The sequence below is a fragment of the Mustela lutreola genome, chromosome 13 (assembly GCF_030435805.1).
Source record: "Mustela lutreola isolate mMusLut2 chromosome 13, mMusLut2.pri, whole genome shotgun sequence".
NCBI classification, from domain to species: Eukaryota; Metazoa; Chordata; class Mammalia; order Carnivora; family Mustelidae; genus Mustela; species Mustela lutreola.
Window position 1 is genome coordinate 91365913 of NC_081302.1, and position 144179 is coordinate 91510091.

Genomic DNA, 144179 nt, shown 5'->3' on the forward strand with positions numbered 1-144179 from the left:
AAGGCCTCTCAGTGGCTGGATGGAGAGACAGAATATTGGGCTTGCGTTGCCGCTAGGCCCCAATTTTTAAACATAGTTCGGGTTGTCCCTTCACTCTTCCCCAGGGCTCTGCTTTGGAATTCCTCCTTTGGTGGGACACATGAGGTAACAAACCTGAATGGAGTCCTCCCATCCCACAGATTGACGAAAAACAATTGATATCGGGCCATATCCACAGAGAGCAAGAGTCGTCCATGGCCCAAGAGGCCTCACCAGCATTCCATAGCCATCGCTGTTTCAAAATCCAGAGACAAAAGCCTGAGCACGCCATTCAGTATCGCTCATTCTTCATATCCTGAAGAGTTCTTCAGATAAGAACCTACACGGCACTCGAATGCACCCAAAATATATAGTCTAACCTGGTCACTAATGCACTGTCTGACAACCTGAGCCCGGACCTCGTGACCAACACCCAGACAGCTGACCGCACACTGAGCACATTAGACCCGCCATGGCCTTAGGTCATCATCTCTTCCCTACCTCAGTTTTCAGGCTTCCGAAACTGGACCATTATCTCCAATCACTGACCAGGGGTGACTGTGATGCAGAAATTAGAACTCTTCATTACCCATGGCAAGAAAGCTTGTGGTTGGCATGTTGTCCAACGTTCAGTTTAGGAGAAACCAGCATTCACCCTGAGGCCCCGCCCATTCTTGCGTGCGACCAGGGCATAAACACGCATTGTGACCCTCAGCGTGATTCCTGTCCTCTAGTACGTCCTCTCAGTGGCTCGACCATTAGATGTCATAATGGACTTACATGTCCATAGTCCCCAATTTTTAACCAGATTTCTGGTTGTCCAGTCGACCCTACCAGGGCTGTACTCTGGAATCCCAAATTTGGTGGGACACCTGAGGTTCAAAAACAAAACAAAACAAATCAACAACAACAGAACAACGGACTTCTTCCATCCCACAGAATGACCCCAAACCCTTTGGACGGGGCCAAACCCCCAGAGAGTAAGACTCGTCCGTTTCCCAGGAAGTCACCCGGAAATTTCACGACCATGAGTGAAATGATATCCAGAGACAAAAACTTGAGCAAGAGCCTCACCCTCGCCCTTTATTCATATCCCGAAGAGTTCTCCTCATGGTCTGTAGATCAGTCCTGCCATACCTATGACCCGAAACATAAGCCGAGTTTGTGTTTTCAGACAACTGTCCAAACAGCCCTGGCCAACACACCCTACAGGCTCAGGCCCCTGGAGCCAAACCTGAGGACTGTACTTGCCGTCTCCAAGGGATTTCTGTGTGCCCATTGCAATGGCCACAACCCTACTAAAAGGATCAACCTCCAAAGTCCCTGATGCCATCCCAATATTTGTGGCTTCCCAGGACAAACAGGGGCAATCTGAGCCAATCTGAGCACCTACCTACATTCAGACCCATAGACTGATGTCCCCAGAGGGAAAAAGGAACGAACAGGCCCCTAGGCACTAATCGGATCCATTGCTTTGTTTTCCAGGCATTTCTTCTCATAGGCCGGGATTTCAATACCCGAATATGGCTGTTTCTTGACTCACCCATCAGAACAAATCTCATGTACATATGGGAAACTTGCACGTTGGAGCTGTGTGAAAGCCTCTCTTTAGGAGAACCCTTCAGGGCCCCAGTGCCACCTCTTCTTTCCAAGGTCTCCATAGACACAAAAACACATTAGGACCCATCCATAGGAGAGTCCATTTGAACTCAGCCTCCTCGGTTGCTCCCCCAGATCCAGCAGATATAACCTGTCTTGTTGCTTGGAGACAATTGGAATGCGAGGTGGGCTACCCAGCCTTCCATCCTTAGAACCCTGTTCAGAATCGTTGTACTGGAGCCAACCAACAGGTCTCAATAGTCCTGCAGAAGAATCTTTGCAGTTGGGAGCTTCTCACAACTCCCATCGTGGGAATAGCCCCATGGCCTCATGATCAACCCCCCTTCATGAAGGGGCCATCAGGGACAGAAAGTCCAACTTGAGCGATCGTCTGATCCTCGCCTGACTTCCGATCCACGAGATCTCGAGTCAGGTCTGTAGATTGTGCCTGCCATTTCCTCACCCAGAAACCTAAGCCTAGCTTGTGTTCTCAGACTTCCGTCCCCAGACTACGGGCCGAAAGCCCTCCAATTTGGCAATGCAGAACTACAATGCAACACTCTGCCTGCCCTCCAGAAGTAAAACATTGCCCTCTGGGGCTACCCAGAAACCCCAAATGCGGATCATCCTGCCGCCACTTGGCTGTACCCCAAATATAAAGGCTGACCTGTACACTGGTGCCCATGCAGACACAACCTGAGCCTGACCTCCTGGCCCCACCCAGGCAGCTGGCCGCACTCTGAGCACATCGGACCCGCCATGGCCTTAGATCGTCATCTCTTCTCAACCTCGATTTTCAGGCTTCAGAAACTATAACTTATCTCAAAACACTGCCCACGGTTGAAAGTGATGCAGAAATCAGAACTCCATCCCCATGGCAAGAAACCTTGTGGTTGCCATGTTGTCCAATGTTCAGTGTAGTTGAAAGCAGTGTGGCCCATGAGACCCGCCCATGCTCGCGGGCCACATTGGTCACAAACACACATTGTGACCCTCAGCCTGAGCCCAGTCCTCAAGTAAGGCCTCTCAGTGGCTGGACCCTGAGCCCGCATATGGGGCCTGCTATGCCCCTGGCCCTAATTTTTAACCATAGTTCGCTTTGTCCCTTCACTATTCCCTAGGGCTCTGCTTTGGAATTCCTCTTTTGGTGGGACACCTGTGGTAACACACCTGAAAGGAGTCCTCCCATCACACAGATTGACGAAAAACAATTGGGATCGGGCCAAATCCACAGAGAGGAAGATTCGTCCATGGCCCCTGAGGCCTCCCCGACATTCCACGGCCAACGCTGATACAAAATTCAGAGACAAAAGCCTGAGCAAGCGCCTCAGACTCGCTCATTCCTCATATCCTGAAGAGTTCTTCTCATGGTTTGTAGATCGGGTGTACTATACCTACGTCCCCAAACCTAAGCTGAGTTTGTGTTTTCAGACTTCTCTCCTCAAACTCCTGGGCCACACATCCTCCAAGCTGGGGCCCCGGGAGTCACACATTAGGACTGCGCCTACCCAATCCATGGGAATTCTGCCCATTCCATTGTCCCAAACCGTACAAATTAGGAGAACCCTCCAAAGTCCCTGAGGCCATCCAAATAGTGTAGGTCGCCGGGCACAACCAAGGGCCGTCTGACACCAGCTGAGCATCTATCTCCACTTATTCCATAGATGGATATCCTCAGAGAACAAGATTGAACCAGACAGGACCCTAGGCCATAATCGGATCCATTGCTTTAGTTTCAGGCATGTCTCCTCAACAGCCTGGATTCCAATACTACATAGGGGTTTTCCTGAGGCACCCATCAGAACAAATCTCGTCTCCACAAGGAAACTTGTGCATGGGAGCTCTGTCAAAAGCTTAGGAGAATATTTCAGGGTCCCGGTGCCACCGCCTCATTCCAAGGCCCTCATGGACACAAACACACAGTAGGACCCATTCTCAGGAAAGTCCATTTCAACTCAGCCACCCACGTTGCTCCCACAGAGCCATCAGATCTAAACTGCCTTGTTGCTAGGAGACAATTGGAATACGACGCGCTCGTCCCGGGCATCCAACCTCGAACGGTGCCCTGCAGTCATTCCATATGGGATGTCCTGGACCTGTCCAAAAGGTCTCAATTGTCCCGCAGAAGGAATCCTTGAAGGGGGCATCCCACAACTCCCAACGTGGGAAAACCTCCATGGCCTCGAGATTCCGCTCCCTTCATGAAGGGGCCGTCATGCACAGAAACTCCAACCTGAGCCAACGTCTGATCCTCGCCCTGACTTCAGATGCATGAGATCTTGGTTCCGATGTGTAGGGGGTACCTGCCGTGCCCTCGTCCTGAATCCCAAGTCTAGCTTGTGTTCTCAGTCTTCCGTCCTCACACTCCTGGCCCCGAAGCACTCATTTGGCAATTCAGGACCCACAATGCAGCACTCTGCCAGCATTCTAGAAAAAAAATATTGCCTAATGAGCTACCCAGGCAGCTTAAATCAGGATCAACCTACACGGCACTCGAATGTACCCAAATTATATAGTCTAACCTGGGCACTAATGCACTTTCAGACACAACCTGAGCCCGGACCTCCTGACCAACACCCAGACAGCCTACCGCACACTGAGCACATCAGACCTGCCATGGCCTTAGGTCATCATCTCTTCCCTACCTCAGTTTTCAGGCTTCAGAACCTAGACCTTATCTCCAATCCCTGCCCAGAAATCAGAATTCCTCCTTACCCATGGCAAGAAACCTTTTGGTTGGCACATTGTCCAACGTTCAGTGTAGGAGAAATCACCATTCACCCTGAGGACCCGCCCATTCTTGAGTGTGATGAGGGCACAAACATGCATTGTGACCCTCAGCGTGAGTCCTGCCCTCTAGTATGTCCTCTTAGTGACTGGACCATTAGATGTCATAATGGGCTTGACATGTACCTAGGCCCCAATATTTAACCAGATTTCTTGTTGTCCAGTCGCCCCTCCCCAGGGCTCTACTCTGGAATCCCTCATTTGGTGGGACACCTGAGGTGAAAAAACAAAACAAAACAAAACAACAACAACAAAAAAACGGACTTATTCCATCCCAAACTCTTTGGACGGGGCCACACATCCAGAGAGTAAGACTCGTCCATTTCCCATGAAGTCACCCGGAAATTTCATGAACATGGGTGACACGATATCCAGAGACAAAAACTTGAGCAAGAGCCTCACACTCGCCCTTTTTTCATATCCCGAAGAGTTCTCCTCATGGTCTGTAGATCAGTCCTGCCATACCTATGACCCGAAATAGAAGCCGAGTATGTGTTTTCAGACAACGGTCTAAACAGCCCTGGCCTAAACACCCTACAGGCTCAGGCCCCTGGAGCCAAACCTGATGACTGTACTCGCCCTCTCCAAGGGATTTCTGTGTGCCCATTGCAATGGCCACAACCCTACTAATAGGATCAACCTCCAAAGTCCCTGAGGCCATCTCAATAGTGGTGGCTTTCCAGGACATACAGGGGCAATCTGAGCCCATCTGAGCACCTACCTGCACTCAGACCCCTAGACTGATGTCCCCAGAGGGAAAAAGGAACGAACAGACCTCTAGGCACTAATCAGATCCATTGTTTTGGTTTCCAGGCATCTCTCCTCCGAGGCGTGGATTTCAATACCCGAATATGGCTGTTTCTTAACTCACCCATCAGAACTAATCTCCTCTACACATGGGAAACTTGCACATTGGAGCTTGGTCGAAGCTTCTCTTTAGGAGAACCCTTCAGGGCCCCAGTGCCACCGCTTCACTCCAAGGTCTTCATAGACACAAAAACACATTAGGACCCATCCACAGGAGAGTCCATTTCAATTCAGGCTCCTCGTTTGCTCCCCCAGATCCAGAAGATCTAACATGTCTTGTTGCTGGGAGACAATTGGAATGCGAGGTGGGCTTCCCATCCATCCATCCTTAGAACTCTGCTCGGAATTGTTGGCCTGGATCCAACCAACAGGTCTCAATTGTCCTGCAGAAGTATCTTTGCAGTTTGGAGCTTCTCACAACTCCCATCTTGGGAAAACCCCATGGCCTCGTGATCCTCTCTCCCCTTCATGAAGGGTCCATCAGGGAAGAACCTTGAACCTGAGCGATCGTCTGATCCTCGCCCTGACTTCAGATTCACGAGATCTCATTCAGGTCTGTAGATTGTGCATGCCATGTCCTCACCCAGAAACCTAAGCCTAGCTTGTATCCTCAGACGTCCGTCCTCAGACTACGGGCCCGCAAGCCCTCCAGTTTGGCCTACCAGAACTACAATGCAACACTCTTCCTGCCGTCCAGAAGAAAAATATTGCCCTCTGGGTCTACCCAGAAACACCAAATGAGGATCAACCTGCACGCCACTTGTCTGTACCCCAAATATATAGGCTGACCTGGGTACTGACGCCCTTTAAGACACAACCTAAGCCTGGACCTCCTGGCTCCACCCCGACAGCTGGCTGCAATCTGAGCACATCGGACCCGCCATGGCCTTAGGTCGTCAGCGCTTCTCAACTTAGATTTTCAGGCTTAAGAACCTATAACTTATCTCAAACGATTGCCCACGGTTGAAAATGATGCAGAAATCAGAACTCCATCCCCATGGCAAGAAACCTTGTGGTTGCCATGTTGTCCAACGTTCAGTGAAGTTGAAAGCAGTGTGGCCCATGAGGCCCCGCCCATGCTCGCGGGCCACATTGGTCACAAACACACATTGTGACCCTCAGCCTGAGCCCAGTCCTCAAGAAAGGCCTCTCAGTGGCTGAACCCTGAGCCCGCATATGGGGCCTGCCATGCCCCTGGCCCCAATTTTTAACCATAGTTCGCTTTGTCCCTTCACTCTTCCCTAGGTCTCTGCTTTGGAGTTCCTCTTTTGGTGGGACACCTGAGGTAACACACCTGAAAGGAGTCCTCCCATCCCACAGATTGACGACAAAAAATTGGGATCGGGCCAAATCCACAGAGAGGAAGATTCGTCCATGGCCCCTGAGGCCTCCCCGACATTCCACGGCCAACGCTGATACAAAATCAGAGACAAAAGCCTGAGCAAGCGCCTCCGACTCGCTCATTCTTCATATCCGGAAGAGTTCTTCTCATGGTTTGTAGATCGGGCGTGCCATACCTACGTCCCCAAACCTAAGCTGAGTTTGTGTTTTCAGACTTCTGTCATCAAACTCCTGGGCCACACACCCTCCAAGCTGAAGCCCCTGGAGACAAACTTTAGGACTGCGCCTACCCAATCCATGGGAATTCTGCCCATTCCATTGTCCCAAACCGTACAAATTAGGAGAACCCTCCAAAGTCCCTGAGGCCATCCCACTAGTGTACGTCACCCGCCACAAACAAGGGCGGTCTGAAACCAGCTGGGCATCGATCTCCACTCATTCCACAGATGGATGTCCCCAAGAAGAAGATTGAACCAGAAAGGACCCTAGGCCATAATCGGATCCTTTGCTTTGGTTTCAGGCATGTCTCCTCAACAGCCTGGATTCCAATAATACATAGGGGTTTTCCTGAGGCACCCATCAGAACAAATCTCGTCTCCACAAGGAAACTTGTGCATGGGAGCTCTGTCAAAAGCTTAGGAGAATACTTCAGGGTCCCGGTGCCACCGCCTCATTCCAAGGCCCTCATGGACACAAACACACATTAGGACCCATTCTAAGGAAAGTCCATTTCAAGTCAGCCACCCACGTTGCTCCCGCAGAGCCATCAGTTCTAAACTGCCTTGTTGCTAGGAGACAATTGCAATGCGAGGCGCTCGTCCCAGGCATCCATCCTTGAACGGTGCCCTGGAGTCATTCCATATGGGATGTCCTGGACCTGTCCAACAGGTATCAATTGTCCCACAGAAGGAATCCTTGAAGGGGGCATGCCACAACTCCCAACGTGGGAAAACCTCCATGGCCTCGAGATTCCGCTCCCTTCATGAAGGGGCCGTCATGCACAGAAACTCCAACCTGAGCCAACGTCTGATCCTCGCCCTGACTTCAGATGCATGAGATCTTGGTTCCAATGTGTAGGGGGTACCTGCCGTGCCCTCGCCCTGAAATCCAAGTCTAGCTTGTGTTCTCAGTCTTCCGTCCTCACACTCCTGACCCCGAAGCACTCAAGTTTGGCAATTCCGGACCCACAAATCAGCATTCTGCCTGCACTCTAGAAAAAAAATTATTGCCTAATGAGCTGCCCAGGCAGCTTAAATCAGGATCAACCTACACGGCACTCACATGTACCCAAATTATATAGTCTAACCTGGGCACTAAAGCACTTTCTGACACAACCTGAGCCCGGACCTCCTGACCAACACCCAGACAGCTGACCGCACACTGAGCACATCAGACCCGCCATGGCCTTAGGTCATCAACTCTTCCCTACCTCAGTTTTCAGGCTTCAGAACCTAGAACTTATCTCCAATCCCTGCCCAGGGGTGAGTGTGATGCAGAAATCAGATCTCCTACTTACCCATGGCAAGAAACCTTGTGGTTGGCACGTTGTCCAACGTTCAGTGTAGGAGAAACCAACATTCACCCTGAGGTCCCACCCATTCTTGAGTGTGACGAGGGCATAAACATGCATTGTGACCCTCAGCGTGAGTCCTGCCCTCTACTATGTCCTCTTAGTGACTGGACCATTAGATGTCAAAATGGACTTGATATGTCCCTTGGTCCCAATATTTAACCAGATTTCTGGTTGTCCAGTCGCCCCTCCCCAGGGCTCTACTCTGGATTCTCTCATTTGGTATGACACAAGTGAGGTTAAAAAACAAAACAAAACAAAACAACAACAACAAAAAAAAAAACGGATTTCTTCCATCCCAAACACTTTGGACGGGGCCACACCTCCAGAGAGTAAGACTCGTCCATTTCCCATGAAGTCACCCGGATATTTCATGAACATGGGTGACACGATATCCAGAGACAAAAATTTGAACAAGAGCCTCACACTCGCCCTTTTTTCATATCCCGAAGAGTTCTTCTCATGGTCTGTAGATCAGTCCTGCCATACCTATGACCCGAAACAGAAGCCGACTTTGTGTTTTCAGACAACGGTCTAAACAGCCCTGACTACACCCCCTACAGGCTCAGGCCCCTAGAGCCAAACCTGAGGACTGTACTTGCCCTCTCCAAGGGATTTCTGTGTGCCCATTGCAATGGCAACAACCCTACTAATAGGATAAACTTCCAAAGTCCCTGAGGCCATCTCAATAGTGGTGGCTTCCCAGGACAAACAGGGGCCATGTGAGCCCTCTGAGCACCTACCTGCACTCAGACCCCTAGACTGATGTCCCCAGAGGGAAAAAGGAACGAACAGACCCCTAGGCACTAATCGGATCCATTGCTTTGGTTTCCAGGCATCTCTCCTCAGAGGCCTGGATTTCAATACCCGAATATGGCTGTTTCTTGACTCACCCATTAGAACAAATCTCCTCTACACATGGGAATCTTGCACATTGGAGCTTGGTTAAAGCTTCTATTTAGGAGAACCCTTCAGGGCCCCAGTGCCACCGCTTCATTCCAAGGTCTTCATAGACACAAAAACACATTAGGACCCATCCACAGGAGAGTCCATTTCAACTCAGGCTCCTCGGTTGCTCCCCCAGATCCAGCAGATCTAACATGTCTTGTTGCTAGGAGACAATTGGAATGCGAGGTGGGCTTCACATCCATCCATCCTTAGAACCCTGCTCCGATTCGTTGGCCTGGATCCAACCAACAGGTCTCAATTGTCCTGCAGAAGAATCTTTGCAGTTTGGAGCTTCCCACAACTCCCTTCTTGGGAAACACCCATGGCCTCGTGAACGCCCCCCCCTTCATGAAGGGACCATCAGGGACAGAACCTCCAACCTGAACGATTGTCTGATCCTCGCCCTGACTTCAGATCCACGAGATCTCGAATCAGGTCTGTAGATTGTGCCTGCCATTTCCTCACCCAGAAACCTAAGCCTAGCTTGCGTTCTCAGACTTCGGTCCTCAGACTACGGGCCCACAAGCCCTCCATTTTGGCCTACCAGAACTACAATGCAACACTCTTCCTGCCCTCCAGAAGAAAAAACATTGCCCTTTGGGGCTAACCAGAAACCCCAAATGAGGATCAACCTGAACGGCACTTGGCTGTACCCCAAATATATAGGCTGACCTGGGCACTGGTGCCCATGCAGACACAACCTGAGCCTGGACCTCCTGGCACCACCCCGACAGCTGGCCGCATTCTGTGCTCATCGGACCTCCCATGGCCTTAGGTCGTCATCTATTCTCAACCTCGACTTTCAGGCTTCGGAACCTATAACTTATCTCAAAACCCTGCCCACGGTTCAAAATGATGCAGAAATCAGAACTCCATCCCCATGGCAAGAAACCTTGTGGTTGCCATGTGGTCCAACGTTCAGTGTAGTTGAAAGCAGTGTGGCCAATGATGCCCCGCCCATGCTCGCGGGCCACAATGGTCACTAACACACATTGTGACCCTCAGCCTGAGCCCAGTCCTCAAGTAAGGCCTCTCAGTGGCTGGACCCAGAGCCCGCATATGGGGCCTGCCATGCCCCTGGCCCCGATTTTTAACCATAGTTCGGCTTTGTCCCTTCACTCTTCCCTAGGGCTCTGATTTGGAATTCCTCTTTTGGTGGGACACCTGAGGTAACAAACCTGAAAGGAGTCCTCCCATCCCACAGATTGACGAAAAACAATTGGGATCGGGCCAAATCCACAGAGAGGAAGATTCGTCCATGGCCCCTGAGGCCTCCCCGACATTCCACGGCCAACGCTGATACAAAATCCAGAGACAAAAGAATGAGCAAGCGCCTCAGACTCGCTGTTTCTTCATATCCTGAAGAGTTCTTCTCATGGTTTGTCGATCGGGTCCGCCATACCTACATCCGCAAACCTTAGCTGAGTTTGTGTTTTTAGACTTCTGTCCTCAATGTCCTGGGCAACACACACTCCAGACTGGGCCCCTGGAGTCACACAATAGGACTGCGCCTACCCAATCCATGGGAATTCTGCCCATTCCATTGTCCCAAACCGTACACATTAGGAGAACCCTCCAAAGTCCCTGAGGCCATCCCAGTAGTGTAGGTCACCCGGCACAAACAAGGGCGGTCTGACACCAGCTGAGCAACTATCTCCACTCATTCCATAGATGGATGTCCCCAGAGAAGAAGATTGAACCAGACAGGACCCTAGGCCATAATCAGATCCATTGCTTTGGTTTACAGGCATGTCTCCTCAAAAGCCTGGATTCCAATATTAGCATAGGGGTTTTCCTGAGGCACCCATCAGAACAAATCTCGTCTCCACAAGGAAACTTGTGTATGGGAGCTATGTCAAAAGCTTAGGAGAATACTTCAGGGTCCCGGTGCCACCGCCTCATTCCAAGGCCCTCATGGATACAAACACATTTTAGGACCCATCCTCAGGAAAGTCCATTTCAACTCAGCCACCCAGGTTGCTCCCGCAGAGCCATCAGATCTAAACTGCCTTGTTGCTAGGAGACAATTGCAATGCGAGGCGCTCGTCCCAGGCATCCATCCTCGAACGGTGCCCTGGAGTCATTCCATATGGGATGTCCTGGACCTCTCCAACAGGTCTCAATTGTCCCGCAGAAGGAATCCTTGAAGGGGGCATCCCACAACTCCCAACGTGGGAAAACCTCCATGGCCTCGAGATTCCGCTCCCTTCATGAAGGGACCGTCATGCACAGAAACTCCAACCTGAGCCAACGTCTGATCCTCGCTCTGACTTCAGATGCATGAGATCTTGGTTCCGATGTGTAGGGGGTACATGCCGTGCCCTCGCCCTGAAACCCAAGTCTAGCTTGTGTTCTCAGACTTCCGTCCTCACACTCCTGGTCAGAAGCACTCAAGTTTGGCAATTCCGGACCCACAATGCAGCACTCTGCCTGCCTTCTAGAAAAAAAAAAAAAATATATTGCCTAATGAGCTGCAACCTACACGGCACTCGAATGTACCCAAATTATATAGTCTAACCTGGGCACTAATGCACTTTCTGACACAACCTGAGCCCGGACCTCCTGACCAACACCCAGACAGCCTACCGCACACTGAGCACATCAGACCTGCCATGGCCTTAGGTCATCATCTCTTCCCTACCTCAGTTTTCAGGCTTCATAACCTAGACCTTATCTCCAATCCCTGCCCAGAAATCAGAATTCCTCCTTACCCATGGCAAGAAACCTTTTGGTTGGCACGTTGTCCAACGTTCAGTGTAGGAGAAACCAGCATTCACCCTGAGGATCCGAACATTCTTGAGTGTGATGAGGGCATAAACATGCATTGTGACCCTCAGCGAGAGTCCTGCCGTCTAGTATGTCCTCTTAGTGACTGGACCATTAGATGTCATAATGGGCTTGACATGTACCTAGGCCCCAATATTTAACCAGATTTCTGGTTGTCCAGTCGCCCCTCCCCAGGGCTCTACTCTGGAATCCCTCATTTGGTGGGACACCTGAGGTTAAAAAACTAAACATAACAAAACAAAACAAAACAACAAAAACAAAAAAATGGACTTATTCCATCCCACAGAATGACCCCAAACTCTTCGGACGGGGCCACACCTCCAGAGGGTAAGACTCGTCCATTTCCCATGAAGTCATCCGGAAATTTCATGAACATGGGTGACACGATATCCAGAGACAAAAACTTGAGCAAGAGCCTCACACTCGCCCTTTTTTCATATCCCGAAGAGTTCTCCTCATGGTCTGTAGATCAGTCCTGCCATACCTATGACCCGAAACAGAAGCCGAGTTTGTGTTTTCAGACAACGGTCTAAACAGCCCTGGCCTACACACCCTACAGGCTCAGGCCCCTGGAGCCAAACCTGAGGACTGTACTTGCCCTCTCCAAGGGATTTCTGTGTGCCCATTGCAATGCCCTCAACCCTACTAATAGGATCGACCTCCAAAGTCCCTGAGGCCATCTCAATAGTGGTGGCTTCCCAGGACAAACAGGGGCAATCTGAGCCCATCTGAGCACCTACCTGCACTCAGACCCGTAGACTGATGTCCCCAGAGGGAAAAAGGAACGATCAGACCCCTAGGCACTAATCGGATCCATTGCTTTGGTTTCCAGGCATCTCTCCTCAGAGGCCTGGATTTCAATACCCGAATATGGCTGTTTCTTGACTCACCCATAGAACTAATCTCCTCTACACATGGGAAACTTGCACATTGGAGCTTGGTCGAAGCTTCTCTTTAGGAGAACCCTTCAGGGCCCCAGTGCCACCGCTTCATTCCAAGGTCTTCATAGACACAAAAACACATTAGGACCCATCCATAGGAGAGTCCATTTGAACTCAGCCTCCTCGGTTGCTCCCCCAGATCCAGCAGATCTAACATGTCTTGTTGCTAGGAGACAATTGGAATGCGAGGTGGGCTACCCATCCATCCATCCTTAGTACCCTGCTCGGAATCGTTGGCCTGAGCCAACCAACAGGTCTCAATTGTCCTGCAGAAGAATCTTTGCAGTTTGGAGCTTCTCACAACTCCCATCTTGGGAAACCCCCATGGCCTCGTGATCCAGCCCCCCTTCATGAAGGGTCCATCAGGGACAGAACCTCCAACCTGAGAGATTGTCTGATCCTCGCCCTGACTTCAGATCCACGAGATCTCGAGTCAGGTATGTAGATTGTGCCTGCCATGTCCTCACCCAGAAACCTAAGCCTAGATTGTGTTCTCAGACTTCCGTCCTCAGACTACGGGCGCACAAGCCCTCCAGATTGGCAATCCAGAACTACAATGCAACACTCTGCCTGTACTCCAGAAGAAAAACATTGCCCCCTGGGGCTAACCAGAAACCCCAAATGAGGATCAACCTGCACGCCACTTGGATGTACCCCGAATACATAGGCTGACCTGGGCACTGATGCCCTTTCAGACACAACCTGAGCCTGGACCTCCAGGCCACACCCAGACAGCTGGCTGCACTCTGAGCACATCGGATCCTCCATGGACTTAGGTCGCCATCTCTTCTCAACCTCGATTTTCAGGCTTCAGAAACTATAACTTATCTCAAAACACTGCCCACGGTTGAAAATGATGCAGAAATCAGAACTCCATCCCCATGGCAAGAAACCTTGCGTTTGCCATGTTGTCCAACATTCAGTGTAGTTGAAACCAGTGTGGCCCATGATTCCCCGCCCATGCTCGCGGGCAACATTGGTCACAAACACACATTGTGACCCTCAGCCTGAGCCCAGTCCTCAAGTAAGGCCTCTCAGTGGCTGGACCCTGAGCCCGCATATGGGGCCTGCCATGCCCCTGGCCCCGATTTTTAACCATAGTTCGGCTTTGTCTCTTCACTCTTCCCTAGGGCTCTGATTTGGAATTCCTCTTTTGATGGGACACCTGAGGTAACAAACCTGAAAGGAGTCCTCCCATCCCACAGATTGACGAAAAACAATTGGAATCGGGCCAAATCCACAGAGAGGAAGATTCGCCCATGGCCCCTGAGGCCTCCCCGACATTCCACGGCCAACGCTGATACAAAATCCAGAGACAAAAGAATGAGCAAGCGCCTCAGACTCGCTGTTTCTTCATATCCTGAAGAGTTCTTCTCATGGTTTGTCGATCGGGTCCGCCATACCTACATCCGCAAACCTTAGCTGAGTTTGTGTTTTTAGACTTCTGTCCTCAATGTCCTGGGCAACACACACTCCAGACTGGGCCCCTGGAGTCACACATTAGGACTGCGCCTACCCAATCCATGGGAATTCTGCCCATTCCATTGTCCCAAACCGTACAAATTAGGAGAACCCTCCAAAGTCCCTGAGGCCACCCCAATAGTGTAGGTCACCCGGCACAAACAAGGGCGGTCTGACACCAGCTGAGCAACTATCTCCACTCATTCCATAGATGGATGTCCCCAGAGAAGAAGATTGAACCAGACAGGACCCTAGGCCATAATCGGATCCATTGCTTTGGTTTACAGGCATGTCTCCTCAAAAGCCTGGATTCCAATATTTGCATAGGGGTTTTCCTGAGGCACCCATCAGAACAAATCTCGTCTCCACAAGGAAACTTGTGTATGGGAGCTATGTCAAAAGCTTAGGAGAATACTTCAGGGTCCCGGTGCCACCGCCTCATTCCAAGGCCCTCATGGATACAAACACACTTTAGGACCCATCCTCAGGAAAGTCCATTTCAACTCAGCCACCCAGGTTGCTCCCGCAGAGCCATCAGATCTAAACTGCCTTGTTGCTAGGAGACAATTGCAATGCGAGGCGCTCGTCCCAGGCATCCATCCTCGAACGGTGCCCTGGAGTCATTCCATATGGGATGTCCTGGACCTCTCCAACAGGTCTCAATTGTCCCGCAGAAGGAATCCTTGAAGGGGGCATCCCACAACTCCCAACGTGGGAAAACCTCCATGGCCTCGAGATTCCGCTCCCTTCATGAAGGGACCGTCATGCACAGAAACTCCAACCTGAGCCAACGTCTGATCCTCGCTCTGACTTCAGAAGCATGAGATCTTGGTTCCGATGTGTACGGGTACCTGCCGTGCCCTCGAACTGAAACCCAAGTCTAGCTTGTGTTCTCAGACTTCCGTCCTCACACTTCTGGTCCGAAGCCCTCAAGTTTGGCAATTCCGGACCCACAATGCAGCACTCTGCCTGCCCTCTAGAAAAAAAAAAAAATATATTGCCTAATGAGCTGCATCCTACACGGCACTCGAATGTACCCAAATTATATAGTCTAACCTGGGCACTAATGCACTTTCTGACACAACCTGAGCCCGGACCTCCTGACCAACACCCAGACAGCTGACCGCACACTGAGCACATCAGACCTGCCATGGCCTTAGGTCATCATCTCTTCCCTACCTCAGTTTTCAGTCTTAAGAACCTAGACCTTATCTCCAATCCCTGCCCAGAAATCAGAATTCCTCCTTACCCATGGCAAGAAACCTTTTGGTTGGCACGTTGTCCAACGTTCAGTGTAGGAGAAACCAGCATTCACCCTGAGGACCCGCCCATTCTTGAGTGTGATGAGGGCATAAACATGCATTGTGACCCTCAGCGTGAGTCCTGCCCTCTAGTATGTCCTCTTAGTGACTGGACCATTAGATGTCATAATGGGCTTGACATGTACCTAGGCCCCAATATTTAACCAGATTTCTGGTTGTCCAGTCGCCCCTCCCCAGGGCTCTACACTGGAATCCCTCATTTGGTGGGACACCTGAGGTTAAAAAACAAAACAAAACAAAACAACAACAACAACAACAACAACAAAATGGACTTATTCCATCCCACAGAATGACACCAAACTCTTCGGACGGGGCCACACCTCCAGAGGGTAAGACTCGTCCATTTCCCATGAAGTCCCCCGGAAATTTCATGAACATGGGTGACACGACATCCAGAGACAAAAACATGAGCAAGAGCCTCACACTCGCCCTTTTTTCATATCCCGAAGAGTTCTTCTCATGGTCTATGGATCAGTCCTGCCATACCTATGACCCGAAACAGAAGCCGAGTTTGTGTTTTCAGACAACGGTCTCAACAGCCCTGGCCTACACACCCTACAGGCTCAGGCCCCTGGAGCCAAACCTGAGGACTGTACTTGCCCTCTCCATGGGATTTCTGTGTGCCCATTGCAATGGCCACAACCCTACTAATAGGATCGACCTCCAAAGTCCCTGAGGCCATCTCAATAGTGGTGGCTTCCCAGGACAAACAGGGGCAATCTGAGCCCATCTGAGCACCTACCTGCACTCAGACCCGTAGACTGATGTCCCCAGAGGGAAAAAGGAACGAACAGACCCCTAGGCACTAATCGGATCCATTGCTTTGGTTTCCAGGCATCTCTCCTCAGAGGCCTGGATTTCAATACCCGAATATGGCTGTTTCTTGACTCACCCATCAGAACTAATCTCCTCTACACATGGGAAACTTGCACATTGGAGCTTGGTCGAAGCTTCTCTTTAGGAGAACCCTTCAGGGCCCCAGTGCCACCGCTTCATTCCAAGGTCTTCATAGACACAAAAACACATTAGGACCCATCCATAGGAGAGTCCATTTGAACTCAGCCTCCTCGGTTGCTCCCCCAGATCCAGCAGATCTAAAATGTCTCGTTGCTAGGAGACAATTGGAATGCGAGGTGGGCTACCCATCCATCCATCCTTAGTACCCTGCTCGGAATCGTTGGCCTGAGCCAACCCACAGGTCTCAATTGTCCTGCAGAAGAATCTTTGCAGTTTGGAGCTTCTCACAACTCCCATCTTGGGAAACCCCCATGACCTCGTGATCCACCCCCCCTTCATGAAGGGTCCATCAGGGACAGAACCTCCAACCTGAGAGATTGTCTGATCCTCGCCTTGACTTCAGATCCACGAGATCTCGAGTCAGGTCTGTAGATTGTGCCTGCCATGTCCTCACCCAGAAACCTAAGCCTAGATTGTGTTCTCAGACTTCCGTCCTCAGACTACGGGCCCACAAGCCCTCCAGATTGGCAATCCAGAACTACAATGCAACACTCTGCCTGCACTCCAGAAGAAAAACATTGCCCCCTAGGGCTAACCAGAAACCCCAAATGAGGATCAACCTGCACGCCACTTGGCTGTACCCCGAATACATAGGCTGACCTGGGCACTGATGCCCTTTCAGACACAACCTGAGCCTGCACCTCCAGGCCACACCCAGACAGCTGGCCGCACTCTGAGCATATCGGATCCTCCATGGACTTAGGTCGTCATCTCTTCTCAACCTCGATTTTCAGGCTTCAGAAACTATAACTTATCTCAAAACACTGCCCACGGTTGAAAATGATGCAGAAATCAGAACTCCATCCCCATGGCAAGAAACCTTGCGGTTGCCCTGTTGTCCAACATTCAGTGTAGTTGAAACCAGTGTGGCCCATGATTCCCCGCCCATGCTCGCGGGCAACATTGGTCACAAACACACATTGTGACCCTCAGCCTGAGCCCAGTCCTCAAGTAAGGCCTCTTAGTGGCTGAACCCTGAGCCCGCATATGGGGCCTGCCATGCCCCTGGCCCCGATTTTTAACCATAGTTCGGCTTTGTCCCTTCACTCTTCCCTAGGGCTCTGATTTGGAATTCCTCTTTTGATGGGACACCTGAGGTAACAAACCTGAAAGTAGTCCTCCCATCCCACAGATTGACGAAAAACAATTGGAATCGGGCCAAATCCACAGAGAGGAAGATTCGCCCATGGCCCCTGAGGCCTCCCCGACATTCCACGGCCAACGCTGATACAAAATCCAGAGACAAAAGAATGAGCAAGCGCCACAGACTCGCTGTTTCTTCATATCCTGAAGAGTTCTTCTCATGGTTTGTCGATCGGGTCCGCCATACCTACATCCGCAAACCTTAGCTGAGTTTGTGTTTTTAGACTTCTGTCCTCAATGTCCTGGGCAACACACACTCCAGACTGGGCCCCTGGAGTCACACATTAGGACTGCGCCTACCCAATCCATGGGAATTCTGCCCATTCCATTGTCCCAAACCGTACAAATTAGGAGAACCTTCCAAAGTCCCTGAGGCCATCCCAATAGTGTAGGTCACCCGGCACAAACAAGGGCGGTCTGACACCAGCTGAGCAACTATCTCCACTCATTCCATAGATGGATGTCCCCAGAGAAGAAAATTGAACCAGACAGGACCCTAGGCCATAATCGGATCCATTGCTTTGGTTTACAGCCATGTCTCCTCAAAAGCCTGGATTCCAATATTAGCATAGGGGTTTTCCTGAGGCACCCATCAGAACAAATCTCGTCTCCACAAGGAAACTTGTGTATGGGAGCTATGTCAAAAGCTTAGGAGAATACTTCAGGGTCCCGGTGCCACCGCCTCATTCCAAGGCCCTCATGGATACAAACACACTTTAGGACCCATCCTCAGGAAAGTCCATTTCAACTCAGCCCCCAGGTTGCTCCCGCAGAGCCATCAGATCTAAACTGCCTTGTTGCTAGGAGACAATTGCAATGCGAGGCGCTCGTCCCAGGCATCCATCCTCGAACGGTGCCCTGGAGTCATTCCATATGGGATGTCCTGGACCTGTCCAACAGGTCTCAATTGTCCCGCAGAAGGAATCCTTGAAGGGGGCATCCCACAACTCCCAACGTGGGAAAACCTCCATGGCCTCGAGATTCCGCTCCCTTCATGAAGGGACCGTCATGCACAGAAACTCCAACCTGAGCCAACGTCTGATCCTCGCTCTGACTTCAGATGCATGAGATCTTGGTTCCGATGTGTAGGGGGTACCTGCCGTGCCCTCGCCCTGAAACCCAAGTCTAGCTTGTGTTCTCAGACTTCCGTCCTCACACTCCTGGTCCAAAGCACTCAAGTTTGGCAATTCCGGACCCACAATGCAGCACTCTGACTGCCCTCTAGAAAAAAAAAAAAAAAATTGCCTAATGAGCTGCAACCTACAAGGCACTCGAATGTACCCAAATTATATAGTCTAACCTGGGCACTAATGCACTTTCTGACACAACCTGAGCCCAGACCTCCTGACCAACACCCAGACAGCTGACCGCACACTGAGCACATCAGACCTGCCATGGCCTTAAGTCATCATCTCTTCCCTACCTCAGTTTTCAGGCTTCAGAACCTAGACCTTATCTCCAGAAATCAGAATTCCTCCTTACCCATGGCAAGAAACCTTTTGGTTGGCACGTTGTCCAACGTTCAGTGTAGGAGAAACCAGCATTCACCCTGAGGACCCGCCCATTCTTGAGTGTGATGAGGGCATAAACATGCATTGTGACCCTCAGCGTGAGTCGTGCCCTGTAGTATGTCCTCTTAGTGACTGGACCATTAGATGTCATAATGGGCTTGACATGTACCTAGGCCCCAATATTTAACCAGATTTCTGGTTGTCCAGTCGCCCCTCCCCAGGGCTCTACTCTGGAATCCCTCATTTGGTGGGACACCTGAGGTTAAAAAACAAAACAAAACCAAACAAAACAACAACAACAAAAAAATGGACTTATTCCATCCCACAGAATGACCCCAAACTCTTCGGACGGGGCCACACCTCCAGAGGGTAAGACTCGTCCATTTCCCATGAAGTCCCCCGGAAATTTCATGAACATGGGTGACACGATATCCAGAGACAAAACCTTGAGCAAGAGCCTCACACTCGCCCATTTTTCATATCCCGAAGAGTTCTCCTCATGGTCTGTAGATCAGTCCTGCCATACCTATGACCCGAAACAGAAGCCGAGTTTGTGTTTTCAGACAATGGTCTAAACAGCCCTGGCCTACACACCCTACAGGCTCAGGCCCCTGGAGCCAAACCTGAGGACTGTACTTGCCCTCTCCAAGGGATTTCTGGTTGCCCATTGCAATGGCCACAACCCTACTAATAGGATCGACCTCCAAAGTCCCTGAGGCCATCTCAATAGTGGTGGCTTCCCAGGAAAAACAGGGGCAATCTGAGCCCATCTGAGCACCTACCTGCACTCAGACCCGTAGACTGATGTCCCCAGAGGGAAAAAGTAACGAACAGACCCCTAGGCACTAATCGGATCCATTGCTTTGGTTTCCAGGCATCTCTCCTCAGAGGCCTGGATTTCAATACCCGATATGGCTTTTTCTTGACTCACCCATCAGAACTAATCTCCTCTACACATGGGAAACTTGCACATTGGAGCTTGGTCGAAGCTTCTCTTTAGGAGAACCCTTCAGGGCCCCAGTGCCACCGCTTCATTCCAAGGTCTTCATAGACACAAAAACACATTAGGACCCATCCATTGGAGAGTCCAATTGAACTCAGCCTGCTCAGTTGCTCCCCCAGATCCAGCAGATCTAACATGTCTTGTTGCTAGGAGACAATTGGAATGCGAGGTGGGCTACCCATCCATCCATCCTTAGTACCCTGCTCGGAATCGTTGGCCTGAGCCAACCAACAGGTCTCAATTGTCCTGCAGAAGAATCTTTGCAGTTTGGAGCTTCTCACAACTCCCATCTTGGGAAAACCCCATAGCCTCGTGATCCACCCCCCCTTCATGAAGGGTCCATCAGGGACAGAACCTCCAACCTGAGAGATTGTCTGATCCTCGCCCTGACTTCAGATCCACGAGATCTCGAGTCAGGTCTGTAGATTGTGCCTGCCATGTCCTCACCCAGAAACCTAAGCCGAGATTGTGTTCTCAGACTTCCGTCCTCAGACTACGGGCCGACAAGCCCTCCAGAATGGCAATCCAGAACTACAATGCAACACTCTGCCTGCACTCCAGAAGAAAAACATTGCCCCCTGGGGCTAACCAGAAACCTCAAATGAGGATCAACCTGCACACCACTTGGCTGTACCCCGAATACATAGGCTGACCTGGGCACTGATGCCCTTTCAGACACAACCTGAGCCTGCACCTCCAGGCCACACCCAGACAGCTGGCCGCACTCTGACTACATCGGATCCTCCATGGACTTAGGTCGTCATCTCTTCTCAACCTCGATTTTCAGGCTTCAGAAACTATAACTTATCTCAAAACACTGCCCACGGTTGAAAATGATGCAGAAATCAGAACTCCATCCCCATGGCAAGAAACCTTGCGGTTGCCATGTTGTCCAACATTCAGTGTAGTTGAAACCAGTGTGGCCCATGATTCCCCGCCCATGCTCGCAGGCAACATTGGTCACAAACACACATTGTGACCCTCAGCCTGAGCCCAGTCCTCAAGTAAGGCCTCTCAGTGGCTGGACCCTGAGCCCGCATATGGGGCCTGCCATGCCCCTGGCCCCGATTTTTAAACATAGTTCGGCTTTGTCCCTTCACTCTTCCCTAGGGCTCTGATTTGGAATTCCTCTTTTGATGGGACACCTGAGGTAACAAACCTGAAAGGAGTCCTCCCATCCCACAGATTGACGAAAAACAATTGGGATCGGGCCAAATCCACAGAGAGGAAGATTCGCCCATGGCCCCTGAGGCCTCCCCGACATTCCACGGCCAACGCTGATACAAAATCCAGAGACAAAAGAATGAGCAAGCGCCTCAGACTCGCTGTTTCTTCATATCCTGAAGAGTTCTTCTCATGGTTTGTCGATCGGGTCCGCCATACCTACATCCGCAAACCTTAGCTGAGTTTGTGTTCTTAGACTTCTGTCCTCAATGTCCTGGGCAACACACACTCCAGACTGGGCCCCTGGAGTCACACATTAGGACTGCGCCTACCCAATCCATGGGAATTCTGCCCATTCCATTGTCCCAAACCGTACAAATTAGGAGAACCCTCCAAAGTCCCTGAGGCCATCCCAATAGTGTAGGTACCCGGCACAAACAAGGTAGGTCTGACACCAGCTGAGCAACTATCTCCACTCATTCCATAGATGGATGTCCCCAGAGAAGAAGATTGAACCAGACAGGACCCTAGGCCATAATCGGATCCATTGCTTTGGTTTACAGGCATGTCTCCTCAAAAGCCTGGATTCCAATATTAGCATAGGGGTTTTCCTGAGGCACCCATCAGAACAAATCTCGTCTCCACAAGGAAACTTGTGTATGGGAGCTATGTCAAAAGCTTAGGAGAATACTTCAGGGTCCTGGTGCCACCGCCTCATTCCAAGGCCCTCATGGATACAAACACACTTTAGGACCCATCCTCAGGAAAGTCCATTTCAACTCAGCCACCCAGGTTGCTCCCGCAGAGCCATCAGATCTAAACTGCCTTGTTGCTAGGAGACAATTGCAATGCGAGGCGCTCGTCCCAGGCATCCATCCTCGAACGGTGCCCTGGAGTCATTCCATATGGGATGTCCTGGACCTGTCCAACAGGTCTCAATTGTCCCGCAGAAGGAATTCTTGAAGGAGGCATCCCACAACTCCCAACGTGGGAAACCCTCAATGGCCTCGAGATTCCGCTCCCTTCATGAAGGGACCGTCATGCACAGAAACTCCAACCTGAGCCAACGTCTGATCCTCGCTCTGACTTCAGATGCATGAGATCTTGGTTCCGATGTGTAGGGGGTAGCTGCCGTGCCCTCGCCCTGAAACCCAAGTCTAGCTTGTGTTCTCAGACTTCCGTCCTCACACTCCTGGTCCGAAGCACTCAAGTTTGGCAACTCCGGACCCACAATGCAGCACTCTGCCTGCCCTCTAGAAAAAAAAAAAAAATTGCCTAATGAGCTGCAACCTACACGGCACTCGAATGTACCCAAATTATATAGTCTAACCTGGGCACTAATGCACTTTCTGACACAACCTGAGCCCGGACCTCCTGACCAACACCCAGACAGCTGACCGCACACTGAGCACATCAGACCTGCCATGGCCTTAAGTCATCATCTCTTCCCTACCTCAGTTTTCAGGCTTCAGAACCTAGACCTTATCTCCAATCCCTGCCCAGAAATCAGAATTCCTCCTTACCCATGGCAAGAAACCTTTTGGTTGGCACGTTGTCCAACGTTCAGTGTAGGAGAAACCAGCATTCACCCTGAGGACCCGCCCATTCTTGAGTGTGATGAGGGCATAAACATGCATTGTGACCCTCAGCGTGAGTCGTGCCCTCTAGTATGTCCTCTTAGTGACTGGACCATTAGATGTCATAATGGGCTTGACATGTACCTAGGCCCCAATATTTAACCAGATTTCTGGTTGTCCAGTCGCCCCTCCCCAGGGCTCTACTCTGGAATCCCTCATTTGGTGGGACACCTGAGGTTAAAAAACAAAACAAAACCAAACAAAACAACAACAACAAAAAAATGGACTTATTCCATCCCACAGAATGACCCCAAACTCTTCGGACGGGGCCACTTCTCCAGAGAGTAAGACTCGTCCATTTCCCATGAAGTCATCCGGAAATTTCATGACCCTGGGTGACACGATATCCAGAGACAAAAACTTGAGCAAGAGCCTCACATTCGCCCTTTTTTCATATCCCGAAGTGTTCTCCTCATGGTCTGTAGATCAGTCCTGCCATACCTATGACCCGAAACAGAAGCCGAGTTTGTGTTTTCAGACAACGGTCTAAACAGGCCTGGCCTACACACCCTACAGGCTCAGGCCACTGGAGCCAAACCTGAGGACTGTACTTGCCCTCTCCATGGGATTTCTATGTGCCCATTGCAATGGCCACAACCCTACTAATAGGATCGACCTCCAAAGTCCCTGAGGCCATCTCAATAGTGGTGGCTTCCCAGGACAAACAGGGGCAATCTGAGCCCATCTGAGCACCTACCTGCACTCAGACCCGTAGACTGATGTCCCCAGAGGGAAAAAGGAACGAACAGACCCCTGGGCACTAATCGGATCCATTGCTTTGGTTTCCAGGCATCTCTCCTCAGAGGCCTGGATTTCAATACCCGAATATGGCTGTTTCTAGACTCACCCATCAGAACTAATCTCCTCTACACATGGGAAACTTGCACATTGGAGCTTGGTCGAAGCTTCTCTTTAGGAGAACCCTTCAGGGCCCCAGTGCCACCGCTTCATTCCAAGGTCTTCATAGACACAAAAACACATTAGGACCCATCCATAGGAGAGTCCATTTGAACTCAGCCTCCTCGGTTGCTCCCCCAGATCCAGCAGATCTAACATGTCTTGTTGCTAGGAGACAATTGGAATGCGAGGTGGGCTACCCATCATCCATCCTTAGTACCCTGCTCGGAATCGTTGGCCTGAGCCAAACAACAGGTCTCAATTGTCCTGTAGAAGAATCTTTGCAGTTTGGAGCATCTCACAACTCCCATCTTGGGAAACCCCCATGGCCTCGTGATCCACACCACCTTCATGAAGGGTCCATCAGGGACAGAACCTCCAACCTGAGAGATTGTCTGATCCTCGCCTTGACTTCAGATCCACGAGATCTCGAGTCAGGTCTGTAGATTGTGCCTGCCATGTCCTCACCCAGAAACCTAAGCATAGATTGTGTTCTCAGACTTCCGTCCTCAGACTACGGGCCCACAAGCCCTCCAGATTGGCAAACCAGAACTACAATGCAACACTCTGCCTGCACTCCAGAAGAAAAACATTGCCCCCTGGGGCTAACCAGAAACCCCAAATGAGGATCAACCTGCACGCCACTTGGCTGTACCCCGAAAACATAGGCTGACCTGGGCACTGATGCCCTTTCAGACACAACCTGAGCCTGCACCTCCAGGCCACACCCAGACAGCTGGCCGCACTCTGAGCACATCGGATCCGCCATGGCCTTAGGTCGTCATCTCTTCTCAACCTCGATTTTCAGGCTTCAGAAACTATAACTTATCTCAAAACACTGCCCATGGTTGAAAATGATGCAGAAATCAGAACTCCATCCCCATGGCAAGAAACCTTGCGGTTGCCATGTTGTCCAACATTCAGTGTAGTTGAAACCAGTGTGGCCCATGATTCCCCGCCCATGCTCGCGGGCAACATTGGTCACAAACACACATTGTGACCCTCAGCCTGAGCCCAGTCCTCAAGTAAGGCCTCTCAGTGGCTGGACCCTGAGCCCGCATATGGGGCCTGCCATGCCCCTGGCCCCGATTTTTAACCATAGTTCGGCTTTGTCTCTTCACTCTTCCCTAGGGCTCTGATTTGGAATTCCTCTTTTGATGGGACACCTGAGGTAACAAACCTGAAAGGAGTCCTCCCATCCCACAGATTGACGAAAAACAATTGGGATCGGGCCAAATCCACAGAGAGGAAGATTCGCCCATGGCCCCTGAGGCCTACCCGACATTCCACGGCCAACGCTGATACAAAATCCAGAGACAAAAGAATGAGCAAGCGCCTCAGACTCGCTGTTTCTTCATATCCTGAAGAGTTCTTCTCATGGTTTGTCGATCGGGTCCGCCATACCTACATCCGCAAACCTTAGCTGAGTTTGTGTTTTTAGACTTCTGTCCTCAATGTCCTGGGCAACACACACTCCAGACTGGGCCCCTGGCGTCACACATTAGGACTGCGCCTACCCAATCCATGGGAATTCTGCCCATTCCATTGTCCCAAACCGTACAAATTAGGAGAACCCTCCAAAGTCCCTGAGGCCATCCCAATAGTGTAGGTCACGCGGCACAAACAAGGGCGGTCTGACACCAGCTGAGCAACTATCTCCACTCATTCCATAGATGGATGTCCCCAGAGAAGAAGATTGAACCAGACAGGACCCTAGGCCATAATCGGATCCATTGCTTTGGTTTACAGGCATGTCTCCTCAAAAGCCTGGATTCCAATATTAGCATAAGGGTTTTCCTGAGGCACCCATCAGAACAAATCTCGTCTCCACAAGGAAACTTGTGTATGGGAGCTATGTCAAAAGCTTAGGAGAATACTTCAGGGTCCCGGTGCCACCGCCTCATTCCAAGGCCCTCATGGATACAAACACACTTTAGGACCCATCCTCAGGAAAGTCCATTTCAACTCAGCCACCCAGGTTGCTCCCGCAGAGCCATCAGATCTAAACTGCCTTGTTGCTAGGAGACAATTGCAATGCGAGGCGCTCGTCCCAGGCATCCATCCTCGAACGGTGCCCTGGAGTCATTCCATATGGGATGTCCTGGACCTGTCCAACAGGTCTCAATTGTCCCGCAGAAGGAATCCTTGAAGGGGGCATCCCACAACTCCCAACGTGGGAAAACCTCCATGGCCTCGAGATTCCGCTCCCTTCATGAAGGGACCGTCATGCACAGAAACTCCAACCTGAGCCAACGTCTGATCCTCGCTCTGACTTCAGAAGCATGAGATCTTGGTTCCGATGTGTACGGGTACCTGCCGTGCCCTCGAACTGAAACCCAAGTCTAGCTTGTGTTCTCAGACTTCCGTCCTCACACTTCTGGTCCGAAGCCCTCAAGTTTGGCAATTCCGGACCCACAATGCAGCACTCTGCCTGCCCTCTAGAAAAAAAAAAAAAATATATTGCCTAATGAGCTGCATCCTACACGGCACTCGAATGTACCCAAATTATATAGTCTAACCTGGGCACTAATGCACTTTCTGACACAACCTGAGCCCGGACCTCCTGACCAACACCCAGACAGCTGACCGCACACTGAGCACATCAGACCTGCCATGGCCTTAGGTCATCATCTCTTCCCTACCTCAGTTTTCAGTCTTAAGAACCTAGACCTTATCTCCAATCCCTGCCCAGAAATCAGAATTCCTCCTTACCCATGGCAAGAAACCTTTTGGTTGGCACGTTGTCCAACGTTCAGTGTAGGAGAAACCAGCATTCACCCTGAGGACCCGCCCATTCTTGAGTGTGATGAGGGCAAAAACATGCATTGTGACCCTCAGCGTGAGTCCTGCCCTCTAGTATGTCCTCTTAGTGACTGGACCATTAGATGTCATAATGGGCTTGACATGTACCTAGGCCCCAATATTTAACCAGATTTCTGGTTGTCCAGTCGCCCCTCCCCAGGGCTCTACACTGGAATCCCTCATTTGGTGGGACACCTGAGGTTAAAAAACAAAACAAAACAAAACAACAACAACAACAACAACAACAAAATGGACTTATTCCATCCCACAGAATGACACCAAACTCTTCGGACGGGGCCACACCTCCAGAGGGTAAGACTCGTCCATTTCCCATGAAGTCCCCCGGAAATTTCATGAACATGGGTGACACGACATCCAGAGACAAAAACATGAGCAAGAGCCTCACACTCGCCCTTTTTTCATATCCCGAAGAGTTCTTCTCATGGTCTATGGATCAGTCCTGCCATACCTATGACCCGAAACAGAAGCCGAGTTTGTGTTTTCAGACAACGGTCTAAACAGCCCTGGCCTACACACCCTACAGGCTCAGGCCCCTGGAGCCAAACCTGAGGACTGTACTTGCCCTCTCCATGGGATTTCTGTGTGCCCATTGCAATGGCCACAACCCTACTAATAGGATCGACCTCCAAAGTCCCTGAGGCCATCTCAATAGTGGTGGCTTCCCAGGACAAACAGGGGCAATCTGAGCCCATCTGAGCACCTACCTGCACTCAGACCCGTAGACTGATGTCCCCAGAGGGAAAAAGGAACGAACAGACCCCTAGGCACTAATCGGATCCATTGCTTTGGTTTCCAGGCATCTCTCCTCAGAGGCCTGGATTTCAATACCCGAATATGGCTGTTTCTTGACTCACCCATCAGAACTAATCTCCTCTACACATGGGAAACTTGCACATTGGAGCTTGGTCGAAGCTTCTCTTTAGGAGAACCCTTCAGGGCCCCAGTGCCACCGCTTCATTCCAAGGTCTTCATAGACACAAAAACACATTAGGACCCATCCATAGGAGAGTCCATTTGAACTCAGCCTCCTCGGTTGCTCCCCCAGATCCAGCAGATCTAAAATGTCTCGTTGCTAGGAGACAATTGGAATGCGAGGTGGGCTACCCATCCATCCATCCTTAGTACCCTGCTCGGAATCGTTGGCCTGAGCCAACCCACAGGTCTCAATTGTCCTGCAGAAGAATCTTTGCAGTTTGGAGCTTCTCACAACTCCCATCTTGGGAAACCCCCATGACCTCGTGATCCACCCCCCCTTCATGAAGGGTCCATCAGGGACAGAACCTCCAACCTGAGAGATTGTCTGATCCTCGCCTTGACTTCAGATCCACGAGATCTCGAGTCAGGTCTGTAGATTGTGCCTGCCATGTCCTCACCCAGAAACCTAAGCCTAGATTGTGTTCTCAGACTTCCGTCCTCAGACTACGGGCCCACAAGCCCTCCAGATTGGCAATCCAGAACTACAATGCAACACTCTGCCTGCACTCCAGAAGAAAAACATTGCCCCCTAGGGCTAACCAGAAACCCCAAATGAGGATCAACCTGCACGCCACTTGGCTGTACCCCGAATACATAGGCTGACCTGGGCACTGATGCCCTTTCAGACACAACCTGAGCCTGCACCTCCAGGCCACACCCAGACAGCTGGCCGCACTCTGAGCATATCGGATCCTCCATGGACTTAGGTCGTCATCTCTTCTCAACCTCGATTTTCAGGCTTCAGAAACTATAACTTATCTCAAAACACTGCCCACGGTTGAAAATGATGCAGAAATCAGAACTCCATCCCCATGGCAAGAAACCTTGCGGTTGCCCTGTTGTCCAACATTCAGTGTAGTTGAAACCAGTGTGGCCCATGATTCCCCGCCCATGCTCGCGGGCAACATTGGTCACAAACACACATTGTGACCCTCAGCCTGAGCCCAGTCCTCAAGTAAGGCCTCTCAGTGGCTGAACCCTGAGCCCGCATATGGGGCCTGCCATGCCCCTGGCCCCGATTTTTAACCATAGTTCGGCTTTGTCCCTTCACTCTTCCCTAGGGCTCTGATTTGGAATTCCTCTTTTGATGGGACACCTGAGGTAACAAACCTGAAAGTAGTCCTCCCATCCCACAGATTGACGAAAAACAATTGGAATCGGGCCAAATCCACAGAGAGGAAGATTCGCCCATGGCCCCTGAGGCCTCCCCGACATTCCACGGCCAACGCTGATACAAAATCCAGAGACAAAAGAATGAGCAAGCGCCACAGACTCGCTGTTTCTTCATATCCTGAAGAGTTCTTCTCATGGTTTGTCGATCGGGTCCGCCATACCTACATCCGCAAACCTTAGCTGAGTTTGTGTTTTTAGACTTCTGTCCTCAATGTCCTGGGCAACACACACTCCAGACTGGGCCCCTGGAGTCACACATTAGGACTGCGCCTACCCAATCCATGGGAATTCTGCCCATTCCATTGTCCCAAACCGTACAAATTAGGAGAACCTTCCAAAGTCCCTGAGGCCATCCCAATAGTGTAGGTCACCCGGCACAAACAAGGGCGGTCTGACACCAGCTGAGCAACTATCTCCACTCATTCCATAGATGGATGTCCCCAGAGAAGAAGATTGAACCAGACAGGACCCTAGGCCATAATCGGATCCATTGCTTTGGTTTACAGCCATGTCTCCTCAAAAGCCTGGATTCCAATATTAGCATAGGGGTTTTCCTGAGGCACCCATCAGAACAAATCTCGTCTCCACAAGGAAACTTGTGTATGGGAGCTATGTCAAAAGCTTAGGAGAATACTTCAGGGTCCCGGTGCCACCGCCTCATTCCAAGGCCCTCATGGATACAAACACACTTTAGGACCCATCCTCAGGAAAGTCCATTTCAACTCAGCCCCCAGGTTGCTCCCGCAGAGCCATCAGATCTAAACTGCCTTGTTGCTAGGAGACAATTGCAATGCGAGGCGCTCGTCCCAGGCATCCATCCTCGAACGGTGCCCTGGAGTCATTCCATATGGGATGTCCTGGACCTGTCCAACAGGTCTCAATTGTCCCGCAGAAGGAATCCTTGAAGGGGGCATCCCACAACTCCCAACGTGGGAAAACCTCCATGGCCTCGAGATTCCGCTCCCTTCATGAAGGGACCGTCATGCACAGAAACTCCAACCTGAGCCAACGTCTGATCCTCGCTCTGACTTCAGATGCATGAGATCTTGGTTCCGATGTGTAGGGGGTACCTGCCGTGCCCTCGCCCTGAAACCCAAGTCTAGCTTGTGTTCTCAGACTTCCGTCCTCACACTCCTGGTCCAAAGCACTCAAGTTTGGCAATTCCGGACCCACAATGCAGCACTCTGACTGCCCTCTAGAAAAAAAAAAAAAAAATTGCCTAATGAGCTGCAACCTACACGGCACTCGAATGTACCCAAATTATATAGTCTAACCTGGGCACTAATGCACTTTCTGACACAACCTGAGCCCAGACCTCCTGACCAACACCCAGACAGCTGACCGCACACTGAGCACATCAGACCTGCCATGGCCTTAAGTCATCATCTCTTCCCTACCTCAGTTTTCAGGCTTCAGAACCTAGACCTTATCTCCAGAAATCAGAATTCCTCCTTACCCATGGCAAGAAACCTTTTGGTTGGCACGTTGTCCAACGTTCAGTGTAGGAGAAACCAGCATTCACCCTGAGGACCCGCCCATTCTTGAGTGTGATGAGGGCATAAACATGCATTGTGACCCTCAGCGTGAGTCGTGCCCTGTAGTATGTCCTCTTAGTGACTGGACCATTAGATGTCATAATGGGCTTGACATGTACCTAGGCCCCAATATTTAACCAGATTTCTGGTTGTCCAGTCGCCCCTCCCCAGGGCTCTACTCTGGAATCCCTCATTTGGTGGGACACCTGAGGTTAAAAAACAAAACAAAACCAAACAAAACAACAACAACAAAAAAATGGACTTATTCCATCCCACAGAATGACCCCAAACTCTTCGGACGGGGCCACACCTCCAGAGGGTAAGACTCGTCCATTTCCCATGAAGTCCCCCGGAAATTTCATGAACATGGGTGACACGATATCCAGAGACAAAAACTTGAGCAAGAGCCTCACACTCGCCCATTTTTCATATCCCGAAGAGTTCTCCTCATGGTCTGTAGATCAGTCCTGCCATACCTATGACCCGAAACAGAAGCCGAGTTTGTGTTTTCAGACAATGGTCTAAACAGCCCTGGCCTACACACCCTACAGGCTCAGGCCCCTGGAGCCAAACCTGAGGACTGTACTTGCCCTCTCCAAGGGATTTCTGGTTGCCCATTGCAATGGCCACAACCCTACTAATAGGATCGACCTCCAAAGTCCCTGAGGCCATCTCAATAGTGGTGGCTTCCCAGGAAAAACAGGGGCAATCTGAGCCCATCTGAGCACCTACCTGCACTCAGACCCGTAGACTGATGTCCCCAGAGGGAAAAAGTAACGAACAGACCCCTAGGCACTAATCGGATCCATTGCTTTGGTTTCCAGGCATCTCTCCTCAGAGGCCTGGATTTCAATACCCGATATGGCTTTTTCTTGACTCACCCATCAGAACTAATCTCCTCTACACATGGGAAACTTGCACATTGGAGCTTGGTCGAAGCTTCTCTTTAGGAGAACCCTTCAGGGCCCCAGTGCCACCGCTTCATTCCAAGGTCTTCATAGACACAAAAACACATTAGGACCCATCCATTGGAGAGTCCATTTGAACTCAGCCTGCTCGGTTGCTCCCCCAGATCCAGCAGATCTAACATGTCTTGTTGCTAGGAGACAATTGGAATGCGAGGTGGGCTACCCATCCATCCATCCTTAGTACCCTGCTCGGAATCGTTGGCCTGAGCCAACCAACAGGTCTCAATTGTCCTGCAGAAGAATCTTTGCAGTTTGGAGCTTCTCACAACTCCCATCTTGGGAAAACCCCATAGCCTCGTGATCCACCCCCCCTTCATGAAGGGTCCATCAGGGACAGAACCTCCAACCTGAGAGATTGTCTGATCCTCGCCCTGACTTCAGATCCACGAGATCTCGAGTCAGGTCTGTAGATTGTGCCTGCCATGTCCTCACCCAGAAACCTAAGCCGAGATTGTGTTCTCAGACTTCCGTCCTCAGACTACGGGCCGACAAGCCCTCCAGAATGGCAATCCAGAACTACAATGCAACACTCTGCCTGCACTCCAGAAGAAAAACATTGCCCCCTGGGGCTAACCAGAAACCTCAAATGAGGATCAACCTGCACACCACTTGGCTGTACCCCGAATACATAGGCTGACCTGGGCACTGATGCCCTTTCAGACACAACCTGAGCCTGCACCTCCAGGCCACACCCAGACAGCTGGCCGCACTCTGACTACATCGGATCCTCCATGGACTTAGGTCGTCATCTCTTCTCAACCTCGATTTTCAGGCTTCAGAAACTATAACTTATCTCAAAACACTGCCCACGGTTGAAAATGATGCAGAAATCAGAACTCCATCCCCATGGCAAGAAACCTTGCGGTTGCCATGTTGTCCAACATTCAGTGTAGTTGAAACCAGTGTGGCCCATGATTCCCCGCCCATGCTCGCGGGCAACATTGGTCACAAACACACATTGTGACCCTCAGCCTGAGCCCAGTCCTCAAGTAAGGCCTCTCAGTGGCTGGACCCTGAGCCCGCATATGGGGCCTGCCATGCCCCTGGCCCCGATTTTTAAACATAGTTCGGCTTTGTCCCTTCACTCTTCCCTAGGGCTCTGATTTGGAATTCCTCTTTTGATGGGACACCTGAGGTAACAAACCTGAAAGGAGTCCTCCCATCCCACAGATTGACGAAAAACAATTGGGATCGGGCCAAATCCACAGAGAGGAAGATTCGCCCATGGCCCCTGAGGCCTCCCCGACATTCCACGGCCAACGCTGATACAAAATCCAGAGACAAAAGAATGAGCAAGCGCCTCAGACTCGCTGTTTCTTCATATCCTGAAGAGTTCTTCTCATGGTTTGTCGATCGGGTCCGCCATACCTACATCCGCAAACCTTAGCTGAGTTTGTGTTCTTAGACTTCTGTCCTCAATGTCCTGGGCAACACACACTCCAGACTGGGCCCCTGGAGTCACACATTAGGACTGCGCCTACCCAATCCATGGGAATTCTGCCCATTCCATTGTCCCAAACCGTACAAATTAGGAGAACCCTCCAAAGTCCCTGAGGCCATCCCAATAGTGTAGGTACCCGGCACAAACAAGGTAGGTCTGACACCAGCTGAGCAACTATCTCCACTCATTCCATAGATGGATGTCCCCAGAGAAGAAGATTGAACCAGACAGGACCCTAGGCCATAATCGGATCCATTGCTTTGGTTTACAGGCATGTCTCCTCAAAAGCCTGGATTCCAATATTAGCATAGGGGTTTTCCTGAGGCACCCATCAGAACAAATCTCGTCTCCACAAGGAAACTTGTGTATGGGAGCTATGTCAAAAGCTTAGGAGAATACTTCAGGGTCCTGGTGCCACCGCCTCATTCCAAGGCCCTCATGGATACAAACACACTTTAGGACCCATCCTCAGGAAAGTCCATTTCAACTCAGCCACCCAGGTTGCTCCCGCAGAGCCATCAGATCTAAACTGCCTTGTTGCTAGGAGACAATTGCAATGCGAGGCGCTCGTCCCAGGCATCCATCCTCGAACGGTGCCCTGGAGTCATTCCATATGGGATGTCCTGGACCTGTCCAACAGGTCTCAATTGTCCCGCAGAAGGAATTCTTGAAGGAGGCATCCCACAACTCCCAACGTGGGAAACCCTCAATGGCCTCGAGATTCCGCTCCCTTCATGAAGGGACCGTCATGCACAGAAACTCCAACCTGAGCCAACGTCTGATCCTCGCTCTGACTTCAGATGCATGAGATCTTGGTTCCGATGTGTAGGGGGTAGCTGCCGTGCCCTCGCCCTGAAACCCAAGTCTAGCTTGTGTTCTCAGACTTCCGTCCTCACACTCCTGGTCCGAAGCACTCAAGTTTGGCAACTCCGGACCCACAATGCAGCACTCTGCCTGCCCTCTAGAAAAAAAAAAAAAATTGCCTAATGAGCTGCAACCTACACGGCACTCGAATGTACCCAAATTATATAGTCTAACCTGGGCACTAATGCACTTTCTGACACAACCTGAGCCCGGACCTCCTGACCAACACCCAGACAGCTGACCGCACACTGAGCACATCAGACCTGCCATGGCCTTAAGTCATCATCTCTTCCCTACCTCAGTTTTCAGGCTTCAGAACCTAGACCTTATCTCCAATCCCTGCCCAGAAATCAGAATTCCTCCTTACCCATGGCAAGAAACCTTTTGGTTGGCACGTTGTCCAACGTTCAGTGTAGGAGAAACCAGCATTCACCCTGAGGACCCGCCCATTCTTGAGTGTGATGAGGGCATAAACATGCATTGTGACCCTCAGCGTGAGTCGTGCCCTCTAGTATGTCCTCTTAGTGACTGGACCATTAGATGTCATAATGGGCTTGACATGTACCTAGGCCCCAATATTTAACCAGATTTCTGGTTGTCCAGTCGCCCCTCCCCAGGGCTCTACTCTGGAATCCCTCATTTGGTGGGACACCTGAGGTTAAAAAACAAAACAAAACCAAACAAAACAACAACAACAAAAAAATGGACTTATTCCATCCCACAGAATGACCCCAAACTCTTCGGACGGGGCCACTTCTCCAGAGAGTAAGACTCGTCCATTTCCCATGAAGTCATCCGGAAATTTCATGACCCTGGGTGACACGATATCCAGAGACAAAAACTTGAGCAAGAGCCTCACATTCGCCCTTTTTTCATATCCCGAAGTGTTCTCCTCATGGTCTGTAGATCAGTCCTGCCATACCTATGACCCGAAACAGAAGCCGAGTTTGTGTTTTCAGACAACGGTCTAAACAGGCCTGGCCTACACACCCTACAGGCTCAGGCCACTGGAGCCAAACCTGAGGACTGTACTTGCCCTCTCCATGGGATTTCTATGTGCCCATTGCAATGGCCACAACCCTACTAATAGGATCGACCTCCAAAGTCCCTGAGGCCATCTCAATAGTGGTGGCTTCCCAGGACAAACAGGGGCAATCTGAGCCCATCTGAGCACCTACCTGCACTCAGACCCGTAGACTGATGTCCCCAGAGGGAAAAAGGAACGAACAGACCCCTGGGCACTAATCGGATCCATTGCTTTGGTTTCCAGGCATCTCTCCTCAGAGGCCTGGATTTCAATACCCGAATATGGCTGTTTCTAGACTCACCCATCAGAACTAATCTCCTCTACACATGGGAAACTTGCACATTGGAGCTTGGTCGAAGCTTCTCTTTAGGAGAACCCTTCAGGGCCCCAGTGCCACCGCTTCATTCCAAGGTCTTCATAGACACAAAAACACATTAGGACCCATCCATAGGAGAGTCCATTTGAACTCAGCCTCCTCGGTTGCTCCCCCAGATCCAGCAGATCTAACATGTCTTGTTGCTAGGAGACAATTGGAATGCGAGGTGGGCTACCCATCATCCATCCTTAGTACCCTGCTCGGAATCGTTGGCCTGAGCCAAACAACAGGTCTCAATTGTCCTGTAGAAGAATCTTTGCAGTTTGGAGCATCTCACAACTCCCATCTTGGGAAACCCCCATGGCCTCGTGATCCACACCACCTTCATGAAGGGTCCATCAGGGACAGAACCTCCAACCTGAGAGATTGTCTGATCCTCGCCTTGACTTCAGATCCACGAGATCTCGAGTCAGGTCTGTAGATTGTGCCTGCCATGTCCTCACCCAGAAACCTAAGCATAGATTGTGTTCTCAGACTTCCGTCCTCAGACTACGGGCCCACAAGCCCTCCAGATTGGCAAACCAGAACTACAATGCAACACTCTGCCTGCACTCCAGAAGAAAAACATTGCCCCCTGGGGCTAACCAGAAACCCCAAATGAGGATCAACCTGCACGCCACTTGGCTGTACCCCGAAAACATAGGCTGACCTGGGCACTGATGCCCTTTCAGACACAACCTGAGCCTGCACCTCCAGGCCACACCCAGACAGCTGGCCGCACTCTGAGCACATCGGATCCGCCATGGCCTTAGGTCGTCATCTCTTCTCAACCTCGATTTTCAGGCTTCAGAAACTATAACTTATCTCAAAACACTGCCCATGGTTGAAAATGATGCAGAAATCAGAACTCCATCCCCATGGCAAGAAACCTTGCGGTTGCCATGTTGTCCAACATTCAGTGTAGTTGAAACCAGTGTGGCCCATGATTCCCCGCCCATGCTCGCGGGCAACATTGGTCACAAACACACATTGTGACCCTCAGCCTGAGCCCAGTCCTCAAGTAAGGCCTCTCAGTGGCTGGACCCTGAGCCCGCATATGGGGCCTGCCATGCCCCTGGCCCCGATTTTTAACCATAGTTCGGCTTTGTCTCTTCACTCTTCCCTAGGGCTCTGATTTGGAATTCCTCTTTTGATGGGACACCTGAGGTAACAAACCTGAAAGGAGTCCTCCCATCCCACAGATTGACGAAAAACAATTGGGATCGGGCCAAATCCACAGAGAGGAAGATTCGCCCATGGCCCCTGAGGCCTACCCGACATTCCACGGCCAACGCTGATACAAAATCCAGAGACAAAAGAATGAGCAAGCGCCTCAGACTCGCTGTTTCTTCATATCCTGAAGAGTTCTTCTCATGGTTTGTCGATCGGGTCCGCCATACCTACATCCGCAAACCTTAGCTGAGTTTGTGTTTTTAGACTTCTGTCCTCAATGTCCTGGGCAACACACACTCCAGACTGGGCCCCTGGCGTCACACATTAGGACTGCGCCTACCCAATCCATGGGAATTCTGCCCATTCCATTGTCCCAAACCGTACAAATTAGGAGAACCCTCCAAAGTCCCTGAGGCCATCCCAATAGTGTAGGTCACGCGGCACAAACAAGGGCGGTCTGACACCAGCTGAGCAACTATCTCCACTCATTCCATAGATGGATGTCCCCAGAGAAGAAGATTGAACCAGACAGGACCCTAGGCCATAATCGGATCCATTGCTTTGGTTTACAGGCATGTCTCCTCAAAAGCCTGGATTCCAATATTAGCATAAGGGTTTTCCTGAGGCACCCATCAGAACAAATCTCGTCTCCACAAGGAAACTTGTGTATGGGAGCTATGTCAAAAGCTTAGGAGAATACTTCAGGGTCCCGGTGCCACCGCCTCATTCCAAGGCCCTCATGGATACAAACACACTTTAGGACCCATCCTCAGGAAAGTCCATTTCAACTCAGCCACCCAGGTTGCTCCCGCAGAGCCATCAGATCTAAACTGCCTTGTTGCTAGGAGACAATTGCAATGGAGGCGCTCGTCCCAGGCATCCATCCTCGAACGGTGCCCTGGAGTCATTCCATATGGGATGTCCTGGACCTGTCCAACAGGTCTCAATTGTCCCGCAGAAGGAATCCTTGAAGGGGGCATCCCACAACTCCCAACGTGGGAAAACCTCCATGGCCTCGAGATTCCGCTCCCTTCATGAAGGGACCGTCATGCACAGAAACTCCAACCTGAGCCAACGTCTGATCCTCGCTCTGACTTCAGATGCATGAGATCTTGGTTCCGATGTGTAGGGGGTACATGCCGTGCCCTCGCCCTGAAACCCAAGTCTAGCTTGTGTTCTCAGACTTCCGTCCTCACACTCCTGGTCCGAAGCACTCAAGATTGGCAAATCCGGACCCACAATGCAGCACTCTGCCTGCCTTCTAGAAAAAAAAAAAAAAAAAAAAAATATTGCCTAATGAGCTGCAACCTACACGGCACTCGAATGTACCCAAATTATATAGTCTAACCTGGGCACTAATGCACTTTCTGACACAACCTGAGCCCGGACCTCCTGACCAACACCCAGACAGCCTACCGCACACTGAGCACATCAGACCTGCCATGGCCTTAGGTCATCATCTCTTCCCTACCTCAGTTTTCAGGCTTCAGAACCTAGACCTTATCTCCAATCCCTGCCCAGAAATCAGAATTCCTCCTTACCCATGGCAAGAAACCTTTTGGTTGGCACATTGTCCAACGTTCAGTGTAGGAGAAATCACCATTCACCCTGAGGACCCGCCCATTCTTGAGTGTGATGAGGGCACAAACATGCATTGTGACCCTCAGCGTGAGTCCTGCCCTCTAGTATGTCCTCTTAGTGACTGGACCATTAGATGTCATAATGGGCTTGACATGTACCTAGGCCCCAATATTTAACCAGATTTCTTGTTGTCCAGTCGCCCCTCCCCAGGGCTCTACTCTGGAATCCCTCATTTGGTGGGACACCTGAGGTTAAAAAACTAAACATAACAAAACAAAACAAAACAACAACAACAAAAAAATGGACTTATTCCATCCCACAGAATGACCCCAAACTCTTCGGACGGGGCCACACCTCCAGAGGGTAAGACTCGTCCATTTCCCATGAAGTCCCCCGGAAATTTCATGAACATGGGTGACACGATATCCAGAGACAAGAACTTGAGCAAGAGCCTCACACTCGCCCTTTTTTCATATCCCGAAGAGTTCTCCTCATGGTCTGTAGATCAGTCCTGCCATACCTATGACCCGAAACAGAAGCCGAGTTTGTGTTTTCAGACAACGGTCTAAACAGCCCTGGCCTACACACCCTACAGGCTCAGGCCCCTGGAGCCAAACCTGAGGACTGTACTTGCCCTCTCCAAGGGATTTCTGTGTGCCCATTGCAATGCCCACAACCCTACTAATAGGATCGACCTCCAAAGTCCCTGAGGCCATCTCAATAGTGGTGGCTTCCCAGGACAAACAGAGGCAATCTGAGCCCATCTGAGCACCTACCTGCACTCAGACCCGTAGACTGATGTCCCCAGAGGGAAAAAGGAACGATCAGACCCCTAGGCACTAATCGGATCCATTGCTTTGGTTTCCACGCATCTCTCCTCAGAGGCCTGGATTTCAATACGCGAATATGGCTGTTTCTAGACTCACCCATCAGAACTAATCTCCTCTACACATGGGAAACTTGCACATTGGAGCTTGGTCGAAGCTTCTCTTTAGGAGAACCCTTCAGGGCCCCAGTGCCACCGCTTCATTCCAAGGTCTTCATAGACACAAAAACACATTAGGACCCATCCATAGGAGAGTCCATTTGAACTCAGCCTCCTCGGTTGCTCCCCCAGATCCAGCAGATCTAACATGTCTTGTTGCTAGGAGACAATTGGAATGCGAGGTGGGCTACCCATCCATCCATCCTTAGTACCCTGCTCGGAATCGTTGGCCTGAGCCAACCAACAGGTCTCAATTGTCCTGCAGAAGAATCTTTGCAGTTTGGAGCTTCTCACAACTCCCATCTTGGGAAACCCCCATGGCCTCGTGATCCACCCCCCCTTCATAAGGGTCCATCAGGGACAGAACCTCCAACCTGAGAGATTGTCTGATCCTCGCCCTGACTTCAGATCCACGAGATCTCGAGTCAGGTCTGTAGATTGTGCCTGCCATGTCCTCACCCATAAACCTAAGCCTAGATTGTGTTCTCAGACTTCCGTCCTCAGACTACGGGCCCACAAGCCCTCCAGATTGGCAATCCAGAACTACAATGCAACACTCTGCCTGTACTCCAGAAGAAAAACATTGCCCCCTGGGGCTAACCAGAAACCCCAAATGAGGATCAACCTGCACGCCACTTGGCTGTACCCTGAATACATAGGCTGACCTGGGCACTGATGCCCTTTCAGACACAACCTGAGCCTGGACCTCCAGGCCACACCCAGACAGCTGGCCGCACTCTGAGCACATCGGATCCTCCATGGACTTAGGTCGCCATCTCTTCTCAACCTCGATTTTCAGGCTTCAGAAACTATAACTTATCTCAAAACACTGCCCACGGTTGAAAATGATGCAGAAATCAGAACTCCATCCCCATGGCAAGAAACCTTGCGGTTGCCATGTTGTCCAACATTCAGTGTAGTTGAAACCAGTGTGGCCCATGATTCCCCGCCCATGCTCGCGGGCAGCATTGGTCACAAACACACATTGTGACCCTCAGCCTGAGCCCAGTCCTCAAGTAAGGCCTCTCAGTGGCTGGACCCTGAGCCCGCATATGGGGCCTGCCATGCCCCTGGCCCCGATTTTTAACCATAGTTCGGCTTTGTCTCTTCACTCTTCCCTAGGGCTCTGATTTGGAATTCCTCTTTTGATGGGACACCTGAGGTAACAAACCTGAAAGGAGTCCTCCCATCCCACAGATTGAGGAAAAACAATTGGGATCGGGCCAAATCCACAGAGAGGAAGATTCGCCCATGGCCCCTGAGGCCTCCCCGACATTCCACGGCCAACGCTGATACAAAATCCAGAGACAAAAGAATGAGCAAGCGCCTCAGACTCGCTGTTTCTTCATATCCTGAAGAGTTCTTCTCATGGTTTGTCGATCGGGTCCGCCATACCTACATCCGCAAACCTTAGCTGAGTTTGTGTTTTTAGACTTCTGTCCTCAATGTCCTGGGCAACACACACTCCAGACTGGGCCCCTGGAGTCACACATTAGGACTGCGCCTACCCAATCCATGGGAATTCTGCCCATTCAATTGTCCCAAACCGTACACATTAGGAGAACCCTCCAAAGTCCCTGAGGCCATCCCAATAGTGTAGGTCACCCGGCACAAACAAGGGCGGTCTGACACCAGCTGAGCAACTATCTCCACTCATTCCATAGATGGATGTCCCCAGAGAAGAAGATTGAACCAGACAGGACCCTAGGCCATAATCGGATCCATTGCTTTGGTTTACAGGCATGTCTCCTCAAAAGCCTGGATTCCAATATTAGCATAGGGGTTTTCCTGAGGCACCCATCAGAACAAATCTCGTCTCCACAAGGAAACTTGTGTATGGGAGCTATGTCAAAAGCTTAGGAGAATACTTCAGGGTCCCGGTGCCACCGCCTCATTCCAAGGCCCTCATGGATACAAACACACTTTAGGACCCATCCTCAGGAAAGTCCATTTCAACTCAGCCACCCAGGTTGCTCCCGCAGAGCCATCAGATATAAACTGCCTTGTTGCTAGGAGACAATTGCAATGCGAGGCGCTCGTCCCAGGCATCCATCCTCGAACGGTGCCCTGGAGTCATTCCATATGGGATGTCCTGGACCTGTCCAACAGGTCTCAATTGTCCCGCAGAAGGAATCCTTGAAGGGGGCATCCCACAACTCCCAACGTGGGAAAACCTCCATGGCCTCGAGATTCCGCTCCCTTCATGAAGGGACCGTCATGCACAGAAACTCCAACCTGAGCCAACGTCTGATCCTCGCTCTGACTTCAGATGCATGAGATCTTGGTTCCGATGTGTAGGGGGTACATGCCGTGCCCTCGCCCTGAAACCCAAGTCTAGCTTGTGTTCTCAGACTTCCGTCCTCACACTCCTGGTTCGAAGCACTCAAGATTGGCAAATCCGGACCCACAATGCAGCACTCTGCCTGCCTTCTAGAAAAAAAAAAAAAAAAAAAATATTGCCTAATGAGCTGCAACCTACACGGCACTCGAATGTACCCAAATTATATAGTCTAACCTGGGCACTAATGCACTTTCTGACACAACCTGAGCCCGGACCTCCTGACCAACACCCAGACAGCCTACCGCACACTGAGCACATCAGACCTGCCATGGCCTTAGGTCATCATCTCTTCCCTACCTCAGTTTTCAGGCTTCAGAACCTAGACCTTATCTCCAATCCCTGCCCAGAAATCAGAATTCCTCCTTACCCATGGCAAGAAACCTTTTGGTTGGCACGTTGTCCAACGTTCAGTGTAGGAGAAATCACCATTCACCCTGAGGACCCGCCCATTCTTGAGTGTGATGAGGGCACAAACATGCATTGTGACCCTCAGCGTGAGTCCTGCCCTCTAGTATGTCCTCTTAGTGACTGGACCATTAGATGTCATAATGGGCTTGACATGTACCTAGGCCCCAATATTTAACCAGATTTCTTGTTGTCCAGTCGCCCCTCCCCAGGGCTCTACTCTGGAATCCCTCATTTGGTGGGACACCTGAGGTTAAAAAACTAAACATAACAAAACAAAACAAAACAACAACAACAAAAAAATGGACTTATTCCATCCCACAGAATGACCCCAAACTCTTCGGACGGGGCCACACCTCCAGAGGGTAAGACTCGTCCATTTCCCATGAAGTCCCCCGGAAATTTCATGAACATGGGTGACACGATATCCAGAGACAAAAACTTGAGCAAGAGCCTCACACTCGCCCTTTTTTCATATCCCGAAGAGTTCTCCTCATGGTCTGTAGATCAGTCCTGCCATACCTATGACCCGAAACAGAAGCCGAGTTTGTGTTTTCAGACAACGGTCTAAACAGCCCTGGCCTACACACCCTACAGGCTCAGGCCCCTGGAGCCAAACCTGAGGACTGTACTTGCCCTCTCCAAGGGATTTCTGTGTGCCCATTGCAATGCCCACAACCCTACTAATAGGATCGACCTCCAAAGTCCCTGAGGCCATCTCAATAGTGGTGGCTTCCCAGGACAAACAGAGGCAATCTGAGCCCATCTGAGCACCTACCTGCACTCAGACCCGTAGACTGATGTCCCCAGAGGGAAAAAGGAACGATGAGACCCCTAGGCACTAATCGGATCCATTGCTTTGGTTTCCATGCATCTCTCCTCAGAGGCCTGGATTTCAATACCCGAATATGGCTGTTTCTAGACTCACCCATCAGAACTAATCTCCTCTACACATGGGAAACTTGCACATTGGAGCTTGGTCGAAGCTTCTCTTTAGGAGAACCCTTCAGGGCCCCAGTGCCACCGCTTCATTCCAAGGTCTTCATAGACACAAAAACACATTAGGACCCATCCATAGGAGAGTCCATTTGAACTCAGCCTCCTCGGTTGCTCCCCCAGATCCAGCAGATCTAACATGTCTTGTTGCTAGGAGACAATTGGAATGCGAGGTGGGCTACCCATCCATCCATCCTTAGTACCCTGCTCGGAATCGTTGGCCTGAGCCAACCAACAGGTCTCAATTGTCCTGCAGAAGAATCTTTGCAGTTTGGAGCTTCTCACAACTCCCATCTTGGGAAACCCCCATGGCCTCGTGATCCACCCCCCCTTCATAAGGGTCCATCAGGGACAGAACCTCCAACCTGAGAGATTGTCTGATCCTCGCCCTGACTTCAGAACCACGAGATCTCGAGTCAGGTCTGTAGATTGTGCCTGCCATGTCCTCACCCAGAAACCTAAGCCTAGATTGTGTTCTCAGACTTCCGTCCTCAGACTACGGGCCCACAAGCCCTCCAGATTGGCAATCCAGAACTACAATGCAACACTCTGCCTGTACTCCAGAAGAAAAACATTGCCCCCTGGGGCTAACCAGAAACCCCAAATGAGGATCAACCTGCACGCCACTTGGCTGTACCCTGAATACATAGGCTGACCTGGGCACTGATGCCCTTTCAGACACAACCTGAGCCTGGACCTCCAGGCCACACCCAGACAGCTGGCCGCACTCTGAGCACATCGGATCCTCCATGGACTTAGGTCGCCATCTCTTCTCAACCTCGATTTTCAGGCTTCAGAAACTATAACTTATCTCAAAACACTGCCCACGGTTGAAAATGATGCAGAAATCAGAACTCCATCCCCATGGCAAGAAACCTTGCGGTTGCCATGTTGTCCAACATTCAGTGTAGTTGAAACCAGTGTGGCCCATGATTCCCCGCCCATGCTCGCGGGCAACATTGGTCACAAACACACATTGTGACCCTCAGCCTGAGCCCAGTCCTCAAGTAAGGCCTCTCAGTGGCTGGACCCTGAGCCCGCATATGGGGCCTGCCATGCCCCTGGCCCCGATTTTTAACCATAGTTCGGCTTTGTCTCTTCACTCTTCCCTAGGGCTCTGATTTGGAATTCCTCTTTTGATGGGACACCTGAGGTAACAAACCTGAAAGGAGTCCTCCCATCCCACAGATTGAGGAAAAACAATTGGGATCGGGCCAAATCCACAGAGAGGAAGATTCGCCCATGGCCCCTGAGGCCTCCCCGACATTCCACGGCCAACGCTGATACAAAATCCAGAGACAAAAGAATGAGCAAGCGCCTCAGACTCGCTGTTTCTTCATATCCTGAAGAGTTCTTCTCATGGTTTGTCGATCGGGTCCGCCATACCTACATCCGCAAACCTTAGCTGAGTTTGTGTTTTTAGACTTCTGTCCTCAATGTCCTGGGCAACACACACTCCAGACTGGGCCCCTGGAGTCACACATTAGGACTGCGCCTACCCAATCCATGGGAATTCTGCCCATTCAATTGTCCCAAACCGTACACATTAGGAGAACCCTCCAAAGTCCCTGAGGCCATCCCAATAGTGTAGGTCACCCGGCACAAACAAGGGCGGTCTGACACCAGCTGAGCAACTATCTCCACTCATTCCATAGATGGATGTCCCCAGAGAAGAAGATTGAACCAGACAGGACCCTAGGCCATAATCGGATCCATTGCTTTGGTTTACAGGCATGTCTCCTCAAAAGCCTGGATTCCAATATTAGCATAGGGGTTTTCCTGAGGCACCCATCAGAACAAATCTCGTCTCCACAAGGAAACTTGTGTATGGGAGCTATGTCAAAAGCTTAGGAGAATACTTCAGGGTCCCGGTGCCACCGCCTCATTCCAAGGCCCTCATGGATACAAACACACTTTAGGACCCATCCTCAGGAAAGTCCATTTCAACTCAGCCACCCAGGTTGCTCCCGCAGAGCCATCAGATATAAACTGCCTTGTTGCTAGGAGACAATTGCAATGCGAGGCGCTCGTCCCAGGCATCCATCCTCGAACGGTGCCCTGGAGTCATTCCATATGGGATGTCCTGGACCTGTCCAACAGGTCTCAATTGTCCCGCAGAAGGAATCCTTGAAGGGGGCATCCCACAACTCCCAACGTGGGAAAACCTCCATGGCCTCGAGATTCCGCTCCCTTCATGAAGGGACCGTCATGCACAGAAACTCCAACCTGAGCCAACGTCTGATCCTCGCTCTGACTTCAGATGCATGAGATCTTGGTTCCGATGTGTAGGGGGTACCTGCCGTGCCCTCTCCCTGAAACCCAAGTCTAGCTTGTGTTCTCAGACTTCCGTCCTCACACTCCTGGTCCGATGCACTCAAGCTTGGCAATTCGGGACCCACAATGCAGCACTCTGCCTGCCCTCTAGAAAAAAAAAAAAATTTTGCCTAATGAGCTGCAACCTACACGGCACTCGAATGTACCCAACTTATATAGTCTACCCTGGGCACTAATGCACTTTCTGACACAACCTGAGCCCGGACCTCCTGACCAACACCCAGACAGCTGACCGCACACTGAGCACATCAGACCTGCCATGGCCGTAGGTCATCATCTCTTCCCTACCTCAGTTTTCAGGCTTCAGAACCTAGACCTTATCTCCAATCCCTGCCCAGAAATCAGAATTCCTCCTTACCCATGGCAAGAAACCTTTTGGTTGACACGTTGTCCAACGTTCAGTGTAGGAGAAACCAGCATTCTCCCTGAGGACCCGCCCATTCTTGAGTGTGATAAGGGCATAAACATGCATTGTCACCCGCAGCGTGAGTCCTGCCCTCTAGTATGTCCTCTTAGTGACTGGACCATTAGATGTCATAATGGGCTTGACATGTACCTAGGCATCAATATTTAACCAGATTTCTGGTTGTCCAGTCGCCCCTCTCCAGGGCTCTACTCTGGAATCCCTCATTTGGTGGACACCTGAGGTGAAAAAACAAAACAAAACAGAACAAAACAAAACAACAACAACAAAAAAATGGACTTATTCCATGCCACAGAATGACCCCAAACTCTTCGGACGGGGCCATACCTCCAGAGGGTAAGACTCGTCCATTTCCCATGAAGTCACCCGGAAATTTCATGAACATGGGTGACACGATATCCAGAGACAAAAACTTGAGCAAGAGCCTCACACTCGCCCTTTTTTCATATCCTGAAGTGTACTCCTCATGGTCTGTAGATCAGTCCTGCCATACCTATGACCCGAAACAGAAGCCGAGTTTGTGTTTTCAGACAACGGTCTAAACAGCCCTGGCCTACACACCCTACAGGCTGAGGCCCCTGGAGCCAAACCTGAGGACTGTACTTGCCCTCTCCAAGGGATTTCTGTGTGCCCATTGCAATGGCCACAACCCTACTAATAGGATCAACCTCCAAAGTCTCTGAGGCCATCTCAATAGTGGTGGCTTCCCAGGACAAACAGGGGCAATCTGAGCCCATCTGAGCACCTACCTGCACTCAGACCCGTAGACTGATGTCCCCAGAGGGAAAAAGGGACGAACAGACCCCTAGGCACTAATTGGATCCATTGCTTTGGTTTCCAGGCATCTCTCCTCAGAGGCCTGGATTTCAATACCCGAATATGGCTGTTTCTTGACTCACCCTTCAGAACTAATCTCCTCTACACATGGGAAACTTGCACATTGGAGCTTGGTCGAAGCTTCTCTTTAGGAGAACCCTTCAGGGCCCCAGTGCCACCGCTTCATTCCAAGGCCTTCATAGACACAAAAACACATTAGGACCCATCCATAGGAGAGTCCATTTGAACTCAGCCTCCTCGGTTGCTCCCCCAGATCCAGCAGATCTAACATGTCTTGTTGCTAGGAGACAATTGGAATGCGAGGTGGGCTACCCATCCATCCATCCTTAGTACCCTGCTCGGAATCGTTGGCCTGAGCCAACCAACAAGTCTCAATTGTCCTGCAGAAGAATCTTTGCAGTTTGGTGCTTCTCACAACTCCCATCTTGGGAAACCCCCATGGCCTCGTGAACACCCCCACCTTCATGAAGGGTCCATCAGGGACAGAACCTCCAACCTGAGAGATCGTCTGATCCTCTCCCTGACTTCAGATCCACGAGATCTCGAGTCAGGTCTGTAGATTGTGCCTGCCATGTCCTCACCCAGAATCCTAAGCCTAGATTGTGTTCTCAGACTTCCGTCCTCAGACTACGGGCCCACAAGCCCTCCAGATTGGCAATCCAGAACTACAATGCAACACTCTGCCTGCACTCCAGAAGAAAAACATTGCCCCCTGGGGCTAACCAGAAACCCCAAATGAGGATCAACCTGCACGCCACTTGGCTGTACCCCAAATACATAGGCTGACCTGGGCACTGATGCCCTTTCAGACACAACCTGAGCCTGGACCTCCAGGCCACACCCAGACAGCTGGCCGCACTCTGAGCACATCGGATCCGCCATGGCCTTAGGTCGTCATCTCTTCTCAACCTCGATTTTCAGGCTTCAGAAACTATAACTTATCTCAAAACACTGCCCACGGTTGAAAATGATGCACAAATCAGAACTCCATCCCCATGGCAAGAAACCTTGCGGTTGCCATGTTGTCCAACATTCAGTGTAGTTGAAACCAGTGTGGCCCATGATTCCCCGCCCATGCTCGCGGGCAACATTGGTCACAAACACACATTGTGACCCTCAGCCTGAGCCCAGTCCTCAAGTAAGGCCTCTCAGTGGCTGGACCCTGAGCCCGCATATGGGGCCTGCCATGCCCCTGGCCCCGATTTTTAACCATAGTTCGCTTTGTCCCTTCACTCTTCCCTAGGGCTCTGATTTGGAATTCCTCTTTTGGTGGTCCACCTGAGGTAACAAACCTGAAAGGAGTCCTCCCATCCCACAGATTGACGAAAAACAATTGGGATCGGGCCATATCCACAGAGAGGAAGATTCGTCCATGGCCCCTGAGGCCTCCCCGACATTCCACGGCCAACGCTGATACAAAATCCAGAGACAAAAGAATGAGCAAGCGCCTCAGACTCGCTGTTTCTTCATATCCTGAAGAGTTCTTCTCATGGTTTGTCGATCGGGTCCGCCATACCTACATCCGCAAACCTTAGCTGAGTTTGTGTTTTTAGACTTCTGTCCTCAATGTCCTGGGCAACACACACTCCAGACTGGGCCCCTGGAGTCACACATTAGGACTGCGCCTACCCAATCCATGGGAATTCTGCCCATTCCATTGTCCCAAACCGTACAAATTAGGAGAACCCTCCAAAGTCCCTGAGGCCATCCCAATAGTGTAGGTCACCCGGCACAAACAAGGGCGGTCTGACACCAGCTGAGCAACTATCTCCACTCATTCCATAGTTGGATGTCCCCAGAGAAGAAGATTGAACCAGACAGGACCCTAGGCCATAATCGGATCCATTGCTTTGGTTTACAGGCATGTCTCCTCAAAAGCCTGGATTCCAATATTAGCATAGGGGTTTTCCTGAGGCACCCATCAGAACAAATCTCGTCTCCACAAGGAAACTTGTGTATGGGAGCTATGTCAAAAGCTTAGGAGAATACTTCAGGGTCCCGGTGCCACCGCCTCATTCCAAGGCCCTCATGGATACAAACACACTTTAGGACCCATCCTCAGGAAAGTCCATTTCAACTCAGCCACCCAGGTTGCTCCCGCAGAGCCATCAGATATAAACTGCCTTGTTGCTAGGAGACAATTGCAATGCGAGGCGCTCGTCCCAGGCATCCATCCTCGAACGGTGCCCTGGAGTCATTCCATATGGGATGTCCTGGACCTGTCCAACAGGTCTCAATTGTCCCGCAGAAGGAATCCTTGAAGGGGGCATCCCACAACTCCCAACGTGGGAAAACCTCCATGGCCTCGAGATTCCGCTCCCTTCATGAAGGGACCGTCATGCACAGAAACTCCAACCTGAGCCAACGTCTGATCCTCCCTCTGACTTCAGATGCATGAGATCTTGGTTCCGATGTGTAGGGGGTACCTGCCGTGCCCTCTCCCTGAAACCCAAGTATAGCTTGTGTTCTCAGACTTCCGTCCTCACACTCCTGGTCCGATGCACTCAAGCTTGGCAATTCGGGACCCACAATGCAGCACTCTGCCTGCCCTCTAGAAAAAAAAAAAATTTTTGCCTAATGAGCTGCAACCTACACGGCACTCGAATGTACCCAACTTATATAGTCTACCCTGGGCACTAATGCACTTTCTGACACAACCTGAGCCCGGACCTCCTGACCAACACCCAGACAGCTGACCGCACACTGAGCACATCAGACCTGCCATGGCCTTAGGTCATCATCTCTTCCCTACCTCAGTTTTCAGGCTTCAGAACCTAGACCTTATCTCCAATCCCTGCCCAGAAATCAGAATTCCTCCTTACCCATGGCAAGAAACCTTTTGGTTCACACGTTGTCCAACGTTCAGTGTAGGAGAAACCAGCATTCTCCCTGAGGACCCGCCCATTCTTGAGTGTGATAAAGGCATAAACATGCATTGTCACCCGCAGCGTGAGTCCTGCCCTCTAGTATGTCCTCTTAGTGACTGGACCATTAGATGTCATAATGGGCTTGACATGTACCTAGGCATCAATATTTAACCAGATTTCTGGTTGTCCAGTCGCCCCTCTCCAGGGCTCTACTCTGGAATCCCTCATTTGGTGGACACCTGAGGTGAAAAAACAAAACAAAACAGAACAAAACAAAACAACAACAACAAAAAAATGGACTTATTCCATGCCACAGAATGACCCCAAACTCTTCGGACGGGGCCATACCTCCAGAGGGTAAGACTCGTCCATTTCCCATGAAGTCACCCGGAAATTTCATGAACATGGGTGACACGATATCCAGAGACAAAAACTTGAGCAAGAGCCTCACACTCGCCCTTTTTTCATATCCTGAAGTGTACTCCTCATGGTCTGTAGATCAGTCCTGCCATACCTATGACCCGAAACAGAAGCCGAGTTTGTGTTTTCAGACAACGGTCTAAACAGCCCTGGCCTACACACCCTACAGCCTGAGGCCCCTGGAGCCAAACCTGAGGACTGTACTTGCCCTCTCCAAGGGATTTCTGTGTGCCCATTGCAATGGCCACAACCCTACTAATAGGATCAACCTCCAAAGTCTCTGAGGCCATCTCAATAGTGGTGGCTTCCCAGGACAAACAGGGGCAATCTGAGCCCATCTGAGCACCTACCTGCACTCAGACCCGTAGACTGATGTCCCCAGAGGGAAAAAGGGACGAACAGACCCCTAGGCACTAATCGGATCCATTGCTTTGGTTTCCAGGCATCTCTCCTCAGAGGCCTGGATTTCAATACCCGAATATGGCTGTTTCTTGACTCACCCTTCAGAACTAATCTCCTCTACACATGGGAAACTTGCACATTGGAGCTTGGTCGAAGCTTCTCTTTAGGAGAACCCTTCAGGGCCCCAGTGCCACCGCTTCATTCCAAGGTCTTCATAGACACAAAAACACATTAGGACCCATCCATAGGAGAGTCCATTTGAACTCAGCCTCCTCGGTTGCTCCCCCAGATCCAGCAGATCTAACATGTCTTGTTGCTAGGAGACAATTGGAATGCGAGGTGGGCTACCCATCCATCCATCCTTAGTACCCTGCTCGGATTCGTTGGCCTGAGCCAACCAACAAGTCTCAATTGTCCTGCAGAAGAATCTTTGCAGTTTGGTGCTTCTCACAACTCCCATCTTGGGAAACCCCCATGGCCTCGTGAACACCCCCACCTTCATGAAGGGTCCATCAGGGACAGAACCTCCAACCTGAGAGATCGTCTGATCCTCGCCTTGACTTCAGATCCACGAGATCTCGAGTCAGGTCTGTAGATTGTGCCTGCCATGTCCTCACCCAGAAACCTAAGCCTAGATTGTGTTCTCAGACTTCCGTCCTCAGACTACGGGCCCACAAGCCCTCCAGATTGGCAATCCAGAACTACAATGCAACACTCTGCCTGCACTCCAGAAGAAAAACATTGCCCCCTGGGGCTAACCAGAAACCCCAAATGAGGATCAACCTGCACGCCACTTGGCTGTACCCCAAATACATAGGCTGACCTGGGCACTGATGCCCTCTCAGACACAACCTGAGCCTGGACCTCCAGGCCACATCCAGACAGCTGGGCGCACTCTGCGCACATCGGATACGCCATGGCCTTAGGTCGTCATCTCTTCTCAACTTCGATTTTCAGGCTTCAGAAACTATAACTTATCTCAAAACACTGCCCACGGTGGAAAAGATGCAGAAATCAGAACTCCATCCCCATGGCAAGAAACCTTGCGGTTGCCCTGTTGTCCAACATTCAGTGTAGTTGAAACCAGTGTGGCCCATGATTCCCCGCCCATGCTCGCGGGCAACATTGGTCACAAACACACATTGTGACCCTCAGCCTGAGCCCAGTCCTCAAGTAAGGCCTCTCAGTGGCTGGACCCTGAGCCCGCATATGGGGCCTGCCATGCCCCTGGCCCCGATTTTTAACCATAGTTCGCTTTGTCCCTTCACTCTTCCCTAGGGCTCTGATTTGGAATTCCTCTTTTGGTGGGACACCTGAGGTAACAAACCTGAAAGGAGTCCTCCCATCCCACAGATTGACGAAAAACCATAGGGATCGGGCCAAATCCACAGAGAGGAAGATTCGTCCATGGCCCCTGAGGCCTCCCCGACATTCCACGGCCAACGCTGATAGAAAATCCAGAGACAAAAGAATGAGCAAGCGCCTCAGACTCGCTGTTTCTTCATATCCTGAAGAGTTCTTCTCATGGTTTGTCGATCGGGTCCGCCATACCTACATCCGCAAACCTTAGCTGAGTTTGTGTTTTTAGACTTCTGTCCTCAATGTCCTGGGCAACACACACTCCAGACTGGGCCCCTGGAGTCACACATTAGGACGGCGCCTACCCAATCCATGGGAATTCTCCCCATTCCATTGTCCCAAACTGTACAAATTAGGAGAACCCTCCAAAGTCCCTGAGGCCATCCCAATAGTGTAGGTCACCCGGCACAAACAAGGGCGGTCTGACACCAGCTGAGCAACTATCTCCACTCATTCCATAGATGGTTGTCCCCAGAGAAGAAGATTGAACCAGACAGGACCCTAGGCCATAATCGGATCCATTGCTTTGGTTTACAGGCATGTCTCCTCAAAAGCCTGGATTCCAATATTAGCATAGGGGTTTTCCTGAGGCACCCATCAGAACAAATCTCGTCTCCACAAGGAAACTTGTGTATGGGAGCTATGTCAATAGCTTAGGAGAATACTTCAGGGTCCCGGTGCCACCGCCTCATTCCAAGGCCCTCATGGATACAAACACACTTTAGGACCCATCCTCAGGAAAGTCCATTTCAACTCAGCCACCCAGGTTGCTCCCGCAGAGCCATCAGATCTAAACTGCCTTGTTGCTAGGAGACAATTGCAATGCGAGGCGCTCGTCCCAGGCATCCATCCTCGAACGGTGCCCTGGAGTCATTCCATATGGGATGTCCTGGACCTGTCCAACAGGTCTCAATTGTCCCGCAGAAGGAATCCTTGAAGGGGGCATCCCACAACTCCCAACGTGGGAAAACCTCCATGGCCTCGAGATTCCGCTCCCTTCATGAAGGGACCGTCATGCACAGAAACTCCAACCTGAGCCAACGTCTGATCCTCGCTCTGACTTCAGATGCATGAGATCTTGGTTCCGATGTGTAGGGGCTACCTGCCGTGCCCTCGCCCTGAAACCCAAGTCTAACTTGTGTTCTCAGACTTCCGTCCTCACACTCCTGGTCCGAAGTACTCAAGTTTGGCAATTCCGGACCCACAATGCAGCACTCTGCCTGCCCTCTAGAAAAAAAAAAAAATTTTGCCTAATGAGCTGCAACCTACACGGCACTCGAATGTACCCAAATTATATAGTCTACCCTGGGCACTAATGCACTTTCTGACACAACCTGAGCCCAGACCTCCTGACCAACACCCAGACAGCTGACCGCACACTGAGCACATCAGACCTGCCATGGCCTTAGGTCATCATCTCTTCCCTACCTCAGTTTTCAGGCTTCAGAACCTAGACCTTATCTCCAATCCCTGCCCAGAAATCAGAATTCCTCCTTACCCATGGCAAGAAACCTTTTGGTTGGCACGTTGTCCAACGTTCAGTGTAGGAGAAACCACCATTCACCCTGAGGACCCGCCCATTCTTGAGTGTGATGAGGGCATAAACATGCATTGTGACCCTCAGCGTGAGTCCTGCCCTCTAGTATGTCCTCTTAGTGACTGGACCATTAGATGTCATAATGAGTTTGACATGTACCTAGGCCCCAAATTTAACCAGATTTCTGGTTGTCCAGTCGCCCCTCTCCATGGCTCTACTCTGGAATCCCTCATTTGGTGGGACACCTGAGGTTAAAAAACAAAACAAAACAAAACAAAACAAAACAAAACAACAACAAAAAAATGGACTTATTCCATCCCACAGAATGACCCCAAACTCTTCGGACGGGGCCATACCTCCAGGGGGTAAGACTCGTCCATTTCCCATGAAGTCACCCGGAAATTTCATGAACATGGGTGACACGATATCCAGAGACAAAAACTTGAGCAAGAGCCTCACACTTGCCCTTTTTTCATATCCTGAAGTGTACTCCTCATGGTCTGTAGATCAGTCCTGCCATACCTATGACCCGAAACAGAAGCCGAGTTTGTGTTTTCTGACAACGGTCTAAACAGCCCTGGCCTACACACCCTACAGGCTCAGGCCCCTGGAGCCAAACCTGAGGACTGTACTTGCCCTCTCCAAGGGATTTCTGTGTGCCCATTGCAATGGCCACAACCCTACTAATAGGATCAACCTCCAAATTCCCTGAGGCCATCTCAATAGATGTGGCTTCCCAGGACAAACAGGGGCAATCTGAGCCCATCAGAGCACCTACCTGCACTCAGACCCGTAGACTGATGTCCCCAGAGGGAAAAAGGAACGAACAGACCCCTAGGCACTAATCGGATCCATTGCTTTGGTTTCCAGGCATCTCTCTCAGAGGCCTGGATTTCAATACCCGAATATGGCTGTTTCTTGACTCACTCATCAGAACTAATCTCCTCTACACATGGGAAACTTGCACATTGGAGCTTGGTCGAAGCTTCTCTTTAGGAGAACCCTTCAGGGCCCCAGTGCCACCGCTTCATTCCAAGGTCTTCATAGACACAAAAACACATTAGGACCCATCTATAGGAGAGTCCATTTGAACTCAGCCTCCTCGGTTGCTCCCCCAGATCCAGCAGATCTAACATGTCTTGTTGCTAGGAGACAATTGGAATGCGAGGTGGGCTACCCATCCATCCATCCTTAGTAACCTGATCGGAATCGTTGTCCTGAGCCAACCAACAGGTCTCAATTGTCCTGCAGAAGAATCTTTGCAGTTTGGAGCTTCTCACAACTCCCATTTTGGGAAACCCCCAAGGCCTCGTGATCCACCCCCCCTTCATGAAGCGTCCATCAGGGACAGAACCTCCAAACTGAGAGATCGTCTGATTCTCGCCCTGACTTCAGATCCACGAGATCTCGAGTCAGGTCTGTAGATTGTGCCTGCCATGTCCTCACCCAGAAACCTAAGCCTAGATTGTGTTCTCAGACTTCTCTCCTAGGACTATGGGCCCACAAGCCCTCCAGATTGGCAATCCAGAACTACAATGCAACACTCTGCCTGCACTCCAGAAGAAAAACATTGCCCCCTGGGGCTAACCAGAAACCCCAAATGAGGATCAACCTGCACGCCACTTGGCTGTACCCCAAATACATAGGCTGACCAGGGCACTGATGCCCTTTCAGACACAACCTGAGCCTGGACCTCCAGGCCACACCCAGGCAGCTGGCCGCACTCTGAGCACATCGGATCCGCCATGGCCTTAGGTCGTCATCTCTTCTCAACCTCGATTTTCAGGCTTCAGAAACTATAACTTATCTCAAAACACTGCCCACGGTTGAAAATGATGCAGAAAACAGGACTCCATCCCCATGGCAAGAAACCTTGCGGTTGCCATGTTGTCAAACATTCAGTGTAGTTGAAACCAGTGTGGCCCATGATTCCCCGCCCATGCTCGCGGGCAACATTGGTCACAAACACACATTGTGACCCTCAGCCTGAGCCCAGTCCTCAGGTAAGGCCTCTCAGTGGCTGGACCCTGAGCCCGCATATGGGGCATGCCATGCCCCTGGCCCCGATTTTTAACCATCGTTCGCTTTGTCCCTTCACTCTTCCCTAGGGCTCTGATTTGGAATTCCTCTTTTGGTGGGACACCTGAGGTAACAAACCTGAAAGGAGTCCTCCCATCCCACAGATTGACGAAAAACAATTGGGATCGGGCCAAATCCACAGAGAGGAAGATTCGTCCATGGCCCCTGAGGCCTCCCCGATATTCCTCGGCCAACGCTGATACAAAATCCAGAGAAAAAAGAATGAGCAAGCGCCTCAGACTCGCTGTTTCTTCATATCCTGAAGAGTTCTTCTCATGGATTGTCGATCGGGTCCGCCATACCTACATCCGCAAACCTTAGCTGAGTTTGTTGTTTTAGAATTCTGTCCTCAATGTCCTGGGCAACACACACTCCAGACTGGGCCCCTGCAGTCACACATTAGGACTGCTCCTACCCAATCCATGGGAATTCTGCCCATTCCATTGTCCCAAACCGTACAAATTAGGAGAACCCTCCAAAGTCCCTGAGGCCATCCCAATAGTGTAGGTCATCCGGCACAAACAAGGGCGGTCTGACACCAGCTGAGCAACTATCTCCACTTATTCCATAGATGGATGTCCCCAGAGAAGAAGATTGAAACAGACAGGACCCTAGGCCATAATCGGATCCATTGCTTTGGTTTACAGGCATGTCTCCTCAAAAGCCTGGATTCCAATATTAGCGTAGGGGTTTTCGTGAGGCACCCATCAGAACAAATCTCGTCTCCACAAGGAAACTTGTGTATGGGAGCTATGTCAAAAGCTTAGGAGAATACTTCAGGGTCCCGGTGCCACCGCCTCATTCCAAGGCCCTCATGGATACAAACACACTTTAGGACCCATCCTCAGGAAAGTCCATTTCAACTCAGCCACCCAGGTTGCTCCCGCAGAGCCATCAGATCTAAACTGCCTTGTTGCTAGGAGACAATTGCAATGCGAGGCGCTTGTCCCAGGCATCCATCCTCGAACGGTGCCCTGGAGTCATTCCATATGGGATGTCCTGGACCTGTCCACCAGGTCTCAATTGTCCCGCAGAAGGAATCCTTGAAGGGGGCATCCCACAACTCCCAACGTGGGAAAACCTCCATGGCCTCGAGATTCCGCTCCCTTCATGAAGGGACCGTCATGCACAGAAACTCCAACCTGAGCCAACGTCTGATCCTCGCTCTGACTTCAGATGCATGAGATCTTGGTTCCGATGTGTAGGGGCTACCTGCCGTGCCCTCGCCCTGAAACCCAAGTCTAGCTTGTGTTCTCAGACTTCCGTCCTCACACTCCTGGTCCGAAGCACTCAAGTTTGGCAATTCCGGACCCACAATGCAGCACTCTGCCTGCCCTCAAGAAAAAAAAAAAATATATTGCCTTATGAGCTGCAACCTACACGGCACTCGATGTACCCAAATTATATAGTCTAACCTGGGCACTAATGCACTTTCTGACACAACCTGAGCCCGGACCTCCTGACCAATACCCAGACAGCTGACCGCACACTGAGCACATCAGACCTGCCATGGCCTTAGGTCATCATCTCTTCCCTACCTCAGTTTTCAGGCTTCAGAACCTAGACCTTATCTCCAATCCCTGCCCAGAAATCAGAATTCCTCCTTACCCATGGAAAGAAACCTTTTGGTTGGCACGTTGTCCAACGTTCCGTGTAGGAGAAACCAGCATTCACCCTGAGGACCCGCCCATTCTTGAGTGTGATGAGGGCATAAACATGCATTGTGACCCTCAGCGTGAGTCCTGCCTTCTAGTATGTCCTCTTAGTGACTGGACCATTAGATGTCATAATGGGCTTGTCATGTACCTAGGCCCCCATATGTAACCAGATTTCTGGTTGTCCAGTCGCCCCTCTCCAGGGCTTTACTCTGGAATCCCTCATTTGGTGGGACACCTGAGGTTATAAAACAAAACAAAACAAAACAAAACAACAACAACAAAAAATGGACTTATTCCATCCCCCAGAATGACCCCAAACTGTTTGGACGGGGCCACACCTCGAGAGGGTAAGACTCGTCCATTTCCCACGAAGTCACCCGGAAATTTCATGAACATGGGTGACACGATATCCAGAGACAAAAACTTGAGCAAGAGCCTCACACTCGCCCTTTTTTCATATCCCGAAGAGTTCTCCTCATGGTCTGTAGATCAGTCCAGCCATACCTATGACCCGAAACAGAAGCCGAGTTTGTGTTTTCAGACAACGGTCTAAACAGCCCTGGCCTACACACCCTACAGGCTCAGGCCCCTGGAGCCAAACCTGAGGACTGTACTTGCCCTCTCCAAGGGATTTCTGTGTGCCCATTGCAATGGCCACAACCCTGCTAATAGGATCAACCTCCAAAGTCCTTGAGGCCATCTCAATAGTGGTGGCTTCCCAGGACAAACAGGGGCAATCTGAGCCCATCTGAGCACCTACCTGCACTCAGACCCGTAGACTGATGTCCCCAGAGGGAAAAAGGAATGAACAGACCCCTAGGCACTAATCGGATACATTGCTTTGGTTTCCAGACATCTCTCCTCAGAGGCCTGGATTTCAATACCCGAATATGGCTGTTTCTTGACTCACCCATCAGAACTAATCTCCTCTACACATGGGAAACTTGCACATTGGAGCTTGGTCGAAGCTTCTCTTTAAGAGAACCCTTCAGGGCCCCAGTGCCACCGCTTCATTCCAAGGTCTTCATAGACACAAAAACACATTAGGACCCATCCATAGGAGAGTCCATTTGAACTCAGCCTTCTCGGTTGCTCCCCCTGATCCAGCAGATCTAACATGTCTTCTTGCTAGGAGACAATTGGAATGCGAGGTGGGCTACCCATCCATCCATCCTTAGTACCCTGCTTGGAATCGTTGGCCTGAGCCAAACAACAGGTCTCAATTGTCCTGCAGAAGAATCTTTGCAGTTTGGATCTTCTCACAACTCCCATCTTGGGAAACCCCCATGGCCTCGTGATCCACCCCTCCTTCATGAAGGGTCCATCTGGGACAGAACCTCCAACCTGAGAGATCGTCTGATCCTCGCCCTGACTTCAGATCCACGAGATCTCGAGTCAGGTCTGTAGATTGTGCCTGCCATGTCCTCACCCAGAAACCTAAGCCTAGATTGTGTTCTCAGACTTCCGTCCTCAGACTACGGGCCCACAAGCCCTCCAGATTGGCAATCCAGAACTACAATGCAACACTCTGCCTGCACTCCAGAAGAAAAACATTGCCCCTGGGGCTAACCAGAAACCCCAAATGAGGATCAACCTGCACGCCACTTGGCTGTACCCCAAATACATAGGCTGACCTGGGCACTGATGCCCTTTCAGACACAACCTGAGCCTGGACCTCCAGGCCACACCCAGACAGCTGGCCGCACTCTGAGCACATCGGATCCGCCATGGCCTTAGGTCGTCATCTCTTCTCAACCTCGATTTTCAGGCTTCAGAAACTATAACTTATCTCAAAACACTGCCCACGGTTGAAAATGATGCAGAAATCAGAACTCCATCCCCATGGCAAGAAACCTTGCGGTTGCCATGTTGTCCAACATTCAGTGTAGTTGAAACCAGTGTGGCCCATGATTCCCCGCCCATGCTCGCGGGCAACATTGGTCACAAACACACATTGTGACCCTCAGCCTGAGCCCAGTCCTCAAGTAAGGCCTCTCAGTGGCTGGACCCTGAGCCCGCATATGGGGCCTGCCATGCCCCTGGCCCCGATTTTTAACCATAGTTCGCTTTGTCCCTTCACTCTTCCCTAGGGCTCTGATTTGGAATTCCTCTTTTGGTGGGACACCTGAGGTAACAAACCTGAAAGGAGTCCTCCCATCCCACAGATTGACGAAAAACAATTGGGATCGGGCCAAATCCACAGAGAGGAAGATTCGTCCATGGCCCCTGAGGCCTCCCCGACATTCCACGGCCAACGCTGATAGAAAATCCAGAGACAAAAGAATGAGCAAGCGCCTCAGATTCGCTGTTTCTTCATATCCTGAAGAGTTCTTCTCATGGTTTGTCGATCGGGTCCGCCATACCTACATCCGCAAACCTTAGCTGAGTTTGTGTTTTTAGACTTCTGTCCTCAATGTCCTGGGCAACACACACTCCAGACTGGGCCCCTGGAGTCACACATTAGGACTGCGCCTACCCAATCCATGGGAATTCTGCCCATTCCATTGTCCCAAACTGTACAAATTAGGAGAACCCTCCAAAGTCCCTGAGGCCATCCCAATAGTGTAGGTCACCCGGCACAAACAAGGGCGGTCTGACACCAGCTGAGCAACTATCTCCACTCATTCCATAGATGGTTGTCCCCAGAGAAGAAGATTGAACCAGACAGGACCCTAGGCCATAATCGGATCCATTGCTTTGGTTTACAGGCATGTCTCCTCAAAAGCCTGGATTCCAATATTAGCATAGGGGTTTTCCTGAGGCACCCATCAGAACAAATCTCGTCTCCACAAGGAAACTTGTGTATGGGAGCTATGTCAAAAGCTTAGGAGAATACTTCAGGGTCCCGGTGCCACCGCCTCATTCCAAGGCCCTCATGGATACAAACACACTTTAGGACCCATCCTCAGGAAAGTCCATTTCAACTCAGCCACCCAGGTTGCTCCCGCAGAGCCATCAGATCTAAACTGCCTTGTTGCTAGGAGACAATTGCAATGCGAGGCGCTCGTCCCAGGCATCCATCCTCGAACGGTGCCCTGGAGTCATTCCATATGGGATGTCCTGGACCTGTACAACAGGTCTCAATTGTCCCGCAGAAGGAATCCTTGAAGGGGGCATCCCACAACTCCCAACGTGGGAAAACCTCCATGGCCTCGAGATTCCGCTCCCTTCATGAAGGGACCGTCATGCACAGAAACTCCAACCTGAGCCAACGTCTGATCCTCGCTCTGACTTCAGATGCATGAGCTCTTGGTTCCGATGTGTAGGGGGTACCTGCCGTGCCCTCGCCCTGAAACCCAAGTCTAACTTGTGTTCTCAGACTTCCGTCCTCACACTCCTGGTCCGAAGTACTCAAGTTTGGCAATTCCGGACCCACAATGCAGCATTCTGTCTGCCCTCTAGAAAAAAAAAAAAAAAAATATTGCCTAATGAGCTGCAACCTACACGGCACTGGAATGTACCCAAATTATATAGTCTACCCTGGGCACTAATGCACTTTCTGACACAACCTGAGCCCGGACCTCCTGACCAACACCCAGACAGCTGACCGCACACTGAGCACATCAGACCTGCCATGGCCTTAGGTCATCATCTCTTCCCTACCTCAGTTTTCAGGCTTCAGAACCTAGACCTTATCTCCAATCCCTGCCCAGAAATCAGAATTCCTCCTTACCCATGGCAAGAAACCTTTTGGTTGGCACGTTGTCCAACGTTCAGTGTAGGAGAAACCACCATTCACCCTGAGGACCCGCCCATTCTTGAGTGTGATGAGGGCATAAACATGCATTGTGACCCTCAGCGTGAGTCCTGCCCTCTAGTATGTCCTCTTAGTGACTGGACCATTAGATGTCATAATGAGTTTGACATGTACCTAGGCCCCAATATTTAACCAGATTTCTGGTTGTCCAGTCGCCCCTCTCCATGGCTCTACTCTGGAATCCCTCATTTGGTGGGACACCTGAGGTTAAAAAACAAAACAAAACAAAACAAAACAAAACAAAACAACAACAAAAAAATGGACTTATTCCATCCCACAGAATGACCCCAAATTCTTCGGACGGGGCCATACCTCCAGAGGGTAAGACTCGTCCATTTCCCATGAAGTCACCCGGAAATTTCATGAACATGGGTGACACGATATCCAGAGACAAAAACTTGAGCAAGAGCCTCACACTCGCCCTTTTTTCATATCCTGAAGTGTACTCCTCATGGTCTGTAGATCAGTCCTGCCATACCTATGACCCGAAACAGAAGCCGAGTTTGTGTTTTCTGACAACGGTCTAAACAGCCCTGGCCTACACACCCTACAGGCTCAGGCCACTGGAGCCAAACCTGAGGACTGTACTTGCCCTCTCCAAGGGATTTCTGTGTGCCCATTGCAATGGCCACAACCCTACTAATAGGATCAACCTCCAAATTCCCTGAGGCCATCTCAATAGATGTGGCTTCCCAGGACAAACAGGGGCAATCTGAGCCCATCAGAGCACCTACCTGCACTCAGACCCGTAGACTGATGTCCCCAGAGGGAAAAAGGAACGAACAGACCCCTAGGCACTAATCGGATCCATTGCTTTGGTTTCCAGGCATCTCTCTCAGAGGCCTGGATTTCAATACCCGAATATGGCTGTTTCTTGACTCACTCATCAGAACTAATCTCCTCTACACATGGGAAACTTGCACATTGGAGCTTGGTCGAAGCTTCTCTTTAGGAGAACCCTTCAGGGCCCCAGTGCCACCGCTTCATTCCAAGGCCTTCATAGACACAAAAACACATTAGGACCCATCCATAGGCGAGTCCATTTGAACTCAGCCTCCTCGGTTGCTCCCCCAGATCCAGCAGATCTAACATGTCTTGTTGCTAGGAGACAATTGGAATGCGAGGTGGGCTACCCATCCATCCATCCTTAGTAACCTGATCGGAATCGTTGTCCTGAGCCAACCAACAGGTCTCAATTGTCCTGCAGAAGAATCTTTGCAGTTTGGAGCTTCTCACAACTCCCAACTTGGGAAACCCCCAAGGCCTCGTGATCCACCCCCCCTTCATGAAGCGTCCATCAGGGACAGAACCTCCAAACTGAGAGATCGTCTGATTCTCGCCCTGACTTCAGATCCACGAGATCTCGAGTCAGGTCTGTAGATTGTGCCTGCCATGTCCTCACCCAGAAACCTAAGCGTAGATTGTGTTCTCAGACTTCTCTCCTAGGACTATGGGCCCACAAGCCCTCCAGATTGGCAATCCAGAACTACAATGCAACACTCTGCCTGCACTCCAGAAGAAAAACATTGCCCCCTGGGGCTAACCAGAAACCCCAAATGAGGATCAACCTGCACGCCACTTGGCTGTACCCCAAATACATAGGCTGACCAGGGCACTGATGCCCTTTCAGACACAACCTGAGCCTGGACCTCCAGGCCACACCCAGGCAGCTGGCCGCACTCTGAGCACATCGGATCCGCCATGGCCTTAGGTCGTCATCTCTTCTCAACCTCGATTTTCAGGCTTCAGAAACTATAACTTATCTCAAAACACTGCCCACGGTTGAAAATGATGCAGAAAACAGGACTCCATCCCCATGGCAAGAAACCTTGCGGTTGCCATGTTGTCCAACATTCAGTGTAGTTGAAACCAGTGTGGCCCATGATTCCCCGCCCATGCTCGCGGGCAACATTGGTCACAAACACACATTGTGACCCTCAGCCTGAGCCCAGTCCTCAGGTAAGGCCTCTCAGTGGCTGGACCCTGAGCCCGCATATGGGGCATGCCATGCCCCTGGCCCCGATTTTTAACCATCGTTCGCTTTGTCCCTTCACTCTTCCCTAGGGCTCTGATTTGGAATTCCTCTTTTGGTGGGACACCTGAGGTAACAAACCTGAAAGGAGTCCTCCCATCCCACAGATTGACGAAAAACAATTGGGATCGGGCCAAATCCACAGAGAGGAAGATTCGTCCATGGCCCCTGAGGCCTCCCCGATATTCCTCGGCCAACGCTGATACAAAATCCAGAGACAAAAGAATGAGCAAGCGCCTCAGACTCGCTGTTTCTTCATATCCTGAAGAGTTCTTCTCATGGATTGTCGATCGGGTCCGCCATACCTACATCCGCAAACCTTAGCTGAGTTTGTGTTTTTAGAATTCTGTCCTCAATGTCCTGGGCAACACACACTCCAGACTGGGCCCCTGGAGTCACACATTAGGACTGCGCCTACCCAATCCATGGGAATTCTGCCCATTCCATTGTCCCAAACCGTACAAATTAGGAGAACCCTCCAAAGTCCCTGAGGCCATCCCAATAGTGTAGGTCATCCGGCACAAACAAGGGCGGTCTGACACCAGCTGAGCAACTATCTCCACTTATTCCATAGATGGATGTCCCCAGAGAAGAAGATTGAACCAGACAGGACCCTAGGCCATAATCGGATCCATTGCTTTGGTTTACAGGCATGTCTCCTCAAAAGCCTGGATTCCAATATTAGCGTAGGGGTTTTCGTGAGGCACCCATCAGAACAAATCTCGTCTCCACAAGGAAACTTGTGTATGGGAGCTATGTCAAAAGCTTAGGAGAATACTTCAGGGTCCCGGTGCCACCGCCTCATTCCAAGGCCCTCATGGATACAAACACACTTTAGGACCCATCCTCAGGAAAGTCCATTTCAACTCAGCCACCCAGGTTGCTCCCGCAGAGCCATCAGATCTAAACTGCCTTGTTGCTAGGAGACAATTGCAATGCGAGGCGCTTGTCCCAGGCATCCATCCTCGAACGGTGCCCTGGAGTCATTCCATATGGGATGTCCTGGACCTGTCCACCAGGTCTCAATTGTCCCGCAGAAGGAATCCTTGAAGGGGGCATCCCACAACTCCCAACGTGGGAAAACCTCCATGGCCTCGAGATTCCGCTCCCTTCATGAAGGGACCGTCATGCACAGAAACTCCAACCTGAGCCAACGTCTGATCCTCGCTCTGACTTCAGATGCATGAGATCTTGGTTCCGATGTGTAGGGGCTACCTGCCGTGCCCTCGCCCTGAAACCCAAGTCTAGCTTGTGTTCTCAGACTTCCGTCCTCACACTCCTGGTCCGAAGCACTCAAGTTTGGCAATTCCGGACCCACAATGCAGCACTCTGCTTGCCCTCAAGAAAAAAAAAAAATATATTGCCTTATGAGCTGCAACCTACACGGCACTCGATGTACCCAAATTATATAGTCTAACCTGGGCACTAATGCACTTTCTGACACAACCTGAGCCCAGACCTCCTGACCAATACCCAGACAGCTGACCGCACACTGAGCACATCAGACCTGCCATGGCCTTAGGTCATCATCTCTTCCCTACCTCAGTTTTCAGGCTTCAGAACCTAGACCTTATCTCCAATCCCTGCCCAGAAATCAGAATTCCTCCTTACCCATGGAAAGAAACCTTTGGGTTGGCACGTTGTCCAACGTTCCGTGTAGGAGAAACCAGCATTCACCCTGAGGACCCGCCCATTCTTGAGTGTGATGAGGGCATAAACATGCATTGTGACCCTCAGCGTGAGTCCTGCCTTCTAGTATGTCCTCTTAGTGACTGGACCATTAGATGTCATAATGGGCTTGTCATGTACCTAGGCCCCCATATGTAACCAGATTTCTGGTTGTCCAGTCGCCCCTCTCCAGGGCTTTACTCTTGAATCCCTCATTTGGTGGGACACCTGAGGTTATAAAACAAAACAAAACAAAACAAAACAACAACAACAAAAAATGGACTTATTCCATCCCCCAGAATGACCCCAAACTGTTTGGACGGGGCCACACCTCGAGAGGGTAAGACTCGTCCATTTCCCACGAAGTCACCCGGAAATTTCATGAACATGGGTGACACGATATCCAGAGACAAAAACTTGAGCAAGAGCCTCACACTCGCCCTTTTTTCATATCCCGAAGAGTTCTCCTCATGGTCTGTAGATCAGTCCAGCCATACCTATGACCCGAAACAGAAGCCGAGTTTGTGTTTTCAGACAACGGTCTAAACAGCCCTGGCCTACACACCCTACAGGCTCAGGCCCCTGGAGCCAAACCTGAGGACTGTACTTGCCCTCTCCAAGGGATTTCTGTGTGCCCATTGCAATGGCCACAACCCTGCTAATAGGATCAACCTCCAAAGTCCTTGAGGCCATCTCAATAGTGGTGGCTTCCCAGGACAAACAGGGGCAATCTGAGCCCATCTGAGCACCTACCTGCACTCATACCCGTAGACTGATGTCCCCAGAGGGAAAAAGGAATGAACAGACCCCTAGGCACTAATCGGATACATTGCTTTGGTTTCCAGGCATCTCTCCTCAGAGGCCTGGATTTCAATACCCGAATATGGCTGTTTCTTGACTCACCCATCAGAACTAATCTCCTCTACACATGGGAAACTTGCACATTGGAGCTTGGTCGAAGCTTCTCTTTAAGAGAACCCTTCAGGGCCCCAGTGCCACCGCTTCATTCCAAGGTCTTCATAGACACAAAAACACATTAGGACCCATCCATAGGAGAGTCCATTTGAACTCAGCCTTCTCGGTTGCTCCCCCTGATCCAGCAGATCTAACATGTCTTGTTGTTAGGAGACAATTGGAATGCGAGGTGGGCTACCCATCCATCCATCCTTAGTACCCTGCTTGGAATCGTTGGCCTGAGCCAAACAACAGGTCTCAATTGTCCTGCAGAAGAATCTTTGCAGTTTGGATCTTCTCACAACTCCCATCTTGGGAAACCCCCATGGCCTCGTGATCCACCCCTCCTTCATGAAGGGTCCATCTGGGACAGAACCTCCAACCTGAGAGATCGTCTGATCCTCGCCCTGACTTCAGATCCACGAGATGTCGAGTCAGGTCTGTAGATTGTGCCTGCCATGTCCTCACGCAGAAACCTAAGCCTAGATTGTGTTCTCAGACTTCCGTCCTCAGACTACGGGCCCACAAGCCCTCCAGATAGGCAATCCAGAACTACAGTGCAACACTCTGCCTGCACTCCAGAAGAAAAACATTGCCCCCTGGGGCTAACCAGAAACCCCAAATGAGGATCAACCTGAACGCAACTTGGCTGTACCCCAAATACATAGGCTGACCTGGGCACTGATGCCCTTTCAGACACAACCTGAGCCTGGACCTCCAGGCCACACCCAGACAGCTGGCCTTACTCTGAGCACATCGGATCCGCCATGGCCTTAGGTCGTCATCTCTTCTCAACCTCGATTTTCAGGCTTCAGAAACTATAACTTATCTCAAAACACTGCCCACGGTGGAAAAGATGCAGAAATCAGAACTCCATCCCCATGGCAAGAAACCTTGCGGTTGCCATGTTGTCCAACATTCAGTGTAGTTGAAACCAGTGTGGCCCATGATTCCCCGCCCATGCTCGCGGGCAACATTGGTCACAAACACACATTGTGACCCTCAGCCTGAGCCCAGTCCTCAAGTAAGGCCTCTCAGTGGCTGGACCCTGAGCCCGCATATGGGGCCTGCCATGCCCCTGGCCCCGATTTTTAACCATAGTTCGCTTTGTCCCTTCACTCTTCCCTAGGGCTCTGATTTGGAATTCCTCTTTTGGTGGGACACCTGAGGTAACAAACCTGTAAGGAGTCCTCCCATCCCACAGATTGACGAAAAACCATTGGGATCGGGCCAAATCCACAGAGAGGAAAATTCGTCCATGGCCCCTGAGGCCTCCCCGACATTCCACGGCCAACGCTGATACAAAATCCAGAGACAAAAGAATGAGCAAGCGCCTCAGACTCGCTGTTTCTTCATATCCTGAAGAGTTCTTTTCATGGTTTGTCGATCGGGTCCGCCATACCTACATCCGCAAACCTTAGCTGAGTTTGTGTTTTTAGACTTCTGTCCTCAATGTCCTGGGCAACACACACTCCAGACTGGGCCCCTGGAGTCACACATTAGGACTGCGCCTACCCAATCCATGGGAATTCTGCCCATTCCATTGTCCCAAGCCGTACAATTTAGGAGAACCCTCCAAAGTCCCTGAGGCCATCCCAATAGTGTAGGTCACCCGGCACAAACAAGGGCGGTCTGACACCAGCTGAGCAACTATCTCCACTCATTCCATAGATGGATGTCCCCAGAGAAGAAGATTGAACCAGACAGGACCCTAGGCCATAATCGGATCCATTGCTTTGGTTTACAGGCATGTCTCCTCAAAAGCCTGGATTCCAATATTAGCATAGGGGTTTTCCTGAGGCACCCATCAGAACAAATCTCGTCTCCACAAGGAAACTTGTGTATGGGAGCTATGTCAAAAGCTTAGGAGAATACTTCAGGGTCCCGGTGCCACCGCCTCATTCCAAGGCCCTCATGGATACAAACACACTTTAGGACCCATCCTCAGGAAAGTCCATTTCAACACAGCCACCCAGGTTGCTCCCGCAGAGCCATCAGATCTAAACTGCCTTGTTGCTAGGAGACAATTGCAATGCGAGGCGCTCGTCCCAGGCATCCATCCTCGAACGGTGCCCTGGAGTCATTCCATATGGGATGTCCTGGACCTGTCCAACAGGTCTCAATTGTCCCGCAGAAGGAATCCTTGAAGGGGGCATCCCACAACTCCCAACGTGGGAAAACCTCCATGGCCTCGAGATTCCGCTCCCTTCATGAAGGGACCGTCATGCACAGAAACTCCAACCTGAGCCAACGTCTGATCCTCGCTCTGACTTCAGATGCATGAGATCTTGGTTCCGATGTGTAGGGGGTACCTGCCGTGCCCTCGCCCTGAAACCCAAGTCTAGCTTGTGTTCTCAGACTTCCGTCCTCACACTCCTGGTCCGAAGCACTCAAGTTTGGCAATTCCGGAGCCACAATGCAGCACTCTGCCTGCCCTCTAGAAAAAAAAAATATATATATATATTGCCTAATGAGCTGCAACCTACACGGCACTCGAATGTACCCATATTATATAGTCTATCCTGGGCACTAATGCACTTTAAGACACAACCTGAGCCCGGACCTCCTGACCAACACCCAGACAGCTGACCGCACACTGAGCACATCAGACCTGCCAAGGCCTTAGGTCATCATCTCTTCCCTACCTCAGTTTTCAGGCTTCAGAACCTAGACCTAATCTCCAATCCCTGCCCAGAAATCAGAATTCCTCCTTACCCATGGCAAGAAACCTTTTGGTTGGCACGTTGTCCAACGTTCAGTGTAGGAGAAACCACCATTCACCCTGAGGACCCGCCCATTCTTGAGTGTGATGAGGGCATAAACATGCATTGTGACCCTCAGCGTGAGTCCTGCCCTCTAGTATCTCCTCTTAGTGACTGGACCATTAGATGTCATAATGGGCTTGACATGTACCTAGGCCCCAATATTTAACCAGATTTCTGGTTGTCCAGTCGCCCCTCTCCAGGGCTCTACTCAGGAATCCCTCATTTGGTGGGACACCTCAGGTTAAAAAACAAAACAAAACAAAACAAAACAAAACAACAACAACAAAAAAACGGACTTATTCCATCCCACAGAATGACCCCAAGCTCTTCGGACGGGGCCACACCTCCAGAGGGTAAGACTCGTCCATTTCCCATGAAGTCACCCGGAAATTTCATGAACATGGGTGACACGATATCCAGAGACAAAAACTTGAGCAAGAGCCTCACACTCGCCCTTTTTTCATATCCCGAAGAGTTCTCCTCATGGTCTGTAGATAAGTACTGCCATACCTATGACCCGAAGCAGAAGCCGAGTTTGTGTTTTCAGACAACGGCCTAAACAGCCCTGGCCTACACACCCTACAGGCTGAGGCCCCTGGAGCCAAACCTGAGGACTGTACTTGCCCTCTCCAAGGGATTTCTGTCTGCCCATTGCAATGGCCACAACCCTACTAATAGGATCAACCTCCAAAGTCCCTGAGGCCATCTCAATAGTGGTGGCTTCCCAGGACAAACAGGGGCAATCTGAGCCCATCTGAGCACCTACCTGCACTCAGACCCGTAGACTGAAAAAGGAACGAACAGACCCCTAGGCACTAATCGGATCCATTGCTTTGGTTTCCAGGCATCTCTCCTCAGAGGCCTGGATTTCAATACCCGAATATGGCTGTTTCTTGACTCACCCATCAGAACTAATCTCTACACATGGGAAACTTGCACATTGGAGCTTGGTCGAAGCTTCTCTTTAGGAGAACCCTTCAGGGCCCCAGTGCCACCGCTTCATTCCAAGGTCTTCATAGACACAAAAACACATTAGGACCCATCTATAGGAGAGTCCATTTGAACTCAGCCTCCTCGGTTGCTCCCCCAGATCCAGCAGATCTAACATGTCTTGTTGCTAGGAGACAATTGGAATGCGAGGTGGGCTACCCATCCATCCATCCTTAGTACCCTTCTTGGAATCGTTGGCCTGAGCCAACCAACAGGTCTCAATTGTCCTGCAGAAGAATCTTTTCAGTTTGGAGCTTCTCACAACTCCTATCTTGGGAAACCCCCATGGCCTCGTGATCCACACCTCCTTCATGAAGGGTCCATCAGGGACAGAACCTCCAACCCGAGAGATCGTCTGATCCTCGCCCTGACTTCAGATCCACGAGATCTCGAGTCAGATCTGTAGATTGTGCCTGCCATGTCCTCACCCAGAAACCTAAGCCTAGATTGTGTTCTCAGACTTCTGTCCTCAGACTACGGTCAAACAAGCCCTCCAGATTGGCAAACCAGAACTACAATGCAACACTCTGCCTGCACTCCAGAAGAAAAACATTGCCCCCTGGGGCTAACCAGAAACCCCAAATGAGGATCAACCTGCACGCCACTTGGCTGTACCCCAAATACATAGGCTGACCTGGGCACTGATGCCCTTTCAGACACAACCTGAGCCTGGACCTCCAGGCCACACCCAGACAGCTGGCCGCACTCTGAGCACATCGGATCCGCCATGGCCTTAGGTCGTCATCTCTTCTCAACCTCGATTTTCAGGCTTCAGAAACTATAACTTATCTCAAAACACTGCCCACGGTTGAAAATGATGCAGAAATCAGAACTCCATCCCCATGGCAAGAAACCTTGCGGTTGCCATGTTGTCCACCATTCAGTGTAGTGGAAACCAGTGTGGCCCATGATTCCCCGCCCATGATCGCGGGCAACATTGGTCACAAACACACATTGTGACCCTCAGCCTGAGCCCAGTCCTCAAGTAAGGCCTCTCAGTGGCTGGACCATGAGCCCGCATATGGGGCCTGCCATGCCCCTGGCCCCGATTTTTAACCATAGTTCGCTTTGTCCCTTCACTCTTCCCTAGGGCTCTGATTTGGAATTCCTCTTTTGGTGGGACACCTGAGGTAACAAACCTGAAAGGAGTCCTCCCATCCCACAGATTGACGAAAAACAATTGGGATCGGGCCAAATCCACAGAGAGGAAGATTCGTCCATGGCCCCTGAGGCCTCCCCGACATTCCACGGCCAACGCTGATACAAAATCCAGAGACAAAAGAATGAGCAAGCGCCTCAGACTCGCTGTTTCTTCATATCCTGAAGAGTTCTTCTCATGGTTTGTCGATCGGGTCCGCCATACCTACATCCGCAAACCTTAGCTGAGTTTGTGTTTTTAGACTTCTGTCCTCAATGTCCTGGGCAACACACACTCCAGAGTGGGTCCCTGGAGACACACATTAGGACTGCGCCTACCCAATCCATGGGAATTCTGCCCATTCCATTTTCCCAAACCGTACAAATTAGGAGAACCCTCCAAAGTCCCTGAGGCCATCCCAATAGTGTAGGTCACCCGGCACGAACAAGGGCGGTCTGAAACCAGCTGAGCAACTATCTCCACTCATTCCATAGATGGATGTCCCCAGAGAAGAAGATTGAACCAGACAGGACCCTAGGCCATAATCGGATCCATTGCTTTGGTTTACAGGCATGTCTCCTCAAAAGCCTGGATTCCAATATTAGCATAGGGGTTTTCGTGAGGCACCCATCAGAACAAATCTCGTCTCCACAAGGAAACTTGTGTATGGGAGCTATGTCAAAAGCTTAGGAGAATACTTCAGGGTCCCGGTGCCACCGCCTCATTCCAAGGCCCTCATGGATACAAACACACTTTAGGACCCATCTTCAGGAAAGTCCATTTCAACTCAGCCACCCAGGTTGCTCCCGCAGAGCCATCAGATCTAAACTGCCTTGTTGCTAGGAGACAATTGCAATGCGAGGCGCTCGTCCCAGGCATCCATCCTCGAACGGTGCCCTGGAGTCATTCCATATGGGATGTCCTGGACCTGTCCAACAGGTCTCAATTGTCCCGCAGAAGGAATCCTTGAAGGGGGCATCCCACAACTCGCAACGTGGGAAAACCTCCATGGCCTCGAGATTCCGCTCCCTTCATGAAGGGACCGTCATGCACAGAAACTCCAACCTGAGCCAACGTCTGATCCTCGCTCTGACTTCAGATGCATGAGATCTTGGTTCCGATGTGTAGGGGGTACCTGCCGTGCCCTCGCCCTGAAACCCAAGTCTAGCTTGTGTTCTCAGACTTCCGTCCTCACACTCCTGGTCCGAAGCACTCAAGTTTGGCAATTCCGGACCCACAATGCAGCACTCTGCCTGCTCTCTAGAAAAAAAAAAAAAAAAAATATTGCCTAATGAGCTGCAACCTACACGGCACTCGAATGTACCCAAATTATATAGTCTAACCTGGGCACTAATGCACATTCTGACACAACCTGAGCCCGGACCTCCTGACCAACACCCAGACAGCTGACTGCACACTGAGCACATCAGACCTGCCATGGCCTTAGGTCATCATCTCTTCCCTACCTCAGTTTTCAGGCTTCAGAACCTAGACCTTATCTCCAATCCCTGCCCAGAAATCAGAATTCCTCCTTACCCATGGCAAGAAACCTTTTGGTTGGCACGTGGTCCAACGTTCAGTGTAGGAGAAACCAGCATTCACCCTGAGGACCCGCCCATTCTTGAGTGTGATGAGGGCATAAACATGCATTGTGACCCTCAGCGTGAGTCCTGTCCTCTAGTATGTCCTCTTAGTGACTGGACAATTAGATGTCATAATGGGCTTGACATGTACCTAGGCCCCAATATTTAAAGAGATTTCTGGTTGTCCAGTCGCCCCTCTCCAGGGCTCTACACTGGAATCCCTCATTTGGAGGGACACCTGAGGTGAAAAAACAAAACAAAACAAAACAAAACAACAACAAAAAAAATGGACTTAATCCATCCCACAGAATGACCCCAAACTCTTCGGACGGGGCCACACCTCCAGAGGGTAAGACTCGTCCATTTCTCTTGAAGTCACCCGGAAATTTCATGAACATGGGTGACACGATATCCAGAGACAAAAAGGTGAGCAAGAGCCTCACACTCGCCCTTTTTTCATATCCCGAAGAGTTCTCCTCATGGTCTTTGGATCAGTCCTGCCATACCTATGACCCGAAACAGAAGCCGAGTTTGTGTTCTCAGACAACGGTCTAAACAGCCCTGGCCTACACACCCTACAGGCTCAGGCCCCTGGAGCCGAACCTGAGGACTGTACTTGCCCTCTCCAAGGGATTTCTGTGTGCCCATTGCAATGGCCACAACCCTACTAATAGGATCAACCTCCAAATTCCCTGAGGCCATCTCAATAGTGGTGGCTTCCCAGGACACACACGGGCAATCTGAGCCCATCTGAGCACCTACCTGCACTCAGACCCGTAGACTGATGTCCCCAGAGGGAAAAAGGAACGAACAGACCCCTAGGCACTAATCGGATCCATTGCTTTGGTTTCCAGGCATCTCTCCTCAGAGGCCTGGATTTCAATACCCGAATATGGCTGTTTCTTGACTCACCCATCAGAACTAATCTCCTCTACACATGGGAAACTTGCACATTGGAGCTTGGTCGAAGCTTCTCTTTAGGAGAACCCTTCAGTGCCCCAGTGCCACCGCTTCATTCCAAGGCCTTCATAGACACAAAAACACATTAGGACCCATCCATAGGAGAGTCCATTTGAACTCAGCCTCCTCGGTTGCTCCCCCAGATCCAGCAGATCTAACATGTCTTGTTGCTAGGAGACAATTGGAATGCGAGGTGGGCTACCCATCCATCCATCCTTAGTACCCTGCTCGGAATCGTTGGCCTGAGCCAACCAACAGGTCTCAATTGTCCTGCAGAAGAATCTTTGCAGTTTGGAGCTTCTCACAACTCCCATCTTGGGAAACCCCCATGGACTCGTGATCCACACCTCCTTCATGAAGGGTCCATCAGGGACAGAACCTCCAACCTGAGAGATCGTCTGATCCTCGCCCTGACTTCAGATCCACGAGATCTCGAGTCAGGTCTGTAGATTGTGCCTGCCATGTCCTCACCCAGAAACCTAAGCCTAGATTGTGTTCTCAGACTTCCGTCCTCAGACTACGGGCCCACAAGCCCTCCAGATTGGCAAACCAGAACTACAATGCAACACTCTGCCTGCACTCCAGAAGAAAAACATTGCCCCCTGGGGCTAACCAGAAACCCCAAATGAGGATCAACCTGCACGCCACTTGGCTGTACCCCAAATACATAGGTTGACCTGGGCACTGATGCCCTTTCAGACACAACCTGAGCCTGGACCTCCAGGCCACACCCAGACAGCTGGCCGCACTCTGAGCACATCGGATCCGCCATGGCCTTAGGTCGTCATCTCTTCTCAACCTCGATTTTCAGGCTTCAGAAACTATAACTTATCTCAAAACACTGCCCACGGTTGAAAATGATGCAGAAATCAGAACTCCATCCCCATGGCAAGAAACCTTGCGGTTGCCATGTTGTCCAACATTCAGTGTAGTTGAAACCAGTGTGGCCCATGAATCCCCGCCTATGCTCGCGGTCAACATTGGTCACAAACACACATTGTGACCCTCAGCCTGAGCCCAGTCCTCAAGTAAGGCCTCTCAGTGGCTGGACCCTGAGCCCGCATATGGGGCCTGCCATGCCCCTGGCCCCGATTTTTAACCATAGTTCGCTTTGTCCCTTCACTCTTCCCTAGGGCTCTGATTTGGAATTCCTCTTTTGGTGGGACACCTGAGGTAACAAACCTGAAAGGAGTCCTCCCATCCCACAGATTGGCGAAAAACAATTGGGATCGGGCCAAATCCACAGAGAGGAAGATACGTCCATGGCCCCTGAGGCCTCCCCGACATTCCACGGCCAACGCCGATACAAAATCCAGAGACAAAAGAATGAGCAAGCGCCTCAGAAACGCTGTTTCTTCATATCCTGAAGAGTTCTTCTCATGGTTTGTCGATCGGGTCCGCCATACCTACATCCGCAAACCTTAGCTGAGTTTGTGTTTTCAGACTTCTGTCCTCAATGTCCTGGGCAACACACACTCCAGACGGGGCCCCTGGAGTCACACATTAGGACTGCGCCTACCCAATCCATGGGAATTCTGCCCATTCCATTGTCCCAAACCGTACAAATTAGGAGAACCCTCCAAAGTCCCTGAGGCCATCCCAATAGTGTAGGTCACCCGGCACAAACAAGGGCGGTCTGACACCAGCTGAGCAACTATCTCCACTCATTCCATAGATGGATGTCCCCAGAGAAGAAGATTGAACCAGACAGGACCCTAGGCCATAATCGGATCCATTGCTTTGGTTTACAGGCATGTCTCCTCAAAAGCCTGGATTCCAATATTAGCATAGGGATTTTCCTGAGGCACCCATCAGAACAAATCTCGTCTCCACAAGGAAACTTGTGTATGGGAGCTAGGTCAAAAGCTTAGGAGAATACTTCAGGGTCCCGGTGCCACCGCCTCATTCCAAGGCCCTCATGGATACAAACACACTTTAGGACCCATCCTCAGGAAAGTCCATTTCAACTCAGCCACCCAGGTTGCTCCCGCAGAGCCATCAGATCTAAACTGCCTTGTTGCTAGGAGACAATTGCAATGCGAGGCGCTCGTCCCAGGCATCCATCCTCGAACGGTGCCCTGGAGTCATTCCATATGGGATGTCCTGGACCTGTCCAACAGGTCTCAATTGTCCCGCAGAAGGAATCCTTGAAGGGGGCATCCCACAACTCGCAACGTGGGAAAACCTCCATGGCCTCGAGATTCCGCTCCCTTCATGAAGGGACCGTCATGCACAGAAACTCCAACCTGAGCCAACGTCTGATCCTCGCTCTGACTTCAGATGCATGAGATCTTGGTTCCGATGTGTAGGGGGTACCTGCCGTGCCCTCGCCCTGAAACCCAAGTCTAGCTTGTGTTCTCAGACTTCCGTCCTCACACTCCTGGTCCGAAGCACTCAAGTTTGGCAATACCAGACCCACAATGCAGCACTCTGCCTGCCCTCAAGGAAAAAAAAAAATATATATATATATTGCCTAATGAGCTGCAACCTACACGGCACTCGAATGTACCCAAATTATATAGTCTAACCTGGGCACTAATGCACTTTCTGACACAACCTGAGCCCAGACCTCCTGACCAACACCCAGACAGCTGACCGCACACTGAGCACATCAGAACTGCCATGGCCTTAGGTCATCATCTCTTCCCTACCTCAGTTTTCAGGCTTCAGAAACTAGACCTTATCTCCAATCCCTGCCCAGAAATCAGAATTCCTCCTTACCCATGGCAAGAAACCTTTTGGTTGGCACGTTGTCCAACGTTCAGTGTAGGAGAAACCAGCATTCACCCTGAGGACCCGCCCATTCTTGAGTGTGATGAGGGCATAAACATGCATTGTCACCCTCAGCGTGAGTCCTGCCCTCTAGTATGTCCTCTTAGTGACTGGACCATTAGATGTCATAATGGGCTTGACATGTACCTAGGCCCCAATATTTAACCAGATTTCTGGTTGTCCAGTCACCCCTCTCCAGGGCTCTACTCTGGAATCCCTCATTTGGTGGGACACCTGAGGTTAAAAAACAAAACAAAACCAAACAAAACAACAACAACAACAAAATGGACTTATTCCATCACACAGAATGACCCCAAACTCTTCGGACGGGGCCACACCTCCAGAGAGTAAGACTCGTCCATTTCCCATGAAGTCACCCGGAAATTTCACGAACATGGGTGACACGATATCCAGAGACAAAAACTTGAGCAAGAGCCTCACACTCGCCCTTTTTTCATATCCCGAAGAGTTCTCCTCATGGTCTGTAGATCAGTCCTGCCATACCTATGACCCGAAACAGAAGCCGAGTTTGTGTTTTCAGACAACGGTCTAAACAGCCCTGGCCTACACACCCTACAGGCTCAGGCCCCTGGAGCCAAACCTGAGGACTGTACTTGCCCTCTCCAAGGGATTTCTGTGTGCCCATTGCAATGGCCCCAACCCTACTAATAGGATCAACCTCTAAAGTCCCTGAGGCCATCTCAATAGTGGTGGCTTCCCAGGACAAACAGGGGCAATCTGAGCCCATCTGAGCACCTACCTGCACTCAGACCCGTAGACTGATGTCCCCAGAGAGAAAAAGGAACGAACAGAGCCCTAGGCACTAATCGGATCCATTGCTTTGGTTTCCAGGCATCTCTCCTCAGAGGCCTGGATTTCAATACCCGAATATGTCTGTTTCTTGACTCACCCATCAGAACTAATCTCCTCTACACATGGGAAACTTGCACATTGGAGCTTGGTCGAAGCTTCTCTTTAGGAGAACCCTTCAGGGCCCCAGTGCCACCGCTTCATTCCAAGGCCTTCATAGACACAAAAACACATTAGGACCCATCCATAGGAGAGTCCATTTGAACTCAGCCTCCTCGGTTGCTCCCCCAGATCCAGCAGATCTAACATGTCTTGTTGCTAGGAGACAATTGGAATGCGAGGTGGGCTACCCATCCATCCATCCTTAGTACCCTGCTCGGAATCGTTGGCCTGAGCCAACCAACAGGTCTCAATTGTCCTGCAGAAGAATCTTTTCAGTTTGGAGCTTCTCACATCTCCCATCTTGGGAACCCCCCATGGCCTCGTGATCCACCCCCCCTTCATGAAGGGTCCATCAGGGACAGAACCTCCAACCTGAGAGATCGTCTGATCCTCGCCCTGACTTCAGATCCACGAGATCTCGAGTCAGGTCTGTAGATTGTGCCTGCCATGTCCTCACCCAGAAACCTAAGCCTAGATTGTGTTCTCAGACTTCCGTCCTCAGACTACGGGCCCACAAGCCCTCCAGATTGGCAAACCAGAACTACAATGCAACACTCTGCCTGCACTCCAGAAGAAAAACATTGCCCCCTGGGGCTAACCAGAAACCCCAAATGAGGATCAACCTGCACGCCACTTGGCTGTACCCCAAATGCATAGGCTGACCTGGGCACTGATGCCCTTTCAGACACACCCTGAGCCTGGACCTCCAGGCCACACCCAGACAGCTGGCCGCACTCTAGGCACATAGGATCCGCCATGGCCTTAGGTCGTCATCTCTTCTCAACCTCGATTTTCAGGCTTCAGAAACTATAACTTATCTCAAAACACTGCCCACGGTTGAAAATGATGCAGAAATCAGAACTCCATCCCCATGGCAAGAAACCTTGTGGTTGCCATGTTGTCCAACATTCAGTGTAGTGGAAACCAGTGTGGCCCATGATTCCCCGCCCATGCTCGCGGGCAACATTGGTCACAAACACACATTGTGACCCTCAGCCTTAGCCCAGCCCTCAAGTAAGGCCTCTCAGTGGCTGGACCCTGAGCCCGCATATGGGGCCTGCCATGCCCCTGGCCCCGATTTTTAACCATAGTTCGCTTTGTCCCTTCACTCTTCCCTAGGGCTCTGATTTGGAATTCCTCTTTTGGTGGGACACCTGAGGTAACAAACCTGAAAGGAGTCCTCCCATCCCACAGATTGACGAAAAACAATTGGGATCGGGCCAAATCCACAGAGAGGAAGATTCTTCCATGGCCCCTGAGGCCTCCCCGACATTCCACGGCCAACGCTGATACAAAATCCAGAGACAAAAGAATGAGCAAGCGCCTCAGACTCGCTGTTTCTTCATATCCTGAAGAGTTCTTCTCATGGTTTGTCGATCGGATCCGCCATACCTACATCCGCAAACCTTAGCTGAGTTTGTGTTTTTAGACTTCTGTCCTCAATGTCCTGGGCAACACACACTCCAGACTGGGCCCCTGGAGTCACACATTAGGACTGCGCCTACCCAATCTATGGGAATTCTGCCCATTCCATTGTCCCAAACCGTACAAATTAGGAGAATCCTCCAAATTCCCTGAGGCCATCCCAATAGTGTAGGTCACCAGGCACAAACAAGGGCGGTCTGACACCAGCTGAGCAACTATCTCCACTCATTCCATAGATGGATGTCCCCAGAGAAGAAGATTGAACCAGACAGGACCCTCGGCCATAATCGGATCCATTGCTTTGGTTTACAGGCATGTCTCCTCAAAAGCCTGGATTCCAATATTAGCATAGGGGTTTTCCTGAGGCACCCATCAGAACAAATCTCGTCTCCACAAGGATACTTGTGTATGGGAGCTATGTCAAAAGCTTAGGAGAATACTTCAGGGTCCCGGTGCCACCGCCTCATTCCAAGGCCCTCATGGATACAAACACACTTTAGGACCCATCCTCAGGAAAGTCCATTTCAACTCAGCCACCCAGGTTGCTCCCGCAGAGCCATCAGATCTAAATTGCCTTGTTGCTATGAGACAATTGCAATGCGAGGCGCTCGTCCCAGGCATCCATCCTCGAACGGTGCCCTGGAGTCATTCCATATGGGATGTCCTGGACCTGTCCAACAGGTCTCAATTGTCCCGCAGAAGGAATCCTTGAAGGGGGAATCCCACAACTCCCAACGTGGGAAAACCGCCATGGCCTCGAGATTCCGCTCCCTTCATGAAGGGTCCGTCATGCACAGAAACTCCAACCTGAGCCAACGTCTGATATTCGCTCTGACTTCAGATGCATGAGATCTTGGTTCCGATGTGTAGTGGGTACCTGCCGTGCCCTCGCCCTGAAACCCAAGTCTAGCTTGTGTTCTCAGACTTCCGTCCTCACACTCCTGGTCCGAAGCACTCAAGTTTGGCAATTCCGGACCCACAATGCAGCACTCTGCCTGCCCTCTAGAAAAAAACAAAAAATATTGCCTAATGAGCTGCAACCTACACGGCACTCGAATTTACCCAAATTATATAGTCTAACCTGGGCACTAATGCACTTTCTGACACAACCTGAGCCCGGACCTCCTGACGAACACCCAGACAGCTGACCGCACACTTAGCACATCAGACCTGCCATGGCCTTAGGTCATCATCTCTTCCCTACCTCAGTTTTCAGGCTTCAGAACCTAGACCTTATCTCCAATCACTGCCCAGAAATCAGAATTCCTCCTTACCCATGGCAAGAAACCTTTTGGTTGGCACGTTGTCCAACGTTCAGTGTAGGAGAAACCAGCATTCACCCTGAGGACCCGCCCATTCTTGAGTGTGATGAGGGCATAAACATGCATTGTGACTCTCAGCGTGAGTCCTGCCCTCTAGTATGTCCTCTTAGTGACTGGACCATTAGATGTCATAATGGGCTTGACATGTACCTAGGCCCCAATATTTAACCAGATTTCTGGTTGTCCAGTCGCCCCTCTCCAGGGCTCTACTCTGGAATCCCTCATTTGGTGGGACACCTGAGGTGAAAAAACAAAACAAAACAAAACAAAACAACCACAACAACAAAAAGGACTTATTCCATCCCACAGAATGACCCCAAACTCTTCGGACGGGCCCACACCTCCAGAGAGTAAGACTCGTCCATTTCCCATGAAGTCACCCGGAAATTTCATGAACATGGGTGACACGATATCCAGAGACAAAAACTTGAGCAAGAGCCTCACACTCGCCCTTTATTCATATCCCGAAGAGTTCTCCTCATGGTCTGTAGATCAGTCCTGCCATACCTATGACCCGAAACAGAAGCCGAGTTTGTGTTTTCAGACAACGGTCTAAACCGCCCTGGCCTACACACCCTACAGGCTCAGGCCCCTGGAGCCAAACCTGAGGACTGTACTTGCCCTCTACAAGGGATTTCTGTGTGCCCATTGCAATGGCCACAACCCTACTAATAGGATCAACCTCCAAAGTCCCTGAGGCCATCTCAATAGTGGTGGCTTCCCAGGACAAACAGGGGCAATCTGAGCCCATCTGAGCACCTACCTGCACTCAGACCCGTAGACTGATGTCCCCAGAGGGAAAAAGGAACGAACAGACCCCTAGGCCCTAATCGGATCCATTGCTTTGGTTTCCAGGCATCTCTCCTCCGAGGCCTGGATTTCAATACCCGATTATGGCTGTTTCTTGACTCACCCATCAGAACTAATCTCCTCTACACATGGGAAACTTGCACATTGGAGCTTGGTCGAAGCTTCTCTTTAGGAGAACCCTTCAGGGCCCCAGTGCCACCGCTTCATTCCAAGGCCTTCATAGACACATAAACACATTAGGACCCATCCATAGGAGAGTCCATTTGAACTCAGCCTCCTCGGTTGCTCCCCCAGATCCAGCAGATCTAACATGTCTTGTTGCTAGGAGACAATTGGAATGCGAGGTGGGCTACCCATCCATCCATCCTTAGTACCCTGCTCGGAATCGTTGGCCTGAGCCAACCAACAGGTCTCAATTGTCCTGCAGAAGAATCTTTGCAGTTTGGAGCTTCTCACAACTCCCATCTTGGGAAACCCCCATGGCCTCGTGATCCACCCCCCCTTCATGAAGGGTCCATCAGGGACAGAACCTCCAACCTGAGAGATCGTCTGATCCTCGCCCTGATTTCAGATCCACGAGATCTCGAGTCAGGTCTGTAGATTGTGCCTGCCATGTCCTCACCCAGAAACCTAAGCCAAGATTGTGTTCTCAGACTTCCGTCCTCAGACTACGGGCCCACAAGCCCTCCAGATTGGCTATCCAGAACTACAATGCAACACTCTTCCTGCACTCCAGAAGAAAAACATTGCCCCCTGGGGCTAACCAGAAACCCCAAATGAGGATCAACCTGTACGCCACTTGGCTGTACCCCAAATACATAGGCTGACCTGGGCACTGATGCCCTTTCAGACACAACCTGAGCCTGGACCTCCAGGCCACACCCAGACAGCTGGCCGCACTGTGAGCACATCGGATCCGCCATGGCCTTAGGTCGTCATCTCTTCTCAACCTCGATTTTCAGGCTTCAGAAACTATAACTTATCTCAAAACACTGCCCACGGTTGAAACTGATGCAGAAATCAGAACTCCATCCCCATGGCAAGAAACCCTGCGGTTGCCATGTTGTCCAACATTCAGTGTAGTGGAAACCAGTGTGGCCCATGATTCCCCGCCCATGCTCGCGGGCAACATTGGTCACAAACACACATTGTGACCCTCAGCCTGAGCCCAGTCCTCAAGTAAGGCCTCTCAGTGGCTGGACCCTGAGCCCGCATATGGGGCCTGCCCTGCCCCTGGCCCCGACTTTTAACCATAGTTCGCTTTGTCCCTTCATTCTTCCCTAGGGCTCTGATTTGGAATTCCTCTTTTGGTGGGACACCTGAGGTAACAAACCTGAAAGGAGTCCTCCCATCCCACAGATTGACGAAAAACAATTGGGATCGGGCCAAATCCACAGAGAGGAAGATTCGTCCATGGCCCCTGAGGCCTCCCCGACATTCCACGGCCAACGCTGATACAAAATCCAGAGACAAAAGAATGAGCAAGCGCCTCAGACTCGCTGTTTCTTCATATCCTGAAGAGTTCTTCTCATGGTTTGTCGATCGGGTCCGCCATACCTACATCCGCAAACCTTAGCTGAGTTTGTGTTTTTAGACTTCTGTCCTCAATGTCCTGGGCAACACACACTCCAGACTGGGCCCCTGGAGTCACACATTAGGACTGCGCCTACCCAATCCATGGGAATTCTGCCCATTCCATTGTCCCAAACCGTACAAATTAGGAGAACCCTCCAAAGTCCCTGAGGCCATCCCAATAGTGTAGGTCACCCGGCACAAACAAGGGCGGTCTGACACCAGCTGAGCAACTATCTCCACTCATTCCATAGATGGATGTCCCCAGAGAAGAAGATTGAACCAGACAGGACCCTAGGCCATAATCGGATCCATTGCTTTGGTTTACAGGCATGTCTCCTCAAAAGCCTGGATTCCAATATTAGCATAGGGGTTTTCCTGAGGCACCCATCAGAACAAATCTCGTCTCCACAAGGAAACTTGTGTATGGGAGCTATGTCAAAAGCTTAGGAGAATACTTCAGGGTCCCGGTGCCACCGCCTCATTCCAAGGCCCTCATGGATACAAACACACTTTAGGACCCATCCTCAGGAAAGTCCATTTCAACTCAGCCACCCAGGTTGCTCCCGCAGAGCCATCAGATCTAAACTGCCTTGTTGCTAGGAGACAATTGCAATGCGAGGCGCTCGTCCCAGGCATCCATCCTCCAACGGTGCCCTGGAGTCATTCCATATGGGATGTCCTGGACCTGTCCAACAGGTCTCAATTGTCCCGCAGAAGGAATCCTTGAAGGGGGCATCCCACAAATCCCAACGTGGGAAACCCTCCATGGCCTCGAGATTCCGCTCCCTTCATGAAGGGACCGTCATGTACAGAAACTCCAACCTGAGCCAACGTCTGATCCTCGCTCTGACTTCAGATGCATGAGATCTTGGTTCCGATGTGTAGGGGGTACCTGCCGTGCCCTCGCCCTGAAACCCAAGTCTAGCTTGTGTTCTCAGACTTCCGTCCTCACACTCCTGGTCCGAAGCACTCAAGTTTGGCAATTCCGGACCCACAATGCAGCACTCTGCCTGCCCTCTAGAAAAAAAAAAAAAATATATATATATATATATATATATTGCCTAATGAGCTGCAACCTACACGGCACTCGAATGTACCCAAATTATATAGTCTATCCTGGGCACTAATGCACTTTCTGACACAACCTGAGCCCGGACCTCCTGACCAACACCCAGACAGCTGACCGCACACTGAGCACATCAGACCTGCCATGGCTTTAGGTCATCATCTCTTCCCTACCTCAGTTTTCAGGCCTCAGAACCTAGACCTTATCTCCAATCCCTGCCCAGAATCAGAATTCCTCCTTACCCATGGCAAGAAACCTTTTCGTTGGCACGTTGTCCAACGTTCCGTGTAGGAGAAACCAGCATTCACCCTGAGGACCCGCCCATTCTTGAGTGTGATGAGGGCATAAACATGCATTGTGACCCTCAGCGTGAGTCCTGCCCTCTAGTATGTCCTCTTAGTGACTGGACCATTAGATGTCATAATGGGCTTGACATGTACCTAGGCCCCAATATTTAACCAGATTTCTGGTTGTCCAGTCGCCCCTCTCCAGGGCTCTACTCTGGAATCCCTCATTTGGTGGGACACCTGAGGTTAAAAAACAAAACAAAAACAAACAAAACAACAACAACAACAAAATGGACTTATTCCATCCCACAGAATGACCCCAAACTCTTCGGACGGGGCCACACCTCCAGAGAGTAAGACTCGTCCATTTCCCATGAAGTCACCCGGAAATTTCATGAACATGGGTGACACGATATCCAGAGACAAAAACTTGAGCAAGAGCCTCACACTCGCCCTTTTTTCATATCCCGAAGAGTTCTCCTCATGGTCTGTAGATCAGTCCTGCCATACCTATGACCCGAAACAGAAGCCGAGTTTGTGTTTTCAGACAATGGTCTAAACAGCCCTGGCCTACACACCCTACAGGCTCAGGCCCCTGGAGCCAAACCTAAGGACTGTACTTGCCCTCTCCAAGGGATTTCTGTGTGCCCATTGCAATGGCCACAACCCTACTAATAGGATCAACCTCCAAAGTCCCTGAGGCCATCTCAATAGTGGTGGCTTCCCAGGACAAACAGGGGCAATCTGAGCCCATCTGAGCACCTACCTGCACTCAGACCCGTAGACTGATGTCCCCAGAGGGAAAAAGGAACGAACAGACCCCTAGGCACTAATCGGATCCATTGCTTTGTTTTCCAGGCATCTCTCCTCAGAGGCCTGGATTTCAATACCCGAATATGGCTGTTCATGACTCACCCATCAGAACTAATCTCCTCTACACATGGGAAACTTGCACATTGGAGCTTGGTCGAAGCTTCTCTTTAGGAGAACCCTTCAGGGCCCCAGTGCCACCGCTTCATTCCAAGGTCTTCATAGACACAAAAACACATTAGGACCCATCCATAGGAGAGTCCATTTGAACTCAGCCTCCTCGGTTGCTCCCCCAGATCCAGCAGATCTAATATGTCTGGTTGCTAGGAGACAATTGGAATGCGAGGTGGGCTACCCATCCATCCATCCTTAGTACCCTGCTTGGTATCGTTGGCCTGAGCCAAACAACAGGTCTCAATTGTCCTGCAGAAGAATCTTTGCAGTTTGGAGCTTCTCACAACTCCCATCTTGGGAAACCCCCATGGCCTCGTGATCCACCCCCCCTTCATGAAGGGTCCATCAGGGACAGAACCTCCAACCTGAGAGATCGTCTGATCCTCGCCCTGACTTCAGATCCACGAGATCTCGATTCAGGTCTGTAGATTGTGCCTGCCATGTCCTCACCCAGAAACCTAAGCCTAGATTGTGTTCTCAGACTTACGTCCTCAGACTACGGGCCCACAAGCCCTCCAGATTGGCTATCCATAACTACAATTCAACACTCTGCCTGCACTCTAGAAGAAAAACATTGCCCCCTGGGGCTAACCAGAAACCCCAAATGAGGATCAACCTGCACGCCACTTGGCTGTACCCCAAATACATAGGCTGAACTGGGCACTGATGCCCTTTCAGACACAAGCTGACCCTGGACCTCCAGGCCGCACCCAGACAGCTGGCCGCACTCTGAGCACATCGGATACGCCATGGCCTTAGGTCGTCATCTCTTCTCAACTTCGATTTTCAGGCTTCAGAAACTATAACTTATCTCAAAACACTGCCCACGGTTGAAAATGATGCAGGAATCAGAACTCCATCCCCATGGCAAGAAACCTTGCTGTTGCCATGTTGTCCAACATTCAGTTAGTGGAAACCAGTGTGGCCCATGATTCCCCGCCCATGCTCGCGGGCAACATTGGTCACAAACACACATTGTGACCCTCAGCCTGAGCCCAGCCCTCAAGTAAGGCCTCTCAGTGGCTGGACCCTGAGCCCGCATATGGGGCCCTCCATGCCCCTGGCCCCGATTTTTAACCATAGTTCGGCTTTGTCCCTTCACTCTTCCCTAGGGCTCTGATTTGGAATTCCTCTTTTGGTGGGACACCTGAGGTAACAAACCTGGAAGGAGTCCTCCGATCCCACAGATTGACGAAAAACAATTGGGATCGGGCCAAATCCACAGAGAGGAAGATACGTCCATGGCCCCTGAGGCCTCCCCGACATTCCACGGCCAACGCCGATACAAAATCCAGAGACAAAAGAATGAGCAAGCGCCTCAGACTCGCTGTTTCTTCATATCCTGAAGAGTTCTTCTCATGGTTTGTCGATCGGGTCCGCCATACCTACATCCGCAAACCTTAGCTGAGTTTGTGTTTTTAGACTTCTGTCCTCAATGTCCTGGGCAACACACACTCCAGACTGGGCCCCTGGAGTCACACATTAGGACTGCGCCTACCCAATCCATGGGAATTCTGCCCATTCCATTGTCCCAAACCGTACAAATTAGGAGAACCCTCCAAAGTCCCTGAGGCCATCCCAATAGTGTAGGTCACCCGGCACAAACAAGGGCGGTCTGACACCAGCTGAGCAACTATCTCCACTCATTCCATAGATGGTTGTCCCCAGAGAAGAAGATTGAACCAGACAGGACCCTAGGCCATAATCGGATCCATTGCTTTGGTTTACAGGCATGTCTCCTCAAAAGCCTGGATTCCAATATTAGCATAGGGGTTTTCCTGAGGCACCCATCAGAACAAATCTCGTCTCCACAAGGAAACTTGTGTATGGGAGCTATGTCAAAAGCTTAGGAGAATACTTCAGGGTCCCGGTGCCACCGCCTCATTCCAAGGCCCTCATGGATACGAACACACTTTAGGACCCATCCTCAGGAAAGTCCATTTCAACTCAGCCACCCAGGTTGCTCCCGCAGAGCCATCAGATCTAAACTGCCTTGTTGCTAGGAGACAATTGCAATGCGAGGCGCTCGTCCCAGGCATCCATCCTCGAACGGTGCCCTGGAGTCATTCCATATGGGATGTCCTGGACCTGTCCAACAGGTCTCAATTGTCCCGCAGAAGGAATCCTTGAAGGGGGCATCCCACAAATCCCAACGTGGGAAACCCTCCATGGCCTCGAGATTCCGCTCCCTTCATGAAGGGACCGTCATGTACAGAAACTCCAACCTGAGCCAACGTCTGATCCTCCCTCTGACTTCAGATGCATGAGATCTTGGTTCCGATGTGTAGGGGGTACCTGCCGTGCCCTCGCCCTGAAACCCAAGTCTAGCTTGTGTTCTCAGACTTCCGTCCTCACACTCCTGGTCCGAAGCACTCAAGTTTGGCAATTCCGGACCCACAATGCAGCACTCTGCCTGCCCTCTAGAAAAAAAAAAAAATATATATATATATATATTGCCTAATGAGCTGCAACCTACACGGCACTCGAATGTACCCAAATTATATAGTCTATCCTGGGCACTAATGCACTTTCTGACACAACCTGAGCCCGGACCTCCTGACCAACACCCAGACAGCTGACCGCACACTGAGCACATCAGACCTGCCATGGCTTTAGGTCATCATCTCTTCCCTACCTCAGTTTTCAGGCCTCAGAACCTAGACCTTATCTCCAATCCCTGCCCAGAATCAGAATTCCTCCTTACCCATGGCAAGAAACCTTTTCGTTGGCACGTTGTCCAACGTTCAGTGTAGGAGAAACCAGCATTCACCCTGAGGACCCGCCCATTCTTGAGTGTGATGAGGGCATAAACATGCATTGTGACCCTCAGCGTGAGTCCTGCCCTCTAGTATGTCCTCTTAGTGACTGGACCATTAGATGTCATAATGGGCTTGACATGTACCTAGGCCCCAATATTTAACCAGATTTCTGGTTGTCCAGTCGCCCCTCTCCAGGGCTCTACTCTGGAATCCCTCATTTGGTGGGACACCTGAGGTTAAAAAACAAAACAAAAACAAACAAAACAACAACAACAACAAAATGGACTTATTCCATCCCACAGAATGACCCCAAACTCTTCGGACGGGGCCACACCTCCAGAGAGTAAGACTCGTCCATTTCCCATGAAGTCACCCGGAAATTTCATGAACATGGGTGACACGATATCCAGAGACAAAAACTTGAGCAAGAGCCTCACACTCGCCCTTTTTTCATATCCCGAAGAGTTCTCCTCATGGTCTGTAGATCAGTCCTGCCATACCTATGACCCGAAACAGAAGCCGAGTTTGTGTTTTCAGACAATGGTCTAAACAGCCCTGGCCTACACACCCTACAGGCTCAGGCCCCTGGAGCCAAACCTGAGGACTGTACTTGCCCTCTCCAAGGGATTTCTGTGTGCCCATTGCAATGGCCACAACCCTACTAATAGGATCAACCTCCAAAGTCCCTGAGGCCATCTCAATAGTGGTGGCTTCCCAGGACAAACAGGGGCAATCTGAGCCCATCTGAGCACCTACCTGCACTCAGACCCGTAGACTGATGTCCCCAGAGGGAAAAAGGAACGAACAGACCCCTAGGCACTAATCGGATCCATTGCTTTGTTTTCCAGGCATCTCTCCTCAGAGGCCTGGATTTCAATACCCGAATATGGCTGTTCATGACTCACCCATCAGAACTAATCTCCTCTACACATGGGAAACTTGCACATTGGAGCTTGGTCGAAGCTTCTCTTTAGGAGAACCCTTCAGGGCCCCAGTGCCACCGCTTCATTCCAAGGTCTTCATAGACACAAAAACACATTAGGACCCATCCATAGGAGAGTCCATTTGAACTCAGCCTCCTCGGTTGCTCCCCCAGATCCAGCAGATCTAATATGTCTGGTTGCTAGGAGACAATTGGAATGCGAGGTGGGCTACCCATCCATCCATCCTTAGTACCCTGCTTGGTATCGTTGGCCTGAGCCAAACAACAGGTCTCAATTGTCCTGCAGAAGAATCTTTGCAGTTTGGAGCTTCTCACAACTCCCATCTTGGGAAACCCCCATGGCCTCGTGATCCACCCCCCCTTCATGAAGGGTCCATCAGGGACAGAACCTCCAACCTGAGAGATCGTCTGATCCTCGCCCTGACTTCAGATCCACGAGATCTCGAGTCAGGTCTGTAGATTGTGCCTGCCATGTCCTCACCCAGAAACCTAAGCCTAGATTGTGTTCTCAGACTTACGTCCTCAGACTACGGGCCCACAAGCCCTCCAGATTGGCTATCCATAACTACAATTCAACACTCTGCCTGCACTCTAGAAGAAAAACATTGCCCCCTGGGGCTAACCAGAAACCCCAAATGAGGATCAACCTGCACGCCACTTGGCTGTACCCCAAATACATAGGCTGAACTGGGCACTGATGCCCTTTCAGACACAAGCTGACCCTGGACCTCCAGGCCGCACCCAGACAGCTGGCCGCACTCTGAGCACATCGGATACGCCATGGCCTTAGGTCGTCATCTCTTCTCAACTTCGATTTTCAGGCTTCAGAAACTATAACTTATCTCAAAACACTGCCCACGGTTGAAAATGATGCAGGAATCAGAACTCCATCCCCATGGCAAGAAACCTTGCTGTTGCCATGTTGTCCAACATTCAGTTAGTGGAAACCAGTGTGGCCCATGATTCCCCGCCCATGCTCGCGGGCAACATTGGTCACAAACACACATTGTGACCCTCAGCCTGAGCCCAGCCCTCAAGTAAGGCCTCTCAGTGGCTGGACCCTGAGCCCGCATATGGGGCCCTCCATGCCCCTGGCCCCGATTTTTAACCATAGTTCGGCTTTGTCCCTTCACTCTTCCCTAGGGCTCTGATTTGGAATTCCTCTTTTGGTGGGACACCTGAGGTAACAAACCTGGAAGGAGTCCTCCGATCCCACAGATTGACGAAAAACAATTGGGATCGGGCCAAATCCACAGAGAGGAAGATACGTCCATGGCCCCTGAGGCCTCCCCGACATTCCACGGCCAACGCCGATACAAAATCCAGAGACAAAAGAATGAGCAAGCGCCTCAGACTCGCTGTTTCTTCATATCCTGAAGAGTTCTTCTCATGGTTTGTCGATCGGGTCCGCCATACCTACATCCGCAAACCTTAGCTGAGTTTGTGTTTTTAGACTTCTGTCTTCAATGTCCTGGGCAACACACACTCCAGACTGGGCCCCTGGAGTCACACATTAGGACTGCGCCTACCCAATCCATGGGAATTCTGCCCATTCCATTGTCCCAAACCGTACAAATTAGGAGAACCCTCCAAAGTCCCTGAGGCCACCCCAATAGTGTAGGTCACCCGGCACAAACAAGGGCGGTCTGACACCAGCTGAGCAACTATCTCCACTCATTCCATAGATGGATGTCCCCAGAGAAGAAGATTGAACCAGACAGGACCCTAGGCCATAATCGGATCCATTGCTTTGGTTTACAGGCATGTCTCCTCAAAAGCCTGGATTCCAATATTAGCATAGGGGTTTTCCTGAGGCACCCATCAGAACAAATCTCGTCTCCACAAGGAAACTTGTGTATGGGAGCTATGTCAAAAGCTTAGGAGAATACTTCAGGGTCCCGGTGCCACCGCCTCATTCCAAGGCCCTCATGGATACAAACACACTTTAGGACCCATCCTCAGGAAAGTCCATTTCAACTCAGCCACCCAGGTTGCTCCCGCAGAGCCATCAGATCTAAACTGCCTTGTTGCTAGGAGACAATTGCAATGCGAGGCGCTCGTCCCAGGCATCCATCCTCGAACGGTGCCCTGGAGTCATTCCATATGGGATGTCCTGGACCTGTCCAACAGGTCTCAATTGTCCCGCAGAAGGAATCCTTGAAGGGGGCATCCCACAACTCCCAACGTGGGAAAACCGCCATGGCCTCGAGATTCCGCTCCCTTCATGAAGGGTCCGTCATGCACAGAAACTCCAACCTGAGCCAACGTCTGATCTTCGCTCTGACTTCAGATGCATGAGATCTTGGTTCCGATGTGTAGTGGGTACCTGCCGTGCCCTCGCCCTGAAACCCAAGTCTAGCTTGTGTTCTCAGAATTCCGTCCTCACACTCCTGGTCCGAAGCACTCAAGTTTGGCAATTCCGGACCCACAATGCAGCACTCTGCCTGCCCTCTAGAAAAAAACAAAAAATATTGCCTAATGAGCTGCAACCTACACGGCACTCGAATTTACCCAAATTATATCGTCTAACCTGGGCACTAATGCACTTTCTGACACAACCTGAGCCCGGACCTCCTGACCAACACCCAGACAGCTGACCGCACACTTAGCACATCAGACCTGCCATGGCCTTAGGTCATCATCTCTTCCCTACCTCAGTTTTCAGGCTTCAGAACCTAGACCTTATCTCCAATCCCTGGCAGAAATCAGAATTCCTCCTTACACATGGCAAGAAACCTTTTGGTTGGCACGTTGTCCAACGTTCAGTGTAGGAGAAACCAGCATTCACCCTGAGGACCCGCCCATTCTTGAGTGTGATGAGGGCATAAACATGCATTGTGACTCTCAGCGTGAGTCCTGCCCTCTAGTATGTCCTCTTAGTGACTGGACCATTAGATGTCATAATGGGCTTGACATGTACCTAGGCCCCAATATTTAACCAGATTTCTGGTTGTCCAGTCGCCCCTCTCCAGGGCTCTACTCTGGAATCCCTCATTTGGTGGGACACCTGAGGTTAAAAAACAAAACAAAACCAAACAAAACAACAACAACAACAAAACGGACTTATTCCATCCCACAGAATGACCCCAAACTCTTCGGACGGGGCCACACCTCCAGAGAGTAAGACTCGTCCATTTCCCATGAAGTCACCAGGAAATTTCATGAACATGGGTGACACGATATCCAGAGACAAAAACTTGAGCAAGAGCCTCACACTCGCCCTTTTTTCATATCCCGAAGAGTTCTCCTCATGGTCTGTAGATCAGTACTGCCATACCTATGACCCGAAACAGAAGCCGAGTTTGTGTTTTCAGACAATGGTCTAAACAGCCCTGGCCTACACACCCTACAGGCTCAGGCCCCTGGAGCCAAACCTGAGGACTGTACTTGCCCTCTCCAAGGGATTTCTGTGTGCCCATTGCAATGGCCACAACCCTACTAATAGGATCAACCTCCAAAGTCCCTGAGGCCATCTCAATAGTGGTGGCTTCCCAGGACAAACAGGGGCATTCTGAGCCCATCTGAGCACCTACCTGCACTCAGACCAGTAGACTGATGTCCCCAGAGGGAAAAAGGAACGAACAGACCCCTAGGCACTAATCGGATCCATTGCTTTGGTTTCCAGGCATCTCTCCTCAGAGGCCTGGATTTCAATACCCGAATATGGCTGTTCATGACTCACCCATCAGAACTAATCTCCTCTACACATGGGAAACTTGCACATTGGAGCTTGGTCGAAGCTTCTCTTTAGGAGAACCCTTCAGGGCCCCAGTGCCACCGCTTCATTCCAAGGTCTTCATAGACACAAAAACACATTAGGACCCATCCATAGGAGAGTCTATTTGAACTCAGCCTCCTCGGTTACTCCCCCAGATCCAGCAGATCTAATATGTCTGGTTGCTAGGAGACAATTGGAATGCGAGGTGGGCTACCCATCCATCCATCCTTAGTACCCTGCTTGGAATCGTTGGCCTGAGCCAAACAACAGGTCTCAATTGTCCTGCAGAAGAATCTTTGCAGTTTGGAGCTTCTCACAACTCCCATCTTGGGAAACCCCCATGGCCTCGTGATCCACACCTCCTTCATGAAGGGTCCATCAGGGACAGAACCTCCAACCTGAGAGATCGTCTGATCCTCGCCCTGACTTCAGATCCACGAGATCTCGAGTCAGGTCTGTAGATTGTGCCTGCCATGTCCTCACCCAGAAACCTAAGCCTAGATTGTGTTCTCAGACTTCCGTCCTCAGACTACGGGCCCACAAGCCCTCCAGATTGGCAAACCAGAACTACAATGCAACACTCTGCCTGCACTCCAGAAGAAAAACATTGCCCACTGGGGCTAACCAGAAACCCCAAATGAGGATCAACCTGCACGCCACTTACTGTACCCCAAATACTTAGGCTGAACTGGGCACTGATGCCCTCTCAGACACAACCTGAGCCTGGACCTCCAGGCCACACCCAGACAGCTGGCCGCACTCTGAGCACATCGGATCCGCCATGGCCTTAGGTCGTCATCTCTTCTCAACTTCGATTTTCAGGCTTCAGAAACTATAACTTATCTCAAAACACTGCCCACGGTTGAAAATGATGCAGAAATCAGAACTCCATCCCCATGGCAAGAAACCTTGCTGTTGCCATGTTGTCCAACATTCAGTTAGTGGAAACCAGTGTGGCCCATGATTCCCCGCCCATGCTCGCGGGCAACATTGGTCACAAACACACATTGTGACCCTCAGCCTGAGCCCAGCCCTCAAGTAAGGCCTCTCAGTGGCTGGACCCTGAGCCCGCATATGGGGCCCTCCATGCCCCTGGCCCCGATTTTTAACCATAGTTCTCTTTGTCCCTTCACTCTTCCCTAGGGCTCTGATTTGGAATTCCTCTTTTGGTGGGACACCTGAGGTAACAAACCTGAAAGGAGTCCTCCCATCCCACAGACTGATGAAAAACAATTGGGATCGGGCCAAATCCACAGAGAGGAAGATACGTCCATGGCCCCTGAGGCCTCCCCGACATTCTACGGCCAACGCCGATACAAAATCCAGAGACAAAAGAATGAGCAAGCGCCTCAGACTCGCTGTTTCTTCATATCCTGAAGAGTTCTTCTCATGGTTTGTCGATCGGGTCCGCCATACCTACATCCGCAAACCTTAGTTGAGTTTGTGTTTTTAGACTTCTGTCCTCAATGTCCTGGGCAACACACACTCCAGACTGGGCCCCTGGAGTCACACATTAGGACTGCGCCTACCCAATCCATGGGAATTCTGCCCATTCCATTGTCCCAAACCGTACAAATTAGGAGAACCCTCCAAAGTCCCTGAGGCCATCCCAATAGTGTAGGTCACCCGGCACAAACAAGGGCGGTCTGACACCAGCTGAGCAACTATCTCCACTCATTCCATAGATGGATGTCCCCAGAGAAGAAGATTGAACCAGACAGGACCCTAGGCCATAATCGGATCCATTGCTTTGGTTTACAGGCATGTCTCCTCAAAACCCTGGATTCCAATATTAGCATAGGGGTTTTCCTGAGGCACCCATCAGAACAAATCTCGTCTCCACAAGGAAACTTGTGTATGGGAGCTATGTCAAAAGCTTAGGAGAATACTTCAGGGTCCCGGTGCCACCGCCTCATTCCAAGGCCCTCATGGATACAAACACACTTTAGGACCCATCCTCAGGAAAGTCCATTTCAACTCAGCCACCCAGGTTGCTCCCACAGAGCCATCAGATCTAAACTGCCTTGTTGCTTGGAGATAATTGCAATGCGAGGCGCTCGTCCCAGGCATCCATCCTCGAACGGTGCCCTGGAGTCATTCCATATGGGATGTCCTGGACCTGTCCAACAGGTCTCAATTGTCCCGCAGAAGGAATCCTTGAAGGGGGCATCCCACAACTCCCAACGTGGGAAAACCTCCATGGCCTCGAGATTCCGCTCCCTTCATGAAGGGACCGTCATGCACAGAAACTCCAACCTGAGCCAACGTCTGATCCTCGCTCTGACTTCAGATGCATGAGATCCTGGTTCCGATGTGTAGGGGGTACCTGCCGTGCCCTCGCCCTGAAACCCAAGTCTAGCTTGTGTTCTCAGATTTCCGTCCTCACACTCCTGGTCCGAAGCACTCAAGTTTGGCAATTCCGGACCCACAAAGCAGCACTCTGACTGCCCTCTAGAAAAAAAATATATATATATATTGCCTAATGAGCTGCAACCTACACGGCACTCGAATGTACCCAAATTATATAGTCTAACCTGGGCACTAATGCACTTTCTGACACAACCTGAGCCCGGACCTCCTGACCAACACCCAGACAGCTGACCGCACACTGAGCACATCAGACCTGCCATGGCCTTAGGTCATCATCTCTTCCCTACCTCAGTTTTCAGGCTTCAGAACCTAGACCTTATCTCCAATCCCTGCCCAGAAATCAGAATTCCTCCTTACCCATGGCAAGAAACCTTTTGGTTGGCACGTTGTCCAACGTTCAGTGTAGGAGAAACCAGCATTCACCCTGAGGACCTGCCAATTCTTGAGTTTGATGAGGGCATAAACATGCATTGTGACCCTCATTGTGAGTCCTGCCCTCTAGTATGTCCTCTTAGTGACTGGACCATTAGATGTCATAATGGGCTTGACATGTACCTAGGCCCCAATATTTAAGCAGATTTCTGGGTGTCCAGTCGCCCCTCTCCAGGGCTCTACTCTGGAATCCCTCATTTGGAGGGACACCTGAGGTGAAAAAACAAAACAAAACAAAACAAAACAACAACAAAAAAATGGACTTATTCCATCCCACAGAATGACCCCAAACTCTTCGGACGGGGCCACACCTCCAGAGGGTAAGACTCGTCCATTTCTCTTGAAGTCACCCGGAAATTTCATGAACATGGGTGACACGATATCCAGAGACAAAAACGTGAGCAAGAGCCTCACACTCGCCCTTTTTTCATATCCCGAAGAGTTCTCCTCATGGTCTGTAGATCAGACCTGCCATACCTATGACCCGAAACAGAAGCCGAGTTTGTGTTTTCAGACAACGGTCTAAACAGCCCTGGCCTACACACCCTACAGGCTCAGGCCTCTGGAGCCAAACCTGAGGACTGTACTTGCCCTCTCCAAGGGATTTCTGTGTGCCCATTGCAATGGCCACAACCCTACTAATAGGATCAACCTCCAAAGTCCCTGAGGCCATCTCAATAGTGGTGGCTTCCCAGGACAAACAGGGGCAATCTGAGCCCATCTGAGCACCCCCCTGCACTCAGACCCGTAGACTGAAGTCCCCAGAGGGAAAAAGTACCGAACAGACCCCTAGGCACTAATGGGATCCATTGCTTTGGTTTCCAGGCATCTCTCCTCAGAGGCCTGGATTTCAATACCCGAATATGGCTGTTTCTTGACTCACCCATCAGAACTAATCTCCTCTACACATGGGAAACTTGCACATTGGAGCTTGGTCGAAGCTTCTCTTTAGGAGAACTCTTCAGGGCCCCAGTGCCACTGCTTCATTCAGACAACGGTCTAAACAGCCCTGGCCTACACACCCTACAGGCTCAGGCCCCTGGAGCCAAACCTGAGGACTGTACTTGCCCTCTACAAGGGATTTCTGTGTGCCCATTGCAATGGCCACAACCCTACTAATAGGATCAACCTCCAAAGTCCCTGAGGCCATCTCAATAGTGGTGGCTTCCCAGGACAAACAGGGGCAATCTGAGCCCATCTGAGCACCTACCTGCACTCAGACCCGTAGACTGATGTCCCCAGAGGGAAAAAGGAACGAACAGACCCCTAGGCACTAATCGGATCCATTGCTTTGGTTTGCAGGCATCTCTCCTCAGAGGCCTGGATTTCAATACCCGAATAGGGCTGTTTCTTGACTCACCCATCAGAATTAATCTCCTCTACACATGGGAAACTTGCACATTGGAGCTTGGTCGAAGCTTCTCTTTAGGAGAACCCTTCAGGGCCCCAGTGCCACCGCTTCATGCCAAGGCCTTCATAGACACAAAAACACATTAGGACCCATCCATAGGAGAGTCCATTTGAACTCAGCCTCCTCGGTTGCTCCCCCAGATCCAGCAGATCTAACATGTCTTGTTGCTAGGAGACAATTGGAATGCGAGGTGGGCTACCCATCCATCCATCCTTAGTACCCTGCTCGGAATCGTTGGCCTGAGCCAACCAACAGGTCTCAATTGTCCTGCAGAAGAATCTTTGCAGTTTGGAGCTTCTCACAACTCCCAACTTGGGAAACCCCCATGGCCTCGTGATCCACCCCCCCTTCATGAAGGGTCCATCAGGGACAGAACCTCCAACCTGAGAGATCGTCTGATCCTCGCCCTGACTTCAGATCCACGAGATCTCGAGTCAGGTCTGTAGATTGTGCCTGCCATGTCCTCACCCATAAACCTAAGCCTAGATTGTGTTCTCAGACTTCCGTCCTCAGACTACGGGCCCACAAGCCCTCCAGATTGGCAATCCAGAACTACAATGCAACACTCTGCCTGCACTCCAGAAGAAAAACATTGCCCCCTGGGGCTACCCAGAAACCCCAAATGAGGATCAACCTGCACGCCACTTGGCTGTACCCCAAATACATAGGCTAACCTGGGCACTGATGCCCTCTCAGACACAACCTGAGCCTGGACCTCCAGGCCACACCCAGACAGCTGGCCGCACTCTGAGCACATCGGATCCGCCATGGCCTTAGGTCGTCATCTCTACTCAACTTCGATTTTCAGGCTTCAGAAACTATAACTTATCTCAAAACACTGCCCACGGTTGAAAATGATGTAGAAATCAGAACTCCATCCCCATGGCAAGAAACCTTGCTGTTGCCATGTTGTCCAACATTCAGTGTAGTGGAAACCAGTGTGGCCCATGATTCCCCGCCCATGCTCGCGGGCAACATTAGTCACAAACACACATTGTGACCCTCAGCCTGAGCCCAGCCCTCAAGTAAGGCCTCTCAGTGGCTGGACCCTGAGCCCGCATATGGGGCCCTCCATGCCCCTGGCCCCGATTTTTAACCATAGTTCTCTTTGTCCCTTCACTCTTCCCTAGGGCTCTGATTTGGAATTCCTCTTTTGGTGGGACACCTGAGGTAACAAACCTGAAAGGAGTCCTCCCATCCCACAGATTGACGAAAAACAATTGGGATCGGGCCAAATCCACAGAGAGGAAGATACGTCCATGGCCCCTGAGGCCTCCCCGACATTCCACGGCCAACGCCGATACAAAATCCAGAGACAAAAGAATGAGCAAGCGCCTCAGACTCGCTGTTTCTTCATATCCTGAAGAGTTCTTCTCATGGTTTGTCGATCGGGTCCGCCATACCTACATCCGCAAAACTTAGCTGAGTTTGTGTTTTTAGACTTCTGTCCTCAATGTCCTGGGCAACACACACTCCAGACTGGGCCCCTGCAGTCACACATTAGGACTGCGCCTACCCAATCCATGGGAATTCTGCCCATTCCATTGTCCCAAACCGTACAAATTAGGAGAACCCTCCAAAGTCCCTGAGGCCATCCCAATAGTGTAGGTCACCCGGCACAAACAAGGGCGGTCTGACACCAGCTGAGCAACTATCTCCACTCATTCCATAGATGGATGACCCCAGAGAAGAAGATTGAACCAGACAGGACCCTAGGCCATAATCGGATCCATTGCTTTGGTTTACAGGCATGTCTCCTCAAAAGCCTGGATTCCAATATTAGCATAGGGGTTTTCCTGAGGCACCCATCAGAACAAATCTCGTCTCCACAAGGAAACTTGTGTATGGGAGCTATGTCAAAAGCTTAGGAGAATACTTCAGGGTCCCGGTGCCACCGCCTCATTCCAAGGCCCTCATGGATACAAACACACTTTAGGACCCATCCTCAGGAAAGTCCATTTCAACTCAGCCACCCAGGTTGCTCCCACAGAGCCATCAGATCTAAACTGCCTTGTTGCTAGGAGACAATTGCAATGCGAGGCGCTCGTCCCAGGCATCCATCCTCGAACGGTGCCCTGGAGTCATTCCATATGGGATGTCCTGGACCTGTCCAACAGGTCTCAATTGTCCCGCAGAAGGAATCCTTGGAGGGGGCATCCCACAACTCCCAACGTGGGAAAACCTCCATGGCCTCGAGATTCCGCTCCCTTCATGAAGGGACCGTCATGCACAGAAACTCCAACCTGAGCCAACGTCTGATCCTCGCTCTGACTTCAGATGCATGAGATCTTGGTTCCGATGTGTAGGGGGTACCTGCCGTGCCCTCGCCCTGAAACCCAAGTCTAGCTTCTGTTCTCAGACTTCCGTCCTCACACTCCTGGTCCGAAGCACTCAAGTTTGGCAATTCCGGACCCACAAAGCAGCACTCCGACTGCCCTCTAGAAAAAAAATATATATATATATTGCCTAATGAGCTGCAACCTACACGGCACTCGAATGTACCCAAATTATATAGTCTAACCTGGGCACTAATGCACTTTCTGACACAACCTGAGCCCGGACCTCCTGACCAACACCCAGACAGCTGACCGCACACTGAGCACATCAGACCTGCCATGGCCTTAGGTCATCATCTCTTCCCTACCTCAGTTTTCAGGCTTCAGAACCTAGACCTTATCTCCAATCCCTGCCCAGAAATCAGAATTCCTCCTTACCCATGGCAAGAAACCTTTTCATTGGCACGTTGTCCAACGTTCAGTGTTGGAGAAACCACCATTCACCCTGAGGACCTGCCCATTCTTGAGTGTGATGAGGGCATAAACATGCATTGTGACCCTCAGCGTGAGTCCTGCCCTCTAGTATGTCCTCTTAGTGACTGGACCATCAGATGTCATAATGGGCTTGACATGTACCTAGGCCCCAATATTTAACCAGATTTATCGTTGTCCAGTCGCCCCTCCCCAGGGCTCTACTCTGGAATCCCTCATTTGGTGGGACACCTGAGGTGAAAAAACAAAACAAAACCAAACAAAACCAAACAAAACAACAACAACAAAAAAATGGACTTATTCCATCCCACAGAATGACCCCAAACTCTTCGGACGGGGCCACACCTCCAGAGGGTAAGACTCGTACATTTCCCATGAAGACACCCGGAAATTTCATGAACATGGGTGACACGATATCCAGAGACAAAACCTTGAGCAAGAGCCTCACACTCGCCCATTTTTCATATCCCGAAGAGTTCTCCTCATGGTCTGTAGATCAGTCCTGCCATACCTATGACCCGAAACAGAAGCCGAGTTTGTGTTTTCAGACAACGTTCTAAACAGCCCTGGCCTACACACCCTACAGGCTCAGGCCCCTGGAGCCAAACCTGAGGACTGTACTTGCCCTCTCCAAGGGATTTCTGTGTGCCCATTGCAATGGCCACAACCCTACTAATAGGATCAACCTCCAAAGTCCCTGAGGCCATCTCAATAGTGGTGGCTTCCCAGGACAAACAGGGGCAATCTGAGCCCATCTGAGCACCTACCTGCACTCAGACCCGTAGACTGATGTCCCCAGAGGGGAAAAGGAACGAACAGACCCCTAGGCACTAATCGGATCCATTGCTTTGGTTTCCAGGCATCTCTCCTCAGAGGCCTGGATTTCAATACCCGAATATGGCTGTTTCTTGACTCACCCATCAGAACTAATCTCCTCTACACATGGGAAACTTGCACATTGGAGCTTGGTCGAAGCTTCTCTTTAGGAGAACCCTTCAGGGCCCCAGTGCCACCGCTTCATTCAGACAACGGTCTAAACAGCCCTGGCCTACACACCCTACAGGCTCAGGCCCCTGGAGCCAAACCTGAGGACTGTACTTGCCCTCTCCAAGGGATTTCTGTGTGCCCATTGCAATGGCCACAACCCTACTAATAGGATCAACCTCCAAAGTCCCTGAGGCCATCTCAATAGTGGTGGCTTCCCAGGACAAACAGGGGCAATCTGAGCCCATCTGAGCACCTACCTGCACTCAGACCCGTAGACTGATGTCCCCAGAGGGAAAAAGGAACGAACAGACCCCTAGGCACTAATCGGATCCATTTCTTTGGTTTCCAGGCATCTCTCCTCAGAGGCCTGGATTTCAATACCCGAATATGGCTGTTTCTTGACTCACCCATCAGAACTAATCTCCTCTACACATGGGAAACTTGCACATTGGAGCTTGGTCGAAGCTTCTCTTTAGGAGAACCCTTCAGGGCCCCAGTGCCACCGCTTCATGCCAAGGCCTTCATAGACACAAAAACAGATTAGGACCCATCCATAGGAGAGTCCATTTGAACTCAGCCTCCTCGGTTGCTCACCCAGATCCAGCAGATCTAACATGTCTTGTTGCTAGGAGACAATTGGAATGCGAGGTGGGCTACCCATCCATCCTTCCTTAGTACCCTGCTCGGAATCGTTGGCCTGAGCCAACCAACAGGTCTCAATTGTCCTGCAGAAGAATCTTTGCAGTTTGGAGCTTCTCACAACTCCCATCTTGGGAAACCCCCATGGCCTCGTGATCCACCCTCCCTTCATGAAGGGTCCATCAGGTACAGAACCTACAACCTGAGAGATCGTCTGATCCTCGCCCTGACTTCAGATCCACGAGATTTCGAGTCAGGTCTGTAGATTGTGCCTGCCATGTCCTCACCCAGAAACCTAAGCCTAGATTGTGTTCTCAGACTTCCGTCCTCAGACTACGGGCCCACAAGCCCTCCAGAGTGGCAATCCAGAAATACAATGCAATACTCTGCCTGCACTGCAGAAGAAAAACATTGCCCCCTGGGGCTAACCAGAAACCCCAAATGAGGATCAACCTGCACGCCACTTGGCTGTACCCCAAATACATAGGCTGACCTGGGCACTGATGCCCTCTCAGACACAACCTGAGCCTGGACCTCCAGGCCACATCCAGACAGCTGGGCGCACTCTGAGCACATCGGATCCGCCATGGCCTTAGGTCGTCATCTCTTCTCAACTTCGATTTTCAGGCTTCAGAAACTATAACTTATCTCAAAACACTGCCCACGGTTGAAAATGATGCAGAAATCAGAACGCCATCCCCATGGCAAGAAACCTTGCTGTTGCCATGTTGTCCAACATTCAGTGTAGTTGAAACCAGTGTGGCCCATGATTCCCCGCCCATGCTCGCGGGCAACATTGGTCACAAACACTCATTGTGACCCTCAGCCTGAGCCCAGCCCTCAAGTAAGGCCTCTCAGTGGCTGGACCCTGAGCCCGCATATGGGGCCTGCCATGCCCCTGGACCCGATTTTTAACCATAGTTCGCTTTGTCCCTTCACTCTTCCCTAGGGCTCTGATTTGGAATTCCTGTTTTGGTGTGACACCTGAGGTAACAAACCTGAAAGGAGTCCTCCCATCCCACAGATTGACGAAAAATAATTGGGATCGGCCCAAATCCACAGAGAGGAAGATTCGTCCATGGCCCCTGAGGCCTCCCCGACATTCCACGGCGAACGCTGATACAAAATCCAGAGACAAAAGAATGAGCAAGCGCCTCAGACTCGCTGTTTCTTCATATCCTGAAGAGTTCTTCTCATGGTTTGTCGATCGGGTCCGCCATACCTACATCCGCAAACCTTAGCTGAGTTTGTGTTTTTAGACTTCTGTCCTCAATGTCCTGGGCAACACACACTCCAGACTGGGCCCCTGGAGTCACACATTAGGACTGCGCCTACCCAATCCATGGGAATTCTGCCCATTCCATTGTCCCAAACCTTACAAATTAGGAGAACCCTCCAAAGTCCCTGAGGCCATCCCAATAGTGTAGGTCACCCGGCACAAACAAGGGCGGTCTGACACCAGCTGAGCAACTATCTCCACTCATTCCATAGATGGATGTCCCCAGAGAAGAAGATTGAACCAGACAGGACCCTAGGCCATAATCGGATCCATTGCTTTGGTTTACAGGCATGTCTCCTCAAAAGCCTGGATTCCAATATTAGCATAGGGGTTTTCCTGAGGCACCCATCAGAACTTATCTCGTCTCCACAAGGAAACTTGTGTATGGGAGCTATGTCAAAAGCTTAGGAGAATACTTCAGGGTCCCGGTGCCACCGCCTCATTCCAAGGCCCTCATGGATACAAACACACTTTAGGACCCATCCTCAGGAAAGTCCATTTCAACTCAGCCACCCAGGTTGCTCCCGCAGAGCCATCAGATCTAAACTGCCTTGTTGCTAGGAGACAATTGCAATGCGAGGCGCTCGTCCCAGGCATACATCCTCGAACGGTGCCCTGGAGTTATTCCATATGGGATGTCCTGGACCTGTCCAACAGGTCTCAATTGTCCCGCAGAAGGAATCCTTGAAGGGGGCATCCCACAACTCCCAACGTGGGAAAACCTCCATGGCCTCGAGATTCCGCTCCCTTCATGAAGGGACCGTCATGCACAGAAACTCCAACCTGAGCCAACGTCTGATCCTCGCTCTGACTTCAGATGCATGAGATCTTGGTTCCGATGTGTAGGGGGTACCTGCCGTGCCCTCGCCCTGAAACCCAAGTCTAGCTTGTGTTCTCAGACTTCCGTCCTCACACTCCTGGTCCGAAGCACTCAAGTTTGGCAATTCCGGACCCACAATGCAGCACTCTGCCTGCCCTCTAGAAAAAAAAAAAAAAATATTGCCTAATGAGCTGCAACCTACACGGCACTCGAATGTACCCAAATTATATAGTCTAACCTGGGCACTAATGGACTTTCTGACACAACCTGAGCCTGGACCTCCTGACCAACACCCAGACAGCTGACCGCACACTGAGCACATCAGACCTGCCATGGCCTTAGGTCATCATCTCTTCCCTACCTCAGTTTTCAGGCTTCAGAACCTAGACCTTATCTCCAATCCCTGCCCAGAAATCAGAATTCCTCCTTACCCATGGCAAGAAACCTTTTGGTTGGCACGTTGTCCAACGTTCAGTGTAGGAGAAACCACCATTCACCCTGAGGACCAGCCCATTCTTGAGTGTGATGAGGGCATAAACATGCATTGTGACCCTCAGCGTGAGTCCTGCCCTCTAGTATGTCCTCTTAGTGACTGGACCATTAGATGTCATAATGGACTTGACATGTACCTAGGCCCCAATATTTAACCAGATTTCTCGTTGTCCAGTCGCCCCTCCCCAGGGCTCTACTCTGGAATCCCTCATTTGGTGGGACACCTGAGGTGAAAAAACAAAACAAAACAAAACAAAACAACAACAAAAAAAATGGACTTATTCCATCCCACAGAATGACCCCAAACTCTTCGGACGGGGCCACACCTCCAGAGAGTAAGACTCGTCCATTTCCCATGAAGTCACCCGGAAATTTCATGAACATGGGTGACACGATATCCAGAGACAAAAACTTGAGCAAGAGCCTCACATTCGCCCTTTTTTCATATCCCGAAGAGTTCTCCTCATGGTCTGTAGATCAGTCCAGCCATACCTATGACCCGAAACAGAAGCCGAGTTTGTGTTTTCAGACAATGGTCTAAACAGCCCTGGCCTACACACCCTACAGGCTCAGGCCCCTGGAGCCAAACCTGAGGACTGTACTTGCCCTCTCCAAGGGATTTCTGTGTGCCCATTGCAATGGCCACATCCCTACTAATAGGATCAACCTCCAATGTCCCTGAGGCCATCTCAATAGTGGTGGCTTCCCAGGACAAACAGGGGCAATCTGAGCCCATCTGAGCACCTACCTGCACTCAGACACGTAGACTGATGTCCCCAGAGTGGAAAAGGAACGAACAGACCCCTAGGCACTAATCGGATCCATTGCTTTGTTTTCCAGGCATCTCTCCTCAGAGGCGTGGATTTCAATACCGAGTATGGCTGTTTCTGGACTCACCCATCAGAACTAATCTCCTCTACACATGGGAAATTTGCACATTGGAGCTTGGTCGAAGCTTCTCTTTAGGAGAACCCTTCAGGGCCCCAGTGCCACCGCTTCATTCAGACAACGGTCTAAACAGCCCTGGCCTACACACCCTACAGGCTCAGGCCCCTGGAGCCAAACCTGAGGACTGTACTTGCCCTCTCCAAGGGATTTCTGTGTGCCCATTGCAATGGCCACAACCCTACTAATAGGATCAACCTCCAAAGTCCCTGAGGCCATCTTAATAGTGGTGGCTTCCCAGGACAAACAGGGGCAATCTGAGCCCATCTGAGCACCTACCTGCACTCAGACCCGTAGACTGATGTCCCCAGAGGGAAAAAGGAACGAACAGACCCCTAGGCACTAATCGGACACATTGCTTTGGTTTCCAGGCATCTCTCCTCAGAGGCCTGGATTTCAATACCCGAATATGGCTGTTTCTTGACTCACCCATCAGAACTAATCTCCTCTACACATGGGAAACTTGCACATTCGAGCTTGGTCGAAGCTTCTCTTTAGGAGAACCCTTCAGGGCCCCAGTGCCACCGCTTCATTCCAAGGCATTCATAGACACAAAAACACATTAGGACCCATCCATAGGAGAGTCCATTTGAACTCAGCCTCCTCGGTAGCTCCCCCAGATCCAGCAGATCTAACATGTCTTGTTGCTAGGAGACAATTGGAATGCGAGGTGGGCTACCCATCCATCCATCCTTAGTACCCTGCTCGGAATCGTTGGCCTGAGCCAACCAACAGGTCTCAATTTTCCTGCAGAAGAATCTTTGCAGTTTGAAGCTTCTCACATCTCCCATCTTGGGAAACCCCCATGGCCTCGTGATCCACCCCCCCTTCATGAAGGGTCCATCAGGGACAGAACCTCCAACCTGAGAGATCGTCTGATCCTCGCCCTGACTTCAGATCCACGAGATCTCGAGTCAGGTCTGTAGATTGTGCCTGCCATGTCCTCACCCAGAAACCTAAGCCTAGATTGTGTTCTCAGACTTCCGTCCTCAGACTACGGGCCCACAAGCCCTCCAGATTGGCAATCCAGAACTACAATGCAACACTCTGCCTGCACTCCAGAAGAAAAACATTGCCCCCTGGGGCTAACCAGAAACCCCAAATGAGGATCAACCTGCACGCCACTTGGCTGTACCCCAAATACATAGGCTGACCTGGGCACTGATGCCCTCTCAGACACAACCTGAGCCTGGACCTCCAGGCCACATCCAGACAGCTGGGCGCACTCTGCGCACATCGGATCCGCCATGGCCTTAGGTCGTCATCTCTTCTCAACTTCGATTTTCAGGCTTCAGAAACTATAACTTATCTCAAAACACTGCCCACGGTTGAAAATGATGCAGAAATCAGAACGCCATCCCCATGGCAAGAAACCTTGCTGTTGCCATGTTGTCCAACATTCAGTGTAGTTGAAACCAGTGTGGCCCATGATTCCCCGCCCATGCTCGCGGGCAACATTGGTCACAAACACACATTGTGACCCTCAGCCTGAGCCCAGCCCTCAAGTAAGGCCTCTCAGTGGCTGGACCCTGAGCCCGCATATGGGGCCTGCCATGCCCCTGGCCCCGATTTTTAACCATAGTTCGCTTTGTCCCTTCACTCTTCCCTAGGGCTCTGATTTGGAATTCCTGTTTTGGTGTGACACCTGAGGTAACAAACCTGAAAGGAGTCCTCCCATCCCACAGATTGACGAAAAATAATTGGGATCGGGCCAAATCCACAGAGAGGAAGATTCGTCCATGGCCCCTGAGGCCTCCCCGACATTCCACAGCCAACGCTGATACAAAATCCAGAGACAAAAGAATGAGCAAGCGCCTCAGACTCGCTGTTTCTTCATATCCTGAAGAGTTCTTCTCATGGTTTGTAGATCGGGTCCGCCATACCTACATCCGCAAACCTTAGCTGAGTTTGTGTTTTTAGACTTCTGTCCTCAATGTCCTGGGCAACACACACTCCAGACTGGGCCCCTGCAGTCACACATTAGGACTGCGCCTACCCAATCCATGGGAATTCTGCCCATTCCATTGTCCCAAACCGTACAAATTAGGAGAACCCTCCAAAGTCCCTGAGGCCATCCCAATAGTGTAGGTCACCCGGCACAAACAAGGGCGGTCTGACACCAGCTGAGCAACTATCTCCACTCATTCCATAGATGGATGACCCCAGAGAAGAAGATTGAACCAGACAGGACCCTAGGCCATAATCGGATCCATTGCTTTGGTTTACAGGCATGTCTCCTCAAAAGCCTGGATTCCAATATTAGCATAGGGGTTTTCCTGAGGCACCCATCAGAACAAATCTCGTCTCCACAAGGAAACTTGTGTATGGGAGCTATGTCAAAAGCTTAGGAGAATACTTCAGGGTCCCGGTGCCACCGCCTCATTCCAAGGCCCTCATGGATACAAACACACTTTCGGACCCATCCTCAGGAAAGTCCATTTCAACTCAGCCACCCAGGTTGCTCCCACAGAGCCATCAGATCTAAACTGCCTTGTTGCTAGGAGACAATTGCAATGCGAGGCGCTCGTCCCAGGCATCCATCCTCGAACGGTGCCCTGGAGTCATTCCATATGGGATGTCCTAGACCTGTACAACAGGTCTCAATTGTCCCGCAGAAGGAATCCTTGGAGGGGGCATCCCACAACTCCCAACGTGGGAAAACCTCCATGGCCTCGAGATTCCGCTCCCTTCATGAAGGGACCGTCATGCACAGAAACTCCAACCTGAGCCAACGTCTGATCCTCGCTCTGACTTCAGATGCATGAGATCTTGGTTCCGATGTGTAGGGGGTACCTGCCGTGCCCTCGCCCTGAAACCCAAGTCTAGCTTCTGTTCTCAGACTTCCGTCCTCACACTCCTGGTCTGAAGCACTCAAGTTTGGCAATTCCGGACCCACAAAGCAGCACTCCGACTGCCCTCTAGAAAAAAAATATATATATATATATTGCCTAATGAGCTGCAACCTACACGGCACTCGAATGTACCCAAATTATATAGTCTAACCTGGGCACTAATGGACTTTCTGACACAACCTGAGCCCGGACCTCCTGACCAACACCCAGACAGCTGACCGCACACTGAGCACATCAGACCTGCCATGGCCTTAGGTCATCATCTCTTCCCTACCTCAGTTTTCAGGCTTCAGAACCTAGACCTTATCTCCAATCCCTGCCCAGAAATCAGAATTCCTCCTTACCCATGGCAAGAAACCTTTTCGTTGGCACGTTGTCCAACGTTCAGTGTAGGAGAAACCACCATTCACCCTGAGGACCTGCCCATTCTTGAGTGTGATGAGGGCATAAACATGCATTGTGACCCTCAGCGTGAGTCCTGCCCTCTAGTATGTCCTCTTAGTGACTGGACCATTAGATGCCATAATGGGCTTGACATGTACCTAGGCCCCAATATTTAACCAGATTTCTCGTTGTCCAGTCGCCCCTTCCCAGGGCTCTACTCTGGAATCCCTCATTTGGTGGGACACCTGAGGTTAAAAAACAAAACAAAACCAAACAAAGTCAAACAAAACAACAACAACAAAAAAATGGACTTATTCCATCCCACAGAATGACCCCAAACTCTTCGGACGGGGCCACACCTCCAGAGGGTAAACTCGTACATTTCCCATGAAGACACCCGGAAATTTCATGAACATGGGTGACACGATATCCAGAGACAAAACCTTGAGCAAGAGCCTCACACTCGCCCATTTTTCATATCCCGAAGAGTTCTCCTCATGGTCTGTAGATCAGTCCTGCCATACCTATGACCCGAAACAGAAGCCGAGTTTGTGTTTTCAGACAACGTTCTAAACAGCCCTGGCCTACACACCCTACAGGCTCAGGCCCCTGGAGACAAACCTGAGGACTGTACTTGCCCTCTCCAAGGGATTTCTGTGTGCCCATTGCAATGGCCACAACCCTACTAATAGGATCAACCTCCAAAGTCCCTGAGGCCATCTCAATAGTGGTGGCTTCCCAGGACAAACAGGGGCAATCTGAGCCCATCTGACACCTACCTGCACTCAGACCCGTAGACTGATGTCCCCAGAGGGGAAAAGGAACGAACAGACCCCTAGGCACTAATCGGATCCATTGCTTTGGTTTCCAGGCATCTCTCCTCAGAGGCGTGGATTTCTATACCCGAATATGGCTGTTTCTTGACTCACCCATCAGAACTAATCTCCTCTACACATGGGAAACTTGCACATTGGAGCTTGGTCGAAGCTTCTCTTTAGGAGAACCCTTCAGGGCCCCAGTGCCACCGCTTCATTCCAAGGCCTTCATAGACACAAAAACACATTAGGACCCATCCATAGGAGAGTCCATTTGAACTCAGCCTCCTCGGTTGCTCCCCCAGATCCAGCAGATCTAACATGTCTTGTTGCTAGGAGACAATTGGAATGCGAGGTGGGCTACCCATCCATCCATCCTTAGTACCCTGCTCGGAATTGTTGGCCTGAGCCAACCAACAGGTCTCAATTGTCCTGCAGAAGAATCTTTGCAGTTTGGAGCTTCTCACAACTCCCATCTTGGGAAACCCCCATGGCCTCGTGATCCACCCTCCCTTCATGAAGGGTCCATCAGGGACAGAACCTCCAACCTGAGAGATCGTCTGATCCTCGCCCTGACTTCAGATCCACGAGATCTCGAGTCAGGTCTGTAGATTGTGCCTGCCATGTCCTCACCCAGAAACCTAAGCCTAGATTGTGTTCTCAGACTTCCGTCCTCAGACTACGGGCCCACAAGCCCTCTAGAGTGGCAATCCAGAACTACAATGCAACACTCTGCCTGCACTCCAGAAGAAAAACATTGCCCCCTGGGGCTAACCAGAAACCCCAAATGAGGATCAACCTGCACGCCACTTGGCTGTACCCCAAATACATAGGCTGACCTGGGCACTGATGCCCTCTCAGACACAACCTGAGCCTGGACCTCCAGGCCACACCCAGACAGCTGGCCGCACTCTGAGCACATCGGATCCGCCATGGCCTTAGGTCGTCATCTCTTCTCAACTTCGATTTTCAGGCTTCAGAAACTATAACTTATCTCAAAACACTGCCCACGGTTGAAAATGATGCAGAAATCAGAACGCCATCCCCATGGCAAGAAACCTTGCTGTTGCCATGTTGTCCAACATTCAGTGTAGTTGAAACCAGTGTGGCCCATGATTCCCCGCCCATGCTCGCGGGCAACATTGGTCACAAACACACATTGTGACCCTCAGCCTGAGCCCAGCCCTCAAGTAAGGCCTCTCAGTGGCTGGACCCTGAGCCCGCATATGGGGCCTGCCATGCCCCTGGACCCGATTTTTAACCATAGTTCGCTTTGTCCCTTCACTCTTCCCTAGGGCTCTGATTTGGAATTCCTGTTTTGGTGTGACACCTGAGGTAACAAACCTGAAAGGAGTCCTCCCATCCCACAGATTGACGAAAAATAATTGGGATCGGGCCAAATCCACAGAGAGGAAGATTCGTCCATGGCCCCTGAGGCCTCCCCGACATTCCACAGCCAACGCTGATACAAAATCCAGAGACAAAAGAATGAGCAAGCGCCTCAGACTCGCTGTTTCTTCATATCCTGAAGAGTTCTTCTCATGGTTTGTCGATCGGGTCCGCCATACCTACATCCGCAAACCTTTGCTGAGTTTGTGTTTTTAGACTTCTGTCCTCAATGTCCTGGGCAACACACACTCCAGACTGGGCCCCTGCAGTCACACATTAGGACTGCGCCTACCCAATCCATGGGAATTCTGCCCATTCCATTGTCCCAAACCGTACAAATTAGGAGAACCCTCCAAAGTCCCTGAGGCCATCCCAATAGTGTAGGTCACCCGGCACAAACAAGGGCGGTCTGACACCAGCTGAGCAACTATCTCCACTCATTCCATAGATGGATGACCCCAGAGAAGAAGATTGAACCAGACAGGACCCTAGGCCATAATCGGATCCATTGCTTTGGTTTACAGGCATGTCTCCTCAAAAGCCTGGATTCCAATATTAGCATAGGGGTTTTCCTGAGGCACCCATCAGAACAAATCTCGTCTCCACAAGGAAACTTGTGTATGGGAGCTATGTCAAAAGCTTAGGAGAATACTTCAGGGTCCCGGTGCCACCGCCTCATTCCAAGGCCCTCATGGATACAAACACACTTTAGGACCCATCCTCAGGAAAGTCCATTTCAACTCAGCCACCCAGGTTGCTCCCACAGAGCCATCAGATCTAAACTGCCTTGTTGCTAGGAGACAATTGCAATGCGAGGCGCTCGTCCCAGGCATCCATCCTCGAACGGTGCCCTGGAGTCATTCCATATGGGATGTCCTGGACCTGTCCAACAGGTCTCAATTGTCCCGCAGAAGGAATCCTTGGAGGGGGCATCCCACAACTCCCAACGTGGGAAAACCTCCATGGCCTCGAGATTCCGCTCCCTTCATGAAGGGACCGTCATGCACAGAAACTCCAACCTGAGCCAACGTCTGATCCTCGCTCTGACTTCAGATGCATGAGATCTTGGTTCCGATGTGTAGGGGGTACCTGCCGTGCCCTCGCCCTGAAACCCAAGTCTAGCTTCTGTTCTCAGACTTCCTTCCTCACACTCCTGGTCTGAAGCACTCAAGTTTGGCAATTCCGGACCCACAAAGCAGCACTCCGACTGCCCTCTAGAAAAAAAATATATATATATATTGCCTAATGAGCTGCAACCTACACGGCACTCGAATGTACCCAAATTATATAGTCTAACCTGGGCACTAATGCACTTTCTGACACAACCTGAGCCCGGACCTCCTGACCAACACCCAGACAGCTGACCGCACACTGAGCACATCAGACCTGCCATGGCCTTAGGTCATCATCTCTTCCCTACCTCAGTTTTCAGGCTTCAGAACCTAGACCTTATCTCCAATCCCTGCCCAGAAATCAGAATTCCTCCTTACCCATGGCAAGAAACCTTTTCGTTGGCACGTTGTCCAACGTTCAGTGTAGGAGAAACCACCATTCACCCTGAGGACCTGCCCATTCCTGAGTGTGATGAGGGCATAAACATGCATTGTGACCCTCAGCGTGAGTCCTGCCGTCTATTATGTCCTCTTAGTGACTGGACCATTAGATGCCATAATGGGCTTGACATGTACCTAGGCCCCAATATTTAACCAGATTTCTCGTTGTCCATTCGCCCCTTCCCAGGGCTCTACTCTGGAATCCCTCATTTGGTGGGACACCTGAGGTTAAAAAACAAAACAAAACCAAACAAAGTCAAACAAAACAACAACAACAAAAAAATGGACTTATTCCATCCCACAGAATGACCCCAAACTCTTCGGACGGGGCCACACCTCCAGAGGGTAAACTCGTACATTTCCCATGAAGACACCCGGAAATTTCATGAACATGGGTGACACGATATCCAGAGACAAAACCTTGAGCAAGAGCCTCACACTCGCCCATTTTTCATATCCCGAAGAGTTCTCCTCATGGTCTGTAGATCAGTCCTGCCATACCTATGACCCGAAACAGAAGCCGAGTTTGTGTTTTCAGACAACGTTCTAAACAGCCCTGGCCTACACACCCTACAGGCTCAGGCCCCTGGAGCCAAACCTGAGGACTGTACTTGCCCTCTCCAAGGGATTTCTGTGTGCCCATTGCAATGGCCACAACCCTACTAATAGGATCAACCTCCAAAGTCCCTGAGGCCATCTCAATAGTGGTGGCTTCCCAGGACAAACAGGGGCAATCTGAGCCCATCTGACACCTACCTGCACTCAGACCCGTAGACTGATGTCCCCAGAGGGGAAAAGGAACGAACAGACCCCTAGGCACTAATCGGATCCATTGCTTTGGTTTCCAGGCATCTCTCCTCAGAGGCCTGGATTTCAATACCCGAATATGGCTGTTTCTTGACTCACCCATCAGAACTAATCTCCTCTACACATGGGAAACTTGCACATTGGAGCTTGGTCGAAGCTTCTCTTTAGGAGAACCCTTCAGGGCCCCAGTGCCACCGCTTCATTCCAAGGCCTTCATAGACACAAAAACACATTAGGACCCATCCATAGGAGAGTCCATTTGAACTCAGCCTCCTCGGTTGCTCCCCCAGATCCAACAGATCTAACATGTCTTGTTGCTAGGAGACAATTGGAATGCGAGGTGGGCTACCCATCCATCCATCCTTAGTACCCTGCTCGGAATCGTTGGCCTGAGCCAACCAACAGGTCTCAATTGTCCTGCAGAAGAATCTTTGCAGTTTGGAGCTTCTCACAACTCCCATCTTGGGAAACCCCCATGGCCTCGTGATCCACCCTCCCTTCATGAAGGGTCCATCAGGGACAGAACCTCCAACCTGAGAGATCGTCTGATCCTCGCCCTGACTTCAGATCCACGAGATATCGAGTCAGGTCTGTAGATTGTGCCTGCCATGTCCTCACCCAGAAACCTAAGCCTAGATTGTGTTCTCAGACTTCCGTCCTCAGACTACGGGCCCACAAGCCCTCTAGAGTGGCAATCCAGAACTACAATGCAACACTCTGCCTGCACTCCAGAAGAAAAACATTGCCCCCTGGGGCTAACCAGAAACCCCAAATGAGGATCAACCTGCACGCCACTTGGCTGTACCCCAAATACATAGGCTGACCTGGGCACTGATGCCCTCTCAGACACAACCTGAGCCTGGACCTCCAGGCCACACCCAGACAGCTGGCCGCACTCTGAGCACATCGGATCCGCCATGGCCTTAGGTCGTCATCTCTTCTCAACTTCGATTTTCAGGCTTCAGAAACTATAACTTATCTCAAAACACTGCCCACGGTTGAAAATGATGCAGAAATCAGAACGCCATCCCCATGGCAAGAAACCTTGCTGTTGCCATGTTGTCCAACATTCAGTGTAGTTGAAACCAGTGTGGCCCATGATTCCCCGCCCATGCTCGCGGGCAACATTGGTCACAAACACACATTGTGACCCTCAGCCTGAGCCCAGCCCTCAAGTAAGGCCTCTCAGTGGCTGGACCCTGAGCCCGCATATGGGGCCTGCCATGCCCCTGGACCCGATTTTTAACCATAGTTCGCTTTGTCCCTTCACTCTTCCCTAGGGCTCTGATTTGGAATTCCTGTTTTGGTGTGACACCTGAGGTAACAAACCTGAAAGGAGTCCTCCCATCCCACAGATTGACGAAAAATAATTGGGATCGGGCCAAATCCACAGAGAGGAAGATTCGTCCATGGCCCCTGAGGCCTCCCCGACATTCCACAGCCAACGCTGATACAAAATCCAGAGACAAAAGAATGAGCAAGCGCCTCAGACTCGCTGTTTCTCCATATCCTGAAGAGTTCTTCTCATGGTTTGTCGATCGGGTCCGCCATACCTACATCCGCAAACCTTAGCTGAGTTTGTGTTTTTAGACTTCTGTCCTCAATGTCCTGGGCAACACACACTCCAGACTGTGCCCCTGCAGTCACACATTAGGACTGCGCCTACCCAATCCATGGGAATTCTGCCCATTCCATTGTCCCAAACCGTACAAATTAGGAGAACCCTCCAAAGTCCCTGAGGCCATCCCAATAGTGTAGGTCACCCGGCACAAACAAGGGCGGTCTGACACCAGCTGAGCAACTATCTCCACTCATTCCATAGATGGATGACCCCAGAGAAGAAGATTGAACCAGACAGGACCCTAGGCCATAATCGGATCCATTGCTTTGGTTTACAGGCATGTCTCCTCAAAAGCCTGGATTCCAATATTAGCATAGGGGTTTTCCTGAGGCACCCATCAGAACAAATCTCGTCTCCACAAGGAAACTTGTGTATGGGAGCTATGTCAAAAGCTTAGGAGAATACTTCAGGGTCCCGGTGCCACCGCCTCATTCCAAGGCCCTCATGGATACAAACACACTTTAGGACCCATCCTCAGGAAAGTCCATTTCAACTCAGCCACCCAGGTTGCTCCCACAGAGCCATCAGATCTAAACTGCCTTGTTGCTAGGAGACAATTGCAATGCGAGGCGCTCGTCCCAGGCATCCATCCTCGAACGGTGCCCTGGAGTCATTCCATATGGGATGTCCTGGACCTGTCCAACAGGTCTCAATTGTCCCGCAGAAGGAATCCTTGGAGAGGGCATCCCACAACTCCCAACGTGGGAAAACCTCCATGGCCTCGAGATTCCGCTCCCTTCATGAAGGGACCGTCATGCACAGAAACTCCAACCTGAGCCAACGTCTGATCCTCGCTCTGACTTCAGATGCATGAGATCTTGGTTCCGATGTGTAGGGGGTACCTGCCGTGCCCTCGCCCTGAAACCCAAGTCTAGCTTCTGTTCTCAGACTTCCGTCCTCACACTCCTGGTCTGAAGCACTCAAGTTTGGCAATTCCGGACCCACAAAGCAGCACTCCGACTGCCCTCTAGAAAAAAAATATATATATATATTGCCTAATGAGCTGCAACCTACACGGCACTCGAATGTACCCAAATTATATAGTCTAACCTGGGCACTAATGCACTTTCTGACACAACCTGAGCCCGGACCTCCTGACCAACACCCAGACAGCTGACCGCACACTGAGCACATCAGACCTGCCATGGCCTTAGGTCATCATCTCTTCCCTACCTCAGTTTTCAGGCTTCAGAACCTAGACCTTATCTCCAATCCCTGCCCAGAAATCAGAATTCCTCCTTACCCATGGCAAGAAACCTTTTCGTTGGCACGTTGTCCAACGTTCAGTGTAGGAGAAACCACCATTCACCCTGAGGACCTGCCCATTCTTGAGTGTGATGAGGGCATAAACATGCATTGTGACCCTCAGCGTGAGTCCTGCCCTCTAGTATGTCCTCTTAGTGACTGGACCATCAGATGTCATAATGGGCTTGACATGTACCTAGGCCCCAATATTTAACCAGATTTCTCGTTGTCCAGTCGCCCCTCCCCAGGGCTCTACTCTGGAATCCCTCATTTGGTGGGACACCTGAGGTGAAAAAACAAAACAAAACCAAACAAAACCAAACAAAACAACAACAACAAAAAAATGGACTTATTCCATCCCACAGAATGACCCCAAACTCTTCGGACGGGGCCACACCTCCAGAGGGTAAACTCGTACATTTCCCATGAAGACACCCGGAAATTTCATGAACATGGGTGACACGATATCCAGAGACAAAACCTTGAGCAAGAGCCTCACACTCGCCCATTTTTCATATCCCGAAGAGTTCTCCTCATGGTCTGTAGATCAGTCCTGCCATACCTATGACCCGAAACAGAAGCCGAGTTTGTGTTTTCAGACAACGTTCTAAACAGCCCTGGCCTACACACCCTACAGGCTCAGGCCCCTGGAGCCAAACCTGAGGACTGTACTTGCCCTCTCCAAGGGATTTCTGTGTGCCCATTGCAATGGCCACAACCCTACTAATAGGATCAACCTCCAAAGTCCCTGAGGCCATCTCAATAGTGGTGGCTTCCCAGGACAAACAGGGGCAATCTGAGCCCATCTGAGCACCTACCTGCACTCAGACCCGTAGACTGATGTCCCCAGAGGGGAAAAGGAACGAACAGACCCCTAGGCACTAATCGGATCCATTGCTTTGGTTTCCAGGCATCTCTCCTCAGAGGCCTGGATTTCAATACCCGAATATGGCTGTTTCTTGACTCACCCATCAGAACTAATCTCCTCTACACATGGGAAACTTGCACATTGGAGCTTGGTCGAAGCTTCTCTTTAGGAGAACCCTTCAGGGCCCCAGTGCCACCGCTTCATTCAGACAACGGTCTAAACAGCCCTGGCCTACACACCCTACAGGCTCAGGCCCCTGGAGCCAAACCTGAGGACTGTACTTGCCCTCTCCAAGGGATTTCTGTGTGCCCATTGCAATGGCCACAACCCTACTAATAGGATCAACCTCCAAAGTCCCTGAGGCCATCTCAATAGTGGTGGCTTCCCAGGACAAACAGGGGCAATCTGAGCCCATCTGAGCACCTACCTGCACTCAGACCCGTAGACTGATGTCCCCAGAGGGAAAAAGGAACGAACAGACCCCTAGGCACTAATCGGATCCATTTCTTTGGTTTCCAGGCATCTCTCCTCAGAGGCCTGGATTTCAATACCCGAATATGGCTGTTTCTTGACTCACCCATCAGAACTAATCTCCTCTACACATGGGAAACTTGCACATTGGAGCTTGGTCGAAGCTTCTCTTTAGGAGAACCCTTCAGGGCCCCAGTGCCACCGCTTCATGCCAAGGCCTTCATAGACACAAAAACAGATTAGGACCCATCCATAGGAGAGTCCATTTGAACTCAGCCTCCTCGGTTGCTCACCCAGATCCAGCAGATCTAACATGTCTTGTTGCTAGGAGACAATTGGAATGCGAGGTGGGCTACCCATCCATCCTTCCTTAGTACCCTGCTCGGAATCGTTGGCCTGAGCCAACCAACAGGTCTCAATTGTCCTGCAGAAGAATCTTTGCAGTTTGGAGCTTCTCACAACTCCCATCTTGGGAAACCCCCATGGCCTCGTGATCCACCCTCCCTTCATGAAGGGTCCATCAGGGACAGAACCTCCAACCTGAGAGATCGTCTGATCCTCGCCCTGACTTCAGATCCACGAGATCTCGAGTCAGGTCTGTAGATTGTGCCTGCCATGTCCTCACCCAGAAACCTAAGCCTAGATTGTGTTCTCAGACTTCCGTCCTCAGACTACGGGCCCACAAGCCCTCTAGAGTGGCAATCCAGAACTACAATGCAACACTCTGCCTGCACTCCAGAAGAAAAACATTGCCCCCTGGGGCTAACCAGAAACCCCAAATGAGGATCAACCTGCACGCCACTTGGCTGTACCCCAAATACATAGGCTGACCTGGGCACTGATGCCCTCTCAGACACAACCTGAGCCTGGACCTCCAGGCCACACCCAGACAGCTGGCCGCACTCTGAGCACATCGGATCCGCCATGGCCTTAGGTCGTCATCTCTTCTCAACTTCGATTTTCAGGCTTCAGAAACTATAACTTATCTCAAAACACTGCCCACGGTTGAAAATGATGCAGAAATCAGAACGCCATCCCCATGGCAAGAAACCTTGCTGTTGCCATGTTGTCCAACATTCAGTGTAGTTGAAACCAGTGTGGTCCATGATTCCCCGCCCATGCTCGCGGGCAACATTGGTCACAAACACACATTGTGACCCTCAGCCTGAGCCCAGCCCTCAAGTAAGGCCTCTCAGTGGCTGGACCCTGAGCCCGCATATGGGGCCTGCCATGCCCCTGGACCCGATTTTTAACCATAGTTCGCTTTGTCCCTTCACTCTTCCCTAGGGCTCTGATTTGGAATTCCTGTTTTGGTGTGACACCTGAGGTAACAAACCTGAAAGGAGTCCTCCCATCCCACAGATTGACGAAAAATAATTGGGATCGGGCCAAATCCACAGAGAGGAAGATTCGTCCATGGCCCCTGAGGCCTCCCCGACATTCCACAGCCAACGCTGATACAAAATCCAGAGACAAAAGAATGAGCAAGCGCCTCAGACTCGCTGTTTCTCCATATCCTGAAGAGTTCTTCTCATGGTTTGTCGATCGGGTCCGCCATACCTACATCCGCAAACCTTAGCTGAGTTTGTGTTTTTAGACTTCTGTCCTCAATGTCCTGGGCAACACACACTCCAGACTGTGCCCCTGCAGTCACACATTAGGACTGCGCCTACCCAATCCATGGGAATTCTGCCCATTCCATTGTCCCAAACCGTACAAATTAGGAGAACCCTCCAAAGTCCCTGAGGCCATCCCAATAGTGTAGGTCACCCGGCACAAACAAGGGCGGTCTGACACCAGCTGAGCAACTATCTCCACTCATTCCATAGATGGATGACCCCAGAGAAGAAGATTGAACCAGACAGGACCCTAGGCCATAATCGGATCCATTGCTTTGGTTTACAGGCATGTCTCCTCAAAAGCCTGGATTCCAATATTAGCATAGGGGTTTTCCTGAGGCACCCATCAGAACAAATCTCGTCTCCACAAGGAAACTTGTGTATGGGAGCTATGTCAAAAGCTTAGGAGAATACTTCAGGGTCCCGGTGCCACCGCCTCATTCCAAGGCCCTCATGGATACAAACACACTTTAGGACCCATCCTCAGGAAAGTCCATTTCAACTCAGCCACCCAGGTTGCTCCCACAGAGCCATCAGATCTAAACTGCCTTGTTGCTAGGAGACAATTGCAATGCGAGGCGCTCGTCCCAGGCATCCATCCTCGAACGGTGCCCTGGAGTCATTCCATATGGGATGTCCTGGACCTGTCCAACAGGTCTCAATTGTCCCGCAGAAGGAATCCTTGGAGAGGGCATCCCACAACTCCCAACGTGGGAAAACCTCCATGGCCTCGAGATTCCGCTCCCTTCATGAAGGGACCGTCATGCACAGAAACTCCAACCTGAGCCAACGTCTGATCCTCGCTCTGACTTCAGATGCATGAGATCTTGGTTCCGATGTGTAGGGGGTACCTGCCGTGCCCTCGCCCTGAAACCCAAGTCTAGCTTCTGTTCTCAGACTTCCGTCCTCACACTCCTGGTCTGAAGCACTCAAGTTTGGCAATTCCGGACCCACAAAGCAGCACTCCGACTGCCCTCTAGAAAAAAAATATATATATATATTGCCTAATGAGCTGCAACCTACACGGCACTCGAATGTACCCAAATTATATAGTCTAACCTGGGCACTAATGCACTTTCTGACACAACCTGAGCCCGGACCTCCTGACCAACACCCAGACAGCTGACCGCACACTGAGCACATCAGACCTGCCATGGCCTTAGGTCATCATCTCTTCCCTACCTCAGTTTTCAGGCTTCAGAACCTAGACCTTATCTCCAATCCCTGCCCAGAAATCAGAATTCCTCCTTACCCATGGCAAGAAACCTTTTCGTTGGCACGTTGTCCAACGTTCAGTGTAGGAGAAACCACCATTCACCCTGAGGACCTGCCCATTCTTGAGTGTGATGAGGGCATAAACATGCATTGTGACCCTCAGCGTGAGTCCTGCCCTCTAGTATGTCCTCTTAGTGACTGGACCATCAGATGTCATAATGGGCTTGACATGTACCTAGGCCCCAATATTTAACCAGATTTCTCGTTGTCCAGTCGCCCCTCCCCAGGGCTCTACTCTGGAATCCCTCATTTGGTGGGACACCTGAGGTGAAAAAACAAAACAAAACCAAACAAAACCAAACAAAACAACAACAACAAAAAAATGGACTTATTCCATCCCACAGAATGACCCCAAACTCTTCGGACGGGGCCACACCTCCAGAGGGTAAACTCGTACATTTCCCATGAAGACACCCGGAAATTTCATGAACATGGGTGACACGATATCCAGAGACAAAAACTTGAGCAAGAGCCTCATTCGCCCTTTTTTCATATCCCGAAGAGTTCTCCTCATGGTCTGTAGATCAGTCCGGCCATACCTATGACCCGAAACAGAAGCCGAGTTTGTGTTTTCAGACAATGGTCTAAACAGCCCTGGCCTACACACCCTACAGGCTCAGGCCCCTGGAGCCAAACCTGAGGACTGTACTTGCCCTCTCCAAGGGATTTCTGTGTGCCCATTGCAATGGCCACAACCCTACTAATAGGATCAACCTCCAATGTCCCTGAGGCCATCTCAATAGTGGTGGCTTCCCAGGACAAACAGGGGCAATCTGAGCCCATCTGAGCACCTACCTGGACTCAGACCCGTAGACTGATGTCCCCAGAGTGGAAAAGGAACGAACAGACCCCTAGGCTCTAATCGGATCCATTGCTTTGTTTTCCAGGCATCTCTCCTCAGAGGCGTGGATTTCTATACCCGAATATGGCTGTTTCTGGACTCACCCATCAGAACTAATCTCCTCTACACATGGGAAATTTGCACATTGGAGCTTGGTCGAAGCTTCTCTTTAGGAGAACCCTTCAGGGCCCCAGTGCCACCGCTTCATTCAGACAACGGTCTAAACAGCCCTGGCCTACACACCCTACAGGCTCAGGCCCCTGGAGCCAAACCTGAGGACTGTACTTGCCCTCTCCAAGGGATTTCTGTGTGCCCATTGCAATGGCCACAACCCTACTAATAGGATCAACCTCCAAAGTCCCTGAGGCCATCTTAATAGTGGTGGCTTCCCAGGACAAACAGGGGCAATCTGAGCCCATCTGAGCACCTACCTGCACTCAGACCCGTAGACTGATGTCCCCAGAGGGAAAAAGGAACGAACAGACCCATAGGCACTAATCGGACCCATTGCTTTGGTTTCCAGGCATCTCTCCTCAGAGGCCTGGATTTCAATACCCGAATATGGCTGTTTCTTGACTCACCCATCAGAACTAATCTCCTCTACACATGGGAAACTTGCACATTCGAGCTTGGTCGAAGCTTCTCTTTAGGAGAACCCTTCAGGGCCCCAGTGCCACCGCTTCATTCCAAGGCCTTCATAGACACAAAAACACATTAGGACCCATCCATAGGAGAGTCCATTTGAACTCAGCCTCCTCGGTTGCTCCCCCAGATCCAGCAGATCTAACATGTCTTGTTGCTAGGAGACAATTGGAATGCGAGGTGGGCTACCCATCCATCCATCCTTAGTACCCTGCTCAGAATCGTTGGCCTGAGCCAACCAACAGGTCTCAATTGTCCTGCAGAAGAATCTTTGCAGTTTGGAGCTTCTCACAACTCCCATCTTGGGAAACCCCCATGGCCTCGTGATCCACCCCCCCTTCATGAAGGGTCCATCAGGGACAGAACCTCCAACCTGAGAGATCGTCTGATCCTCGCCCTGACTTCAGATCCACGAGATCTCGAGTCAGGTTGTAGATTGTGCCTGCCATGTCCTCACCCAGAAACCTAAGCCTAGATTGTGTTCTCAGACTTCCGTCCTCAGACTACGGGCCCACAAGCCCTCCAGATTGGCAATCCAGAACTACAATGCAACACTCTGCCTGCACTCCAGAAGAAAAACATTGCCCCCTGGGGCTAACCAGAAACCCCAAATGAGGATCAACCTGCACGCCACTTGGCTGTACCCCAAATACATAGGCTGACCTGGGCACTGATGCCCTCTCAGACACAACCTGAGCCTGGACCTCCAGGCCACACCCAGACAGCTGGCCGCACTCTGAGCACATCGGATCCGCCATGGCCTTAGGTCGTCATCTCTTCTCAACTTCGATTTTCAGGCTTCAAAAACTAGAACTTATCTCAAAACACTGCCCACGGTTGAAAATGATGCAGAAATCAGAACGCCATCCCCATGGCAAGAAACCTTGCTGTTGCCATGTTGTCCAACATTCAGTGTAGTTGAAACCAGTGTGGCCCATGATTCCCTGCCCATGCTCGCGGGCAACATTGGTCACAAACACACATTGTGACCCTCAGCCTGAGCCCAGCCCTCAAGTAAGGCCTCTCAGTGGCTGGACCCTGAGACCGCATATGGGGCCTGCCATGCCCCTGGACCCGATTTTTAACCATAGTTCGCTTTGTCCCTTCACTCTTCCCTAGGGCTCTGATTTGGAATTCCTGTTTTGGTGGGACACCTGAGGTAACAAACCTGAAAGGAGTCCTCCCATCCCACAGATTGACGAAAAATAATTGGGATCGGGCCAAATCCACAGAGAGGAAGATTCGTCCATGGCCCCTGAGGCCTCCCCGACATTCCACGGCCAACGCTGATACAAAATCCAGAGACAAAAGAATGAGCAAGCGCCTCAGACTCGCTGTTTCTTCATATCCTGAAGAGTTCTTCTCATGGTTTGTCGATCGGGTCCGCCATACCTACATCCGCAAACCTTAGCTGAGTTTGTGTTTTTAGACTTCTGTCCTCAATGTCCTGGGCAACACACACTCCAGACTGGGCCCCTGGAGTCACACATTAGGACTGCGCCTACCCAATCCATGGGAATTCTGCCCATTCCATTGTCCCAAAACTTACAAATTAGGAGAACCCTCCAAAGTCCCTGAGGCCATCCCAATAGTGTAGGTCACCCGGCACAAACAAGGGCGGTCTGACACCAGCTGAGCAACTATCTCCACTCATTCCATAGATGGATGTCCCCAGAGAAGAAGATTGAACCAGACAGGACCCTAGGCCATAATCGGATCCATTGCTTTGGTTTACAGGCATGTCTCCTCAAAAGCCTGGATTCCAATATTAGCATAGGGGTTTTCCTGAGGCACCCATCAGAACTTATCTCGTCTCCACAAGGAAACTTGTGTATGGGAGCTATGTCAAAAGCTTAGGAGAATACTTCAGGGTCCCGGTGCCACCGCCTCATTCCAAGGCCCTCATGGATACAAACACACTTTAGGACCCATCCTCAGGAAAGTCCATTTCAACTCAGCCACCCAGGTTGCTCCCGCAGAGCCATCAGATCTAAACTGCCTTGTTGCTAGGAGACAATTGCAATGCGAGGCGCTCGTCCCAGGCATACATCCTCGAACGGTGCCCTGGAGTTATTCCATATGGGATGTCCTGGACCTGTCCAACAGGTCTCAATTGTCCCGCAGAAGGAATCCTTGAAGGGGGCATCCCACAACTCCCAACGTGGGAAAACCTCCATGGCCTCGAGATTCCGCTCCCTTCATGAAGGGACCGTCATGCACAGAAACTCCAACATGAGCCAACGTCTGATCCTCGCTCTGACTTCAGATGCATGAGATCTTGGTTCCGATGTGTAGGGGGTACCTGCCGTGCCTTCGCCCTGAAACCCAAGTCTAGCGTGTGTTCTCAGACTTCCGTCCTCACACTCCTGGTCCGAAGCACTCAAGTTTGGCAATTCCGGACCCACAATGCAGCACTCTGCCTGCCCTCTAGAAAAAAAAAAAAAAAATATTGCCTAATGAGCTGCAACCTACACGGCACTCGAATGTACCCAAATTATATAGTCTAACCTGGGCACTAATGGACTTTCTGACACAACCTGAGCCCGGACCTCCTGACCAACACCCAGACAGCTGACCGCACACTGAGCACATCAGACCTGCCATGGCCTTAGGTCATCATCTCTTCCCTACCTCAGTTTTCAGGCTTCAGAACCTAGACCTTATCTCCAATCCCTGCCCAGAAATCAGAATTCCTCCTTACCCATGGCAAGAAACCTTTTGGTTGGCACGTTGTCCAACGTTCAGTGTAGGAGAAACCACCATTCACCCTGAGGACCTGCCCATTCTTGAGTGTGATGAGGGCATAAACATGCATTGTGACCCTCAGCGTGAGTCCTGCCCTCTAGTATGTCCTCTTAGTGACTGGACCATTAGATGTCATAATGGGCTTGACATGTACCTAGGCCCCAATATTTAACCAGATTTCTCGTTGTCCCTTCGCCCCTCCCCAGGGCTCTACTCTGGAATCCCTCATTTGGTGGGACACCTGAGGTTAAAAAACAAAACAAAACCAAACAAAACCAAACAAAAAAACAACAACAAAAAAATGGACTTATTCCATCCCACAGAATGACCCCAAACTCTTCGGACGGGGCCACACCTCCAGAGGGTAAGACTCGTCCATTTCCCATGAAGACACCCGGAAATTTCATGAACATGGGTGACACGATATCCAGAGACAAAACCTTGAGCAAGAGCCTCACACTCGCCCATTTTTCATATCCCGAAGAGTTCTCCTCATGGTCTGTAGATCAGTCCTGCCATACCTATGACCCGAAACAGAAGCCGAGTTTGTGTTTTCAGACAACGGTCTAAACAGCCCTGGCCTACACACCCTACAGGCTCAGGCCCCTGGAGCCAAACCTGAGGACTGTACTTGCCCTCTCCAAGGGATTTCTGTGTGCCCATTGCAATGGCCACAACCCTACTAATAGGATCAACCTCCAAAGTCCCTGAGGCCATCTCAATAGTGGTGGCTTCCCAGGACAAACAGGGGCAATCTGAGCCCATCTGAGAACCTACCTGCACTCAGACCCGTAGACTGATGTCCCCAGACGGGAAAAGGTACGAACAGACCCCTAGGCACTAATCGGATCCATTGCTTTGGTTTCCAGGCATCTCTCCTCAGAGGCCTGGATTTCAATACCCGAATATGGCTGTTTCTTGACTCACCCATCAGAACTAATCTCCTCTACACATGGGAAACTTGCACATTGGAGCTTGGTCGAAGCTTCTCTTTAGGAGAACCCTTCAGGGCCCCAGTGCCACCGCTTCATTCAGACAACGGTCTAAACAGCCCTGGCCTACACACCCTACAGGCTCAGGCCCCTGGAGCCAAACCTGAGGACTGTACTTGCCCTCTCCAAGGGATTTCTGTGTGCCCATTGCAATGGCCACAACCCTACTAATAGGATCAACCTCCAAAGTCCCTGAGGCCATCTCAATAGTGGTGGCTTCCCAGGACAAACAGGGGCAATCTGAGCCCATCTGAGCACCTACCTGCACTCAGACCCGTAGACTGATGTCCCCAGAGGGAAAAAGGAACGAACAGACCCCTAGGCACTAATCGGATCCATTTCTTTGGTTTGCAGGCATCTCTCCTCAGAGGCCTGGATTTCAATACCCGATTATGGCTGTTTCTTGACTCACCCATCAGAACTAATCTCCTCTACACATGGGAAACTTGCACATTGGAACTTGGTCGAAGCTTCTCTTTAGGAGAACCCTTCAGGGCCCCAGTGCCACCGCTTCATTCCAAGGGTTCATAGACACAAAAACACATTAGGACCCATCCATAGGAGAGTCCATTTGAACTCAGCCTCCTCGGTTGCTCCCCCAGATCCAGCAGATCTAACATGTCTTGTTGCTAGGAGACAATTGGAATGCGAGGTGGGCTACCCATCCATCCATCCTTAGTACCCTGCTCGGAATCGTTGGCCTGAGCCAACCAACAGGTCTCAATTGTCCTGCAGAAGAATCTTTGCAGTTTGGAGCTTCTCACAACTCCCATCTTGGGAAACCCCCATGGCCTCGTGATCCACCCCCCCTTCATGAAGGGTCCATCAGGGACAGAACCTCCAACCTGAGAGATCGTCTGATCCTCGCCCTGACTTCAGATCCACGAGATCTCGAGTCAGGTCTGTCGATTGTGCCTGCCATGTCCTCACCCAGAAACCTAAGCCTAGATTGTGTTCTCAGACATCCGTCCTCAGACTACGGGCCCACAAGGCCTCCAGATTGGCAATCCAGAACTACAATGCAACACTCTGCCTGCACTCCAGAAGAAAAACATTGCCCCCTGGGGCTAACCAGAAACCCCAAATGAGGATCAAGCTGCACGCCACTTGGCTGTACCCCAAATACATAGGCTGACCTGGGCACTGATGCCCTCTCAGACACAACCTGAGCCTGGACCTCCAGGCCACATCCAGACAGCTGGGCGCACTCTGAGCACATCGGATCCGCCATGGCCTTAGGTCGTCATCTCTTCTCAACTTCGATTTTCAGGCTTCAGAAACTATAACTTATCTCAAAACACTGCCCACGGTTGAAAATGATGCAGAAATCAGAACGCCATCCCCATGGCAAGAAACCTTGCTGTTGCCATGTTGTCCAACATTCAGTGTAGTTGAAACCAGTGTGGCCCATGATTCCCCGCCCATGCTCGCGGGCAACATTGGTCACAAACACACATTGTGACCCTCAGCCTGAGCCCAGCCCTCAAGTAAGGCCTCTCAGTGGCTGGACCCTGAGCCCGCATATGTGGCCTGCCATGCCCCTGGACCCGATTTTTAACCATAGTTCGCTTTGTCCCTTCACTCTTCCCTAGGGCTCTGATTTGGAATTCCTGTTTTGGTGGGACACCTGAGGTAACAAACCGGAAAGGAGTCCTCCCATCCCACAGATTGACGAAAAATAATTGGGATCAGGCCAAATCCACAGAGAGGAAGATTCGTCCATGGCCCCTGAGGCCTCCCCGATATTCCACGGCCAACGCTGATACAAAATCCAGAGACAAAAGAATGAGCAAGCGCCTCAGACTCGCGGTTACTTCATATCCTGAAGAGTTCTTCTCATGGTTTGTCGATTTGGTCCGCCATACCTACATCCGCAAACCTTAGCTGAGTTTGTGTTTTTAGACTTCTGTCCTCAATGTCCTGGGCAACACACACTCCAGACTGGGCCCCTGGAGTCACACATTAGGACTGCGCCTACCCAATCCATGGGAATTCTGCCCATTCCATTGTCCCAAACCTTACAAATTAGGAGAACCCTCCAAAGTCCCTGAGGCCATCCCAATAGTGTAGGTCACCCGGCACAAACAAGGGCGGTCTGACACCAGCTGAGCAACTATCTCAACTCATTCCATAGATGGATGTCCCCAGAGAAGAAGATTGAACCAGACAGGACCCTAGGCCATAATCGGATCCATTGCTTTGGTTTACAGGCATGTCTCCTCAAAAGCCTGGATTCCAATATTAGCATAGGGGTTTTCCTGAGGCACCCATCAGAACAAATCTCGTCTCCACAAGGAAACTTGTGTATGGGAGCTATGTCAAAAGCTTAGGAGAATACTTCAGGGTCCCGGTGCCACCGCCTCATTCCAAGGCCCTCATGGATACAAACACACTTTAGGACCCATCCTCAGGAAAGTCCATTTCAACTCAGCCACCCAGGTTGCTCCCGCAGAGCCATCAGATCTAAACTGCCTTGTTGCTAGGAGACAATTGCAATGCGAGGCGCTCGTCCCAGGCATACATCCTCGAACGGTGCCCTGGAGTTATTCCATATGGGATGTCCTGGACCTGTCCAACAGGTCTCAATTGTCCCGCAGAAGGAATCCTTGAAGGGGGCATCCCACAACTCCCAACGTGGGAAAACCTCCATGGCCTCGAGATTCCGCTCCCTTCATGAAGGGACCGTCATGCACAGAAACTCCAACATGAGCCAACGTCTGATCCTCGCTCTGACTTCAGATGCATGAGATCTTGGTTCCGATGTGTAGGGGGTACCTGCCGTGCCTTCGCCCTGAAACCCAAGTCTAGCTTGTGTTCTCAGACTTCCGTCCTCACACTCCTGGTCCGAAGCACTCAAGTTTGGCAATTCCGGACCCACAATGCAGCACTCTGCCTGCCCTCTAGAAAAAAAAAAAAAAATATTGCCTAATGAGCTGCAACCTACACGGCACTCGAATGTACCCAAATTATATAGTCTAACCTGGGCACTAATGGACTTTCTGACACAACCTGAGCCCGGACCTCCTGACCAACACCCAGACAGCTGACCGCACACTGAGCACATCAGACCTGCCATGGCCTTAGGTCATCATCTCTTCCCTACCTCAGTTTTCAGGCTTCAGAACCTAGACCTTATCTCCAATCCCTGCCCAGAAATCAGAATTCCTCCTTACCCATGGCAAGAAACCTTTTCGTTGGCACGTTGTCCAACGTTCAGTGTAGGAGAAACCACCATTCACCCTGAGGACCTGCCCATTCTTGAGTGTGATGAGGGCATAAACATGCATTGTGACCCTCAGCGTGAGTCCTGCCCTCTAGTATGTCCTCTTAGTGACTGGACCATTAGATGTCATAATGGGCTTGACATGTACCTAGGCCCCAATATTTAACCAGATTTCTCGTTGTCCCGTCGCCCCTCCCCAGGGCTCTACTCTGGAATCCCTCATTTGGTGGGACACCTGAGGTTAAAAAACAAAACAAAACCAAACAAAACCAAACAAAAAAACAACAACAAAAAAATGGACTTATTCCATCCCACAGAATGACCCCAAACTCTTCGGACGGGGCCACACCTCCAGAGGGTAAGACTCGTCCATTTCCCATGAAGACACCCGGAAATTTCATGAACATGGGTGACACGATATCCAGAGACAAAACCTTGAGCAAGAGCCTCACACTCGCCCATTTTTCATATCCCGAAGAGTTCTCCTCATGGTCTGTAGAACAGTCCTGCCATACCTATGACCCGAAACAGAAGCCGAGTTTGTGTTTTCAGACAACGGTCTAAACAGCCCTGGCCTACACACCCTACAGGCTCAGGCCCCTGGAGCCAAACCTGAGGACTGTACTTGCCCTCTCCAAGGGATTTCTGTGTGCCCATTGCAATGGCCACAACCCTACTAATAGGATCAACCTCCAAAGTCCCTGAGGCCATCTCAATAGTGGTGGCTTCCCAGGACAAACAGGGGCAATCTGAGCCCATCTGAGCACCTACCTGCACTCAGACCCGTAGACTGATGTCCCCAGAGGGAAAAAGGAACGAACAGACCCCTAGGCACTAATCGGATCCATTTCTTTGGTTTGCAGGCATCTCTCCTCAGAGGCCTGGATTTCAATACCCGATTATGGCTGTTTCTTGACTCACCCATCAGAACTAATCTCCTCTACACATGGGAAACTTGCACATTGGAACTTGGTCGAAGCTTCTCTTTAGGAGAACCCTTCAGGGCCCCAGTGCCACCGCTTCATTCCAAGGGTTCATAGACACAAAAACACATTAGGACCCATCCATAGGAGAGTCCATTTGAACTCAGCCTCCTCGGTTGCTCCCCCAGATCCAGCAGATCTAACATGTCTTGTTGCTAGGAGACAATTGGAATGCGAGGTGGGCTACCCATCCATCCATCCTTAGTACCCTGCTCGGAATCGTTGGCCTGAGCCAACCAACAGGTCTCAATTGTCCTGCAGAAGAATCTTTGCAGTTTGGAGCTTCTCACAACTCCCATCTTGGGAAACCCCCATGGCCTCGTGATCCACCCCCCCTTCATGAAGGGTCCATCAGGGACAGAACCTCCAACCTGAGAGATCGTCTGATCCTCGCCCTGACTTCAGATCCACGAGATCTCGAGTCAGGTCTGTCGATTGTGCCTGCCATGTCCTCACCCAGAAACCTAAGCCTAGATTGTGTTCTCAGACATCCGTCCTCAGACTACGGGCCCACAAGGCCTCCAGATTGGCAATCCAGAACTACAATGCAACACTCTGCCTGCACTCCAGAAGAAAAACATTGCCCCCTGGGGCTAACCAGAAACCCCAAATGAGGATCAACCCGCACGCCACTTGGCTGTACCCCAAATACATAGGCTGACCTGGGCACTGATGCCCTCTCAGACACAACCTGAGCCTGGACCTCCAGGCCACATCCAGACAGCTGGGCGCACTCTGAGCACATCGGATCCGCCATGGCCTTAGGTCGTCATCTCTTCTCAACTTCGATTTTCAGGCTTCAGAAACTATAACTTATCTCAAAACACTGCCCACGGTTGAAAATGATGCAGAAATCAGAACGCCATCCCCATGGCAAGAAACCTTGCTGTTGCCATGTTGTCCAACATTCAGTGTAGTTGAAACCAGTGTGGCCCATGATTCCCCGCCCATGCTCGCGGGCAACATTGGTCACAAACACACATTGTGACCCTCAGCCTGAGCCCAGCCCTCAAGTAAGGCCTCTCAGTGGCTGGACCCTGAGCCCGCATATGTGGCCTGCCATGCCCCTGGACCCGATTTTTAACCATAGTTCGCTTTGTCCCTTCACTCTTCCCTAGGGCTCTGATTTGGAATTACTCTTTTGGTGGGACACCTGAGGTAACAAACCGGAAAGGAGTCCTCCCATCCCACAGATTGACGAAAAATAATTGGGATCAGGCCAAATCCACAGAGAGGAAGATTCGTCCATGGCCCCTGAGGCCTCCCCGACATTCCACGGCCAACGCTGATACAAAATCCAGAGACAAAAGAATGAGCAAGCGCCTCAGACTCGCGGTTACTTCATATCCTGAAGAGTTCTTCTCATGGTTTGTCGATCGGGTCCGCCATACCTACATCCGCAAACCTTAGCTGAGTTTGTGTTTTTAGACTTCTGTCCTCAATGTCCTTGGCAACACACACTCCAGACTGGGCCCCTGGAGTCACACATTAGGACTGCGCCTACCCAATCCATGGGAATTCTGCCCATTCCATTGTCCCAAACCTTACAAATTAGGAGAACCCTCCAAAGTCCCTGAGGCCATCCCAATAGTGTAGGTCACCCGGCACAAACAAGGGCGGTCTGACACCAGCTGAGCAACTATCTCAACTCATTCCATAGATGGATGTCCCCAGAGAAGAAGATTGAACCAGACAGGACCCTAGGCCATAATCGGATCCATTGCTTTGGTTTACAGGCATGTCTCCTCAAAAGCCTGGATTCCAATATTAGCATAGGGGTTTTCCTGAGGCACCCATCAGAACAAATCTCGTCTCCACAAGGAAACTTGTGTATGGGAGCTATGTCAAAAGCTTAGGAGAATACTTCAGGGTCCCGGTGCCACCGCCTCATTCCAAGGCCCTCATGGATACAAACACACTTTAGGACCCATCCTCAGGAAAGTCCATTTCAACTCAGCCACCCAGGTTGCTCCCGCAGAGCCATCAGATCTAAACTGCCTTGTTGCTAGGAGACATTTGCAATGCGAGGCGCTCGTCCCAGGCATACATCCTCGAACGGTGCCCTGGAGTTATTCCATATGGGATGTCCTGGACTTGTCCAACAGGTCTCAATTGTCCCGCAAAAGGAATCCTTGAAGGGGGCATCCCACAACTCCCAACGTGGGAAAACCTCCATGGCCTCGAGATTCCGCTCCCTTCATGAAGGGACCGTCATGCACAGAAACTCCAACCTGAGCCAACGTCTGATCCTCGCTCTGACTTCAGATGCATGAGATCTTGGTTCCGATGTGTAGGGGGTACCTGCCGTGCCCTCGCCCTGAAACCCAAGTCTAGCTTGTGTTCTCAGACTTCCGTCCTCACACTCCTGGTCCGAAGCACTCAAGTTTGGCAATTCCGGACCCACAATGCAGCACTCTGCCTACCCTCTAGAAAAAAAAAAAAATATTGCCTAATGAGCTGCAACCTACACGGCACTCGAATGTACCCAAATTATATAGTCTAACCTGGGCACTAATGGACTTTCTGACACAACCTGAGCCCGGACATCCTGACCAACACCCAGACAGCTGACCGCACACTGAGCACATCAGACCTGCCATGGCCTTAGGTCATCATCTCTTCCCTACCTCAGTTTTCAGGCTTCAGAACCTAGACCTTATCTCCAATCCCTGCCCAGAAATCAGAATTCCTCCTTACCCATGGCAAGAAACCTTTTGGTTGGCACGTTGTCCAACGTTCAGTGTAGGAGAAACCACCATTCACCCTGAGGACCTGCCCATTCTTGAGTGTGATGAGGGCATAAACATGCATTGTGACCCTCAGCGTGAGTCCTGCCCTCTAGTATGTCCTCTTAGTGACTGGACCATTAGATGTCATAATGGGCTTGACATGTACCTAGGCCCCAATATTTAACCAGATTTCTCGTTGTCATGTCGCCCCTCCCCAGGGCTCTACTCTGGAATCCCTCATTTGGTGGGACACCTGAGGTTAAAAAACAAAACAAAACCAAACAAAACCAAACAAAACAACAACAACAAAAAAATGGACTTATTCCATTCCACAGAATGACCCCAAACTCTTTGGACGGGGCCACACCTCCAGAGGGTAAGACTCGTCCATTTCCCATGAAGACACCCGGAAATTTCATGAACATGGGTGACACGATATCCAGAGACAAAACCTTGAGCAAGATCCTCACACTCGCCCATTTTTCATATCCCGAAGAGTTCTCCTCATGGTCTGTAGATCAGTCCTGCCATACCTATGACCCGAAACAGAAGCCGAGTTTGTGTTTTCAGACAACGGTCTAAACAGCCCTGGCCTACACACCCTACAGGCTCAGGCCCCTGGAGCCAAACCTGAGGACTGTACTTGCCCTCTCCAAGGGATTTCTGTGTGCCCATTGCAATGGCCACAACCCTACTAATAGGATCAACCTCCAACGTCCCTGAGGCCATCTCAATAGTGGTGGCTTCCCAGGACAAACAGGGGCAATCTGAGCCGATCTGAGCACCTACCTGCACTCAGGCCCATAGACTGATGTCCCCAGAGGGAAAAAGGAACGAACAGACCCCTAGGCACTAATCGGATCCATTGCTTTGGTTTCCAGGCATCTCTCCTCAGAGGCCTGGATTTCAATACCCGATTATGGCTGTTTCTTGACTCACCCATCAGAACTAATCTCCTCTACACATGGGAAACTTGCACATTGGAGCTTGGTCGAAGCTTCTCTTTAGGAGAACCCTTCAGGGCCCCAGTGCCACCGCTTCATTCCAAGGCCTTCATAGACACAAAAACACATTAGGACCCATCCATAGGAGAGTCCATTTGAACTCAGCCTCCTCGGTTGCTCCCCCAGATCCAGCAGATCTAACATGTCTTGTTGCTAGGAGACAATTGGAATGCGAGGTGGGCTACCCATCCATCCATCCTTAGTACCCTGCTCGGAATCGTTGGCCTGAGCCAACCAACAGGTCTCAATTGTCCTGCAGAAGTATCTTTGCAGTTTGGAGCTTCTCACAACTCCCATCTTGGGAAACCCCCATGGCCTCGTGATCCACCCCCCCTTCATGAAGGGTCCATCAGGGACAGAACCTCCAACCTGAGAGATCGTCTGATCCTCGCCCTGACTTCAGATCCATGAGATCTCGAGTCAGGTCTGTAGATTGTTCCTGCCATGTCCTCACCCAGAAACCTAAGCCTAGATTGTGTTCTCAGACTTCCGTCCTCAGACTACGGGCCCACAAGCCCTCCAGATTTGCAATCCAGAACTACAATGCAACACTCTGCCTGCACTCCAGAAGAAAAACATTGCCCCCTGGGGCTAACCAGAAACCCCAAATGAGGATCAACCTGCACGCCACTTGGCTGTACCCCAAATACATAGGCTGACCTGGGCACTGATGCCCTCTCAGACACAACCTGAGCCTGGACCTCCAGGCCACATCCAGACAGCTGGGCGCACTCTGAGCACATCGGATCCGCCATGGCCTTAGGTCGTCATCTCTTCTCAACTTCGATTTTCAGGCTTCAGAAACTATAACTTATCTCAAAACACTGCCCACGGTTGAAAATGATGCAGAAATCAGAACGCCATCCCCATGGCAAGAAACCTTGCTGTTGCCATGTTGTCCAACATTCAGTGTAGTTGAAACCAGTGTGGCCCATGATTCCCCGCCCATGCTCGCGGGCAACATTGGTCACAAACACACATTGTGACCCTCAGCCTGAGCCCAGCCCTCAAGTAAGGCCTCTCAGTGGCTGGACCCTGAGCCCGCATATGTGGCCTGCCATGCCCCTGGACCCGATTTTTAACCATAGTTCGCTTTGTCCCTTCACTCTTCCCTAGGGCTCTGATTTGGAATTCCTGTTTTGGTGGGACACCTGAGGTAACAAACCGGAAAGGAGTCCTCCCATCCCACAGATTGACGAAAAATAATTGGGATCAGGCCAAATCCACAGAGAGGAAGATTCGTCCATGGCCCCTGAGGCCTCCCCGACATTCCACGGCCAACGCTGATACAAAATCCAGAGACAAAAGAATGAGCAAGCGCCTCAGACTCGCGGTTACTTCATATCCTGAAGAGTTCTTCTCATGGTTTGTCGATCGGGTCCGCCATACCTACATCCGCAAACCTTAGCTGAGTTTGTGTTTTTAGACTTCTGTCCTCAATGTCCTGGGCAACACACACTCCAGACTGGGCCCCTGGAGTCACACATTAGGACTGCGCCTACCCAATCCATGGGAATTCTGCCCATTCCATTGTCCCAAACCTTACAAATTAGGAGAACCCTCCAAAGTCCCTGAGGCCATCCCAATAGTGTAGGTCACCCGGCACAAACAAGGGCGGTCTGACACCAGCTGAGCAACTATCTCAACTCATTCCATAGATGGATGTCCCCAGAGAAGAAGATTGAACCAGACAGGACCCTAGGCCATAATCGGATCCATTGCTTTGGTTTACAGGCATGTCTCCTCAAAAGCCTGGATTCCAATATTAGCATAGGGGTTTTCCTGAGGCACCCATCAGAACAAATCTCGTCTCCACAAGGAAACTTGTGTATGGGAGCTATGTCAAAAGCTTAGGAGAATACTTCAGGGTCCCGGTGCCACCGCCTCATTCCAAGGCCCTCATGGATACAAACACACTTTAGGACCCATCCTCAGGAAAGTCCATTTCAACTCAGCCACCCAGGTTGCTCCCGCAGAGCCATCAGATCTAAACTGCCTTGTTGCTAGGAGACAATTGCAATGCGAGGCGCTCGTCCCAGGCATACATCCTCGAACGGTGCCCTGGAGTTATTCCATATGGGATGTCCTGGACCTGTCCAACAGGTCTCAATTGTCCCGCAGAAGGAATCCTTGAAGGGGGCATCCCACAACTCCCAACGTGGGAAAACCTCCATGGCCTCGAGATTCCGCTCCCTTCATGAAGGGACCGTCATGCACAGAAACTCCAACATGAGCCAACGTCTGATCCTCGCTCTGACTTCAGATGCATGAGATCTTGGTTCCGATGTGTAGGGGGTACCTGCCGTGCCTTCGCCCTGAAACCCAAGTCTAGCTTGTGTTCTCAGACTTCCGTCCTCACACTCCTGGTCCGAAGCACTCAAGTTTGGCAATTCCGGACCCACAATGCAGCACTCTGCCTGCCCTCTAGAAAAAAAAAAAAAAAATATTGCCTAATGAGCTGCAACCTACACGGCACTCGAATGTACCCAAATTATATAGTCTAACCTGGGCACTAATGGACTTTCTGACACAACCTGAGCCCGGACCTCCTGACCAACACCCAGACAGCTGACCGCACACTGAGCACATCAGACCTGCCATGGCCTTAGGTCATCATCTCTTCCCTACCTCAGTTTTCAGGCTTCAGAACCTAGACCTTATCTCCAATCCCTGCCCAGAAATCAGAATTCCTCCTTACCCATGGCAAGAAACCTTTTCGTTGGCACGTTGTCCAACGTTCAGTGTAGGAGAAACCACCATTCACCCTGAGGACCTGCCCATTCTTGAGTGTGATGAGGGCATAAACATGCATTGTGACCCTCAGCGTGAGTCCTGCCCTCTAGTATGTCCTCTTAGTGACTGGACCATTAGATGTCATAATGGGCTTGACATGTACATAGGCCCCAATATTTAACCAGATTTCTCGTTGTCCCGTCGCCCCTCCCCAGGGCTCTACTCTGGAATCCCTCATTTGGTGGGACACCTGAGGTTAAAAAACAAAACAAAACCAAACAAAACCAAACAAAAAAACAACAACAAAAAAATGGACTTATTCCATCCCACAGAATGACCCCAAACTCTTCGGACGGGGCCACACCTCCAGAGGGTAAGACTCGTCCATTTCCCATGAAGACACCCGGAAATTTCATGAACATGGGTGACACGATATCCAGAGACAAAACCTTGAGCAAGAGCCTCACACTCGCCCATTTTTCATATCCAGAAGAGTTCTCCTCATGGTCTGTAGATCAGTCCTGCCATACCTATGACCCGAAACAGAAGCCGAGTTTGTGTTTTCAGACAACGGTCTAAACAGCCCTGGCCTACACACCCTACAGGCTCAGGCCCCTGGAGCCAAACCTGAGGACTGTTATTGCCCTCTCCAAGGGATTTCTGTGTGCCCATTGCAATGGCCACAACCCTACTAATAGGATCAACCTCCAAAGTCCCTGAGGCCATCTCAATAGTGGTGGCTTCCCAGGACAAACAGGGGCAATCTGAGCCCATCTGAGAACCTACCTGCACTCAGACCCGTAGACTGATGTCCCCAGACGGGAAAAGGTACGAACAGACCCCTAGGCACTAATCGGATCCATTGCTTTGGTTTCCAGGCATCTCTCCTCAGAGGCCTGGATTTCAATACCCGAATATGGCTGTTTCTTGACTCACCCATCAGAACTAATCTCCTCTACACATGGGAAACTTGCACATTGGAGCTTGGTCGAAGCTTCTCATTAGGAGAACCCTTCAGGGCCCCAGTGCCACCGCTTCATTCAGACAACGGTCTAAACAGCCCTGGCCTACACACCCTACAGGCTCAGGCCCCTGGAGCCAAACCTGAGGACTGTACTTGCCCTCTCCAAGGGATTTCTGTGTGCCCATTGCAATGGCCACAACCCTACTAATAGGATCAACCTCCAAAGTCCCTGAGGCCATCTCAATAGTGGTGGCTTCCCAGGACAAACAGGGGCAATCTGAGCCCATCTGAGCGCCTACCTGCACTCAGACCCGTAGACTGATGTCCCCAGAGGGAAAAAGGAACGAACAGACCCCTAGGCACTAATCGGATCCATTTCTTTGGTTTGCAGGCATCTCTCCTCAGAGGTTGGATTTCAATACCCGATTATGGCTGTTTCTTGACTCACCCATCAGAACTAATCTCCTCTACACATGGGAAACTTGCACATTGGAACTTGGTCGAAGCTTCTCTTTAGGAGAACCCTTCAGGGCCCCAGTGCCACCGCTTCATTCCAAGGGTTCATAGACACAAAAACACATTAGGACCCATCCATAGGAGAGTCCATTTGAACTCAGCCTCCTCGGTTGCTCCCACAGATCCAGCAGATCTAACATGTCTTGTTGCTAGGAGACAATTGGAATGCGAGGTGGGCTACCCATCAATCCATCCTTAGTACCCTGCTCGGAATCGTTGGCCTGAGCCAACCAACAGGTCTCAATTGTCCTGCAGAATAATCTTTGCAGTTTGGAGCTTCTCACAACTCCCATCTTGGGAAACCCCCATGGCCTCGTGATCCACCCCCCCTTCATGAAGGGTCCATCAGGGACAGAACCTCCAACCTGAGAGATCGTCTGATCCTCGCCCTGACTTCAGATCCACGAGATCTCGAGTCAGGTCTGTCGATTGTGCCTGCCATGTCCTCACCCAGAAACCTAAGCCTAGATTGTGTTCTCAGACATCCGTCCTCAGACTACGGGCCCACAAGGCCTCCAGATTGGCAATCCAGAACTACAATGCAACACTCTGCCTGCACTCCAGAAGAAAAACATTGCCCCCTGGGGCTAACCAGAAACCCCAAATGAGGATCAACCTGCACGCCACTTGGCTGTACCCCAAATACATAGGCTGACCTGGGCACTGATGCCCTCTCAGACACAACCTGAGCCTGGACCTCCAGGCCACATCCAGACAGCTGGGCGCACTCTGAGCACATCGGATCCGCCATGGCCTTAGGTCGTCATCTCTTCTCAACTTCGATTTTCAGGCTTCAGAAACTATAACTTATCTCAAAACACTGCCCACGGTTGAAAATGATGCAGAAATCAGAACGCCATCCCCATGGCAAGAAACCTTGCTGTTGCCATGTTGTCCAACATTCAGTGTAGTTGAAACCAGTGTGGCCCATGATTCCCCGCCCATGCTCGCGGGCAACATTGGTCACAAACACACATTGTGACCCTCAGCCTGAGCCCAGCCCTCAAGTAAGGCCTCTCAGTGGCTGGACCCTGAGCCCGCATATGTGGCCTGCCATGCCCCTGGACCCGATTTTTAACCATAGTTCGCTTTGTCCCTTCACTCTTCCCTAGGGCTCTGATTTGGAATTACTGTTTTGGTGGGACACCTGAGGTAACAAACCGGAAAGGAGTCCTCCCATCCCACAGATTGACGAAAAATAATTGGGATCAGGCCAAATCCACAGAGAGGAAGATTCGTCCATGGCCCCTGAGGCCTCCCCGACATTCCACGGCCAACGCTGATACAAAATCCAGAGACAAAAGAATGAGCAAGCGCCTCAGACTCGCGGTTACTTCATATCCTGAAGAGTTCTTCTCATGGTTTGTCGATCGGGTCCGCCATACCTACATCCGCAAACCTTAGCTGAGTTTGTGTTTTTAGACTTCTGTCCTCAATGTCCTTGGCAACACACACTCCAGACTGGGCCCCTGGAGTCACACATTAGGACTGCGCCTACCCAATCCATGGGAATTCTGCCCATTCCATTGTCCCAAACCTTACAAATTAGGAGAACCCTCCAAAGTCCCTGAGGCCATCCCAATAGTGTAGGTCACCCGGCACAAACAAGGGCGGTCTGACACCAGCTGAGCAACTATCTCAACTCATTCCATAGATGGATGTCCCCAGAGAAGAAGATTGAACCAGACAGGACCCTAGGCCATAATCGGATCCATTGCTTTGGTTTACAGGCATGTCTCCTCAAAAGCCTGGATTCCAATATTAGCATAGGGGTTTTCCTGAGGCACCCATCAGAACAAATCTCGTCTCCACAAGGAAACTTGTGTATGGGAGCTATGTCAAAAGCTTAGGAGAATACTTCAGGGTCCCGGTGCCACCGCCTCATTCCAAGGCCCTCATGGATACAAACACACTTTAGGACCCATCCTCAGGAAAGTCCATTTCAACTCAGCCACCCAGGTTGCTCCCGCAGAGCCATCAGATCTAAACTGCCTTGTTGCTAGGAGACATTTGCAATGCGAGGCGCTCGTCCCAGGCATACATCCTCGAACGGTGCCCTGGAGTTATTCCATATGGGATGTCCTGGACCTGTCCAACAGGTCTCAATTGTCCCGCAAAAGGAATCCTTGAAGGGGGCATCCCACAACTCCCAACGTGGGAAAACCTCCATGGCCTCGAGATTCCGCTCCCTTCATGAAGGGACCGTCATGCACAGAAACTCCAACCTGAGCCAACGTCTGATCCTCGCTCTGACTTCAGATGCATGAGATCTTGGTTCCGATGTGTAGGGGGTACCTGCCGTGCCCTCGCCCTGAAACCCAAGTCTAGCTTGTGTTCTCAGACTTCCGTCCTCACACTCCTGGTCCGAAGCACTCAAGTTTGGCAATTCCGGACCCACAATGCAGCACTCTGCCTACCCTCTAGAAAAAAAAAAAAATATTGCCTAATGAGCTGCAACCTACACGGCACTCGAATGTACCCAAATTATATAGTCTAACCTGGGCACTAATGGACTTTCTGACACAACCTGAGCCCGGACATCCTGACCAACACCCAGACAGCTGACCGCACACTGAGCACATCAGACCTGCCATGGCCTTAGGTCATCATCTCTTCCCTACCTCAGTTTTCAGGCTTCAGAACCTAGACCTTATCTCCAATCCCTGCCCAGAAATCAGAATTCCTCCTTACCCATGGCAAGAAACCTTTTGGTTGGCACGTTGTCCAACGTTCAGTGTAGGAGAAACCACCATTCACCCTGAGGACCTGCCCATTCTTGAGTGTGATGAGGGCATAAACATGCATTGTGACCCTCAGCGTGAGTCCTGCCCTCTAGTATGTCCTCTTAGTGACTGGACCATTAGATGTCATAATGGGCTTGACATGTACCTAGGCCCCAATATTTAACCAGATTTCTCGTTGTCATGTCGCCCCTCCCCAGGGCTCTACTCTGGAATCCCTCATTTGGTGGGACACCTGAGGTTAAAAAACAAAACAAAACCAAACAAAACCAAACAAAACAACAACAACAAAAAAATGGACTTATTCCATTCCACAGAATGACCCCAAACTCTTTGGACGGGGCCACACCTCCAGAGGGTAAGACTCGTCCATTTCCCATGAAGACACCCGGAAATTTCATGAACATGGGTGACACGATATCCAGAGACAAAACCTTGAGCAAGATCCTCACACTCGCCCATTTTTCATATCCCGAAGAGTTCTCCTCATGGTCTGTAGATCAGTCCTGCCATACCTATGACCCGAAACAGAAGCCGAGTTTGTGTTTTCAGACAACGGTCTAAACAGCCCTGGCCTACACACCCTACAGGCTCAGGCCCCTGGAGCCAAACCTGAGGACTGTACTTGCCCTCTCCAAGGGATTTCTGTGTGCCCATTGCAATGGCCACAACCCTACTAATAGGATCAACCTCCAACGTCCCTGAGGCCATCTCAATAGTGGTGGCTTCCCAGGACAAACAGGGGCAATCTGAGCCCATCTGAGCACCTACCTGCACTCAGGCCCATAGACTGATGTCCCCAGAGGGAAAAAGGAACGAACAGACCCCTAGGCACTAATCGGATCCATTGCTTTGGTTTCCAGGCATCTCTCCTCAGAGGCCTGGATTTCAATACCCGATTATGGCTGTTTCTTGACTCACCCATCAGAACTAATCTCCTCTACACATGGGAAACTTGCACAATGGAGCTTGGTCGAAGCTTCTCTTTAGGAGAACCCTTCAGGGCCCCAGTGCCACCGCTTCATTCCAAGGCCTTCATAGACACAAAAACACATTAGGACCCATCCATAGGAGAGTCCATTTGAACTCAGCCTCCTCGGTTGCTCCCCCAGATCCAGCAGATCTAACATGTCTTGTTGCTAGGAGACAATTGGAATGCGAGGTGGGCTACCCATCCATCCATCCTTAGTACCCTGCTCGGAATCGTTGGCCTGAGCCAACCAACAGGTCTCAATTGTCGTGCAGAAGTATCTTTGCAGTTTGGAGCTTCTCACAACTCCCATCTTGGGAAACCCCCATGGCCTCGTGATCCACCCCCCCTTCATGAAGGGTCCATCAGGGACAGAACCTCCAACCTGAGAGATCGTCTGATCCTCGCCCTGACTTCATATCCATGAGATCTCGAGTCAGGTCTGTAGATTGTGCCTGCCATGTCCTCACCCAGAAACCTAAGCCTAGATTGTGTTCTCAGACTTCCGTCCTCAGACTACGGGCCCACAAGCCCTCCAGATTGGCAATCCAGAACTACAATGCAACACTCTGCCTGCACTCCAGAAGAAAAACATTGCCCCCTGGGGCTAACCAGAAACCCCAAATGAGGATCAACCTGCACGCCACTTGGCTGTACCCCAAATACATAGGCTGACCTGGGCACTGATGCCCTCTCAGACACAACCTGAGCCTGGACCTCCAGGCCACATCCAGACAGCTGGGCGCACTCTGAGCACATCGGATCCGCCATGGCCTTAGGTCGTCATCTCTTCTCAACTTCGATTTTCAGGCTTCAGAAACTATAACTTATCTCAAAACACTGCCCACGGTTGAAAATGATGCAGAAATCAGAACGCCATCCCCATGGCAAGAAACCTTGCTGTTGCCATGTTGTCCAACATTCAGTGTAGTTGAAACCAGTGTGGCCCATGATTCCCCGCCCATGCTCGCGGGCAACATTGGTCACAAACACACATTGTGACCCTCAGCCTGAGCCCAGCCCTCAAGTAAGGCCTCTCAGTGGCTGGACCCTGAGCCCGCATATGTGGCCTGCCATGCCCCTGGACCCGATTTTTAACCATAGTTCGCTTTGTCCCTTCACTCTTCCCTAGGGCTCTGATTTGGAATTCCTGTTTTGGTGGGACACCTGAGGTAACAAACCGGAAAGGAGTCCTCCCATCCCACAGATTGACGAAAAATAATTGGGATCAGGCCAAATCCACAGAGAGGAAGATTCGTCCATGGCCCCTGAGGCCTCCCCGACATTCCACGGCCAACGCTGATACAAAATCCAGAGACAAAAGAATGAGCAAGCGCCTCAGACTCGCGGTTACTTCATATCCTGAAGAGTTCTTCTCATGGTTTGTCGATCGGGTCCGCCATACCTACATCCGCAAACCTTAGCTGAGTTTGTGTTTTTAGACTTCTGTCCTCAATGTCCTGGGCAACACACACTCCAGACTGGGCCCCTGGAGTCACACATTAGGACTGCGCCTACCCAATCCATGGGAATTCTGCCCATTCCATTGTCCCAAACCTTACAAATTAGGAGAACCCTCCAAAGTCCCTGAGGCCATCCCAATAGTGTAGGTCACCCGGCACAAACAAGGGCGGTCTGACACCAGCTGAGCAACTATCTCAACTCATTCCATAGATGGATGTCCCCAGAGAAGAAGATTGAACCAGACAGGACCCTAGGCCATAATCGGATCCATTGCTTTGGTTTACAGGCATGTCTCCTCAAAAGCCTGGATTCCAATATTAGCATAGGGGTTTTCCTGAGGCACCCATCAGAACAAATCTCGTCTCCACAAGGAAACTTGTGTATGGGAGCTATGTCAAAAGCTTAGGAGAATACTTCAGGGTCCCGGTGCCACCGCCTCATTCCAAGGCCCTCATGGATACAAACACACTTTAGGACCCATCCTCAGGAAAGTCCATTTCAACTCAGCCACCCAGGTTGCTCCCGCAGAGCCATCAGATCTAAACTGCCTTGTTGCTAGGAGACATTTGCAATGCGAGGCGCTCGTCCCAGGCATACATCCTCGAACGGTGCCCTGGAGTTATTCCATATGGGATGTCCTGGACCTGTCCAACAGGTCTCAATTGTCCCGCAAAAGGAATCCTTGAAGGGGGCATCCCACAACTCCCAACGTGGGAAAACCTCCATGGCCTCGAGATTCCGCTCCCTTCATGAAGGGACCGTCATGCACAGAAACTCCAACCTGAGCCAACGTCTGATCCTCGCTCTGACTTCAGATGCATGAGATCTTGGTTCCGATGTGTAGGGGGTACCTGCCGTGCCCTCGCCCTGAAACCCAAGTCTAGCTTGTGTTCTCAGACTTCCGTCCTCACACTCCTGGTCCGAAGCACTCAAGTTTGGCAATTCCGGACCCACAATGCAGCACTCTGCCTACCCTCTAGAAAAAAAAAAAAATATTGCCTAATGAGCTGCAACCTACACGGCACTCGAATGTACCCAAATTATATAGTCTAACCTGGGCACTAATGGACTTTCTGACACAACCTGAGCCCGGACATCCTGACCAACACCCAGACAGCTGACCGCACACTGAGCACATCAGACCTGCCATGGCCTTAGGTCATCATCTCTTCCCTACCTCAGTTTTCAGGCTTCAGAACCTAGACCTTATCTCCAATCCCTGCCCAGAAATCAGAATTCCTCCTTACCCATGGCAAGAAACCTTTTGGTTGGCACGTTGTCCAACGTTCAGTGTAGGAGAAACCACCATTCACCCTGAGGACCTGCCCATTCTTGAGTGTGATGAGGGCATAAACATGCATTGTGACCCTCAGCGTGAGTCCTGCCCTCTAGTATGTCCTCTTAGTGACTGGACCATTAGATGTCATAATGGGCTTGACATGTACCTAGGCCCCAATATTTAACCAGATTTCTCGTTGTCATGTCGCCCCTCCCCAGGGCTCTACTCTGGAATCCCTCATTTGGTGGGACACCTGAGGTTAAAAAACAAAACAAAACCAAACAAAACCAAACAAAACAACAACAACAAAAAAATGGACTTATTCCATTCCACAGAATGACCCCAAACTCTTTGGACGGGGCCACACCTCCAGAGGGTAAGACTCGTCCATTTCCCATGAAGACACCCGGAAATTTCATGAACATGGGTGACACGATATCCAGAGACAAAACCTTGAGCAATATCCTCACACTCGCCCATTTTTCATATCCCGAAGAGTTCTCCTCATGGTCTGTAGATCAGTCCTGCCATACCTATGACCCGAAACAGAAGCCGAGTTTGTGTTTTCAGACAACGGTCTAAACAGCCCTGGCCTACACACCCTACAGGCTCAGGCCCCTGGAGCCAAACCTGAGGACTGTACTTGCCCTCTCCAAGGGATTTCTGTGTGCCCATTGCAATGGCCACAACCCTACTAATAGGATCAACCTCCAAAGTCCCTGAGGCCATCTCAATAGTGGTGGCTTCCCAGGACAAACAGGGGCAATCTGAGCCCATCTGAGCACCTACCTGCACTCAGGCCCATAGACTGATGTCCCCAGAGGGAAAAAGGAACGAACAGACCCCTAGGCACTAATCGGATCCATTGCTTTGGTTTCCAGGCATCTCTCCTCAGAGGCCTGGATTTCAATACCCGATTATGGCTGTTTCTTGACTCACCCATCAGAACTAATCTCCTCTACACATGGGAAACTTGCACATTGGAGCTTGGTCGAAGCTTCTCTTTAGGAGAACCCTTCAGGGCCCCAGTGCCACCGCTTCATTCCAAGGCCTTCATAGACACAAAAACACATTAGGACCCATCCATAGGAGAGTCCATTTGAACTCAGCCTCCTCGGTTGCTCCCCCAGATCCAGCAGATCTAACATGTCTTGTTGCTAGGAGACAATTGGAATGCGAGGTGGGCTACCCATCCATCCATCCTTAGTACCCTGCTCGGAATCGTTGGCCTGAGCCAACCAACAGGTCTCAATTGTCCTGCAGAAGTATCTTTGCAGTTTGGAGCTTCTCACAACTCCCATCTTGGGAAACCCCCATGGCCTCGTGATCCACCCCCCCTTCATGAAGGGTCCATCAGGGACAGAACCTCCAACCTGAGAGATCGTCTGATCCTCGCCCTGACTTCAGATCCATGAGATCTCGAGTCAGGTCTGTAGATTGTGCCTGCCATGTCCTCACCCAGAAACCTAAGCCTAGATTGTGTTCTCAGACTTCCGTCCTCAGACTACGGGCCCACAAGCCCTCCAGATTGGCAATCCAGAACTACAATGCAACACTCTGCCTGCACTCCAGAAGAAAAACATTGCCCCCTGGGGCTAACCAGAAACCCCAAATGAGGATCAACCTGCACGCCACTTGGCTGTACCCCAAATACATAGGCTGACCTGGGCACTGATGCCCTCTCAGACACAACCTGAGCCTGGACCTCCAGGCCACATCCAGACAGCTGGGCGCACTCTGAGCACATCGGATCCGCCATGGCCTTAGGTCGTCATCTCTTCTCAACTTCGATTTTCAGGCTTCAGAAACTATAACTTATCTCAAAACACTGCCCACGGTTGAAAATGATGCAGAAATCAGAACGCCATCCCCATGGCAAGAAACCTTGCTGTTGCCATGTTGTCCAACATTCAGTGTAGTTGAAACCAGTGTGGCCCATGATTCCCCGCCCATGCTCGCGGGCAACATTGGTCACAAACACACATTGTGACCCTCAGCCTGAGCCCAGCCCTCAAGTAAGGCCTCTCAGTGGCTGGACCCTGAGCCCGCATATGTGGCCTGCCATGCCCCTGGACCCGATTTTTAACCATAGTTCGCTTTGTCCCTTCACTCTTCCCTAGGGCTCTGATTTGGAATTCCTGTTTTGGTGGGACACCTGAGGTAACAAACCGGAAAGGAGTCCTCCCATCCCACAGATTGACGAAAAATAATTGGGATCGAGCCAAATCCACAGAGAGGAAGATTCGTTCATGGCCCCTGAGGCCTCCCCGACATTCCACGGCCAACGCTGATACAAAATCCAGAGACAAAAGAATGAGC